At 38.0% G+C, this 116,326-nt stretch overlaps 2 long non-coding RNA genes across 3 annotated transcripts; both read left to right on the forward strand.

Moving 5' to 3' along the window:
* Window positions 1-4,111: 4,111 nt before the first annotated feature.
* Window positions 4,112-25,878, forward strand: LOC134167114 (uncharacterized). Of its 2 annotated transcripts, XR_009966083.1 has the most exons (5): window positions 4,112-4,239; window positions 4,502-4,587; window positions 24,004-24,236; window positions 25,298-25,467; window positions 25,674-25,878. It is a non-coding gene; the product is annotated as an uncharacterized LOC134167114 (long non-coding RNA). The 2 variants fall into 2 exon arrangements; XR_009966090.1 differs by lacking the exon at window positions 25,298-25,467.
* A 5,184-nt stretch (window positions 25,879-31,062) lies between these two features.
* On the forward strand, window positions 31,063-98,534 carry LOC134169435 (uncharacterized). Its single transcript, XR_009966888.1, has 8 exons — window positions 31,063-31,361; window positions 33,178-33,299; window positions 83,799-83,990; window positions 86,266-86,363; window positions 86,517-86,659; window positions 92,204-92,387; window positions 93,585-93,806; window positions 98,121-98,534. It is a non-coding gene; the product is annotated as an uncharacterized LOC134169435 (long non-coding RNA).
* The last annotated feature ends 17,792 nt before the right edge of the window (window positions 98,535-116,326 follow it).

Genomic DNA, 116,326 nt, shown 5'->3' on the forward strand with positions numbered 1-116,326 from the left:
GGAATTTTCCATCTAGTTTCAGTGGTCACAAAGCCACATTAGAATTAATATAGTAACTGAGGTCTAACACAGCCAAAGAAAATGGAATTAGCAGCTTTGAGCAGTAGATGACAGACCATGGAAGAAAGAAAAAATTGGAAGAGTAGTTTTAGGAGATAAGTATCCAATATAGTAACTGCAAGCTATGTATTACCTAGTATTTAGAGGCTCAACAAGTTATCTATAATAAGACCCTGAAACTGTACAGTTAAAAGCATCAGGTGTTTAGCATGCAGAACTGAATTTTCCATCTTAAAATCACCTTAGCATTTTTTAAGCTAGAAGAGACCACTACTGTCTTGTTCACTCCTTTTGTTTCATCAAAGGATACTCAGCCTAATATCTAATGTTTAACTTAATTTTCCACATCAGTTTTTCTTTATCAGTCAGGCCAGCCTGATAATTCCCAGTTTATTGTCATTAGAGGCGAGATAAAAAAATAATACAACTGATGTGTCCTATATATACTGACTTTTAGTGACGCACCCTGTTGCTCAAAAGCTTTTCTCTGTGCAGGCCTTTGTATGAAAATTACCTTCTATAATGCTAGATTGTTTTAAGCTTCATGTTTTAGTTTTAAAAGCAAAAGAATAAAGTAGTGGTGGAGCCCAGCTGGCAGACCTGCATAGCAATGTGCAAGCCTTTCCCCTTTAGACATACTAGAATTTAAATTTGCACTTAAAGCATAAGTCAGTATGAATTTAAACCTATCCAAGAATTCTTATGCACATCACAAAACCACCCCACAAATTGGTACAGTACTTTTCATTTGGCAGTCGCTCCCCTAGAGACATCCAAGACAGAAATAGCAAGTATACTGCAGGCCAGATATACGCTAGCAAAGCTGCCTATGGTAGAAAACTTGTTCAGCACCTGCCTGCTTGTGATTTGCCTGGCTGCCCTTGCTTGTATTAGAGTATCACGTCTACAATGACTGAAGTTGTCCACAATATTGAGAATAATGGTGATTCTTGTTTTATTGTTTAACCTGAGCTAAACTTTTAACTGTAATTTAAAGTGAGCAAGAAGATAGAAAAGCACAGCAGAATCACAGTTTTCAGAAACTTGTAATTTCTTGGGACACAAACTTGGAATTGGCTGTTCCTAGGAGAGCTCTTGTTCCTCTTCCCCACTATGCAAAGTTCTGTTGGGATGACAGTGCTTGGTGTAGGTGTGAAGATCGCAGAATTTAACAACTCATGTTTTCTTCAGTACTTAAAACCTGAAATAATTCTTAATCAGCCTTTTCTGCTTGCCCAAGTTAATGGCTGATGGTAATCCCATTGAATTTCAAGTGAGCTATAATGTTAGGAATAAATGTGGATTGTTAAGTAAAACTGAAAATTGGAAAGTAGGTCAGGATGACCTTAAATCCTCCCAGGACCACCTGGTCAGAGCTGGAAGGCAGATCTTTGTAGTCTCATGAAAGAAATCTTCAATCCCAATTTCTTTTTGAGACACCTAAAGAAATAGGCTCCTTGTGCAACATGAAAGCATGTTCCTTCATGTGAAATATCTAAAATTGTGCCTGCAATGATTGCTATGTCAGTGGTACTGCAGAGAATACGGACAAGAAAGAGGTTTTTACCTAGTGAGTTGTTGCTGAGCATTAACCTCTAATCAAATACTGCCTGGGTAATTGATGAGATGGCAGAAAGTCTTCTTTTATATGTATACTGTCTTCAACAGACTGGTATGGTTTACCTTGAGAGCTAGAAAAGCTGGCAGGAATTCCTCTTGTTGGCACCAGTGGTAACATGTTCACTAGCAAAAGTACTACGCTCCGCTCTGTAGAAGCGCTTTAAACAAGTGTAGGATATCTTAGAAGTGGAGAAGCCTGCAGACAGTGTTGATTACTGTACCATCTAAATTCCTTTACTAACCTGTGCATAGGATCCGTTGCATCAAAGTTCTAGTCCTTTAATTCTTTTAGATTTCCTATTTCTCAGCAAATCTACCCTTGAGAATATCAAAGTAATTTGATATTCTTGATCTTATTTTTCACTCTGTGTATAATTTTTAAACAGTTTATGTATGTAAGAGCGTGAAACATGATTCATTTCAGAGAAGAAAAAAATTCTTTTTAAATGGCCTCCTTTTAAACTTTCTTGAAACATAAAAATTATCATTTAAAGTAACAACCTGGGAAAGAAATGATGTGCACAGACAGAAGTAGTAAACATCCTGAGAATGCCTCTTTTTCTTCCTGTGTAAGTCAAAACTGGTTCATGCTCAGTCCACAACAATCTTGTAATAAAAAAAACAAGTAGCAGCTTTAGTGCACTATGTCTAACTCCATGCTGTTCCCTGGAAGTGAACTGCATTTTACCTATGAAAGGCCTTGCTTTCCACAGGATAAATTTGATCCAATTGTGTTAATCTGCATAGTCTGTCTGCTCCAATTAGACCAGGGGCTTAATGTCAGTGATAAGCAGAGTTAGTGCTTGTTATCTTACTTGAGAATTACTACAGTAGTAGCCTGTTCCAGCAAGACTAAAAGATTTTAGCTATAATTACTTCATGGAAGGCTGTCATTTCTAAAGAGATACTGTTACACAGCTGGGGGAATACTCCCTGCAGCTGGATGCTCACGAGGCTGCTCTGGTTACCTCCTGCCATACAGCCTCTGGGTGTTTTATGATTCCCGTTGTTGAAAAGGAGGGAAGACGAGCACTGATTCCTCTAGTGCGCTCACAGGTCACAGGCTGGCTGTTCATTTTCAACAAAATGGGACCTCTTTGCCCAGCTGCCATAATCTTCTTGAGCCAGCGCTGATCTCTGTGCCCAGCCTCTGCTCCTGAGGTGGAAAAAGTTGCCCCTTGTGAGCGAGCTCTTTGAGTTGAAAATTCAGATTCTCCAAGTTGTCAGGGTCACAAAAGCAATGGCTTTCTATTTTAGTCACACAAGAAGTGTATGTTTTAAAACAAAATAATAGATGTGTGTGCATATTTATTGTTTGTTGTATTTGGTTTTTTTTTTGTTTATTTTTGGGATGGTATTTGTTTGTTGATTGGATGTTTGATTTTAAGGGTTTTTTTTTGCTTGCTGTCAGTCACCTGCAGAACCCAGGGATCCCTCCTCTATATGTGTTTTCCTTTCTGAATCGTGATCTGTCTTCTAATATGCAGTGATTTTCTCAATTTTGCCTCTGGTCTGCTCTCTCGTTTTCTTCAGCAGGTGATTGGGAGCTCGCCTTCATAATTTTTAGCTTGTTTTATTAAGTGAACTTCTGTGCGAGCAAAAGTCAATGAAATGTGCTGGTGACTTTGCAGGAAATGGGATTGCAGTCTTGCAGATAGAGGTATATAGTATATATGTGTAGAGATGCACGGTATTTTGTAGTTAAATGTCTTTTGAGTTATGAACTACAAAACTTGTCATTTCAGTTCATATTGTCTTTTATGTCACTGCATTAGGTTAATGACTCGTTTGCTTTATCCTCAGATTCATGTACTTTTTATTTTCTGTTTCAGTAGAAGTATTGGTGGGAACTTTGTACTAGGTAACTGACTTCTTGCAATAGAAATACTTTTTCAAAAGTGGTAATAATATCCTACAGGACTTACACTTAGCTGTAGTGTGGTATGATGCGGATTTTTATAGTAAGCCTTCAAAGAATCTCCGTCTCTGATTCATGTAGATGGTTATTGTACTGCAACATTTTTCTGGCAGATGAATAATTCTTGTTTTGTTTTCTTGGTTACAAAGGGAAATGAATTCTTTTAACAGTAAATGGTTGCAAGAAGCTTATTCATGGCATGGTTTGAGACAGTACAGGGGAAAATATGTCAGTGAAGGATTTGCAGCTTTGTCTTATGTCCCACAGCATGTATGCTGTTAAGGCACTCACTGGTGAGAGAATGGTGAATACGGAGAGAGAGGGAAATAGATGAAGCATCAAGAACAAAACAGATGCAATTCCGTTTTTTTTGAGGGCCTTTTGAAGACACCTGCATTGACTGGCTCTCCCAGTTCTAGGGTAAGCTGTATTTTTTCCTCCTTTCTGATCTCTCCAATGAGACATTAAGATGTCATTTCAGGTCCTAAACTATAATGCAGGAATTTCTTCTCATTGATTAGTCTACTTTCCATTTCTGTTTCAAGATGGAACTGAGCAATTCTTTCCTTCCTGGTTCATGACTCGGAATATACCAGATGCACGTTGCTGCGCAGGTGTTTCTTCATGGTGATGCAAACAAGGTAAAAGCACCAAATGTGCCATGTGCCTGTTAGTGGCCTTTGATCATGTACATCACTAAAAGCTAACTTGAAGGGATTTTTCCTGAAGTTACTCAGATAGAATTGAGAAGTCAAGTTTAACCCATTAAGTTCAGATCCAGATGTTTGCTTACTGCAGCATTTAGAGTTTGAGAATTTGTATCTTTCTAAAGTAAAAGAAAGGCTCTGTGGTTGCATGAATTGTTACCATTCTGCTCAATAATTTTCTATTTTAGTGAGTCAGGTAGACATCCACTGCTGGCTGGCTGGTGTAGTGGACCCGAAATGGGAGGTTGCCCTCATGGTGATGCTTCCTGTTCCTTTGCTTGGGTAAGGAGATGTGGTCACTCTGAGTAGGTGGCAGCTATTCCTTTTCTGTAAAGAAAAAAACTCTTGCTGTGGGGTACTTTCTTTTTTTTCCATGCAGAACTTGCATGGTTTCTTAAAATTAAACCCAAAAGATCTATTGTGGATATGTTCTAAATAACACGTTTGACTCTGACATTGGGAAAGACAAAACAAAGGACATGAAGGGTGCAAGGTGCAAGGTTGTGCAGCCATGTATGTGATAGCCTCTCCAAAACTTTCATTTTAGACAGAAATTTAGGGAGAAGTAGGACAAAGATAAGGAAATGTCAAGCCTTGAGAGTCTAACCTCTTTGACTGCTCTGAAGTACTATGTAGGAAAATAAGGTGGTTGGAAATAGAAGTCAGGAACTCAAGAGTACTGAGAACACAGGAAAGCAGATAAGCAAAAACATTGGCAAGAAAAGCTTGGAAGTATCAGCTTATCAGCTGTTGAGAAAACAGGCAATATCTTGGGGAATTATTTAGGAATCATCCCAAAGTGGATGAGCTAGGAAAAATAATGTATGCTAGGAAGCATAGTAAATATAACTCATCAAAGTGTGAGAAGGTATCTGCCTATAAAAGCCACAGTTAAAAAAATTTATGCCTATACTGAACATAAATGTGCAGTTGCATACTAGGAAGCAGTAACTGCTGAGCTCCTTTGAGGACTTGGCCTCTGAATACAGATATTATGGTTATTTTTGCAGCTTGTAAGAGTGCATTAAGGCTATTTCCAGTGCCGGAACTGAGGAAGGCAGAATGTGTTAGAGATTTGATATATATATAAATAAAAGTGTGTGTGTATGTGTGTGTATAGAGAATAGATTTCACTACTTTCCAGTGTGGTCCATAAGCTACTTGTATCTGCAGTGAGAGCAGGAGTATTTACTGAGGCTCTAACTCAGTTGCACATCAATCCAACTGGTTCAGCTGGCTTCCAATCTTGAACTAGTTGTGTCAAAATGAAAACGCGGGGGGGGAGAACACCAGTAATAAGCATCAGCTGTAAAAACATATCTTACACAAGTATTGCATGTTAAATACAAGAGGAAACCTTCATGTTTAATGTGTCAGCTAGGCTGCATATCTAACCTGGGCGCTACACAGCAGGAAAGATGTGCATCAGATGGACAGAGACCAGAGGCAACCAATAAGGATGATAGAAGAAAACACAAGCTATGAAAGCAACCTGAAAGAATTTGGTTTGTTTAGTCTAGAGGTTAAGTAAAGAAGGCTGAGAAGATGTAGGCAAAAGGCTGCTGTTTGGAGGAAGAGAATAATCTGGTTTTTCATGTCCACTGGGGACAGGACAAGAACTGATGAGTTTAAATTAAAGCAAAGGAGATTAGAAATTAGATAGGATGGGAAACATTATAATTGAAAGGATAATTAGTCATTGGAATAGATTGCTTAGGGCTGCTATGGAATCACTTCACCTTTGCAAGGGCAGGCTTGACAAACATCTGCCAGGAGTGCCATAGGCATTGATGCCTGTGCCTGGGAGTAGTAAGGTGAACTCAAGGACTACTTGAGCACCCTCCTGTTCTATTTTCTGTGCTATGCAGTTATTATTTTCGTTTTCACATGGCTGCTTTCTGGGACTCTTTGCCAGAAACACTCAGTTAAAATGTTTATTTGATGCCCACTTCAATTGACCGGCAGGAAAACAAATATAATGTATGTTTTTGTGACAGAAGAAAATTTAGCCTGAAACAGGTTTTGCTCAAAGACCAGATTAAGGGCTACACAACTTTTACAACATCTGTTTCATTGTGGCATACAGGAAACAGCTTCTATTACACTTTATCAGCAAAAATTCACATCCCAAAGTGACAAGGAAAGCTTAAAAGAAAAAACAGCTGTTGAGGAGTCTCTAGTGAGTATGCCATGGGCCTCAGCAGAATAAAACTTAGTGGGAAGGGAAAGCAAACCATCTCTTCATCCAGCTTTGAGAAAAATTTACATGGTCACATATTAGCAAATGGGATTTACTCATCAGCTTACAAAACTGTTACTCACAGCATTGCATTGCATGTTGCTGTCAGCTGTCTCAGTGACCCTAACGCAGGTAGTGCGTTCCCCAAGGCTCCAATGCTCTTGGCTGCCTTTAATGTAACTATGTGTTATCTGGACTGATGAAGCTGGGTAGTATTTCCTGCTGCATAATTAATTTCTGTTGAATAAAATCAAATGGTGACTATGTTTGGTTCTGTAATTGTACGTGTTTCATCAGAGCACTAGAGCTACAAGAAGGGAAAAGAGAGAGGTTTGAGGTATGGTCCACGAGTACAAACTCTCTGAAATGCTGGTGCTCAAATACCGAGCGTTAGGCCTGTAGTACTAATTAAGTTTTGTGTGTGTTACATTTTTCTTTTGAAAAGGATTTTTGTTTGGGTGGTTTTGCCTGCATTCAGATCAAAAAGGATATATTTAACGGGACTACTGCTTTTAGTGAAAAGACAAAATAATCTTTCTCACAGGTTTGAGGTTTTTTTGTGTGTCAGATCTTGGGCTAGCCTTTGACTTTGCACTGGGAAGTAACAGATTTATTGCACTAAATAATGTGATGTTAAAGCATCCTAGTTTCTTAAGTGTCTTTTCAGGAAACACAATGAAAAAAATGTGATCATTATTTAAAAACAAAGCTGGAACTCTTGCTACAAGCAAGACATTTATCTAGCTATCTAGAGGGATATTAGAAAGAGGACTGTGTCACAATGTCCACTTCACTCCTCTGAGTTCCTTGTTTTATCTGTGGTTTAAACCTTTTACTGAATAAGAATCTGAACCGAGTAATATTCTTTTGAGACAATAACTTATTCTAAAAGCACAGATGTTTAAAAAAAAAAAAAGAAAAGCAGACACGCCAAAATCTAAACATTCCCCAAACTCAAACGCCTTCCCCCACCCCCAAGTTATATTAATAAATATGGCTACAAACCTGTATCGCAGAAAAGCCTGAAATACCCAAACTTGGTGAGGTGTCTGTGTGCATAGCTGTTAATGAGCTAAGTGAGCTGAAAAGTAAACAGGATGTGCCTCATTTCTCTTGAGGAGCTTTTTTGCACAGGATCCTGGAATTTGCCTTCAGGTGAAATGTCAGGGATTGTACTTTCCCTTGGGAGAGCCACTTCTAATTAAGCAGTATACAGTCAAACTTTTTGCTCTGCCTTTATTGAGAAACACTTGAATTTCCAATTTCATCATTGAACTGATGCTGTTAATATTGGCAGTTGCACATTACCTGCATGTATCTGAGCATTAGTGTGATGTAGAAATGACTGTAAATATGGTGTCCACAAAATCAGCTAGGTGGAGTGAGCAGTAGGTGATCCTCATGACATTGGCTTTATTTTCAATTTAGACATGGCACAAATAATGAAAACTTGTTAATTACTATTTACTATTGTATTACTAATTACTATTACTATATTACTTGTTAATTACTATTTAATTATGTTAATTACTATTACTAACTACATAATACTATGGTGGTGGATATTCTTTTTTAACCCCATGAGGTAAATGGCACACTTAAAACAATGAAAGCTATTCTAATGTGACACTATTGAGAAATATAACCAAACAACACATACCTTAGTTTTTTGCAAGTTGAAGAAATTCCTTTAATTAAATGAGTTGTAACATCTTAACCTGAATTTTATACTGAATATTTTCCTAAACATTTCTGGAGTTAATGTTGACACTGTGGTATAGAGCTATGAGGCGCATTTGTATAATTACGCATGTTGGGAAATGAACTTAGGACCGTGCAAAAATGCAACATTTGGATCTCCTATACATGTTTGTGCATCTGGATTCCAAGAACATTCAACAGCCAGGTTTTAAGTGCATTGGGGGTAAAAAAAAAAGTCAGACTCAAATTGAGGTGTATACATCTGGGTTTGAATTTTTAGTTCTCTTTAATGCATTTTGGTTAAGCTGAGCTTTTATGGTAAAGAACAGGTTTAGTACCCATAGTTATACATTTATTGTGTAATGAGTCTGATGTACTCGGAGCACGTATTTTGGAAGAAGCCTGTGAGATACTGTACAGCAGCTGTGATTGCATATAAGCCTTTTCAAACGCAACGTTGCAGTCGGGCAAAGTGCATGGAATTGATGTTAAAGTGAGATTTACTGATTCATGGGTTGCCTCTTAACCTTGTCCTCAGTGGTATGTTTGAGGCAATGATTCACTCTAACAGTGTTATTTTCCAGAGACCTGTTTGAAACTCATCCTGCAGTTGGTACCTGAGTGGGTTTGCATTCCTTCAGTTTATCAAGCAGCTCAAATAAATCCCCAGATTCTAACGTGTAAATTATTCAGACACATAAAATTTCAGCCTTTTTTTTTTTACTCAAAGTTGGCAATTTTTTCATAAACAGTACAAGTAGTCTGATGTATTTACTTGAATGAGAAAACTTCTGATCAGTTTTGATTTCAGAATTTTGTTTTACTAATGAACGTTTTGCTTATACATTGAGCTATCAATTAGATCTGATTATCATTGTGAATATGAAACTGAAATCATCTAGTAGTATTTGACTGGCCTGCTTCTGAGATACATTAAAAGGTTGTGATTTCAAAACCAGCTGAGATCTGTTTCTGAAAATGAGATTTATGTGGAACCTCAGATGTTAATTATTAGTATTAAATGTTTGCTACTAAGAAATAACATATTGCTGAATTCAAATGCGAAAGCAGGGAGACTGCTTTCTATTGTAATTAGTTAAAAAATCTTGATCTTGATCGTAAGAAATTCTCCTTGAGAAATTCTCCTGTAATTACAACTGATTAGGCATATTGGGTGACGGCATATTTCTGTCTTTAGCAATTAGGTAGTGGCCATGAGATAGCACATAAAACTGCAGATCATTACCTTGAAATGTAAAGTATGTCAACCCTCTGCCAGGCTTGCAGTCTTCCATAAGGATATTCAATATCCTTATTATTATTTTATTTAGCAATCTGGATGGCTTTGCTGCATGGGTTGTAGTAAGCTATGATGCAAAAAGTGCAGGAGCTGTGCTCTCCAACAGCTATTGTGCAAGTCACATACGTTGCATACAGTCTTTAAAATGCCCCCAGAAATGACATACCCCTTGCAGCTGAGGCAGAATGAGATATTAATTTGGTGAGCATTCCTTCTTTCGGCTTGAGTAAGACGACTTCTTGCCATATATGGGCTTCAGGCTTTGTTTTCTGTTATTTTTCTTTTCTCAGACATCCAGTAATGCCAACTAAGAACTGAAAAGCCACTTGGAGTAATATCAGCTAATGTGATGTTGGCAGAGTGAGAAATCACAACTGTTCTGCTGGCAAAGAACATTTTTCTTGCTTCCTTTTATTTCTTATTAAGTCTCACTTTGAGGAAAAAAACGAGTTATCACTGCAGGAATCAAACGAGCACACTTACAGGAGAGACTTTAATGGTCTGGTTCAGGCATATGTCACCTACACATTCTAGTGGTGAACTTCATAGCTGGTTTTATAACATTTATTTGTTTTCCAATGCATTTCCTTTTAAAGCATAGCAAACAATTCATACTCTATTTTTTCCTATATCCAGAATACTGCTTCTGTACTTCACCATTCCTGTATATTTTGGTGTGAACATCTGAAGCTGATTTGTTTAGTCTTGTTTTCTTGATGCATGGATGTTGTTGTAAGTGCAGTTATGAGAGAGAGTTAATTAAGCTTCATGGTGATTTGCTTTATTGATTCTACAGACTATTCACTCTGCAAAACTGAAAACGTTCATAAGCATGATGTAGTACCATAAGGATGATTGGTAAACATCTTGAACAGATTTCTTTTAATCTGGAAGATATTATAAGTAACTCATAGGTCTGAAAGCTACAATAGGGGTACCCCTTTCCCCCCAACACCAACCTACCTCACAAACAGGAACAATAAAACACCAGTGACTGCCAAGATTAAGGAACTTTGTGAGTAGAGTGGTGATTGTTTGTTTGGGGTTTTTGTTGTTGAGGGATGTGGTTTTGTTTGTTTTGGGTTTTTTTCCTCTTTTTTTTTTTTCTTCTCTTTTTTCCCCTGCCTTATAAGAATGACATCTATGGAATATTAAAATGAATGTAGACGAATGAATAATGATTACCAATTTGTTAAAATTGGGTCTTGCTCAAGGTAAGGTTGTAATGTTTGCAAGAGCACAACAAGCATGATTTAGCATTTTTATGTTTGAGATAAAGAGGACTTACTTCGAATTCAAATGAATTAAGGAGATTTGGGTTTGCTTATGTTAGGGAAGAAAGAACCTGATAGAGGTTTCTGTCTGTCCTGTGTCTGAAACAAAAAACTCAAGGTGAGAGTAAGTGTTAGTAAATATAAGGTTCTAGGCTGGGATCTAAGGACTAATGTGGATTTAGCACCAATCAGATAAAACTAAACTTCTAGGAAACTTGAATGTTGTCAAAATACATCGTTGTAGCTGGCCCTCAAGACTGATGTCAGTGAATCCAAAGAGATCTACTCAATGCCACTAGTGTCTGGGCTACAGCTTCAGTTTTCACTAGTGCAGTGAAAGTAACTCAGTTTATTTAGGTTGTACAGCAACAACTGCAAAACCCCTTAAATAATTGTTCAGATAATATCACTCATTTAAGATTGTATTCACTCCTACTAATTAAATTGTAGGTTTAACAAGCTAAGAGGTAAATTTTGGCACCATGGTAAACCACAATTATTAACGTAATTAAATGTAGTTATCTCTGTAGATTAGCAAAATGGTGCATTTAGTATAGCATAAGCATGTAGCTTAAGCTGTGTTGTTTAATGGTGTATAGCATAAGAAAAAGCCATCACTTTTTCCCTTGAGCAAAACAGCAGTAAGTGGAGAGGGTGCCTTAAAGGCACACTTTGCGGCAGTAGAACAGAAATTGCTGATTGATAACAGAGGAAACTTAATACTCTTATTCTGACTTACTGCCTTTGTAGTAAAGCCAAGCTCTTAGAAACAGTTAATTATAGTTTCAATAAAAATATTTAGATGACAGCTGTAAGCCTTCATCATTTCTACACATATGTTACAGGACTCTTTTGTTGTTGCAGTATGTGTAAAGGAAGAAATTAAGATGAACAAGTAAGAGCAGATCTGACATTCTTAAAGTTGCTATCAGCCAAAGCACTCGAAAGACAAGACAGGTTGTTTGGTCCCAATCCCCACCTCCCCCAAAGTTAACTGAACATGGTGTGAATTACTGGTGAATTGTGCCTCAGTCAGTATTTCTCTGCAGGCTGCACGTGCCTCATAGCATGTGTGGGTAGGTATTAGCTGAGACACTCTGAAGAGAAGGGAAAAAACACCTTTTTTGCCTACTTATTAATAAAATCTGGTTATTAATGAAGGTTTGAAATCCATTTAGGCTGTGCTACTCTAGTTAGCAGTTCTGTGTAAGAATACTTGGTCTTTTCCTTCACTCTCTAAAGGTGATGGATTGATGAGAATTTCTCATTCCCAGTAGTGAAGTCCTTAATAACCTGCTGCCATGTGTGGCCAGCACACTGCAACAATCTTTATTGAATCAGCTAGCTGAAGTGAACTAAGCATTGTCAGCATCCTGGAATTTTATTGATCCTAGAATCAGACTTCATCTTACCACTTCTCAGGTAGCTGCTTAGTCAATGCATGTTGGTGCTCGCTGTGCTACCAATGCGGTTGGCTTCAGCTGGAAACAGCTGGCGAGGATTACCTTCCTCTAGGCTGTCACACTGACTTTTACAACTGGTTTTTGGCAGGGTGAAGGACTGAGCTACCTTCTGCAGCCAGGGAAGATGCTGACATGGCTAATTCCCATCCTTTTGTGGCTTTGCAAACTCACTGCCAAATGGCTGCAGTTCTGAAGAGCTGCACTGTATACAGAGGAAATGGTTCTCTTCAAGCCTATGGGTTGCTGTGGGTTTTAAAGAGATTTACCAGGGATCTTAAACTTTTATCGAGCACTGTTTGAAGACAGGTTCTGTTTCAGACTTACAGTTTAATGTATGTATTTTCATGAGATGTGTTAGTAACAGATGTTCTTTAGGAAAATAAACCTGTCCCTTGACAGTATTTTTTTTTCTCCCCTATTTTTTCTTTAGCTCATGTGTTTGTAATTAAGACCTATTTTGCCCAACTGAAAATAGATGTTGGCAGTGCTCCTGTACTGTGGCCTTTATTAACAGTGAAGTAATAATATGCTGTAATCAATTTCCAGCAAGCTGAAAAGCAGGATAATGCCATCCATACATACTGTAGAATGAAAAATCCTGAAGCAGGAATTGGGGGACTTCCTGTGGAAGTGACAGTGCATTCTCAACATGCCTCTTCATGTCGAGTATAGTTATGTATTCTCCACACAGGCTGAGAGGTGATGTTTATACACACTCGGTTGTTGATTTATTCATAGTAGTCTGACTTATTTGTCTTTGTTTTCACACATGCTGTAGTTTTCTGGTGTTTTTAATACAAAGCTAAAAAAATAAATTAAGATTTAAAATATGTATTTTAAACTGTTATCTCAGCTTAACTCTGTTCCTTTGTTTCCTTCCTCAAAATTTATTTTGCATAGATAAATGCAAGGGAAGATATTGACAGGGCTGTTTACTTTGAGAGCACATTTAGCAGTGTTTTATATAACAGACTTGTGACAGTGAATTTGAAATATATAGCTGTGAATATTCACAGTGGAGATGAAGGTTCTGCTTATTCTCTGGGGAAGCCCATAACATGCCATGTACCTGAGAGTCCAGTCAGAATAGCTAGGAATCTAAATATTCAATACAGCAATGCACTGTGTGCAAGGATTATTTACGGAATGGTTCACAAAATCATTCATCTTGCCTGAAAAAGCATACAAATATCAATGCAGGTTTTGCTTAGATGGTAAGTTATTTTTTGACTGGCTATCTTCATAGGCAGAACAGTAGAGAAGATATTAATATATGAAAAGCAAATGCTTGTGAGGAAACCTCTACGCGTGCAAGTCTGTTTTGTTGGAAACTTGTAACTGTGAAAGACTGGTTTGTGTGATGGGGTAAAGAAAAACAAGCAATAGGTGACATCAGTCATGATCTGCTGTAGCTGGTCTTCATCCAAGCTTTCAACTGACCACTATCCAGTAACATGCCAGCAAGTAAGCTATAACTCACTTATTTTAAAGTGTTTGGTAAAACTTTCCCTGAATTAGCCTAATGGGAGGATATTCCACTCTGTGAAGTGGTTTTTGTATTTGAGGCCCCTGCAAAATTCAGTCTGTCCTCTTATTGCCCAGCTGCACCAGAATCCTCTGGTTTGGAAAACAAAACTGTTGCCCTGATCAAACAAGTAGCTTCAGCCTTGCCAAGGTAGTGTGGAAATGAGGTGGTAGCGGAGTCCAGGACAAAAGGAATCTGGAGACTTTCCCCTAAATTATCATTTACCTGCTAGGCTCATTCTTACCCATTTTATCAAGTACTCAAAGATACTTGATTTGACTCAGGATCAAAGTCAAACCTTTAAATTAGATGAACACGCAGGCACCAGTTACCAAGCTAGCAGTGAACTCATAGTGAACTCAGTGCACCAAAAGTGAGAGCCAGGGAGCTGTTGAAGTACAAGGTAATGTCCAGAGCAGGACCCAGTCTCCATGAGTTCATCCGAACACTGTCACAGCTGAGGGCTTGTGTGTGTGTGTGTGTGTGTGTGATTGTGTGTGTTCTGTGACTGATTCATGCCTGAGGCTGCTGGGTGATGTGCGGTAGTGAGGGCAGAGGAAGGAAGGAAGAGAGGAGTGAGAGGGAATGTGGATGGAACAGCAAACCACAGAAACATCTCTTTGATCTCTGGGGGTAAGAAAAGAGCACTTAACAGTGAAAGGATGGGAGTGGGGAAAACTGTCCAGCTGAACAATTTATAAGCTAAATTGTAAGACCCCAAAGAAGCAAGCATAGTAGTTATGACTACATAGTACCATAACCACATTTCAGAAGTATTGAACAAACATAGAATAAGTAATTACACATTTTTTCTCTATAAACTTCCAAACCACCCTCAAGCATAATGTTTCACCCCCTTCCTCCTATTTCATTAGTTGCCTAATTCAATGAATTTAGAGAAATTCCAAAAAGCACAGTTGCACAACTGGAGTTGATTGGATATTTTCATAGTCTCAGATAATTTCCACCATGATGTATCATAACCTGTTTATTTTCTGATTTTCTTTGATCATTTGGAGGCATTTTTCAGAAAAGGCCCCTCACTCATCTCCTTAGATTCTTTGTGGTTACAGAGTGTGGGAGCTGGGCCATGTTTAACAGCACATATGGTGTGTTGAGACATAATTCCAGGACTGTGCCACCATGTGATATGTAGAAAGGGAATTGGGGATGAGCATATTGTTTGTTGCCAAAGAAATAAAGTCAGAATTCCTTCCTGAAAGTTTGTAATGTGTTGGCACTCTTTGAGAGCTTAAAACCATGAGATAGAGCAGTGGATCTTGCAGTGAAATGGGCCTTCCTCAGGGCTGTGCACAGTGTGTCTTCTGGAGACATCAGAAAGTCCAGGAAAGCTCCATCTGTACTTGTGCTTATGCTTCTTTATGCTCTCCTCCCTTTCCTCTCTCTCTGATTTCTCTGCTTTTGAAAATGTTCACCTTTCTGGCAGCCATATGAAAGTGAATAACATTTCTTTTGATCGCTGTCTCAGACTGAAGTCCAGTGGGCTGGACATCTGCCCTAGTACTGCTACGGAACAGGCTGATATGGTACTTTTCCTTCTTGCCCACTCCCAAAGAGCTGAAAAAGTGGCACAATATGATAATATTTTTGGAGTGCAACCATTTGGTCTTGTCAACCTGATGTTTTTTGGTTTGTTTCTTTTTCAGCTGCAGGGAGGTGCTGTAGCTGTTAGTGGAGTGGCAATACAGGAGGTGATGGGAATTGTAAGCCTTTGTCTGAGATCCTGCCTAGTAGCTCCCTAGCTGTTATTTGACTGGCAGCATGAGATTCTATGGCTTTTGAAGATATTGGAATATACTTGTATGTGTAAAACCAGCAGTCACTCTAGATAAGCTTTTTGGGCATTTTTATTCACTCAAAAAAAAGTTAATTTGAATAATGTTATAAACAGAATACATATGAATGACTTCCATTGTTTTCCATATGTTGTATTGCTGCATAGAGGTAAAGGAGATTACCCTCTGCAGCAGTGCAGGACATTGAATCCTTCACAGTGCTATGCAAATTGTTGCCCTGTGGCATTTCATCACAACACAGTGGATCTTGTCGCCATTAAACTATGGGGTTTTGTTCAATGTTCTTATATAATGTGCCTCCTTCTTCCTGGAAAATTAAGTGGTTTAAGTCCAAATGGGAGTATGTGTAAACTGCAGACTGGAACATTTCTTCATGTTTTCTCAGATGAACTTTTCTGGCATTTCTTCTTAAGGCATGGGAAGTGGTGGATACTCACGGGCTTTTCACCTCTAAAGGAGTATAGATTTGGAGGAATAGTTTTATTTTCTTTAAAGATAGAAAGCAAATCAAATCACTATTGTAACAAGTTTTGTTACTGACTCCCCAAAGTTCCTAAGGGTATGTTGTTTTAATGTGGTGACTTAATGAAAAGGATGTTAGAGCTCTTAAAATATCTGTGTGGTGCCAAGCTTGTTGCATGTTACTTGGTTCTGGCCTGCCATTTTGCTCCGCAGCTGAAATTCTCCCCATCCCGACACTAGGGGATGCATGAGACTATGCTGTCCCCCTGACACAGCCATCCTTGCTGCAAAGGTTCAAACCTTTCCTTATCTCAAAGGGTAGTCCCAGCTTCCTTTGAACCCACACCTTCTTTACAGTAGCAAACCAGATTGCCTTAGGAAAACTATGCCACCTTTCAATTTCCTTTTTATTAACTTCTTTGTTAGGATTTTTGTTGGCATTGTACCAAGAAGCTCTTTTTTACAACTTAGACTTTTTTTTTTTTTACATAAAAAGTGGATTTGCATTAATCTGATTATTTTTTTTTTTCTGGTGCTAACAAATCTGATGACTTAAAATGGAAACCTTTTGTAGTTCTGTGGGTACCCATTTCTGACCATGCAAATGTATAAGTGAGAAGATAATGAAAAAATAATTTAATGAAAAATTAAAAGGAACGTATTAAAGATGTCATTCAGCTCTGTAGCTTCTAGTTTCTATTCTATGGCTTTCTCAAAAAATTGCTTATTAGAAAAACAACTACCATGCTGAGGAGAAGAATTAGGGCTATTTCAAGCATATTATTTCACTGTTTCTTGCCAGTGGGAGACTCGGGGAGGGGGTTGGGGGTTTACAGTGGCTAGACAGACCATTAAATTGGTATTAAACACTTTTCCATATGAAGGAAGTCTCCTTCTGCCAAAAATCCAGGAGCAGGGGGATCAGTTTCAATGCAAGTACTGCTGGGATGGGGCTAGATAAACGTTAAAAAATTAAGAGGTCACGGGGGTCAGGGTGCAGGCTTCAGAGCCCGTCTGGCTGGCTTCCTTGTAGACTCTTGGAGAGTTGGCACACTAAAGCAGCATGACGTCCTGCATAAACATTTGATCCTCCTGACCAGTTTTTTTCCATGGTATTAACTTTCTTCACAGAAAAAAAAAAGTATATAAAATTGACAAAAGCTGGTTTATATCAATTTTCACCATGCAGAGCCACAGAAAGATTCCTGTGTTGTGTCCAAAACAAAGGAGAGGGCAAAGGAAGAAAGAGCAGGTTGCCAAACTACTTGTATAGATTCACAAACTGCCTTAGTTCCTAAAATAGCAGCACAGTACAACAGAGAGCTCCTCTGAGAAGATGATGAAATGCACTGGCATCGATTTTTCAGCTAGTTAATCAAATGGAAAAGATAAATAATATAAACCCTACAAAACAGGAAAGATGGAAGGGATTGCTTTAAAATCCCAAATCAAAGAAATATTAGAGGGCTGGCTAAATCCCCAGAGCAGAGTAAACCTGAATGGAGCAACAGTGTCAGGATTGGAGGCCAAGAGACAGATTCTGAGTTGAACAGGGAGTTGGCACTGTGTGATGAAGGGCGCAGGTGTACTTTCATATTGCTCTTCTATGTTCTTGACTCTGGGGATACAAGTCATTCCCATGGCAGCTCGTACAGTTCCTGGGCTTCTTTAGCTGATGTCCTGTGGCTACTGGAAAGCACCAAATCTCTTGAGACCATTATGTGCAGTGCAGTCATGCTTCCTGTTTGGGAACAGAGACAACTAAGGGTGTCTTAAGGGTGACAACAGTGTGCTGGATAAACTGAGGCTGAAGCCCTGGCTGGATCTTTCACTTTCCTGGATGCTACAGACAAAGAGTTAAGGATTTGGCCCATAATTTCTATCGTTTAGAAAGTCTTCTGTCTGGCTTGGCTTTCACTCACTGAAAAACAGTGTTTCAACTTCAAAATACTGATCTCAGTTCTGTAAAAGCAAATAAACAAAATCTCTGCTGTGCTGTTGTAAATTTCCCTTTTTATATGCTGGAGTCTTGTTTGGTTATCCTTCAACATAGGTTCTAGATTCTGGAAATAAACTAATGCTGTTCCTCTTCCAAGTCTGGCCATGAGAAAATGCGTTCATGTTCCTGTATGCAGCTTGGTGCAAACTTCGACTGCACTCTGCTTGGGAACCCACCAGTGCAGGACTTTGTGCTTAGACATAGCTCTGCTAAGCTGCTGGGGAATTTGTGTGGTATATCTTCACTAACAGATGGTATTGTAGTAGCAGAGCTTAACTCTGAAAGAATTTGGCCATTAAACAGTGAAGCAGCTCCGGAGTCTGTATTGTCAATAAATGATCATGATGGTTTGTTAAACGTGCTGGTTTGTTGCATCAAAAAAAAAAGTTGCTTTCTATTTTAAATCTGGAAATTATTTTTTCATAAACATAACTGCATTTTCAGAGCTCTTTTGTTATTCCTGTAAAACAGAAACAGGCCCTCTCGCCTGCTATACAACCTTTTCTGGAAGTCTCAAGGGCTGGATGCTACAGCCCTGTGCCTATAACATGACCAAAAGCAATTCTGTTCCCATAGCTGAATTACAGTTTGGCCCTAAAATGCATATGCACATGTATGTAATGTTGCAGGCCTGACAGTTTGCTATAGATATCTTTGATATGATCAAAATGCACTTTGGAGGTGACAGGTACACGTTTGGAAGCATCTGTATTTCTGCCACAATGTTGGGAAAAAAAATCATTATATTTTGGGGCTGTTTGGGTTTTATTGCGTAAAACATTCAAATCTGGTCAACTGAATAGAGGGTTTTTCCAGGTGACATTCTTTTCTGCCATGTGACCCCTGGTAAGATAGTAATAAAGGAAGAGACTCTAATGACACAGATGACCAGTAAATGCAGCACGTGGGGAGGGAGGAGAGCAGGATCAAATGACATGACAAAGGCAAGCAGAGAAGATTTAATAAGCTGTACTAAAAGCTGAAAATAACTCAGGGAGATGATCAAATGTGCAGCATGGGGGTGGGGGAGTCAAGCTTAAAGAAAAGAGCAGTGGTGCCCACAGAAATGACCACAGTCCACTTTTATTTTAACTACTTACAGGAAGGTGATGAGTCACCTCTCCCAGAGCAATTTGATTTATTAGTGAGGTGAGTTTCCTGCTGTGGAAATTAGAGCCAGCAAAACTGCCAAAGAGGGGGGAAGAGTGTGCTCGGACATCTTTGTAAGCTCTGTGAGGAGGAGAAGGAGGAGGCAACCCACTTGGGCTGGGGAGAGGACCATGCCAGGGACACACAAGTCAGTGAGAAAGAGTTATGTTAGCCCCCGTAAGGTGCAAAATAAAATACTGAGAGAGTTTCAGATACAGAGTGGCCACAGACAAATGAAGCACTCTGAATTTAACTTCTGTTTTCTGAGTGCAGAAAATTTCACTCTTGAAACAACAGGTCACTGGGAGTTCAGATGTCCAATAAGTTACAGAGCTATGTTAATTTGTTCCACATTGAGCCTGAAGTCTACAATTAGGTGGAACAGGATTTTATGGTAACTTTTTATTAAAGTAAAAGCTCAGATTTTCAGGTACTGTGTGCACTTCCTGGACCTGACCAGCAGTCCTGCCAGAGAGCTTGGAAACCTTCGGGTACAAAGATGTTGAAATAGATAGGTAGATATTTTATGGTTTTATTTTTAACAGTTTGGTGGCTTTGGTTGGATTTCTGTTGCTGGTTGTTTGTTTTGGTGGTTGGTTGTTTGTTTTTCTATTTTTTTAATTAATATTTTTCCATTTGAAAATGTTCTCAGAAGTTGTAACTGACAGTGAAACACAGGAAAAGGGTAAATCAGTTCTAACAGAACTGCAGCCTAGCTCGGTCTGCATGCATATATCTGCCTATGTACTGTTTGCTGTTTTGGGGGAAAGGACAGGTCACTAAGAGGGGACAGACCTTCCTTAGTTGAAGTAGTTAAGGCTTTGAACTGAAGTATATGTAGATGTGTGAGTATCATTACAAATAGAGACCATACTGAGCATTAGCAGTACAACAGGATAAAGCTCTGTATAAAATAGCCTTGAATAATTACACAGCTTTAAATAAGATCGAATGTTCTCCGTGCTCACTCCATCCACATTGTCATGCATCCTTTCTAACTCTAGAAATTCAACTCTAGAAATTCTAGAATAAGGTGTTCAGTGTTCACAGAAAGCCAACAGAAGACCAGCTTGTAAATGTTTTTTCAGGCCTAACGGGTTCAAACTGGCACCATGTGTTCAAATACTTCAGTTACCATGAAGCTGGGTCCCATTCTAAGCTTTGCAGATCAGGCTAGCCAAGTTATTCACCAGGCATTATTCATTCTTACTGGCTTAGAGAAAACATTCGTCATCATGTTAATATTTGTTATGTAGGTTTATTTCATATTTGGTTTTGGAGTTTTTGGGGTTTATTTTCAATTTCCTCTGCTGCTTCAGTAACTCCTCAATTTCTTGCAGTCCTTCATTTGAAACTGTAAGTTTATTATTTCAGCTTCCAAAGACGATTATTTGGCATTGAGTAAACAACCTTAGCTATGCACTTGCTGACATTCCTCCATAATAACTCTCTGCCCCTATTTTATCGCTTATGGAATTGCTTTCTAATCCTTTTCATGGGTCTTTTTTTTTTTTTAAATAGCTTTTTTTTTTATAATAACATTTGTTAGAAAATGAAAGTAAAACCAATTAAGTCTGCCTTATTGTACTTACAAAAGATTGATGTGTGTAAAGTCTAACAGCTTATTTGGGGATTTTAATCTAAAAGTGCCCTGCAATAACATTAGCTTGTGTTCTGGGAACTAGCTGTAATAGAGAAGCCACTGCCTGCAGAGATACTGAACTAAATTAAAGTATTGTGTGCTGGTATTCTAGCATCTGCCTTATACGTTAATCTCTGGAAAATGCTTGAAAATACCCTAAAGTAGCAGCCATTTCTTTGTTTAAGTTTGAAAGCTTTTTGTATCTATTCTCATTAATGCTGTAGTGCAGAAGATTCACTGTTCAGTAAATGAATTGAACAGAAGCTTCTACAAACCAAGAACAGATTGCAGTTTTCCCATTTCAGTCTCCATTTTATTTTTGTTGTTTAAATTTGAGCTCTAGGGACCTAGGTTTTACTATGCTTGCTTCAACATATGTGTTCCTGGCTAGAAAGAAGCAAAATTGTTGGACTCAAATACTGAAAAAATTGAAATAATTTGCTGTCTGAATGACTGAGGATTTCTTACTCTACCTTAGTTTTCTCTTGAGTTATATTTGCATATATGAGACTTCAAGTGTACAGTTTCTCTGAAAGGTGGGTTCTGAAAATGCTTCATCTTCATTGTCAAATCTCTCATTTTTCTTCTCCGTTACAAAATTTTCATTCATCCAGCCCTGGATTGGAAACAATACCATGTGATTTGCAATCGTATATGACATAAATAGTTGAAGCTGTAAAAGCAGCATGTAGTAAACAAACAGACTGTAGGCAGTAATATATTTGAATACAGGATTTTTAGTCATGAATAATCCATGAGTTTATAAAAAACAGTCTGTTTATAGATAATTTAGGAATAGAAGAATGCTTTAATTCATGAAATAACTTATCTTCTCCAGCCTAAAAAAAACAATTCCATGAAATGCAAGGAAAAAAAACCAGCTGTGACGTACAGATTTTCCCAACTTAGCCGTTGCTCTTTCAGAAAATAAAGTATGCATTAATTAGGACAAGGCCTGGAAATAGATTATATATCTCCAAGTGCTCTCCCTTTAGCTGCTGATCGGTGGAGTGATGCCTATGCTGCAGGTGAACATCCTTGAACATCCTCCTGCAGATGCAACTCTGCTGGTTGAAAATTTTATTGCTTCCAGCTGCTTGTCCCTTTTCCCTGCCTGGACATTAGTCCCTTTTTAGAGCTGCTGGAGGAGCTCCTCATGCAGCCAATCCTCAATTCATCTTCAACGAAGGAATCAGATTGGTAAAAACATGTTATTTAAGTTGTTTAGGAAGTTATTATGTACATGAGCAGTTTCATTAGCAGGTCTGAAGGGACACAACTTAATAAGAAAATGATGGGTGCTCATCACCTTGCTCTGTCTCTGGCCCGGTGAATAGGTTAAGTATTGTCATGCCAAGTAAATCAGTAAGAGGAGAAATGCTAGGATGTGCATCCTGGCACATAGTTTAGCCCTACTTAGAGGTTTTAGAGGTGTCCTTGGGGTGTCTGGGAAGGCCTCCTATTATAGGAAAGAGACCAATATCTATTTGTCAATCTAGCCTGAAAGAGTGCAGGTGTTTCAGATATAATGATTATGGCATTTCTGAGCCTTTCTCTTCATTGCTTTTCTTCAGCCAAAGGTGTCTGTTGAATTTGAACGAAACTATATCCAAAGTATATAACTAATTTGAAAAATGTTTTTTATAGCTAAAAAACTACTTTCCTTCTCCAAACGAAAAAGTCCATCAACTCCCTTCCCATCTGAGCTCTTTCCTGCTTCTGATGCAAGTTCCTTTAACAGTTTACAACAAGCTCTGTATGCCTTTCACGTCAGGTCATGTACTTAAAAACAATGCTTACAAAGCAGGAACTCTATTAGGATAAATTAATATCTTAAAGTGCTTGCAATAAGAAAAATCCTTTAATTGTTTTAAGTAGGAATAGTAAAATCTAGTTTTAAAATTATTACAGAGGAAACAATTTGAAATGGGAAATCAGAAGAGGACTGTGAAGAGAAAATAATGAAGGGAGAGTGTGATAGTGTTCCAGACTGAAGTTCCTTATATGTATTTAATTAAGAGCCAATAAAATAGGATTTAAATGTACATAAACTAGACATAGTAGAAACTTGTTAATTTGCACTCTAATAATTTGCAAGTTTTTATAATTCATGAAAAAAAAAAAATAGAAGCTTCCTTCTGCCTCCCAGCAATGGTTTAAACCAGAGGCAGTAGTGAAGTAGCCTATTATTAACACTTAATTTCGTTGGCAAGTACACCGGAAAGCAGTATCTAATTCATGAGACTGTGTTATAAGGGATTAACTACAGGATCATAGATATTAATGCACCGTAAAGTGTACTTCATTTTATCTTTGCATTCCTACTCTTTCAGACAGCACTCAGTGTAATGCTCTATGATTTTTCACTGATTTGTAGTGGGATGTAAATAAGCATTTGTGCCAGGTAGCAAATGCAATGATTTGCTGTAACTCTTGGGTATTAAAATCGCAAATCACCACCGCCAACAGGCCAAAGGCCTGATCACTGAAGCTTTTGAAAGCGTGCCTGGAAATTCCTCAGGATTGTTTGAGCTTTCTCTTTCAGAGGTTTTAGTTGTCATAGGTGGCAGGAGGTCAGCTCACTGTTGTAGCTCACTGTGCCTGCGGGACAGACTATCGACACATAGTTATGGGTGAAGGAGCAGAGGATGGTCTAGTTTTGGTTGATGTGAATTTTTCTAAAGTGAATCCTGACAGGTCAGCTCCTGCCTATTATTATTATTTTATTCATATAGGTCTGATATTACTGCCTACTCTGACTTGTGCAATACCTCCAGATTATACTGTTCAGTGATGCAGTTTTAGTTTCTTTTCTTTTTGGTTTGTTTGTGTAAGAGGGTATATTGAATTTGATGTTTCCCTGTGGTACTATAATTTATACTAAATTAATATTTACCTCTTTCAGCCACTTTTAACCTGTTATGTGCAATATCTTCAGCTTGCCTGGGTGTGAGTGTTAATACAAAATCTAAGAAATACATTTGGAACTTCGCTAGATTTTAATAATAAACTTCATACATTTAATCAATTTCATAATTAGATTGAGATGTTAAATGTATTTTTATTTCTAAACTAATGTTTACTTAAATGAATTACGAATCAGTGTTCATTTTTTTATTGCCACCAGGGTATGTTAGGATCTGTTCCTTCGAAATCCAGTTGAGTGAACTGACCTTGATGAGCTGCCCTCACTCCACACTGAATCAGTAAAAAACCCAAGAAAGTTGTAACGTGGCCATATCAGATGAAGGTGTTCCAGTTTGCTTTAATCCTGACTCCAGTAACCTGGAAACTGTCTACCCAGCTACATGCAAAAACTTGGAGGGATCGTCCATTGAGCCAAATTTCATTATCTGCCAGGTAATTACAGCCCTTGCTATCTTCAGCAGGGAATTACCCATGTAGGACCTTTTGTATTTGTTCTTCTCTTGTGGTGTGTTTGTTTAATCAAACTTACTTACCTGCAGCTTTCATTCTGCAGCTAGAAGGCCCGTAGCAAGGTAGAGGAGCTGGCTTTTGCATTATGATTCAAATGAAGTTGAAATTAGGATGAAATTATGTTCAGTAATTGATGTTAAAATGTATGTTAGAATAAATGATCCTTTGATAAACTGACTCTGAGGATTGTTATGATGTTTCTTGTCTGCATCCTAAAACAGGATGAAACTGTAGTGCCTTGTGATTAATAGTTCTGTCTTGCGCTGTACCTTTCTGGCACAGTGAACCAACCAGATCAGCTTTTAAGGAAAAACTTGTTTGGAAACAAACCAAATCCTCAAAACCTAAAACCTCATACAGAGTAAAACACACACAAAAGTGTCTTCTCCCAGACAATTAGAACAGCTGCCTTAACTGTTGAGGTAAATAGCAAGGATCAGAATAACTTTCAAATGGCATAGGAAATTATTTTTCTACTTTATTTTAATCTGTTCTGTATTTTCATTGAAACAAAGGGTCTTTTGGAAATAGCGCACTAAGCTATGCTTAGAAAACACTTGTGTTGCATCATAGTGGCAAAAACCAACCAAGCAATCAGCATTTTCAGCCATGCCAGGTGTTTTGCAGGGTTTGATCAAGTCCAGATTGTCAGGAAAGGATCTACATTTTAGCATTGGCCTTTTGAGGAAATGTAGTTTCAGTTCCATTACATGTGCAGAACTGAGACTCTAGCAAGAAATCAATAGGTCCTGGTGACTTAAATACTTATTTTTCAGGTGGTCTGTGTTTCTAAATTGTATCTCATATTATGCATTTACCAAGGCTTATTTAAGGAGAAGTGGATTTGCTTGTTTTGTAGGAGCATTTTACCCCTCACATAAAAGGAGTTCACTTCATCTTGTCAAGTTTTCTTCTGCTACTTCTGTTGAAAATGTTTTATTTCTGTTTCTCTTCGTTATCCTGCTTTGCCTTTTCTTCCTAAGGCTTGCAAGGAAGTCTGCTTAGGCTGAAAGATGGCAGGAATCTGTTGGTAGTGGGGAGATGTCTCAAGAAAAGCTGTAATAGTGTTAGGAATTTATTGTGGTATTTCTTGGCCAAAAGAAGATGAGCAATAAGACAAAAACATTATCCTGCCAAGAATATGCTCAAGGAGGTAATTAGTAATAGTCATAGAAGAAAAGAACAGGTACGGAAACATGAAATTAAATGTAGCTAAGTATGCAAACCTGCTCTTGCTGTGGGTCACTATTGGTGATTTTTAAAGCAAATAGACTGGGCAGCACCAGCTTCATCTTATATTTAATTGCTGATCCTAATGGCAAATACTGTTGCCTTCATTTTCAAAATACTTTCTTGCAGGTGGGCACTGAAAAGGTGTGGGGCCTTTACTGTGGCATGATGTTCATCTCCTCTGGAAGTTCAGCCTTCAGCAGCTGCGTGGGGACTTGTGCCTCATCTGACAGTACTGTCTGCTAGGGCAAACCATGCTACATGGGCAGCAGCTTTGTGGCCTTCCCCCTTGGTTGAAAGCTAGGAGCCACCTTCGTGCTTTACAGCATGGCTGACAAGGGAAGTTATCCTATATATTTTACTAGTTTCCTTGTGCAGCCAGTTGTCTGTTGGGATTTTGTTTTTTGTTTATTGAAAGTTAGAGTTGAGCTTGTGTCTCTGAAAAAAAAATATGTTTTGAATGCCTCATAGTAGTTAGAATATTTTTCAGTCTCATTTTTAACCATTTTTAAACTGTATTCCCTCACTGGTAAGTGTAAGTAATTTAAGATTTAAATTTTTTGTTCTTTTCCATATAAATGTCTACCTTAAGATTAAGCTTGAATTAACTTCATGTTGTTGGCCATTACTTGCATTCATGGGTAAATTAAAGCGTCTGGTTCCCTGTCACTGATTTTTCAAATGTTAGTAATAAAAATTGCAGAAGCATTTTTAATGCCAGAGATTTAACAGATGTTGGTGGACACATTAGCTTTAGACACAGATTTGGCAGGGAAAATTTGAACTAAGAATGGCTGATTCTGTATTCTTTAGGTTTAATTTTAGCTTTACTGGCCTTTCAGGTGTGCTTGAAAGCAAGATGGATTATGAAGATGTGTGCCACAACTTATTGGCATGTATCCCTGAAACAGGAACATGTGAGATGAGAAACTCTTCATATGGCAAGATGCATGTAATGGCCAATATCAAAAGCTGTTCACCCATCCTTAATGACTATAACCTGAAACCTATTATGAAGTTCATTATAGGAGCTGAACTCTCTTCTTGCTATAAGCTGACTACTTTGTTTTTTTTTCTGTACTAACATTGAAGCTCACTCCTTATCCTGATGAATGTCTACATGTGGTCCTGAAACTCGCTGTTGTCCTGCATGTCTCCTGTTTCTCTTATGTCGCTACCTTGAGAGTGATTTCTCATAATTACAGCACATTTTTGTGAGGACACATTGCCTCTTCTGTGCTGCCAGACCCAGTCCTCAGAGTCGCAGTAGCTGGAGGGCAGGCAGAGAGTGTTTTGCAGCTGCTTTGTGAAAATCCCAGTGGCTGAGACCTTGGTGATGTTGGGACTCAGACAAATCCAGATGTTGAGAGTTCTTCCAGCACACATCCTGAGCTTCAAAATGTTCACAAATTGTTGTTAATAATAGGTGCAGCCTGTCTAAAGGTCATGCTTACACTGTACTACATTAATATCTACTCTAGCTGCAGTTCAGACTCCCTGGCACAAGCAAGTATAGAAGGAAAAAATTGCTGTAAGCCATTTTATACTCAACTAAATAAAGGCCAAGCCTCATCCTGGTATAAGAACAAAGCTGATTAAAAGCTGGTGTAATGTATTTCTAGCTGTTTGAGGTATTGTTCACATACTGAAGTGTTGCCTGTTGCTATAACCCTCCTGTACCCATAGCCAGACAAGGACTAGTGAATTGCTGATCTGACACTGACATGTCGTGTGATGGTTTCTCCACCCTTGGGGAATTCTCCCTGAAGAGTTGAATCCTGTCTCAGAACTGTTTTGCGCTGTTGGAACAGTTTAAAGAAGCTGCCTGCTGTCAGTCAGTCAAGCCTGTTGTGTCGAACAGATGTTTGCACTCCTGTCTCAGAACTGCATGAATTCACATCTGAGCCTTAACCAGACAAAGCACATTTGAGTGGGGTCCTTTTCTCTGTGTTGTTTGCTTTTCCACCCGTTTTAGTCTGCCAGGTATGTGCCAATGCTGAGTGCTGTGTGCAGGGATATCCTCTAGTCAGCACTCAAGTCTCTGAGGGATCTTTCAGACAAATAGTATGCATGTCTTTTACCAGAAGCTTTCTAATCTGACATTATGAATAATACAGAGCATGTCAAGAATGTCTCTTTGTTCTAATGGAAGTGGCAGGTTCCTGTGGTGGAAGTTAGGAGTTTTTGGTCTTTGGAAGGGGAGAGGTGCGACCTGCTTCATTACTGTGGGGAAGTAATTCTGCTTGGTGCATCTGTTTGTGCTCCTGATGTTTGCCTGTTTGTCTTCTTTCTTGGACTCCAGGGTGTTTGAAACAGTGACTTTTTCTTTTTTTCTCATTTATAGTAACCTGAGAGGTGAACCTGTTCTCCATCAGAGCCTGTGGAGTTTTCTGCACTACAATGAAAACAGTTGAAAAAGGCGTTGTAAGATATGCTATGCTGTAAAAACTATTTGCTTACATTTCTCTCAAATTTGTACATTGAATTGGTGATGAAAATGCAAGTCTGCGTTTTGATATCAGCTAAACCTAATGAAACCCATTTTTTTTCCCCATGAATTTCTATTTTTCCTTCTCGATATTCTTTTCCTTCTCGATATTCCTTACTGTGTCCAAAATATATTCCTATACTTCTGCTTTTCATATAAATGTGTGGATTGCCCTTCATTTTCAGAACGTCACCTGAGAGATCAGTGCCTTAGAGAAGCCCTGGGGGGACTTTTGTGTCTGCCTCCCAGGTTCAATTTTTTCAGTCAGAAAGTGAGGCAACTGTTCCAGCTGATCCCTGGGGAAGCGGAGAGGTTGGTGTGCCCAGGAGGGGTTAGCTGTATTTGACTGTGGGACCCAACCTCAAACTTCCTCAGCAACAGGAGAATTTTATTTTATGAGCTCTCTGATGTGGTCCTTTCATGCTTTCATACTGCATGCACATTTAATTTTCCTTTTGAACTGTCTAGTACATTTAGCAGTTGGAAACAGCTTTCTTTCATTCCACCAACTCCAGAGATGGAATCCTTCTTCTCTCCCAGTTCTTGTCTTTACAGTAAATCCATGTATCTTTTCAAGCCGAGCATTGTGCTTATGGCTTTACTTTTACGTGTTCAAGCAATTATCTAGTTTAAAAATAAAATATCTCATTACATTTGTGAGAAAATTTGCTTTCTTAAACCATTTGAAGATATTTTTATCAGGCCATTTCTCCAGCAGGGTTATGACCTCATCTTTTATTAAACTCCGTCTGACCTCACTTGTTAACAAAGGTCAGACATATTCGTTTCCTAGCTTCTCTTTTACCAAGTTGGGTGGTGGTGGTTTCCAGATGCTGATTACATCAAGTGGGAGCTGTTCAAAGTCCCCTTCTCTCATCCCTGCCATGTTAGCAAGTTGGGGGCTGTCTGTTTTGGTAGCCTAGATGTTGAGGTTGACTGGTGAGTCAAGAAAAAAAAGAAGATTTGAACTTGGCCTTTTATTAGAACCTTACTTTCTTCAATAAGGTAGGGGTTGATCTATTTTTCTTGCTTGGTAAAAGAAGGTCTCTGAAGTAAGTGTGATATGTCTGTCTTAATCAGGGATATGGCTCAAGGATAAAAGGAGCATCTTCATACTTCACTACTCCTCTCATTTTAGGTGTGTCCATGTCTAATCAGCAATCTAAATATCTATTTGCTTCTCCAGCTTAATTTATGACAAGCTTGGAATGTAATTTCTTTCTTGTTGAGAATTTAGGATTTTGTTTAACTTTTTAGAATAAAACAGTACCTGCAACTGTGTATGAGTTGAAGTTCCCACAGCATTTCAGTTTCTTCTCCTGGAAGAAGATAGTCCTATTTTAGGAATCAGTCATCTGTCCACCCCTGTTGATACTGGGACATAATATTCATTTGACATCTCTACAAAGCCTGTTTGTTTGGTCAGGAGCATACACATACAGCTGCTCCTTTGGTTTCATCTGATCCCTGAGTCCATCCATTCTGAAAATATGTGTTAGTGTGTCACTGCTGAGGATGGCACTTTCCTTTTTCACAGTCTGTGCCTCCCCCTGTTTATCACTCATATTGTCTTGGGTTAACTCTGTATCCTTACTATCACCTTTTCTGCCTTTTTCTATCTTTTTACTTGCTGGTTATGCCCTGTTTTGGCTAACCTTATTGCTTTTCCTGCTGCTGCTGTATTTATTGATGAATGGCTCATTTCACCCCAGGCCACATAATCAGTACTCCTTCTCTTTTTCCCCTTGCTGAGAACTTGAAAAATGTACTTGCAGAAATATTTGAGGATAGGACGTTTTGTGCACTTCAGGCCAAATTAGAGACACAAATCCCCTCATCTTTAATAAGGTGCACATCTAATGTTTCGCACAGCGCTTTGAAGATTTATGTCCCTGCCTCTGTTTCTCATTTAGGGCACAAACTACCTGTGATTGTGTTATGGTTACTGTTTCATCAGTGCTGTGTTTTTTATTTCATCCCACCTTTCTTTTTAACAACTCTCATCCTCTTTCTTGCAGGTAACCCAATTAGTGATTCTATTTCATGTCACTCAGTGGCAAAATCCTCGCTGCCTCCACTGGGCACAGGATCAGTCCTTACAGTTCTCTCTGATCTCCTTTTTCTCCCCACTTGGGATCGGAGGGCTGTGTGTGTTGTGTGACACAAAGGGTGGGGTATGATCGTGTTTGCAGTTTCTGGAAATGCTGCCAAGGCAATTGTCACATGCTGTTACTAAATATTGCATTTCTGTGGGTTCAGAAAATCAGAACAGCCAACTTCCCCAAGCCTTCCAATATGAGTTAGCTATAGAAATCACATCAATGCCTCCTTTTAAGGCATAGTGTAAAAATACAATGAGAGCCAAAAGTAGTTCAAGTCTGCAAAGAGTTCCACAATGCATTTATCTCCTTCTTTGTGTTTTTCTTGTAGACAAATTGTAAAATTGCAATTGTTTCTTGTAGATTTCTTTTATTATTATTATTATCTTTTATCAGATCTGTGTAGCTGTCTTCCTTGACTCTAGCTTTCAACCTCTTTAAATGGCTTCCCAGTTTCTGTGTATTTCACTTCTTAACTTCATAATCAGGCGAATAAAACTCTGTTGTATGTTAAGTTATGCTTTACATTTGTATATGGTGAGAATCACTGTTTGCTCTGTGAATACTACACTGAGGAAATGCTTTAATTATTTTTATTAAAAAGCTAAGTGAAAAATTCCGTTTCAAGTTATGGTAGGCAATAATTAATATGTTAATATGTTGAATGAGGTTACTGGTACTTTATGGTGTTATTGAGTGAGTGAAGGATGTCTGAAGTTTTAAAGCACAACAGTCTGCCTTTGGGTTTGTGCAGTTTTGGTAGCGTATTTGGGGTTACGTAATACAGCTAACACAAAATACACTGGAACAAGTTGCCCAGAGAAGTTGTGGATGCCCCATCCCTGGAAATGCTCAAGGATAGGTGCGACAGGACTTTGAACAACTTGGTGTAGCAGAAGGTGTTCCTGCTCATGGCAGGATGTTGGAACTAAATGGTATTTAAGGTCCCTTCCAATCCAAACCATTCTATGATTCTAGGAATATTATTTTAAAAAGCACTTGACATGCTGAAAAGGTTATTTTCCTTTGCTGCTCTTGAAGGCCCAGAAGGTAAAACAATTCTCATTCATTCTTTCCCCACCCCATTTTTTTTTTTTAATTGTATTGTTTTTTTCAGTAATATTATGGGCTCTATTCCTGAGAGCAAAGCAAAAAATGAAACTGTTCAGTAACAGGTGTAATGCAGATGGAACCTACTTTGGGAAAAGAAAAATGATCCTGTATTTCACAGTAAATATCTTGCTACTTTATGTGATTTCACTATGCAGTCAGGAGCTACCTGTTCCTTGAGTAGCACATTGTAGTGACCAGGTTGTCACAATCTCTTACTCTCAGATTTTCTTTCCTACTGCATTCATAAATGAGAACTCATGGAATTTGTATGGATGTAACATGCTTAGATCACAAGCTTTCATCATTGATATGTGTTTGAGTTGTAACAATAGTCCTTGTCATGTCCCTAGCATCTCAAAGACTAAATTATGGGATTGCTTGTGTGATTTGTCAATATATCAGACAACTTGATCTCAATTAAATTACCAGCTGTAGTACACACCATGTGTAATACACTGAGATGTCAAATCATAGCCAATATGCCTGTATTATTTTTAGATAGTCTATTTATTTGGGATTTTTCTGTTGTTGATTTCACTGCAGCTTTATAATTAAACCTGCCTCTGACATTGTGGGGAAAAGGAAAAGTGCTCTGTAGTTATGGCCAGTTAGATATACTGTCGTGTGTTAGGAAATGTTACTGCAGTGATAGCTGTGCTTCACATTGTTTCTGCCTGTCATTATTATGTGCAGTGTCTAGGGATCCTTAATTCATGTACTGTTTGACCCAATTGAGTGGATTGCCTTATTCAGTTAATAGCATATATATTGTCATGGCCTATTTGTGAATTTTAATTTAAGGATTGTCAGTCTGATTGCCTTCAACAGTTGTGTCAAGTCCTGAAAGCTTTTGAGATTTTGCTGCTTTATTTGTATGTCATGACCTAATTCTTTGTACACAGTAAAAAATGAACAGCTGCATGAGCATAGTACAGCAGTGATACAGTATGTGCAGACATCTGTACTGTAGACTCACAAATATAAATGCTTAAAAATGAGTAATGGTGCTCGAAGGCTAATGCATGTAAAGATAAGCAATCATGGGTGGGTAGGAAGCATTAGGATGAAAATTCCTACATGCAGAAAGGAATCTAGGATTTTCAGAAGGGTCTAACCAGATAAAGTGTCTAGCTTCTGTTGAAATGTATCAAAAGCAGGGCCTAAACCATTGTGTACTTTGAAAATCCAGCCAGGTACTGATGTGTGGTTTTGGATATCTATACACTTTTGAAAGTAACTATGGTAGATGGGAAGCCTGTATTTAACTGGAAGTCAATGGGATTTAGCCATTAGTGATTGTTCACCATGGAGAATAGATGGTTGCATGGAGACTTCATAGCAACCTTGCAGTATCTAAAGGGGGCCTAATAAGGGTGCTGGGCAGGGACTCTTCATTAGGGACTGTAGTGATAGGACACAGGGGGAATGGGTTCAAACCTGAACAAGGGAAGTTTAGGTTACATATAAGGAAGAAGTTCTTTACTGTGAGGGTGGTGAGGCCTCTTTGGCTGCCTAAAGAAGTGTTAAATGCTCCATCCCTGGCAGTGTTCAAGGACAGGATGGACATAGCCTTGGGTGATATGGTCTTGTGTGAGGTGCCCCTGCCCATGGTGGGGAGAGGGTTAGAACTAGATGATCTTAAGGTCCTTTCCAACCCAAACCGTTCTATGATTCTATATGTATTAAAATCATTCTGAAGTACTAGGGCACTTCTCAGTAAACTGTTTTATATTTCGATGCTTAGGGGATTTTCTCTAGAACAAAAACCTGATGAAAGTTAATTGGAGTGACTCAAATATATAAAGTTTTAAGTTCTTCACAGAAGTGAGGCATTAATGCAAAACTATCAGACGTGCAAAGTTCTTAGAACATAAAAAACAGGTGGTTTTGCCTTTAATGATTAATCTGAATCCAAATTCTTTTTTTTTTTCAGGCTAAGCATAAATTTTCTGCTTTTTCAGTACCATGCCAAGTCTTTACTCTTTGAAGATGTCATTAAAACCACCTCAAAGTACCTTTGCCTCACACAACGTTATTTTTGGGAATTGTTTAAAGGTAAGCAGTAATATAACTTAGTGTTATAAGGTGAATAATTAAGAAATGAGAAGAAAGATGAATCAATGTGCTGTCCATTAAATTATTGTTCAATCTGATAATTGGGTTTTAGTTATATCTAGTTATATAACAATAATTCTCATGAAGCTCTGGCTTTTTAAACTGTCCTTTGTTTGACTCTAATTTGTTTGACACTATTCACTTGCATCTATGCTTTTCCAGCAGTTTTTTGCTAAACTTTAAATAAGCCTCTTACTTAGGCAACCAGACACATTAACAGAGAAGACAAGGTACTCCATTTTAAATGGAGGACCAAGTTGAAGAAGGGCTGTTCCAAAGTTAGTGGTTGAATAGTGTGTCTAACTGCACCATTATTGTAGGTTCAGCAACACTTGAGGTGCGCAGAATTCTTTGGAATGTAGATCAGTTATGAGGTATGAAAGGGGATAACTACTCTTCTTGTTTTACTGTTTGGGGACCTGTCACATTAAATGTATGTGCTGACACCCCTATGCTCTGAATATTAAAGACCTCAAATATAGAAAAACAGAGACTCTATTTTGAGTCTCTTGTGCAAAAATTCCCTTTTTCTGTCACTCGTGTGTTTCATAGCATATATTAACTTGTGGAAAATCCTATAATGAAAGATAATATTCCTTAAGTCCTGTGCCAGGTAATTCCCAGCCAATATGTTATTGCGGTCACGCATTTGTTCCAAGAAACAAACTACTTCTAATGAGTGGGAAGGAGGAAAACTTCAGTCCTAATGCTATATGTTCCATCTATCGGAAGTATTTCTGATTCTCAGTTGTTGCTGGAATTCAAATTCTGACCAACTTTCACTTTAATTCATGTTACTTACGGAAAAATACTTTAGCAAGTATAAATTTTCTCCTAGACTTTTGTGCAGTCATAGGAATGACAGGAGTTTGTTGAATTTAAATGCAGTCACATATTAAACTCTTCTCTCTTAATTTCAGGAGACAGCTTTATAAAGTTTTGCTCTTATTATTTTATTTTTATACAAGTGATGACAATAGTGGATGCTGAGGTACTACAGCAGCAGGGAACACACAGGAATAGTCTTATTTATATTTCAAATGACTTTCAATTTTTTAACTTTTGTCATGTTTTTCCTTCAATTACAGGTTGATATACTGTCCTCTATCTCTTTGTAATTGTGCTGTGGAGGTGATTCTAAAATAGTATGACAAATCACATATTACTGAGCTCAGTGTATGCCAAAATTTGTGTGTATCTAGTACCTGGGAAAGCACTGACAGATGAACTGTGTTCATGTTCTGCAGGTTTCTAAATATCAGAAATTAATTTGTTCTATACATCAGTAGGATAAAAGTCTTGGAAAAGTGTTTAAGTTGAAAGATGGGAGGATGCTTTTGGGTAACTTAGTGTCCTGTTGAGCAGGGCTCTTGCATGGCTTTGGAATCTCTTCCATGGTCAGATTAGGGACTTGGACTTCTGCTCTACAAGCAGGTGGCTTTAGCATCCTGCATGTTTGCTGATGGGCTCTGAGCCTCTTTCTGTATTTCTGCAAGGATGTTCCACTCTGTAAATATCAATTTAGTCAGGAGTTTAGCCTTGGCTTCCACATCCAAGGTGACTGTGTTAGCTCCCTGGCTTATGGAGTTACACCTATTTTTCCATTACTGAATATTGGTTATTTGTGCAAAGGGGAACATTCCAGTAGAAAACATTGCGCAAATCTCAACCAAAAGAATATAAATCCAGAAAAGCAGGGACTTGAAGGGTGTCTTTTTTTTCTGTTTAAACATAACCTCTACTGGACTTTGTGCTGAAACTAATATTGTCATGAAAATGTCTGAAGAATTTCCTTTCAGAATTGATAGACTACACAAAAAATTCTGTTCAACTTCACTTACTAGTCAGAAAAAAAGCAGTGTCAAATGATATGTAGAAAAAGAGCAGTGGTTTGTTGCTTGCATTTCATAATTTCTTTAGGAGATATTGCCCACAAAACAGATCAACAACTTTGAAAACCAATAGCCTCAAAAGGTTCATTGATTTGCCTGTAAAGGGGGGCTGTAATCTTCAGAAGTCACTAGCCCTGGAAACAAAGACTTTAATTCTTATATTACTGGATATATTTCCCCATCTGTAAACTGCAGAAAATTATAATTTTCAGAATAAATTCACAATTTAAACCTGCAAATTACAGTGTTTCTACTGAAACAGTTAACTTGCCATCGAGAATTCTATTGTGTTTAAATTAATATAGTGATATCCATGAGCATTAAGCTAATACTGCTCTGTTATAGAAAGCAGATGAATACAATCAGTCTACTCAGTGGGAAAGGCAAAGGATAAATGGTTTACTAGTTTAGGTGACTTTCAAGTGTTTTCACTATTTTTTTTAAGTGTGTTCTCTCTCTCTGTATGTATGTATAAAATGTGATCTTTTTCCTGTATGAGAGCTGTTTTTGATAAAGGCTGTTTTGCCACTAATCTCTTTTTTAATCATATTTGTTTTCTAGAATTTCCTAAAAATCAGCTGATTTTTAGATAGTTGCTGTTTCCAACCATATGGCAAAACCATGAAAAAGTGATCGACAGAAAGTGGAACACATCCCACTGGATTTTGTTGCATTGCTCAAAAAGCCTCATTGCAGTTTTGGCAACAGTACACTCTTGTGTAGTGGATGTGCAGCATAGCAAGAGAAAAAAACACACACTAATACCTTTGTTTTCACAGAACCTTTTATGCATGATGCAGGAATGAGTGTGATGAATACTGTGGATAACAGAGCCATCATCGTTTGCACAATGAAGCTTTTTATGTTGTACAATTTATAGTTCTGTTGATCCAGTTCATTGTGGCTTTTTTGTCTCACCAAACTAATGTTTGGGTTCAAATGTTCACTCTGATGTCAAGGTCTGATATTTTTACCTCTCCCTTTCTCTTAATTTTATTGTTTTTTTTTTTTTTTTTTTTTTTTTTCTAAGCCAAGCATTCCCTAAATTAGTTATAGTAAGAAGGCTTATTGTGGAATGTGATATAATTGGCAACTGATTGTTGATGTAGGAGATTTACGTTGGCCTTATAGTAATAGTTTCTCATAATTGGAAACATATGATTTTTAGTGTCTAGACTTGGGAACTTTCCCAGGAAGGAGTTCCAGGTGGTTATCTAAGCATAATAGGCCAAATAGCTACCACTTAAAGTCTGCAGACATGGGAAATATGTAAATGTTGCTAGCAAATGTAATTATTTCGTAAATCTAAGTTTATATATTGCAACATATCCATTTGCATCTAATGGTTTGACCAGTTGATTTGCTTTATAGATTCATGTTAAAACTTGAAATTTTTTTACTTGTTTGCTCTCTAAATTGAAATAATGTAAAATACACAGATGAGAAGTTCTTGAAATGCCTGGATATCAAAAACTTTTAATTTCATCATGTACCTAATTTAGTTTCATTGATGTGTGAGTCCTTGGCTTGAAATAGCAAATAGTTGCAGTTTATTTATTGAATTAATTCTGTGAAACTTAGTATAGTTAAGTTACATGGCACCTTGATTTTTGTCTTCATGTGTTAGTGTGCTGATTTCTGAAAAGACCTCAGAAAGGAAACAAGTTTGGAAGTTGTACAGCCTACTAAAGCATGTCGTGATTTGATATTCTCCTGATCCCAGTTTGTCTTGAACATGCTCTGCGCGTTAAAACATCCCTGGAGAAGGAAAGCACAGTTGGCTATCCCAGCATGAATACTCTACAAATATTGTTCTGGGACCTGCACAGCCTGTGACTCACAGTGAGTATTTTCAGCTCTGGTTCTGACTATACAATAGGAAATACAAAAGAAAATAAGTAATTTGCTGGTGCCTAACACAGTATGACTTGATCACTGTGGCTCGCACAGAGAACACAGGAGAGCTGCAGCAGGAGACGTGAGAAGTCCTCTCAGTTCACTTTTCATGTGCTAGATGGTTTTTTCTTGTTCTTGTTGCATTTTTTTTTAATCCTACCTGTTAAGATAGCAAAGAATGACATAAGTTATCTGGCTCAGCAGCCAAGTGTGTGGTCCAAATTATTTTCACAGAATGCCTGACAAAGTCTGCTTGCCTGCCTGCCTCAATCATTTTTCTGAACTAATTAGAAAAGTCTGCCAAGCATTGTTGGGCTAAGGCAATAATTATTCTCAAACAAATGCTTCAATTTTGCACAAGTTAGGAAGTGTCTCTGTTTTAAATGACTATATGCCAAGATGCCAGAGTAGTCAGACCAGTTTCGTTTATCAATATGTCTAGAAGCCCCAGAGGACTTAAAGAGAGAAAACCATGTGAAAGCAAATGACATGCTTTTACATGGTGCTCTTTTAGGAAATAATGCTGTAGTACATCTTTTAGTATATGCTAGTTTTTAATGAGAAGTAGCAGGTCTATTTTCCTTTTGGAAATTTTTTTTTTTTTTCCTTATGATATTCCTGAGTGTGTTGATCCTCAGATTCTCTTGGTTTTGGCACCGAATTAAAGGAAGGTTTGTTATTAGTCATGCAAGACTGGCCTATGTAATCCTTTCTCATGTTTTATAGTCTGCTCATCATCACCCTGTTTCAGCATTGAAGAAGGCAATCTCTGATTGCAACTATGTTGGAAACTCTTTCCTTGTAAAACTTACTTAAACTTGGCAATTGGAAGAAACTTGAACAGTTTAAAGGAAGTTTACAGCTTGTTTTCCAAGCAATGGTGCTGTACCTGGACCTGAACACCATGTTTCCCTACTCGGAGTCAGGTTCCAGAATAGTCTCATCTCACCTCTGATCCTGAAATGTCTAAGTCACACTGATTTACTTGAGACAGAGTTCACAGTCTGATTGCTTTGGTGTGTCACTAATGAGATTTGTGCCTCTGATCAGTTATGTCTTTGCTGGTGTGTTACACTTTTGTCCTGTGTCTCTGCCACTGTTTGCCTTCATTCCAAAAGTTCCTCTGTAAGAAGCAGACAGATTGCCATGTTCAGGACTCTCTTTGGCTTCTGTTGGGTCTGCCCATGCATAACCAACAAAAAACAGTTTCCTAGAACAGCTTTCCTCTCTTTCTTTGAAGTAGGGAGCTGTGTGTTCTTAGAGAAAAATGTTCTTATTATATTTCAAAGGTGAAAAGAGAAATTCAACAACTTATTTTACAGGGATAATTGGAGTGATTTTTTTATGAACCAGCAGAGATTGTTCTGTAGATGTGTTTTAGCTCAAAATTGTTGAATTATTATTTTTTTTTGGTATCAAAAATGAAGGAAAAATTAAAGAATTAAACCACCAGAATGACAGCAGAGCTTGGAACATTTCAATACTTGATTAGTTTTCAGCAGCCACCTGTGCCATGGAAGAAAACGTGCTTAAATATTACTGTATTTGTATCTCCTTGAGCAGTTACTCATACTAGGATAAATGTGCAGGCATAATGTGTGTTTGAGTAATGGTTTGTGTGTGTTTACTTTTAAACCTCTCCCCTTCCTTCTTTCAGGGGAAAATATGGAACCTGGTGCCTGGATACTTTATATCATTAATTGTATATTGCCCTTATCTGCACCCCCTGGCGTAATTGCAATCTGTCTGCATACAGTGCACTGTGCGCTTTTTCCCCCATAAATGTTGATAGATTATTTGAAAGGAGGAGATAGACTACATGGAAAAAATCAGCTTAATCTGAAAAGAGTTGACTGTGGACAGTGCTGGCAGCTTCTGGATAGAGCTGCGTTGCAGGGGTATGCACAGACAGATGATCTCAAGCAACGACATTGCAAATGGAAAAATTCCTGGTTCTCAAGTATGATGTAAGGCAAAAAAGATGAATGAGCTGTGAATCCCAGGGTGTTCCTCAAAGTTAAATCCACAGACATCTCCCATGCAGCAAAAAAGATTTTCAGATAATGATGCTACATGTTTTGAAAGACTTTTCCTATTTTGTCCTTCTCCTTTAGTCCCTGTAGTTATCATAAGTCTTTTTCTTTTCATTGAAAATGCCCTAAACGACTGAATTCTTTTTTGGTGTGTAAATTTGAAATGTGTGCATGGTCTTCAGAGAATTTTAAGTTCAGCTTCATGTTTTTGTGCTGCATAAACCTTTTACATTGAGGCTCTTTAGTTTTAGGAACAATAAGTTTCTTTAACAGAAAAACTATACTTTCTATCCAAGAATATTTCCTAGTTTGTATATCTATACATGTGAGTTTGCAGAAGTGCGATGGAAATCCAGTGGGAGTAGCATTCCATTGTAAGTACATGAGTGTTACATTGGTTTAAATCAAGCAAATTTTAGGATATAAACCCTCTTGCTCTTCTTTCCCTTGATTTATTGCTGCAGTTATACTTGGAATCAGTAAATACTTAATTGTACTTTATTTTTTTAATTTTCTCTTATTGGAAGAATTCCTTTGGAATGATTTGTCTGATTTATTTTTTTTTTTCCATGTAGAATGTTAAAATGTGTACAGTTGGAATAATTTGGAGGAGGTTTCCAAGTCTCTAATTTTTTCTTCAAATGAAGGTTGTTGAATTGCTCTCTCAGCAGCTTGCTAGTTTCCCCCATTTGCACTGTTTATGTAACCATAAACAAATTTCAACTGTGAACTGATTTAATATGGTTCATAATTTATACATGACCTTTCTTTTTTTTTTTCTTCCTTAATGCAAACTAAAAGATGTCCTGATTGGAAGTAAGAGGCTGGGCCCTTGGTTTGTGTTATTCTGAGCAGGAAAGGTATCAGCAGTGTCTAAGAAACCAGTAAATTGTTCTTTCCATGGTGCTTGGGAGGGTGATGAAGTGTCCTCTCAAGAGTCCCGCTCTTCAGTCGCTTTTCAGCGCATCAGTAAGGTCTGTGTATTGCATAAAGTAATTTCTGCACGAGAGAAGAGCATTCTCTTACATAGATTAGCCATAAACTCAGCCTGAGGGGCATGGAGTACCATGAATGTGAGATTTAAGTTGTCAGGTACAAGATTACACATAATGCTAATCACACTGCTCGTGATTGGAAAAAAGGGGAGACACAGAGGAGACTGATTGTTCCAGAGGGAGACGCTAGCATGGCACAAGTAGCAGGGATAATTCTGCCTGTTCTCTGATATATTGGTGTTCAACCAATATAAGCATTCAGCCTAAAAGGTGGTAAAATTTATAGCTCTTCACACTGTGTCATAATGCTGTGTAACCCAGTAGGGCACAGCTCTGAAAAGTGTTTTCCTGAAAATATTGTCAGTATATTTTGTCATTTCGTGATTGATTGAAATGCAAACATAAGCTGTGTGTTTTAAGACAACAGTTTTGTCTTACAAAATTATAGTGTGGAATCTAAATTTGCTGCTTGCTTTAGGTGCTTCATTCCACTCCATCAACAGGCCTTGCTTTTTCTTTAGTGGAAATGTCTCGGTGCCCAACCTACAAATATGAGTCAGTATCATGCACAGGGTTTTAACTGAAAATGGATTTAGTTGCAATATATAATTGAGCGGCGGAGTAAGAGAGTTTTTAAATTATGGAGTTGATTTTTAAAAGTTGACACAGGCATTAAATGTTCTATATTTGGAGCTCCTGCTTTAGTGGCTAAAATGGGCATTTATAGATAGAAATAGTGATCTGAATTCCCCTTGTGGGTTTGGCAGATAGGTTTGAAAGTTGTTTCATTTTTGTGTGCAATTTTCTTTTGGCAAGGATGTGTGCAGGGGGTGGTGGAGAGGTCAATTTGTCTATGTTTATAGGTGCTGACAAGTTTTCTGAGATTTATTTTTAATTCAGCTTGTTTAAAAATTACATGGCAGTGTTTTTTAAAATACTCTGCTGCCAGAGGTTTTTCGTGTTAACTTGTATGTGTATGCCATCACTTTTGAAACTGGCTTTATCGATGAGTAGTGTGCTAAAGTTAGACAACAGGTAGTTAAATCTGAGCTTTCAAAAGTTCAGTCACCACTGTGTTTTATAAAGTTATGCATTCTGTGGTTTTATGTGTTGTAAGAGTGAGCTTACACTTTCAAAAATTTACGGGCTTCAGGTATTACAAAAAGAGCTGTTTCAGGTTAGGCAAAATCATTGTAAAAGCTCTGGTCGTTTCCAAATAAGATTAAATTTACATGTTTTTTAAAAATTACAAAATAAATTCATTTAAATCTGAGCTGCAGAAGTAACCTATTGAGGCTGTGATTGGTTCCCATGCCTTCAAGCCATGTGAACTATACCAAGTGTGGCATTATGTGCTGTGCAGGTCCTCGGGGAGCAGAAGGAGTGAAGCGACAGAATTGAAGCCTCCCTGCACTCTGGCTGCTCATTTCTCAGCCGCTGTTTGGGGGTCTCAGTGTCTTCTGTCTCATGGAGTGGTAAGTTTTTTTCAAGCATAATGTTGATAAAGCAAATAGCTGCAGTAATGTTTTACCAGCCAGATCTTCTCTTAGCTATAGTCCATTGATACCTAACTGATACAGAAATCAGTAAGTATCAGGGAGAGACAGTGCCTGTGCAGAGTAGCCTTGCTGCTTCCACAAAGGCACTCCCTTATTCAGCATAGCAGTTTCCAATAGTCTGTGGGCCAAGCATGGTAACTTCAGTGTCTCTGCTGTGCAAATACCCTTTTATAATGAAATTAAGTTAGATAATTTTGATGTAAAATAACTTGGGATGTGAAGCAATTAATATTTCTGTAGATATAATTATTTTTAACAGTCTGTACTTCAGTAGCTTTAGCCTCAAATCTTTGCTTGTACCTTTTCTTTCTGAAGCAGCACCTCTTCATCCAGAATTAAAATTATCACTTGACCATGAACTGATCTAAACCAAAACCTTAGTTAAGAATAGTGCCAACAGTAGTAAATGGTTACGCTGCAGGAATCATAGCCAGTTAAAAATTGGAATTTCTGAAAGTGGGGTTAGAGACTTAATCTTAAACAGCTCTGGAAAAATTGCAGCCCTGATCTCCACAGGGAAGGAGGGGAAACAATGATTCAGAAAACATGTGCTGCACTCCACTGTATAAATCTGGATTTCAAAAATAAACTTTTTTAGCATGCTTGAAAGTTGTTGCTGACTACTGCCAACTAGAAAATTTAATAAAGAGTTTAACTTTGTGCAGCCCAAGCCAGCTCTGCAAACACATGCTTTCCCGCTGAGATCAGAATGAATATCTAGTGCAGTGTGCAAGAGCCAGACTGTATGAGCAGGCCTGTCTACATGCATCCCTCATCTGACTTCAGTTATTGTTATGATGGGCACGGTTCCATGGCTGTAATCATTGCAAAGAGTGTGTGTCCAGAGCTCTGCTCCAAACTCTATCACACTGCTTACATTTTCAGTTGTTTTAGCTATGCTCTTTCATCTGAAAGCTTAGTCTGTTTGGTAGATGGACACTTTTACCTTCCAATTATAAATCTTCTTATAGAAGATGTCTCGTGCTCTCCTTACATATATTCTAGTGTAGGATTTTATACTTCTTGTTATTTAGCCCTAGGCACTTTTGAAACGGCCTCATCATTAAAAGAGAGCAAATTAATATATTGTGTAAAAAGTCACATGATTTTCATTAGTTCTTTATGAGAAGCTTTTTCAAATCTAAATTTCGGTAGTTGAGTCAGTATAGATGAGGTGGATGTGGAAGGGAGTTGAAAATATATTTCTGTTTTCAGTCAAAAATCTAGTTTTTGTCTAGTGATGTGTGGTAATGAGAGATGACTGAATTTGTGAGAGCAGCACATCAGGCTGCATGTCAAAGTCTCTGTTTTCAGCCTACACTTTAGTTTTTCTCCCAGGAGGGGCTTGGTATATGGAGAAATTAGTTTGCTTGGCTTGTTTTGGGAGGAGTGAGACTTATGTAATGCTGAGCAGCACTAATGCAAAGACCTATCAAGCCATGTCCAAATGTGTTTAGCCAGTTATGCTGTGATTGCGGGAAGTCCATAAATAAAGGAAGGAACCATTTATACCACAGCCACATGAGCAGCCATTTTATAAAATACCATCTCTGGCACTATTCCTTCACATAAACACCCTTTTCCAAAGTGGCAAACAGGAAGAATATGTTTTGTTTGTCAAAAGCTAAACAGACTAAAGTATTGCCAACCTGTCAAGAAAAGTTGAGGGAAAAGAAAGCATCTTCCCAAGATTTGGATATAATGGGACATGGGGACTCAGGAAATAGCAAGGAGGAAGAGAGTTCTTTTGGCTTTGAAAAACTGAGTGAGAAAGAATATCTTAAAATAGAGAGGTTATCAGTGATGGTATAGGACAGGAAGAAAGACCCATGAAATAGCATACTTCGCAACTTAGGGTAGCTCTGGCAAGTCTTCAAATCATCCAGACAGGAATGAAAGGGATTATGATTTTGCTTCTATTATTACTTATTTACTTATCAGGGGAAGGGGTGAAGGGGAAAAAAAAAACCTCTTTACAACAGGGCAACAAACCATTCCCTTTAGCTTCATGGTCCCATTGCCCTCTTGTTCAGTGTGATGGCAAGAGTCCAAGAGGTGAGATCATATACAGATATTACTTAGGAAGAAGATGTGCTGAGAATTATAGTGTGAAGTATTCTTCTTCAGCCGTTAAAAGAAGAGTCACTTGAGGAAATACTTCTGTCTAGAGACAGTCTTGGCTTCTCTGCTGTTGCTAATGGGGACCATACATCTCCTCAATGCCCAGTGCAAGTTCTTCTCATTGCCTGCGTCTCTGAGTACAGGCACAGGGATACCTGTCCCAACGTATTGAGGCATTTCTGGCTTTATTGTAACAAAAAAATCACAGATTTGATTACCTCACACAAGCTTTACAACAAAGCACTGACCGATTTAGAGATGTCCTATATTGGCCTTTATTGTGAGCCTGTAGTGTTTTGTTTCTCTGCCATTTGGTCTCTATGTTCACCATTCTGACTAATGTAGAGAAAATCTGGAGTCACACTTTCATGTCTCTCTTCTGATCATATTTGTTATTCTAATATAAATGCCACTGTGGCAGTGGTTTAGTTAGCAAAGCAAATAATGGCTTTTCAAATGAGTGAAAAACTCTTTATGTCTGATGACACAGCAATGTTAATAAATGCATAATAGTTTTGGGTAGTGCTTTCCAGCAGTGTTGCCTTTCTTGCTCTTTAATATGCAACATGATGTTATGTGCTTGAACTAATTCTAGTAAACGCATCTGTCACAGGAACCACCATTTTTGTTGCAGCAATCAGAGCAGTTCAAGAAGTGCTGAAAGAAATATCTTCATCGGATTGGTGTAGTGGGTAAGCTTGCATTGCAACTGCTTACTCCATGCATAAACTGAATAATTCAGCCTCTTTTCTATACACCTTTCAAGTAGAAATTTCCTTTGGCAAAAAGCAATAGTAGAATAAAAAATGAACTAAATGCATTTGGGAAAGGAACATGGATAAACATTAAGAGATTTTTCTGAATTAAGGTTTAGGATGTATGGTAGTTATCTCTGAGTAAATCAAGTGTAGCACATGGTAACGGCAAGATGATCTACAAATTAAATAAGTAGCAGATGGATAAGGGTAATCCTAGAGTAGCTAGGGAAAAAATTAATTGTCCATCCTAATCCAAAATACAAGAAAAGTAAACATTCTCATATAGCATTTGCCTGGAAGCATTTTGGATGATCAATACAATTGATTTTAAGTTGTGTTGAATACTGTTTTTCTCCAAAATAGAGTACTGCAGAGCTTAGCTTGATGACTCCTGCTTTGGCCAGTTTAGGATTTTTTTTTTTTTTTTTTTTATTTTTAATCCTTTTCCTGTCATTCCCAGTTTACAGGGCAGGATATTTGTCTTATTTTCCTTTTTTCATTTTGTCTTAATTTTCCTATGGAGCCTCACCCTTATACAAGAACTAATACTGTAGATCCAAAAATAAAATTCTGCAGATAAACATACTCTCTGCCCTCCTGGATTATAGAGGTATGGGTGAAAGATCAGGCTCCCCAGAGAAAGTGAGTACTTTTGCTTCTTGGAGACATCAGCTGAAGTCTTATGTGTACATTAAAAGTTCATGGTTTAACCCCCTTTGGTTTATTTTGGTTTACAGTCATGATGAATAAATGAAATTGAAATGAAAATAAAAATGAAACAAGCACTAACCAGAGCGAATTGGTCTGTGCACGGTTGTATGTGAGAAAGTCTTGAGTTTTGGTTTTATTGTGTCAATTTGAAGCATGAGGCTGTTTCAAGGAGATGTTTGGCAATGTGTTCTGCTAACAACTAGGTAATTGTATTAAAGTAAAGCTAGAAGACTTAAGAAACCAAGAAAAGAAACTCAATTCAAATGTAAAGACTAAAAAACATTCAGAAAAAGAGAGCTTGTAGATGCTGTGCCTTTGCTGCTGCTTATTCCTGGAGCTCCAACTGTATGTCGCTAAAAACAAATACCTGCCATGAAGAAGCATTTTTTTATATGAACTAGACCATTTTTGTAGAAGTTTATAGGGAAATAAGGAAACCTAATAGCTGAAGTTTCAATGATTTGGCAATTATTCACAAAAGAAACCTGGGAATTTTGCTTGATAGAGACCACTGCAATTTTTGTCTGGTCTGTTTTCAGGTGTGCAAAACCTACCTAGCAAAAAGTGGGTTTAAAACTTTAGCTGTTGCTTGTAGGGTTTAGAGTATTGGCATGAAGGGAGTCTGGTTTGGATTCTTAACTGCTGTTCTGTTTTCATATAACCCCAGGTTATTTTGTCCTAGAAATGCAAAATCCCAGAGTCATCTCACTTAACTGAGATGTTTAATTTAGGATCATATGTGCCCTAGATTCTCAATATAGTCAATGAGATCTAAGCATCTCCAAAGGGTAGTTTGACCTCTGCATGAGCTGAAACTTTCCTGAGGGTAACTTTTCTTTGTCCATGTGGCTGTGAGAAGTGCTTATGGCTAGACTCACAATTTTCATGCCTAAATTATGTAGTTATGTTTAGGATTGTACCTGCACAAGCATGTTTTGCTTAGCTTTTCGTCTTTAAGCAAAATGCCCTGTGGTATTGTGGTACACAAAACCTCACATTAGGCCAACTGAAAAGTGTGCAGAGAGTCTTTCTGAAGCTAAAATTCTAGCTTCAGCTGCTAAGCTAAGGCAGAGAGGAGGAGGATAAAGAAAAGCAGCAATGGATACTATGCAGCATGTAAGTCTGGGAAGTGCATGAAGGTTGGATGGAGGAGAGACACCATAAATCTTCCAGTTTTGCAGAGATATGAGTCTGGTAACTTGCTGTCTAGTGTTTGAGGTCAGAAGAAATTGGAGAAAATGAGAAAGATGTGGTGTTGGCAGAGCATAAGTGAAGGGATGATAGCATAGAGCTGTGCTGGACAAATGCATGAAGAACAGAGACACACTGTGACAGCTGAATTCCGGGGGGGTTGAGGCATGTTATAAAGTGCATTAAAGATTTATGAATGACGTTCTCAATGTTTACCACATTTAGAATAAAATCAATGGTGCAACCTCATTTTGAATTCTTTGTGCAATTCCATCTTTCCCATCTCAAGAATATGATGGAAGTTGCAGAGGTACAAAAGAAATCAATGTGATGATGTGGTCAGAGGGATGCGGTAGCTTGTGTGCAAGGGAGGATTCAGTAACCTTAGGTCTCTCCAGGAGTGACATGAAGAAAGTGGAAAGACAGTATTTATTCATTATTTCTCACTTGACCAAAAAAAAAAACAACCTCCAAGTGAAATGATCAGGTAACACATAATAAAACTTATTGCTACAGGATGTTGGAGATGCCAAAATAAAATGGTTTATTAAAGTGATTAGATAGACTCGTGGAAAAATAGTTCCTGAAGAGCCATTAAAGATACTGATTTAGGGCCAGTCTCCAGCTCAGGAAGTTTCTAAACTGCAGGTTTGCTGAGAATTGGCAGAGCATACCCTATACTTGTCCTGTGTTCATACCCTTTCCTTAAGCATCTGTTTTGGCTGTTATCAAAGACAGGACACCAGGCTGAATGAATCTTTGGTATAACCTGCCATGTAGCTTTCTTCTTGCCAAACCACACAATAAAGGTCTGCACTAAGTATCTACACTGTAGACCAGATGCAATTTAATGCTGAGCATTCTAACTTCTTTCATTTACAGTATTATTGTATCATACGCATAAATACCAATCTATTGGGCTAAATATAATTATCCTTATTTATAGGTTTCACTGAAGGCTGTTCCACAAGCAACGAATAAGTGAAATACAATGGAACTGCTACTATTTTTTTTAAAGTTATTTGTCACATCACTCAAAATAGTTTCTGTTCCAGTCTCCATTTGTCTGCTTTCCTTAGATTAGCAATATTTGCAGTCTCCTGCTGAAGTACTGCTGAGAGAGCCAGAAGTAAGTTGTAAGCACATTAGGGTGCTCTATGCATCTGTAGCTTTATCTGAGTTTACCCCAAGATTTTCATACCTGTGCGACAGTCACTAGCAGTCTAAGAAGTTTTTGTTTAAAGTCAACTTTTAGCATTCAGCATGCAAACTGATGTTTAGCTTAAAGTTTGCGTGGTATTTCCTTTGCATGTTATTTGTTGGGGAGTATCGGCCCTTCTCATGTATGTTTAGTATACATGGGTTAGCAGTCCCACTGGTGTGAAGTAGTAAACTAGTCCTGTCAATAGCCTCTTCAATTTTTATTTCTAACGTGAATCCTTTTGGAGAATTGCTTATACAAATCTGGAGTAATACAAGTGTATTAAATGCATTAGTGACATTTAATGGGTTGTTTACAAGCAAATCAAATAAAATATGCAGAACTTTACATTCCTGTTAAGGGGGATGGGGATTCCAATGTCTTGAAAACGCAAGAAATGAAATAAAAATATTTTATTTTCTTTAAAAGTGACAATTTTCTCTCCTGACTTCTTGGGCACTGTGTCACTCAGGAGTCTGTAAAGCATGAAAATCCTTGAGGAATCAAGGTAACATTCTATCATTGTTTTGCATAAGTGAATTCCATATTGAGCTGAAACACCCACAACGCCCAGCTTCCTGGTGTTAGGCCCAAAAGCTATAAGATCTATAAATATAGTACCATTTGCAGAATAGGGCAATCCTAGACTTTAACACCATGGAAACCCAAGGCTTTGCAGCATCCAGAGAGGTAGGCTGGCAGGAAATCAGGCATTCTTCCACTGTGTGTGCTTGTTGTTCAGTAGAGCTGTCTTGAAATAGAAGTTTCCATGGCATACTCTTATTTAAAAAAATTGGCACTTCCCAACAAAAACATGTTCTGTTAGAATTCCCCAGCCAGCTCTAATTCAGACATCAAAGATGGATAATATGTTTCCTCATTCTGGGATTATTACCATTTCACTCTCTTCTCCTTTTCCTTCCATTTCCTTTTCTTTTTAACTTATTTCCTCTGAAAGTAGATGCTCTGAACTGATGCTACAGGAAGGTACTGGTTCTGATGTCTTTTGTGTGCTGCTTTGATCTGTTTTGTTACAGTTGAAATTGCAGTGATTGAAGAAATTCAGCTTTTTAAAGGTATCTCAGATGATGACCAAGAATAATTACTCTTGTTACATGTAGTTTCATAACTGACTGCGGAAGCTGCCTGTATTTGTGTTTCTCTCTTAGTCCTTTAATTCTGCTAACTTGGGGACAGCCACTTATACAAGCCCGCTTTGCAGGATCAAGAGTGTGCTTTAAGTGTGGACATTAGGATTTTTCTGCATTTTTTTGTTTTGCTTTAGGGTGTGCGTTGCCCTTCCCCCATCACCTCTGGAAGTTTAGACGGGTCTTGCCTAGGTATTATTTAATACCCACATTTGGATTTGCTTTTGAAAACCCTTGGAAGGCTGCCAAGCCACAGCACACACTTATTTTCTGAGCATGAAGGGAAACCTTACAGAGTTTTTAAAGCTGCCAAGTGTCAGAAAAATGGGGGGCATTTGGAATGTCTGTGTAATATTACGTATATGGTGATATGTGAAAGGCCGAGATATGAAAAAAAACAACCCAAACTCTCTTCATTTTCTGTATTCTAGAGATAGGTGCTGTGAAAAACATGGAGAGAGCAACTTCAGCCCAGAGAATGGAAGTGGGTTACAGCCCTGAGAAGGTAATTTTCAGGGGACAGGGAACATGAAGTTTGATCAAATGCCAAATTAATTTATTGCAAATTAGCTTGTGTAAATAGACATCATCAGAGACCTCCTAGTGTGTCACTAAAAAGGGAATATCAGTCATGTCTTACAGATGGAAGAACAGAAAGATTAAGTGACTTTCCTGTGGTGTAAGAAGAGAGTGCTGACAGAGCTAAGAGAAGAACTGAAGCTTCTGGAATCCCACTTTTTACTCTGTTAGGACCATGTTGTCTCAATTACAGGAGTAAGAACACTAAGAAAACCAAGCCTGGGGTGCTCTTTGACTCCAACCTCATTGCATGCTATTCCTTCAAGAGAACTACTTCAAGGATTAGAGCAAAAGAATGTGCTTCTAAAAGCCATTCTGATGAAATCCCAAAAGTAGCAGCAGCAAGCAACCCTTTCTCACTTTCTAGTTTGATAACAAGCCTCACCAGTTGACAGTTTATTTTCTTCCCAACAATCAAGTCTTGACTGAAAGAGCACTTGATTCTTGAGTAGGCAATAACAAGCGTAGGCATGGAGTTGTTGCCACTTGTACTTTCATTTCAACAGAAAAGTAGAATACCAGATTTGCTGAAAATAAATTTAAATGTTTTCCTTAGCCTTCTTCTCCACATACATCTAATTTCTGCTTAGTTTTCTTAACTGGCATTCACAGGAGTTGACTAAGATTCCCTGTTAGTTTTTATGTCTCTATCTTTTGGCTTTTCACTTTAGGCTTATATAACAAAATAAAAGACTTCTCTTTCTTTCCAGCTTTTATAATGAAGTGAAAGTCTTGACTTTCTCTCCAGCTATGGAGGTGGTGAACAGAGGAGGTGAATCTGAAACAAAAGTGTTAAATCTAACAGGGAAGCTCATAGAACCTCACTATATGCAGCAGACTCAAATGAAAAGGGAGGTCAGTGAGCACCACATAAAACCATGCCCTCAGAAAATCTGGTTAAATGAGGGAATTCATGGCCTTGCTTGTGTCTGTAATATCTAGAGGGTAGAAAATATATCAGTTACAGACTTGGCTTAAGTATCTGCTTGAAAGATAAAATAGGACTTCTGTGGGATATTTGTCTATTCCTATTTCATGTGGTCTTTACCCATTCCGAGAGCTAAACTGGAAACAAGACAAATACGTAGGTACGCTTGCAAGTTTGGAGTTCTGGGGACAGGAATTGTTGCTTGGTTTGTACAGAGCCTGGGGCAGTGGAGTATTTGCTTTGGATCCTGAGTGGTTACTGTACAAAAGTATTTTGTGTATAAAAGAATAGGATTATGGAATTACTACTAAATGTTTCCAGGTAGTGTCATGCCCAGAACGATGCCTGGTATATTCCCATTCATTGCAGTAAGATGCAGTTGTTGGCAGCTACCCCACAAAGCTCCCTTATTTAGAACTACCTTCATAGGCTGATTATTTTCCAAGTATTTTGAGGAACCTTCATTCTGGATTAGTTTAAATCACTTTAGCTCCATTAATTTCTTAATAAATTAATTTGCATCAGAGGTTGCTACTATCCCAGACGCCATAATTACCATACTGCTCAAATACAGAACCGTTAAACACCATCCTGCATCAGAATAAAGCTTTTTTTTTTCCCTTTCTGTTATCCTATATAACAAGTGGTAATACAACAAAATGATCTGCCATTCCCACAACTTCCTTGAATTCTACTTCTAAAAGTGTTCTTTGTATCATATTTTCTAGCATCTTTTGGGGTTTTGCCCTAAAAATCATTCTCTTCAGGCTTACACAGACATTGACTGGGAAATCTCTTTATCAGTGCTTTGAATTAAAAGTAGGGTGGTTTTTTTCCTAGAATCCATTTTAGTCTCCTGTACTGCTAGTTCTCAGTGTGAAAGAATCTATTTAACTGCCTGCTTTTTGGATGGCTTTTAATGTTGGTTTTAGATTTATACAAGGAGTATTTTGCCAATGAGCCTCTTCATCTTCACCACTAGAATGATTTTTAATGGACATCCAGTAGTTTCATACTAAGTAGTTTCTTTCAGCTTTATTCTCCCTAGGGAGGAATGCACTGAATGGCTGGAAATGTCAGCAGCTGCATTAGCCGAAGGGTTTAGCTGCTGCCACCTCCTAGATAAATCTTGCCCTTTTTCATTTCTGTGTTTCTTACTGTTTCCCTCAAAGTAAGAGCCAAAGAAACTTCCTGTCTGGCATAATACAGATTAGGAACTAAATTAGCAGCTATTGTAGATAGGCATTTTGCTGTTGATTTCAGGGTGAAATCCATTAAAACTGGCAGAAAAATTGGCTCCATTTCCATAGAGTCAACAAAATCAAATAGAAATATTAAGCTAAGTAAAAGGAAGGAATGTGTGCAGCTGCGTGAAGCGCAGTCCAACTCGTCCATTGGAAAGCATAATGAGGATACAGGCTGCCCAACAGTGAAGGTACATATGGCATGGGCACTGACACTCATCTTGTCTATTACTTGACATGCAGATGAGGTTTAACGTGAAAGTAAGTTAGCCAGGATACTCATCCTTTCCTCCAGAGTGACTGATCATGGGCCTTGTAGGAGACTGGAAATAAATTAGGTAAACCTTTAGTATTATTCAGCCAGGCAGTTCCTATCTTGCCCTCATAAACTGATAAAGTTTGGCATTGCTGCTGCTGCTTAGCCATGTGTGTTGTCCAAAATTGCATGGAGCCAAGTCTTCTCCCAGGCATAAGCATTGCTGGTATTAATTCTTATACTTGTCTTCATTCATATGCATGTTGTGGTGATTATGTATGTGGTGATTAACCACTGTGTAGTTGGAGAAATTCTCTGTGAAGTAGAACAGACCTTCTAGCATATCTTGCTTGTTAGCTGACTTCTTAGGAAAAATCCATGACCTTAAATATGCTTTCTTTCATCATGTTGTGTGTTCAATAAATTCATAATTCTAGTTGAATCCTTTGTCATGTTACTCAAAAATATCACAGGTTGTTCCTTAGGATATAGGTCTCGATCTGTTCTTCATCCAAGTTTCTCAAAGAAAGGAGAGATTGTACTTTAGAGTGCTTGAATGACGTTAAACATACATGGGTGCTTGATTAGAACTGAGATCTTGTGTTCAAAGTTGTTGATATTTAATACTGGAGTCAGCATATCCCACAGCTGTGCAGTTATTTCCAGTGCCAGAAATCAGTTTTTTAGGAAAGAGATTGTATGTCTTGAGTCATCAGCACAGATTAGCCCCCAGAAACGTAACTTCGTGTAATAGATTATCAAACTTTATGGGTACTTTCAGAATGGGTATTTTTAAAGCTTCCTGGTAAAACTGTAATTTGAAATTTTATTTTTTGAACTGCTAAAACACAGTGGTCACCTAATTGCCAGGGTACATATGTTGTTAAAGAGAATGCATTATATGCAGTTTTGAGTAAGGTATTCAGTCTCACAAGTTTCTTCTGGTTAGAAGGAGAATTTGATGTTGGAGACAAATGTCTTACATGTAATCCTGTTTATTTAAAGAGATGTGCCAAGTACCTTTTCCTTGAGCATAGGAGGATCAAACAACAGGAGATTGTTTTCAGCTGGTACTCAGACTCGAAATCTCTGTCTAGGATTTTCTCAGTGCTGCATCCCTCATTTGCCCAGCCTGCATCTGTATTTTCTTTCTAAAATTCTGCCTGTCTGGGGTGTTTCTGTTGTCCTTTTTCTCATACCCACACACCAGTCAAGTAATTTTTGCATAATTTAAGTTCCTGACCATTCTTTTATGTTTGTGGTTTGGCCTGTGACAAGCTGCGTATTAGGATCAAGGCTCTTTTGTTGTTTGTTTGGTTGGTTTTTAATTTTAAAAATATATCTGATGGAGTTTGAGTTTTGTGTTTTAAAAGAAGGACAATGGTTACAATAGTATCTCCAGTAGTCTATTCTGTACTGTTATTCCTTTTCTTTAATGGAGATAAAAGTTGTTTGATATATGTGGACAAGCCATAAGGAAACAGCTCTCTTGTACAACAAAGTTCTAGAAGTGGAACAATCCCCATGCCCCATAGCTTTTGTGAGTGCAAGGAAGATTGCAATGGGAATTGTTTGTTTGGTGTTTGTTTTTGAGTTTAGCATCTGTCTTCATCATTGTCTAAGAGTGAGTGGGTGTTTCTTAGCTTTGAGAAAACACTGCACTATTCGTCCCATCAGGCTGTGAAATCATAAGCACAAAGGGGAAGGCAATGACTTTATGTCAAGGTCCAGAAGTAATCAGAGCCACAGAAATGTCCCTTGCACTCCTTCAGCCTTGCGTATGGGAATAGTAATTGATTGCTGATCGGTACCAGTAGGTGTGTCTAGGCTTCAAGGAGAGATGGGGAGCTGGGGCTTCCCCTCTTTCTCCTGAATCAGGGAGTAACTGGGTTACGTGTTACTCCGAGGAAGGGATGCCTTGGTCTCAGATTTGGTGTAAATCCAAGTAATTTGCTGTATTCATCCAGGTACAGCTTCTACAAATCATCTAGGTTAATTTTCCTTTTGTTAGTAACATTGTTGTTAAATAGTATTCCTCTGGTTTATACTGCCTGTGAATATGTATGGTCAATCTACTTCTGCTGCAGATTGAAATCCACAAACTGCACATAAAGCAGTTCTGCGGATGAGAGAAAGATGTATGCAGCACAAAGAAAAGCTATGGCTAGGGTTTTCTGCCAAAGCATTATAGAAAAACAGAAATTAAGTCTCGAATGCTCATTTCAGAGATTAATTTCTTAAACTTCCTCCTTTCAGCACTCAGGTTACAAAATAAACGAGACTGAATTTTAAAAAGGGAGATTATAATGATAGTAATAATAGTAACACTTTGTGTCTAGGTACTAATTCTGGTTGTACTTCATTATTTACAAATCCCAAGCGTATTTTAACATACTTTGTCCAAGCAGCACAGTGCTCTTCTGTCACGTTCCTTCCACAGACTATCTTTCCTTATCTAAATGTCCTCAGATTCTTTTATTTCTCTATGGGAAACTGTCAAATCGTTATGTAAATCCAGCAGGCAGGACAATTCTTTTCAGTGGCACTCATGACTCTGAAGACAGGATCCCATCTTGCTTAGAGCAACCCTTGGGCAAACTAAAAGGCCACCCATTTGCAGCACCAGAATTGAAGTTTCAAATTGCCTTTCCTTGGCACTCTTCAGCAGAAATAGACAAAAGTGACACAGGGCTGAGTTTGGTGCTTCCATACATACTTATCCATAACTTACTTTTGGGATATCAGATTTGCAATAACCTGAAGCCATTAGGAATGGTTCATGAACTTTCAGGCATGCATACATAATTCATGTTAACTGAATGCATTTGTGTCACGCTTGTAAAATGGAAGCAGGTTGCAACTTATTAGTGGAATGAATGGAATTGCAGCTTTATAACGTGTTTTATATTTCTAAGTTAAAGCTAGATCATTAAAATATGAAATGGCTGATAATTACAATAAATATTCCTACAATGTTTCTACTATCCTGCTTGTACATAACCTTCCTTTCTTTCTCTTTAAAAACATATATTCTATTTCAGATTGTTCAGTATATGCTGTGAAGATTTCAAATCTATGTGCTTGTGGGTAACTAATGTTTAAATGAAGGCTTGAGGTAAAATGTCAAGTTTTACCCAAGTTAAAATATTTTAATGGAGATTAAACGAAAGGATTGAATCCACTTCCAAAAGGCTGTTGCTCTTAGCTAAATTTCTCCTACCTTATTAGACAGTTTTACCAGTGTTGTGTTACGGGAGTCCAGAGGCAGAAAAAAAACCAAAATAAAACATCACTTTCTGATACTGTGTTGAGTAAGAAAAGAAAGGGAAACGGGGGGGGGGGGGGTTGCCTGAGAAATACCAATATTTCACAATCTAAATCCTAATAATTCCCAACCATGTTTTTTGATCTACACGAAATGATGGACCAGATCATGTGCAACATCATTAGACTCATAAAGCTGTTTGGTTTTGGGAAATACAGTAAGTGCCTTGGCACTACAAAGGATCACACAAAGGCTTTCTTAACATTGCTTTTTCCACAGTGTTTAAAAAATTCTTGCAGTTACATTTCTGACCTTCACTGCATCAAAATTAATTTTCCTGTACTCAAGAATTAATGTAGATCTCAGGGTTTTAATTTTTAGCAGACTAATAAGCAGGTGTGTAAGTTTAAATCTTATTACAGCCAGTGCAGGAAAAGGTGCACTGTAAAACTGACCATTCATAAAGGCCTTAGAGTCTGAGTGTCCTGTATGCCCACAATTTGAAATCTAGTAAGTTTTAACTTTGTTTAATTAAAAAAAAATAAATCTACAGTAACCATTTCAGTTTTAATTTGGATTAGGTGGATTCAAAACATAATAATTCCCTAATCTGTAATTTTAAAAGTTCATTATCATCAGCAGCAGTTTGGCACTACTTTATTTTTGTGATTAAAGACCACATGGAGGAATGCAGTTTCAAAGCCAAAGTTTTTGCACAGAAAGAGTTAACTGAAGTTAGAGTGATTGAAATAACTTCTATTGATTCTATGGTGTATTCTTTTATTGCTTTGCCTCAAAGTGAAACAATTCTAAATCTTAAGTCTGTAAACATTGATATGGGATGCAATAATTTCTGCTCTTCTAATGTTCAAGTAATCATATTTACAGGACTTGATTCATGAAGTTTCTTATATCTGTCCTCGCTATTTTAAGTGAGTTGAAATACCAATCGGCAACAAGCAGAAAAACCTGTGGATTTTTTAAGACCCACAAAGTCAGAAGGAGTCTTCCCTTTTCCTTATGTCAAATTACATCTTCCCTGTTTCTCTTTAGAATGAAAATTTTAGCTAACAGTTTCTCCCTTACTCAGTCCAACTTCATCAAAGTTGACACCCAAAACTCCATAGTATATAGCTTGCCAACTGAGAATTGTTCTAAAACATCCTGTTGTAGTGGGTTTTCTTTGTGTTTTGTTTTGTTTCTTTTTTATTTTTTTGTTTGTTTGGTGTGTTTTGGGTTTGTTTTTTGGTTGGGGTTTTTTGTTTGTTTGTTTTTTTTTCTGACAGAAATCTATAAACTTACAAGTGGTTTTTAGTGTTTGCCTATCCCACATTCCCTTAGTCATCGCGCTTGTAGTAAGCGTGGGTAAAGCCCTTCCCAAAACTTCATTTGCGAAGCCAAGCCATCAGTTAATCAATGAAAGCAGCTGCCTGGATGCTACCTGGACATGGTGGACAGAAGACAGGAACATTTACAGAAGCGTTGAACTTTGAAAGTTGGCTCTGGCATACAGTGTAACTACTAATCATTGTAATAATCAACCCCAGTTTTTCTCAGATTGGTTAGTTACAATCCAGGATTGCAGGGCCATGAGTGTAATGTCTAGGTCACACTACCCAGAATGGTTAGAACTTTAATTTTCTTGCCTTAATCCTTTTGATGTATGTCATAAAAGTGTAGCCTGTAGTTGTCTAATTACATATGCACTGCGAGTGTAGTCTGTTTAAGTTCAGGTCTTAGCACCATGGATTCCAATTTAATTTATTCTTATATCTCATCTTTCACATAGAGGGTCTAAAAATGCTCAACAGTGAGAGACAGAATAATGAGATAATGCTTTACAGAACTGTGTAAAGTGACTTGCATATAGATAGCAAGCAAGGCAGAGGCTGGACTTGAGTGAGAGAAGACAGCTGTAAATTAAAAGCAGTAGTAGTATAAATACACAGCAATTCTGGTGGAAGTAATTTGAAGAGTGTATAGAAAAGTTTTCTGTTAATGTTAACTTCCAGTAAGAAGTAACAGTAGAAGAATAAAACTTTATGCTAAATAATATTTTGCTTTGCAGGAATTTGTATTATTGGATTGAACAGCACGTTTCTAAATTTGTTACATATGGGAGAAATAATTTAAGGATAGAAAGGTAAGAACCTTATGCTAGCATCTGCCTGATGATAGTTCCTACTGAGGGGCTTTGAAGGGATAGAACAATCAAAATGTATAAAGGAAATGAAACAAGAAAGAGAACTTTAAGGATCATTTTAGATAAAATTAATCCTGGTCTGAGTAAGAGTCAGAATGACAAAGTGACTGTGTGGAAACAGTGGTAAACTTTCTGGCAGGGAATCGGGGGGGGAAAGTGGAATAAAAATATGGGAGTCTGGTGAGATGACAAGGTATCTTGAATTGGGTGTTAACTCCCAGATTGATTTACATGTCTTTCATCCAGGACATGGGACTTTTCCCATTTATCCCAACCTGCAGAATCCAACACTGCAAAAGTAGAGTTCCCCATCATGGGGTTTTATCCTCGTTTTGTTCTGTTAAAATGCAGTCTTTCCTGGTAAGGTCTGAGTCTTGTAATCTTTAGTGAAGTACTAAAACTGAGTTCTTATTTGAAGAGAGTAGTAGCAGAATCAGGGATAAGATGCTATCTTTGAAATGCTCTATAGTAAAAGACAATATAGTATAGCTTCTCTTCCCCCACGTTCCTGAACTACCTTAGTTGCATGCACACAGCCTATAATGTAGACCCAATCTGAGTTAAGGACTAAAAATCAGTTTGCAATTATTGCATAAAATTGATGGACCATCTGAAACAAGCATAAAAGTTCAGGAAAAAAAATGTAGTTGATGGTACAGAGTCTTAAGCAGTGAAGAATGGACAAGGTACAAAGCCTGAAAGAAGCTTTAAATACAGTTTGTCCTTAGAACAGCATCAAAGGGTTATTGTTGGACAGGTTTAAGAAGGACAGACTAAATAATCAGTGCTGATGCAAAGATGACTTAGGAGAAGTCCAGTATCATACAGTAGTGATGATGATAATAGTAGTAATAATAATGCAAGTGGCTCAAAGCTGGGTTGGGGGAAAGATTTGGGCAGAGAATATCATCTCCACTGAATGTTCAGAGAAATGAAATGGTGATTATCTAGCCCAGAAGGGCATGTTGTGAGGAGAAAAAACAAGTAAAGTAAATGGGGAAAGAAATTAGGGATGGAGAAAATGGGATGAGGAGAATGGTGTAATGGAGAGATCTGCAATAGCAGATGGATGGAAAAGGAGTATGATCAAAATTGATGTAATTTTATCTCCACTTCATGTTTTTCAGTCAAAGCTACGTTCATTCTAGAAGGAAAAACTTAAGTCTTCCCTATCCAAGTGCTTTTAGAAGTAGACCAAGACTTTTGACAAGATATAGTCCATCTATTATGAGCAATTTTAACAGTTCAGTACTTAAAAACCAGAGAGAATAATGTGCTATTTCTTCAAAAATTGATGATAGATTTGAGAATTCTGCCTATGTATAGCTATGTTAAGGGAGTGGACATTTTTGCTTTTATGGAAAAGCAAGTTGTCTCATTTCTGTTTTCTCTGTCTCTATCAGTGGAAAAGATGAGGAACCATCATAGGATTGTTTATGGATCTGCACAAAGCTGCATGCCAAAATTTGACAAGTCTTACAGTAACGCTGTCAAACTGTTGTGTGACATCAGGCATGCTCTGTTGGTGGCTCTCGTGATTGCTGACTTCTATTCACTATGGGTAGGTTGCAGCCTGAGGTGCTTCTGTTGCTTGTGCTTCATGAGATAGGGTCAATAGCTGATTTTAGATAAAAAGAAGATGTTGACTAATATATTATCATGTGGTTCATGGTCAGAAGTACTTGGGGAAAAAAGGCATGGCAAAAAAAGATGAATTTATCATAGTGGGAGAATACATAATATCTAAGGTATCAGGAAAAAGCAAATGGATCTCTGTTAACGAGGAGTCGAGTCCTGCTGCAGAAATTGTCAACTGGTTGGTTGGTCTTTGCTGGTCCTCACTCAGGTTGTGAAAGCATTTAGAAGGTAACCTCACTGATTTGCAGAGACATGAGCATCTGTGTAGAGCCTTCTGCAAATTTTTGCTATACATGTTAGTATGCAATAGTATAGAAATGAATTGCCACAGAAGTCGTTTTATTCACAAATTACCTTTTATATAAATGAGCTGGCTGGAAATCTTAGACAATTGTGTTTTTTTTTTCCCAGTGATGAATTTTTCAGAGGACTATAAAATAACTATTTATTAAATATTGTAATATATTATTTACTAATAAAAATGTCAAACTGTTTAACATCATTACGCTAAAAAACCACAATGACCCTTAACATAAGTCCTGACATAAATGATTGTTGTTTACACAGACCTCCCAGCAGTCTACTAAATGCAGCTGCCAATCAGAGTATTATAGCTGTGTTGCTCGAGACATTCTTTTACTGGGCTGTAACACAGATTATCAGTGTAACAGTGCATAAATAAGTCCTGCTTCCTGCTTCTTCTCAGGATGCCAGTTATGTAAAAAAGCAGAAAATATTTGAAATAGTATCCTCTTGGATTGCCTGGGCAATCTTGCATCTTCCCTCTTCCTTCAATAACTTTGCCATAGTTGGTGTAAAATTGTAGGGTGCTGAGAATGGTTTGGGATTTAAAAGATTTCATCACCTTTAAATGACATTAAATGATTGAGCTTAGCTGAACACGTGCTTTCTGCTCTGTGGGGTAGTTAATAAAATATGAACTTAGCACACAGTCTAATATTGATTTCTCTGGGAAGACTGGATTGATATTAGATAATGAAGTTGCATATGGACAGCAAATGACTTAAAAGACCTCCTTAGCTTTTTGATATTCACGCTGCACTTTCAGCATGTTTTGAAAATATATATGAACATTTCCTGTCTAACCAAAAGGTCTGCACCTGATACTTTTTGGAAAGTTTGTCATGGTTCTCTTGGTGTCTCAGTGAAATGCTTTAGGTCAGTTTTTGCAGTTTAGGTGTTTAGTTAGAGAAAGTAGTCATATACTCCCTGATATTCAAGCAAGGAACCCCTCTATATATGCCTCAAAATAATGAAGTCCTTATCATCTTCCAGAGAGTTAAAGAATGCTCAGGCCGTCTTCTGAGGAAAGCAAAACCTTGATTTTTTGTTCATTGCATTGCCAGAATCTGAGCTGTACCTCTACCAAACCATGAACATAAACAGGGAATGCCAGAACTTTGGTTGATGTTAGGATTGGGAAAGGGAGGTCAAAAGAGCTATGCTAAATACCATAGTTAGCATAGTGGTGGGTCAGTCCTTCAGTATCCTGTGATACTGAAGTTATCTTAAGCTCTTCTGTATATTAAACCACAGATCTAGTGAAGTGACCAACTATAAAAAGTTTACCTTTATTAATAATACTATCTCCTTATCAAGATTTGTAAGTATGCTGTATGGATTAAAGGTCTGTACAGCTGAGAAGGGTGGATTTTCTTCTATTTCTGGAGACTTGTAGTTTTGCAGTAAGCCTCAGGCAGTATTAGCATAAAGTGGTTATAATAAAATAAATGGTTTACCAGCGGATAATGAAAGCCTAGAATAGTTACCAGTGGATAATGAAAGCCTAGCAGTAGTAACAGGGTGGAAATGTAAGCAAGAGGTTGGAGATCTGTTCTGTGGCATGTGGAAAGTCTTAACAGTTAAGACTGAAATGAATGTTGGCATCAGAGGTAGCAATAGAATTTTGTAAATAGTGGGCTGAATATATTCCCTCGTTAAGAGCCTGAGCATCCTTAGGAAGAAGCTACCATTGCTCAGTTTGAAACTATGGGCCTAATCCAGAAATAATTGAAAAAGGATACTTGGCTTGTGCTATATAGTAGTTAGACTAGATGACAGGAATAATCCCTCCTGGCTTCAAAAATATGATTATTAATTTCTCAAAGGATCTGCTTTGTCTTGTCGATAGCCATGATCGGAGTCTTCTGACATCAAATTCTACAAAAAAAAACAAAAAAAAAAAATTAAAAACATTTGCAAATATGCAAATCACAACGCCTAAAAATGAAACAAACCTAAAATCCAGGCTGGTCTTCGTGGTTGGGAAGCCATTGTGAAAAAATAATTTCTCATCCAGAAAATCATTCCAGTGGAACCGCAGTTTTTCTTGTTAATATTCTGGTAGTAACCTCATCTGACTTTTTTTTTAACTGTAATCGCATTGACTGTATATTCATCACAGATCCTCAATGCACAAAATAACCTGGGTTTTCCTTGCCCAAACTCAGATGTAGTACACCCTCCAAGTTATAATTATATGTGTTGGAGCTTTGCTAAACTCACCTAGAAGAAGCAGGAGGCATTTGCTTATCTACAAGTTAGCTAGCACAAAGAAAACTTGATCATCTTTCCTCCAAATTGAATAAAATGCACATATGTATGTAAATTTTTGATAACTTCATTAAAGACTCAAGGCTTAAATGACAGTTTATCAAATTTGTTTCTTTATACATAAAGACTGAGGTTTTCAGAATATAACTCTACTGATTGAAAGCTGCCCTATTGAAATTGGTTTAAAGATCAGCAAAAGCCTATACATAGTGACTTGGACCATGGTGTATAACTTTCTGAATGCATAAAACCACCTTGTACATCAAGATTAGAAAAGCATGCATTTCTAACTGCATGCTTCTATCTTATATGTGGTGCCAGAAGTTTGAACATTTTCCTATTTTTTCCTGAAAAATTAGTTATTTACTTACTACATCTTTAAAATAACCTAGTCTGTCTTTTCAGAGAGTGGGGTGCGGCTTATTTTTTTTGGAAAAAATATATTGATTTTCTTTTCTTTTGATAATTAAAAAATAATGTAAGTCATGCCATAAGTGATAAGTTAAAGAATCCACTCAGGATGTATTCATTTATAAGGAATAGTTGTGACAAAGCTTTCTTTTTGTTGAGGGTTTAATATAGGAAACTTTGAAGCTTTGGAAGTGGTTGCGTATGCTATGAGGCATGCGCTAGTATTATCCTGGTTTGAACAACCTGAACTGCAGGTGTCTCCTGCTTAGGAAACTCAACCTTTTTATTATTTGCACTGCACAAACCACACAATTCCTTCCCTTACTGAAGTGTCAAGAGGAAATCTGGGCTGCGACTACCAGAAAGGAAGCTTGAACAGGAAGGTATGATTACCATTAATATTCTGGAAAAGATACTTTGGGATCTTTGACCTTGTGTGATTAAAGGTCTCTCTTTAGTAGATACTTCACCATATAACATCTCTGGCTCTTAATAAAGATGCTGGTGCTTTGGTTAGTACCAACTCCAAGGGAAGAGTGCCACCTACTGAACTACTGATTTTGTTTCCTGAGACATCTGTGTTTGGTAGTTTCTCTCCCAAAATAGTGGACAAATCCTGTCTTGCTTACTGTAAGAAATGTGTGAGAATTGAGGCCTTTACATGTCACGGCCATAAATAACGTGGAAAATCTGGATGAGATTCCTGCAGCAATGCACTTGCTAAGAGATTTTTGGTTTTGTTTTTTGTTGTTTTAGCTCTTTGTGGGCATTGAAACTTGAATTTTAAGATGCTAATTATAAGAGACTGCAATGAAAGTGAAGTGCCCATGTAGCATTACTTTTGTCTGACCCTGAGATGAACTATTCACTGCTATAAGTGCTAAAATATACTGCTAACAATTTCTTTGGAAATAAGCTAATAATTGATGTGATATTTCAGTCTTAGTCTCACAAAAATTAGAAATGTCTTTTAAAAGGAATTAAACCAATAAGACTCTTCATGCTTCCCACTAGATGCTCAAATGCATTTCATCAAAGTTTCTCATGCAAGAAAATTTCAATTATCCTTCCATAAATATGGATGAAATAGTTTATGGGATAAATGCATACTTTATTCTGATCATTTCAGCATGACTAAAATTGCAGATCTCTCTATGGTTTTTCTTTCTAAAATCTTTCTTTTGGCAAAGCAGAGGGAAAAATTCCGTCTTTCAACATGTGCATGTTCATTTCCAAAGGAAAACAGGACAATTTCAGTTTTGTACAAAACCTGATTTTGACAGAATGAGTATTTTGGATGCCTTTCAGATAGAACTCCAAACTTGTGTTCAGAGTTGGTAATTTGGCTTCTCGTGGATCACTTCCATTAGAGGATGATTATAGTAACTTCATGGAACCAACCCAAGTAACTCCAGAATATAAGGCTTTGTTTTATATGGCTCTGCTAGAAAAAGAGATACTGAGATTAAGAGTAAAATAGGAGCAATAAGGGTTCTTTCTGGTTGGAAAGAATACCTAAGAATTCTTTAAAAGTATTTGCTTAGATTTGAATCACAGTCCTTTTTGTGACCTTGTATAAACAAACTTGTGCATCTAACAACTTGAGGTCTTACCTTATGCAGCTGCTGGCCCACTTAGGTTAATACATAGCTCCTGACACACTTCAGCAAAATCTTCTGCAGATAGTCCCTCAAAATATGGCAGCAGACAAGGTAATAGGCATGAAAGGAGGTGGGGGAAGAACATACAGTAAAAAAAAAACAATTGCAGAAGAAGCAAATCTATTTTACATTGGCAGAATTTAACTGTCACTGTGCAAAGTAGGCAGTGCTGGTCTCTGTATGACAGAAAATTATCTCCAAGCAAAATCAGCAAGATCTTGAGTCACCATTTAGTTATCTCTATAGCGTAACAATACTGGGAACTCTTGACAGAAAATTCTCGCTACTTCAGTAGTTATATGTCCCTTTTTATTGTGCAGCGTATTTAAGAGCCATCACAGTTTGCAATTGGTGTGCTTGAAGTAGAAATAAATGTTATTCTAGGTGGCAGTGGGTCTAGATACTCCACACATTGGGCAAAGCAGGCTATGACTCAGCCATAGCAGAACCTACCCATTTCTCTTCACTTTATTATTGCACTCATTCGAAGGAATTGTCTCATGGATCCACTCTTTTTTCCCAGGCAATCAGAGCCACTGCTGTAGCTTGTAGTATGAGCAGGGTGCAGAGGAGACCATGATGCAAATTAGCCCAAATGCTCACCCTGATCTTGGGAGTCCTGTGTAAACAGGGGTTTAGGTTCTAATCTAGCCCTGGTTTTAGCTTAACTACATCAGCACTGCTTCAGGCATCCTGAACTGGTTATTTTACTTTGGGAAAAGAGCCGCTGACATAACCATTTTAATTTTGTGATGAAGCAGAAAATTCAGTAGAATCAAGCTGTTATAATTTGCTTTTTATGCCTTTTTCTTTGCCCTCCCCCATAATTTCCATTCTTGGGTTCTCTTCAGGTGAGTTCTCCCACTCATGAAAGCTGACAGGTTTCAAAGGATGCTCAAATAGCTGGTTCTGATAACGAGAACGCGGTTACCTTGTCTGGCAGTGTTTGGCTCAAATTACACCAAATCTTATCCCTATCTTCCATAGGGATCAAGGGCTCAATTCTAGGAAACATCAAGGCATCCGAACACTTGTTATTGAAGTGAGATTACTCATGGGCATAATGTGTTTAGTACCTGTCTGATTCATGCTTCAATAGGAGGCTTTTTGTGATATATAGGAAATTAACAAGAGGCTTGACTCTGCCACTTGTTAGGTGGAGTTTGCTAGTAATGCTCCTATCCATAGACAGTCTGTAGTTAGGGTGTGATTCTATTTATAGAAGAAATTCTATAAATTCTGGAAAATTATAAATTTCTGAGGGAAAAACCTTATGCACGTTTTCTTTGCTTTATTTCCTGGTATTGTTTATTTGGCGATTTCTCTTTTCTGATTATCATAAATATGTAGGTTGCTAGAAGTGCTTTTAGATGTCATGCTTCTTGCTCTGTGCAAGAACAAACTGCTGCATTATTCTTTTTGCAGCAAATTGTTGCTGAGTATAGATAGTGCAGAGCATAGAATTTCATGTGTTTTCTTTGTTTCTTTGCAGAAAAATGAAGTGACAGGTGCTTAGCCTCATTTTTCATGCTAGCTTTGCCATGCCATTTTCACCAATAATGAAGGCAGCTGCCAGAGCTTGAGGAAATCAGGCGAAAAATTCAGCTGGCAGGTAGACCCAGTCACTTTAAGAAACGTAATCTTATGTTAGCAGATGGTAATTAAAAGGCAGAAGAAATAAAATTTTGTCTCAGTTTTCTGCACTGTTACATCAATTAAATCTGCAACAGAAATGCAGGCAGAAAAGATAATTTATTTTCATGTGGCTACACAGTGTGATTGTATGCAAATCTAATGATTTACTCTGCAAAGCCAATTGCAATTTTTTAAACCTAAGTAGAATAACTGATCATTTCCAGAGAGTGTGTGTATGCAGTAAATCTTCAGTCTTCAATATGCCTAATGCAATGAAAAGCATCTCCTCATTTTCTATTCACCGCTAAACCTCAAATGGGGTTCTGCTGTCTATGCGCTTCTAGCTTTAAGTAATACCAATTTTAATCCTAACAGTTCAGTAAATCTTAGTGTGGAGAACTAATCTAGCTCAGGCTTCAGCAGGGGTGCATGCTGTTAAAAAGGAATATCCAGAACACGCAAGATAGATTTGACCTGATAAGAGTTGTTGTAATCTTGCAGGAAAATGATGTTTCAAATCTGACAAGATTCCTAAGGATCGTCTGTTGTTCTTCCTACTTGTAGATGTCTAGCTCTGAGAAGAGAGCCTTATCATTCCTCATATGTTACATCTTACAGATGCTAGGATCATGATCAACATGTGTAAATCAACTGAAGTGTGAAATAATTACATAACTAAGTCTCACATGGCAGTGGTGAAGCTGAAATGCTCATGTAGCTACGTCACTTTCTCTAGCTAGCTTGGATTTGCAGGGGGTTTATGAGTTATGCATAAATATTCACCTAATTTAAAAAAAAAATTCACCCAATTTTGAATGCTACCATATACTCAAGCTTCAACTACATTTTAATAAATGCAGTTAATAATCTTTAAAATAGGTGGGGGTGGTTTATTTTAAAATTGATTGAATGACTAGTTGCTTATTTTTGTATTTCTGTAACTCCAAGCTAGATTGGTCTGTAATGCTGAAACCACGTCTGTCTTCTCTTGCATGAAGTCTATGTTAAATGCAATGAGAAATTCCTAAGATATGTTGCTTTAAAATGCAGTCCCCAGTTCTTCTGTCCCGTTGACTGATTGCTGATGATTCTGAGCATAATGGAAATTTTATCGCTGTAGCTCCCATTCTAGTGAGACTGGTACAGCAAGCAATGTTTTTTAAAATAGGCTTTCTTAAGTGTTCAGTTGAGCAGAAATGCAAACACAGTCCTTAAAGCTACAGTGATGAAAAGCACCACTTGAGATCAACTAGTTAACTCCAGTTGAGTCTGGTGACATTCCTGCTTATGTAAATATATAAAAATAGATTATCTTACAAAGATGTGGGATTTTTTAAGTTCTTATGAGTAACAATGAATATTAATTTTGAATCTGAGTTCACATTTATTTCATATTTGCCCATGGAATATCTCCAAACTTGTGCACTTAAGAAAATCTGTAATATTTCAGTGAGGGATTTCACTTAAGCAGCTTTACTTGAGAGAGAAAAATGGGGTGGGGGTTTGGGGTGGCATCTAATTTGAGAGACAACCATACCTCTCTTTTGCCAGGCAGATTTTCATGAGTGGGATCACCAGACGTAAGACGTGGATGGGTGCCAGACTCTTCATTAATGCAGCGTAGTGCTGAGAAACCTGCAGGAGCAGGATAGCACAGAAAGCAAGTGTGAGGTCAGCTTCTGATCAAGATGAGACTGGTGGAGACTCGAAGTGCTTTTATCTCCATGCATGGTCTCTGGGGTTGGATTTGGCTCTAGTTTTTATTTCAGGTGACAAAATTTGCTGCCTGGTCACTGGTGATGAGCACTGACCTCCACACGCACAGCCTGTAAGGCAGTGGTGGAAGGGGAGCAGAGAGTGCCGTTCCTGTTACCCCCTTGGGGAACTAAACCGGCAGGGTGAGCAAGGAGTGCACTTCAGCTTCTCTGGGGCCCAGTGCTGGCATTTGTAGCCACATCAGGTAACAAATCACTTAGTACGTCACTGAGGGAGTTGCACTTGTAGGCAAGCAGAAAGCGGAGCAATGGAGTTTGACTAGTAGAAAAGCTCATGGTGTCTGGGCAGCAGCACCTTGCTGAGCCTGTGGCTGGGGATGTCCTCTACAATTCTCAACATGTTTCCTTTGCTCTTGCCACCATTCTGACACAGTGGTCTTGGTACCCAACTCCCTGAGCTCTTGTCCCTCAAGATTACCGCTATAGCCATGCGGTACTCTGAAACATGTGTGTGTATCCATACAGCTGCAAGTATGTTCCTCCCTAGGACCTTGCCCAGGACTGATTCTGGGACTTAGCTGAAAGCTTAGGGCATTTACCCAATCCTCCCAAATATCAGCTTTCAATTCCTAGTTTTTCTCATGTTTGCCTCACCACATTATTGAGTCTTAAACATTTTTGTGTAACAAAGATTACAAAGGAGCAAACAAATGGAGGCATTAGTAAGGTACAAGTATGAAAAAAATTCTCTGCCTGTTCTTTGTTAAATTGGGGTGCACTCAATAATGTTGTTTAGTATTTCTCCTTTTTTTCAGCAGCCTTACCATTGTACTCTGGCATCGAGCAAGGCAGTCCACCACTGTTAAGACTTTTCCTTTCTCTAGAGACTGACATTTAATCTCCAAGTTGTTCATCCACAGGTTTTAGATCTGGAAGTTGTGTTTGTACTTGGCTTTGCCACTCACAGCAAGTCTGTAGCAGGCTATGAATTCCTGGGGTAGCTGGAGATGTTCATTATTTTCTGAGAAGCCAATGCTGCTGCTTTTGAAATTTATCTGTGTTCCCTGAGAAAGGATCTTTTTATATACCCAAAAGGATAAAAACCTTTCAGCTAAGGCCTTCCAGAAAATGAATGCTGTATTCCTCCTGCTGGGACTTTGTGTTGGAGGAGGAAACAGATGCTTCATTTGGTTTCTCCCCTCACATAGAAATCAATGAAGGTAATACAAGTCAAAATATAGAAAATGTGTGAAGCAAACTCAATGTGCTTTCTACTGGGCAGTCTTTAAAATACTTAAATGCCATTAGGAATTTTGTGGCCTCTAGTCTTGAAGTGGCCCGTTTGGGAGACTTTGAGAGGCCCAATAGTCCTAAAATGCTTTCTTAACAAACTGGGCTTTCAGGGTGTGTCACGTCCTTCACAGAAATCACTGATAATAATAAATAAATATTGGCTTCAGTATTTAAGCCCTGTCCCTTTTGAATCTCCTGCACTGTTTCCTTCTCTGTTTTCAGAGTTAACAGAGATGTTGGGAGTGGTTTGAAAAATGATGGGGTGCTGGGACTAGGAAATACTCTGGTCTGAAAATACAATCAGAGGGGTTAAGTATGCTCTTAAAGAGGGAGGTGAAGGGGGAGAGTAAGAAAACAGCTTGGATTCAGTTTGACATGTTCTTTTATAATACTTGCCCTCGGTCAGCTCATGCAGCGATAGTAATTTCTCATCGCAATGTCAAGTACGTAAAGAAATGTGACAGCCTTCCCTGCTAACCCAGGCTGCCTGCTAGAAATTATCATTCATTATCATTCTTATTCTAACTAACCAACTCCAAGTCTGATCCCACTCCAGAGGCACTGAAATGGCAAAAATCCCATTCACATCAATAGTATAGGCTCAGGCCTGAAGCTCGCTTAGTTAAGGAAATCCAGTGGTGACTAGTGACTGTAGTTCTGTTGTTGTACCTGGGTTTTATGTTCTAGTTTTTAATGCAGTGTGTTAAATGAAGAACTGTAAAATAGAAGCTACTATGAGGAAAATAGTTTAATCTGATTTTAGAGTTTTGATATAATACGTTACCAGACGTAGCCACTCAATCAGTAAAACAGATTTTCTTGGACAGAATTCTGCTCCAGTGGATCGACTTCCATAATTACCCTACTATCACAATTAAAAATTACCTAAATTCCATCCTTCTTGTTTGTTCAAACTGATGAGAAACTGATAAGATGGAGTTTCAGTGCCTGTGACATGTTGTTACCACTTGGTAACCTCCAAATGCAGAATATTTCAAAATCAAATCTGTAAGTCTGCACATTACTTTGAGGAAATGTGTCAACAAAATGCTGTCAGCTCCTTGCCTCTTGACAAGCTGTACAGATTTCAGACTCCTATGAACTGTAGCTTGTCCATCAAATCAGCAGATGTCCTTTTTGGCGCTACTGGTAATGCAGTTAGGTTGGTTGGTGGCTTTTTTAAAAGGGAGGAAAGAGGTTCTGATTGTAACTAAGGCCTAAGATCTCATCTTAATGCAGTAGAGACGAACAAGTGAAGCTTCTTTCTGAGGTATCTGGCAAGGAGAAGGAAGCCCTGAAACTCTGATGCTTTGCTCATTTGCTTTCAGATAGGGATATGGAGTGCCCTGAATGACAAGAATGGCTAATTGGAAGCTGCTTCCCTCAGCCCTAGAAAAGGAAACAAATGCTTAGAGTACTTGCTCAGACTGAAAGATGTCACATGTCTTGGTGATTCTTACTGCTGTCACTGTACTATGTAATTTTCTACCATTTCAAGAGGGACAGCACTGAAATAGCACTTATTTTCCAGCCTGAGAAAATCCTCTGCTGGTGAGGTGCTTCTGGTTGCTATTATCTCCACTTGTGAATTGGCTTGGCTGCAGAGGTTCAGCTGTTTCTAGTTTTCATGGAAAGAGACACCAATTCAGCAGGTTTAATGTTTTACATGGCAGCTTAATAGATTGTTAGAGTGAAGCATCTTCTTGTGACTTGAGAGAAGGTAGAGTGCTTCTCTCAGTTAAGTCTGCAGATTTACATGCCTTGCATGTGTCCTGGTGCTGTACCTACCCTAGTGCCTTCCTGCATCTATAAGCTGCTTTTATTCCATAAGGTTACTGTGCATATGCTTCTCGAAACCTGCAGAACTAAAGGCTATCTGTAGCCTATCAACTAAAGATTTGTAGAAAAGATAGCTTATTTTTTCCATCATATGGAATCTTAACTTTTGTAGTTTGAACTGGTCGAAACGCCTTTGAGCAGTCCCACTTTCAAGTGTGCTTGTTTAAAATGTATGCACTTTGACTCTATCTTTTATTTGTAAATTAAATCCGATTTCTTTACATTCTGTCATAGCTGACGGTTTTATTTTTCCTGGCATAAAAGCTTTTTCCGTCTGCCCTTCAGTTAGTCAAAGGTAGAATTCTGTCCCTGAGAGAGAGATTAGTTTTTCTCACTGGAATTTCATACTGCAGGATGACAATCTTGTCTGGCACACAGTAAGCTCACCACTACCCACAGTATACATGAAATCATAATCAAAGACAGATGCCTTTGCCTGTTATAAATAATCAGTGCTGCTTGCATAGACCAGGAAAAATCCTTGTTTAGACTGGTCTTACTTTCTTTCTTGGACCTCTGTATTTCCCTTGGCCTTCCCTTTTTTCATCTTTTCTCTGTCTCTAATTCTAGATATTTGCCTAAGGAAATAAAAGGAATGGGGAAAGTAGATCTTGGCACACTCTGAATTCTCAGTGGATTACCCTATGGAGTGAAATTAAATACACATGACATGTAAAAGGGAACAGCCTTTTAATTTATAGCAAAAATCCCAGTTCACAATAAATCCGTTCTTTCCTGTTTGTTCATGTGCATGATGAGAACATGTCATATGCTTCTGTGAAGCTGATATAAAAGCTCTTTGTTCTGTGTAGGGTTAATTATTTTGCATTGGTGAAAGGTTCTGTGTAAATATCAAATAGCAATTGTGGATACACATTTAAATTGGTGATTAAATTTACTTGCTTTTCAGTGAAACCCAGTACGGTACTGTCTGTTTTAATAGTTTCTTGTAAAGGCACAGTCCTTCCAATTGCAAGTTGTCCTCAAGTAGTGGTGAGACTTCTGAGATTTCAAGAGCCTCTGAGAGCAAAGATGCTTTCAGATCTTTGCAGAAAAATTCTGTGCTGAAGGTTAGATGCCATTATTTTTAGGCCTGGGCAGTACACAAAACACATCTTTGCTGAGTTTTAGAAAAGGTTGTCAGCTGTAGTAACCACCCAGCAAAATGCTTCTTACTTAAATTCTCTTCACTGTTCTTGACTAAACAGTGTGTGTTTAGTTTAGAATGTTTTACTGTAGTGTTTTGTATTCCTAGGCTTCCAAATTCTTGTGCTGCTTTCTGTTTTTCAGGAATGTGTAGAGCGACAAGGCAGAGATTATGAAAAGATCATGACCAAGAGGTTGCTGCTCCACAACCAACATAAAGAGTTCTAACACTTTAAAAATCGAAGCACGGATAGGTTCAAGTTTTTGCCATGTCCTTTGTTCTTAAAAGAGTATGGCAAAGGCCTGCCATTAAGAAATGAGAACATCATTTTGCTTTGCAAGGTAGGTCAAACAGTGTGCTTGGGTTTTATTCCATTAGATTATTTTTCCGCAAAAATATGCTTACGAAGTGCACTGTGGTCTGATCCCAATTGGACTGAGTTTTGTAGCACAGCAAATCGTGGTCATTCATTGCCATTCTTCACTATTTATCAGTAAGGTCTTCTAATGTGGAAAGTAAGTTTAAAAATGTCTGGCTAAGAGCGGCCATTGTGTTGGAACAGGAGGATTTTGTTTCTAAAGTCCTGATGTTTTACCATAAAATCCACCACTGCCAATGGTTTGATAACATTCCAGGCTGGTCCTCTTCTAGGGAACCAGATTTTGTCCCCAAAGGTCAGCTTTGCTCATGGTAAAGTGGGGCCCTCCTTTTTTTTTTTTATTTCTTTTAAAGCATGTGGGCCAATTCCAGTATTACCGTGGTAAAAAAAAGAGATTGCTATGGTTGCTTACCCATTAGTATTTATAGATTTCTCTTTTACCAAATGTTTTCCTCCTCCGCACAAGACCATAAATACATTATGGGATAAAGGAAGGTATAATCAGTTTGCCTTTGACACACAGACTTTCAAACTTGTTGACATTAGTCACATTGATCATTTTACACACTAGAGGTTTTCTTAAGAGAAGCATCATCCAATTCAAGGAATTAATCCTCTCATCTGAACAAACACCCACCCCTGGCATTAAGGTGAATTATGGATACCTGTTGCCACAAAAAAACAACATAGCTCAGATGTGGTTAAACGGGTTCATAGTTTTTTGTGCCTGGCAGTGAGGCTTTGCCTGCCATTTTTGCCTGGTTTTCCACTTCCCTTGGAATCATTTAAGACTATAATAATATAAATATAATGAACTGAAATCCCTCAGCTTTAGCTGCCTTGGTAATTTTTGTTTTTTTTCTTCTGCAGTGAGAAGGATGTGACTTCATTCAGCTGCTTATATTTTCCTCTCATTGAGTACGCAGATGGTTAACTGTGCAGGGCATGTGCAAGGAAAAGCACAAATCAGCCTATGTTTGCAGACTAGCTCTGTGTTTCACAGCATGTTCAACACTGACACCATTCTCTGATGATATGGTTCTAGGGAATGAAAAGCCTATGGAGCAAGCTACATGCTCAAACTATCACTGAAATTCCTGCTCTATCTGGAATGCCACAGAGTATTTTTGAAGCCTTTGTGTTATAAAGCAGCATGTTTCTTGATAGCTGATACTCTGTGTTTTAGATAAAGTCATGGTAGAACTGTCACACTGAAAAAATGCCCAATGGATATGTACACCCATTTAATTATACATTGAAGAAGTGAAGCACGTATCGCTGGTGGTGTGAACGCTGCATATTGACTTTCCAGTTCTAATGGACAAAGCTTAATCATATGTCTAAGTTAGTAAGACCAAAACATAAACTGTTCTTCATTTTCCGGAAGAAGTTTCCTTGTTTTCCCTCTTTCCCTTTTGCTTTTTTTTTTGCACCCTGTTTTTGATTTCTCTGCCTCTGATAAAATTACAAATTAGAAAGGAAGCCAGTTAAATCACTTTATTAGGGATTGCTGAATCATACTGTCTTTGGGTCACAGCTGCAAACAGAAGCATCCTGTCCAGAAGCGTGAATGTCACTAAAATTTTGCATAAAATCCATTCAGTTAAACTAATACAACTTGTTTTAATGTGTATTCTTGTAGAAGCAGTAAATCCATCTGATAAACACTTTAGGCCAAATCATGACATTACTAGATTGACCTAAATTGCTAAAGGAAGTTTTACTACAGTCTGCGCTTTTGTGATCAACCAGCACAAGCTACATTGCTGTGAGCTAGCTGTAAACACAGTCTGAACCTCCAGCCTTTTTTGAGGCTCTCTTCCATTAAAACCAGGCAGTCTAATGGCATTCTTTGTGGTTTGCTCTGTGCATAAATAAGACTGTTGCCACTGAAGCAATCCATTAGACTGATTTTGTGAGCACACAAAAGCTATAAGCACTTATTTTCTAGTTAGTAATTGTATATTTGACCTAATGCACTGTTTGCAATCCTTTCAATTAATGTCACTTGAAACTAAGTATAATTCCTCCTTCCCCTCACCCAATGCAGTATAACTGTAAACCAAAACCCATGGAACTTTGATTTCATCTTAAGACATTACACCATTGAGAAGCCTGGGTTAATGCTGCTAATCAGTAGCCAGCTTGTCTGCATAGAAACCGTAAGTGAAGAATAATAATTGACTGTTTGTGCACAGGAGTGCAACACTGAGGACTTCAGTAGGGATACTGTAAATTAAAAGACATTACAAAAATATTGAGGTACCTATGGACGTTTCATTCTCAAGCATGAGTTAAGTTAGCCTCTAGGCTCATCAAAACTAGGATGTCTAGGACTACCTAAGCCCGGTTTAGTTTCTATGATGTGCACAAGTCCACATCACAAGGTCAATTTGAAGAAAGTGGTTTTGGGGGCAATAACAAGATCAATAGACTGGAGCAAGGTCTTGGGTTGGCAATGCAGAGGAGACCTTCAGCTCTATTTTCTGAGTGGTGTTTGTGTGTATACTTGTATGTGTACATCTATGCTATGAAGCAGGTGTGGCTAAGTGGGAATGGCCAGAATCAGGGACAGAGACAGCATTACTTTGGTGAGGAACAAAGAGGGAAGGCAACGGGGGATGGATCAGAAGCAAAGAGACTCAGAGCTGGATCTGGACCAGCCTTCTTTTGTAGTTTACTGGGGGAATTAAGTCTGTCCAGCACATTTAATTTTACATCATCTGTATCTTATTTTTTTGAAGTCTGCCTCTGTCATCCACTTTAGGTATTAAAATGGCCTTTCTTAGTTGTTCCTCGTCTTGGCAGTTTTCAGTGATGCTGCCAGGAAAGCTAAACCCTTCTTATTTAGTCTTCGAAAGCATAATCAGGGAGCTAAGAGGCCAGGATTAGTCTTGCTAATAAATGTGTACAAGAGAACTCCTTTAGGGATTTCTGGTTTTCTAACTATTTGCTTTAAAGGATTACGACTTTCTACTGGACCCCAGTGAGACAGTTGGAGTTTGCCTCATCTTCCAGTATGTTGTGAAGGGGGAAAAGAATTACCCAAACAGTTTGCTTTCTGAATGACTTTTGTTTTTTTCACTATTCTGGCAGTTGCCATTTTTTACTCTCCAAGGCCAATACTGAGACACCCACCATCCCTTGAGGAACTGTGGTCAGTACTATCTGTTTCCTCCAGGGAACAGCTGTGGGGATGGTAACTCTGTAAAATTAATGCAGGTTAAGGTCACCATCCCTTGGGCTGGCTGGCTGGCTGGCTTGCCTTGGAGAAAGAGGCAAGGTTCTCTAGGTAAACAAAAATCCCCATGTGTTAGTGAGCTTACATTTGCACATATTCCAAATCCTGATTTCAAGCTGCTTGAGGCTGTGTGAGAACAACATATCTCTATCTCAACGTATCTTTATCCAGTTTCAGCTAGTACACTGGAGAATGAGCAGACACGTGAGCAAGTCTGGAATTTCCACCCCCAGGAGGGAGAAACAAGCCCATCATTCAGCACATTACCCTTTAGACAAAACCAGGTGAATGGGTTCACGCTGATCAGTCAATGACTTTGTGCTGGCTGCAGCCACTTATTACTCTAAGACTATTCATAAACTATGGTTTAAGCAGTAATGTTTTTCAAGTCATTGAAATAGTTAGGTGCTTAGATTAAAGTAACGGATTGCTATGGTAGTTCTGCATTGCATGTCTTGTGTACATGGTATTTAGTCTTTGCTGGTGGAAGCCTCCATCTGTGCAAACATTATAACTGATACCCTTCTGAAAGACATTTGATGAAAGGCAGAAGAGAAATTAATGATTTGGTTGCACATATGGACATGTAATCCCTGGCCAGATGCATTCAGATAGTTTTTTTTTTTCATATAAGCAGCATGGTAGGTCTTTACATATCGAGTTACAGACCTCCACAATAAACATTGACAAGACCCCATTTTGAAGGTTGGTTGGTTTGGTTTTGTTTTTTTTTTGTTTGGTTTGTTGGTTTTTTTCTGTATGTGCAGCATCCCTCTCCTCCTCTTGTGTCTCCTTTTTTGCCTTTTCAGTTCAGTAACAATCACTCCAGCAGAGGCCTTTTGGATTGCTTTAATAAAAGCAATCAAAAAGATCAAAGAACAAGACTCAGGGTGGTCTTTCCCTTTAAAGCAGTAGCTTTTAGGCCACGTCTATGATACAGATGTTTGCTGGCAGGGCTGTGTCAAGCCAGGTTTGATAAGGATTTTGATCCCTGTCAGGCAGATTTGTGTGAGGAGAAGCCCTCAGAGCAGATGCAATTTTTCCAGCTATGCTTTGTGTATTTGCCTGGCAGGAGCAAGGAATAAACAGACCTGAATATGCTCAATGGTGCAAGTACAGTTTTATCAGTTTAAAAGGCATTTACATGTGGAGGACCTTGACCCTCCCACTGCAGTGGCACTGACCTGCCTGCAGCACATTGCTAGCGTGACCTCAGCCCACGTTTAGAAATTCTCACCCATGTAATTGTGATGCACAGGAAGCAAACAACTGTTCTAAAACTGATGCAGCTCTACTGGCAAAGACCCTGAAAGAAATGTGGTAAAATAACTCCCTAGTGTTGAACCATCTTCTCTTTTAGCAACTGGTGTAGTCTAAATGCACAAACTCCGGCTGAGGCAGGAATTTGTTTTATTTTTTTTTTCCAGTTGGAATGGGTTTATCCTCTATAGTTTAATTCAATCTCATTTGCTGTAAAACCTTTATATAAAAGCAAGACATTAGTTTCTCCTGCATAGCTGGGGTTTTAGTCATTAGAAATCCTACTGTGAAGATCAAGAGAGGAGATGAACCTCTAAAATATGACTGGCCTTGGAGGCCTTTCCATTTTTGGTGGAAATGCAGTGCTCCAGTATTTGCTAGAATGGATCATAATTCCACTGTTCTAAGGAGTGTTTTGTCTTGGTAAAGACGAGAATGTCAGCAATTTAGGCAATTACAAAAAGGAGAATTCCTTTCAGTTTTAGAATGTTGTGTTTGCAGTGCTGAGGAGATGCATTTTGGGGAAAGCAGCCTTCAGCTTAAGCCCTAAAACACTGAAGTGGAATGACAGACTGCAGAGACTCTATTTGACAGTGAAACTGGTCAGGATGTGCACCTATGGCTAGAACCAATATGTGAAACTGCACCTTCTGGAACAGATAAAGAAACAGCTCTGATTTTTGCAATGAAACCTGCTCTAGGATTGCTTATTTTAAATGAAATTTAGGGCATGACATTGTTATCTCCTGCCAAAATCTAGGCTAAATTAGTTTTCCTTTGAATTCATTTCTAGCTGTGTTTGTTTTTTCTTGTATAGGCACAAAAGATGGTTCATAATGTTGATTACATGCTAACTTTAATGCTTATTACTGAGCTCCGCTATTGTGAAATCAGGTAAGTGCTCTTCAAATACAGGGCTTGTTTGTTTGGATTTTCAATAAGAGAACTTACCTTCACAGAAAAATGAGCACTTTTAAATGCTATTGCCTAATGCATGCATCTTTTGAATTAATCTAGAATTTAGCTTTTTCTTGGTCTTTTTTTGCTTTTATTCTAAGTCAGGTTTTAAGGTTTACAATGTTGCTGTGTTTACCGGGCTTCCATTTTATTAGGGTTTTTCTTTAAAGAATGATTTGAAGGTGGGGGGTTTTTTCCTTATTTTATAGTTTAGGGTTTTTTTTTAAAGAGTATGATCTTCAAGCCTGCTTTTGCAACAACCTACTCGCATGGGAGACTGATCAAAAGCTCTCTGAAATCAATGGAAAATCTCCAGCAGGTTTCATGAGCTTTGGTTAAGGCCTTTTTTGAGAGCATGAGAATGAAGGCTTCTTTTGGTTTTTACTGTTGCATTCTTAAATCTGAATAAGTAGGAATTGGATTTATTATTCATAGAAGTGGATCTACAATAACAAAGGACCTGTAGTTCTCTACTGTAAAGGATATAGTTTGGCAAGATCTACAGCAGGTAACTCTTAAAACGTGAAAAATCTAGACAACCGGAATTAACTGCAACCAAATGTACCCTTGGAACCAAAGCTGTAATTTATAATACAGTCAGGAATGAATTGCAGACTCCACAATTGATAAGCTAATGAGAAAAAGGTCTGCAATTAGTTATGAATCAAGTGGGTCAATACCCTCTAAATGAAATGTATGAAATTGCTAACATTTGGATGAAACTTCTTTGCCAAGTGTATTTATAAACCTCATACAAAATATGATATTTATAAAAAGAATAAAAGCTCCTTTCACTGTTCAAAGGCAGCACTGTGAGTGCTTGATTTCCTTTTGCTCTAGAAATCCAACTGAACTATATCAACAAGTGTTATCCTGTGTATAAAAGAACTGAAGTAATCTTTTACCTTTAATTTGAGACCTTACAATGAAGCATAAGAGCTATAAATAGGTCTCCAAGGGTGATGGTACACCCATGACTTAATGGTCAAAACATCTAAACCGATGAGAGCTTGTGGCCAGGTGATTTGTCCTACTAGATGACAGGACCTTGAAGCGTTTTAATAGGCAATCTTGGCAATCTAACATCTTGTCGCGTTTACAGAAATAGTCTCAAAAAGGGTAGCCAGGGACTGAGGAGACGGGCTAATGCTGGCTCTTGAAAGCAGCTTATCATCTGCGTGGGTCTCCAACTTCAAACAACTCTGTGCCTTTATAACTTGCAAAATCAGGAGTGCTACTTACCTGGAATCCTTTTCATCTGGCAGTGATGATTTTTTTTCATATATATTTTATAACATTTCTGTTTTTTTTATTAAAAAGGCAGAAGACAGTCATTTCCAAAGAGGAAATAATAGTATTAAACATGTGAATCTCTATTTTTTGTAAGATAAGTCTGTCTTATTACCTTCCTGCATACTTTTTACTGTCCTTTTTTTTTTGGGGGGGGGGGGGGAATGGAAATCAGAGGATTGTATTGTAATTATACGCAACATTAATGAGATTTTAACTGAACAATAACTGTTCTTGAGATGTAATACATTTGTTAATATTGGAGAATTTTGTTCAAGCAGGTGGACAAAATGCTCTAAAAGACATTGACAATAAAGTGAAATGTTAGGGCTTTATTACTTGGTTCCCCCTTTGTAACTTCACTGTAGAGACTGCTGTATTTAATTTTTATCATCACAGGATTTCAGAGCTGTTTCTTGGCTTTCCGGGTTGTCTGAGGTTCCTAGGGCTGCTTGTTCACATTAAAAATATGCCAGTCCTGCTTGTTTGTTGCAGAGAGAAGCAGGGTTTTTTTAGTACACAAACAAGGAAATCCAACTCTGCTCACCATGTTTCACTGTGGAAGGCCAAACCACAGTAGCCATGGGAGAGGTTGAGACATGATGTGTGAACAAGGTCCCTTTGTTTTCTTCATCTTTCAGGGTAGATTGAGGCTGCACTTTTCAAATTAGCTGAAAGAAAGTATAAAAATATATAGAGAAAGAATCTGGAAGAGTGTGTGGAAGTCGGTGAGCACTGACCCACTGAAAAAGGGTCTTTACTCTGAAAGGGGCAAATGTCTGGAGCAACCATTAGAGCAAGTACAGGAATAATGGCATTTATTAACGTTTTCTAGACTTTACAAATTTAGAAGTATGTTAATGCTTAATTTTTAATTTGCCACTACTTTATTTTTATTTTTTAAGAAAGCCCCTGAGGTCCTTTTTCTTTAATGATAAAATCCTAATAAATCAAGGTCTTTCTATTTGTGTTAAAATGCTAGTATTCATTTAAACTACTGACCGCAAGTTTAAAACACCAGAATATTTGATACAAAAATACACTAAGGCTTCAGTTTTCTATCTTGGGAAAGATACATAGTAAAAAATATAGCCAAGGCATATAGTATTGTATGACTCTAGAGCAAAGTGTCTGACAACTTATTTGATAGGAAATGATGGGGTGATATTTTACTACCTTCACAGCTTTGATAGCAGCTTCAGCTTACTGCTTTTTCTGCCTGACTTCAATGCAACTAGCATCACATCTGAAATCAAGAGTTTTGTGCTAATATTTGAGTTGGTGCTTTTCCACCTCGTGAATCTTGATGGCTAGGATATCTTTCTTTTGTCCCCTCCTTTCCATATTGTAATGGTTAAGATGCAGTGTCCCCATCTACCCAAGGCTTCAAACTCATATGAGTAGTCCCATGAGGACAGCAGTTGAAGGAAGCCTTTGAGTCTTGTCTGCTGTGTGGGTTTCATGAGGCTTACATGAAACATCTTCAATATGTGCTGTGGTTTTCTTTTCAGATAGCACATTGCTGAGCTCAGCTAGCTCTGTTGAGGCTAGAAGTATTAAATCACCACCAACATTGCAAGTTTTTAGGTGAGAGAAGCATGATCTGTCTCCACATGAATTATATCCTTGGCTTACAAAACACTTGTTACTTGGAACAAGAGTGGGATCTGTTTCCATTTCTTTGTTCTTTCTTGTGCCACATCTTTTCTCAGACTCTTCCAATAAAATCTTTGGGGTTTATAATGTATAATAAAATGTAGATATATTAATGTTTTATGCTATGTCCATTAATCTAAAGGTAGGAAAAAAGAAAAGGGTAGGTATGGTAAAGAAAACTGTAACTGTTAATGATTCTATCAGAGAAAACCCTTTTTGGAGTGGAAAATGTGTGTCATGGTGGTTGTGTGTTATTGCAGTAACTAGAATTTCCTGTGTCATTTAACTCTTTCAGTTCATTTTATATACATCCAAGAAGTTGTCCTGCCATGTATTTTTTACCTCCAGACTTTCAGTGCTTCTGTCTTGGTCATTTTATATTTCTAGAGACTTCATTTTAATTTGAGTTGCTATTTCTTACTTGCAGTGACAGTGAGAAGCATTAGTCAGCCTTACCTGGAAGAGGAATTTATTATATAAATGTCCAAGTATACGCTGTTAAAAAAAAAAAAAAGAAAACAACACAGAAAAATAAGACATTCCCACATTTCACATTTATAGAATTAGCACTGCAGAGTTAAGACCGCTTCTATTTCAAACACATTCCACCTGCTCAGGAAGTTGCAGATAGATTAGAAATGTCTATGAAATCTGTCCACCAAGAAATTCTGTTACAGTAACATTAGCTGATTTCCATTCGACCTGAAGAGGCACAATCATTTTCTGTCTGCATTTTCCTCATTAGGTATTCAAATGAAATCTAAACACATGAAATCTGCATTGCTATGAATATATTTTTTCATTAAGCTACAGAAACTAATTGGCACTGAAATTAGATTTCACATACAATTCGTGTAGTTAAGTCTTTTGAAGAATCAAAAACATAAACCCCAACAAACAACCCCAATTAAACAAAACCTGATAGCAGTTTTACACAGAGATATCTGCTGTTTTAGTAAAGAATGCTGCCTCTACGACTCCCTTCTAGGCCACGCTTCATTTCTGTTGTCTTTCTATACAGTTAATAATTTGATTTCCAAAGTACAAATGCATTATGACAATAATCAGGTTTTAATTTAAATGCATTCCTTAGTGTATCAAGTCAAGCAGTTTTCCGTCCATCCTTCAGTCCTTCCTTCCTGTGGCTTTTTTGGGGAAAGTGAGGGCAACATGACTGATTTTTTTTTTCTGTCTTTGTCATTGTTTATTCAACTAGGGACAGATTGCATATCTTTTACAGTCATTAGCATGATAAGTCTATTGGCATTGATTGGTCTTATGGTGTAAATGGGAGGAGAAAAGGGTCTCAGTATGACTTTTACAATGAATTTGTAAGTGATACAGCACAGATGAGTTCAGTGGGCTGGGAAACGGAGACATCTTGAAAAATAATAAGCTAGAGGTAATTTCTATGTTACATACTGCTATTTCAAGAGTTAGCAGTGGTCAGGTGTTTAAAGTGAAAAAAAAAGGAACGAAAATACCTATCTTGGTATCACAAGTTTCTTGTTCTTTTTGATGACTAAAATTCTGAGGCATACTAAAGATTGGCCATTTAATAGCTGAACAGATGAGAAACTAGAGAAACAATCCAAGTAGCTTCTTGCTGGGTTATCTCTTTCCTTACAGGCATGTTCTTCTATATAAATTTCAAAGGTAATATTTTTCTTCTTCAAAAAGTTTGGGGAAGGGGCAGGGGAGAAGTCTATAATATATACAGCACCTCTTCTGTCCCATCTCCTTCATTTCCAGCAAGGGAGGTGACTTCTGTGTTGTCAGTTGACATTAAGCAACAAGTAGTTCTCTGGACAGCAATGAGATTTTCTTTCTAAGAAACATCTGCTGCATGAGCAAGGCACACAGTGGAGAGCATGTCATATGTGCTGCTTATATCCGGTGGGCTTAGTTAAAATAAATAGTGAGATAAGATTTCTTGCTTTGATTTCCAAGTCTGCTGTTACTTTGTTCCATCACCTTGTTCAATTCAGTTCAGTTTACCCGGTTGTAAAATGTGTTCCATAATATTTACTTGATTTACTGTGATTAAATCTTCTGTTATTAGTTTGGGTCCCCTTTGTTCTAGTTATTGTGTACATTTATAAGAAATCAAAGTCTCTGCTTCAAGGAAGGTATTACCTTCATAAATAATGTAGGTGGTGGTAGTAAGAAATTCTAGAATGAATTAGGGGAAGTTGGGCAGCTGAGAACACAGCTAAATACTGTCATTTTTGCAGAGAACATTGGGAGGTGTTAGGTATTGAACCGACATCTAATAACTCATGAATAAATATTATCTGCCATTTCTTCAGGAGGGGCTAACTTAAATTTTTTGACAATTTGTTAAAGGATTTTCTGAAATCCTTGAGGGTTTAGAAAAATAATTATATAAACCATATATGTGTTTTATGTGAACTGTAAAAAGTAAGCCATATAAAAACAATATCTGGTAGGAGCTTTTTTAAATGTGTATTTTATCAAACTGACAAATGGAGAACTTTCTATTATTTTAAATGAAAACAACAGCCAATTTTTCACGAATTAACTTTAGTGCTTTCCTCCATGCATGTCCTCACATAATTTCTGGACTTGGTTTTAGAAGCTGTGTAGATTTATTTACATACTGTATCTGGAGTCAAATACTTCTGATTTAGCTTTTAAGTTAAAAATACATATGTTCATGACTCGTACTTGAGTCAGCCTAACAAAGCTGAGCTTTATTGGTCAGTTCTTATGAGACAGCAGTATACCAGTGTTGTACATTGGTAGATTGAAGTTAACTACTAGAAGGCATGCTGCATAGAGCACTCTCCTGGATTTTTAAAAACTATTCCAGTGTCCTGACACAACGTCTCTTTGGTATAAACTGCTGCCAACAGTAAATACCAATCATGTGTGCCCCCTCTTTTGTGAAATTACAGCCATTTTGAAATTATGCCAATTTATGGTACAAGCAAAAGTACTGCTGGCTCTGGCTTGCTACTGTAACTGTAAAACATTAAAATGATTAATGAGAAATATGGAATTTAATCCTGCCTGGGATTCAAAGACCTAAGAGGGAAAGGAGGCAGGAATATGTATCATAGGCTGTAGGCCTGTTTGTTTTCTTGAAACTTGATTCTCTTCTGCCTGAAAACAGCTAGAAGTTGGGGAAGATCAACAGCATTTGACTGTTGTGCGCTAGGAAGGAAAGGATTGCTCTGGGTGGTGCTAACGAGGGATAATTTGGATTTGGCACTGGTTTTCCTCCCCTCTCTTTTATCATCTGGTAAATTCACTTTACTTTGGCACTGTTTGGTGTGTGACCTTTTTATCTAACTTGTTTCTGGGGTTTGTTATTTATTTTCTTTCATTACCATCATCATCTAACCACTACTTACACAAACTTCTCCAAAGGTAGGGACCATTATCCAAATCTAGGAGAAAAAGCTTGGCCAGCATTAAGAGCTAAATATCAGCGAGAGCATTAAATGTAGACTGCAGAGTTGGTCCAACACCAGCTTTTTTCCAGTTTTTGAATATAGTTAAGTGGTGGCTTGGAGAGCCCTCATGTCACAGGGAGACATGAGAGAACAGAAGGACGGGAAGCCTGTTGAGAGTTGCACTTTACTGTTCATGTTTTCAAATTCCATTCAACACGTGAAGTAAGAGGTATTATTACTTATCTTTATTAGTTCTCTATTATTATCTTAGCAAGATTCCACTCTAGGCATTAATTATAATTGCTCAATATATTTATTCTTTAACAATCCTCTCTCCCCTGTAGTTTGGAAATGCAGGTGAATCTGAATGACACACAAGCAAAATCTGACTGCATTTATATGACAGGTGAAGTCAAAAGAAGAAAACAGTTTTGTTACTTGTGCAGAAGACCATTCAAAAGAAGCCTTCAACACTGCTAGAAATACTCATGGCTTCATTCTGATCACATCTACGTAACTTAATACTTCTGTAGCTGGTACTTTTTGTTTTCTGATTGTGTTACAGTTGCACAACAAAACTGAAAAGAGGAAAGTAACATTTGGGACGAATTTCACATCATTAAGTTGAAGTGTATCATTTCCTTAAAAAAGTTAACATGGCAAGAGATTTAAAATGTGTGTTAATTAATAGATACAAATTACTGTAATCACATCGAGATATAAATTACTGTAATCATGTCCACTTAAATCTTTCAGCGATTATAATGCCATCATTTCAGTGTCGTGTTTCTACAGATATTCTTTGTTGAGAGTAGTTTTTGAATTGGTGTAACTGTATATCTGAAAGCCCATTGCTCCTGAGAGACACAGATTTCACTTTCAGTGGTGGAAAACATTCATAAAGGCAAATTGCTGTAGGTAGACATGAAAATCAGATAACTCTGAGTTCGTATTGACTTAACTACTGTAGTGCCATGCCATTGCTACCCCTTTCTTGAAAACAGTTGTGGTGAGTGCACATGGAAATGAGAATCCAAGGAGGCATCCGGTGCTAACATTGACATCTCCCAGCTTAAAAGAAAAAGGGGTGGGGGTGAAGTGAAAAATTTCCAGCAAAGATCTGATGTGTATAATACATAGAGAGCCCTGAGGCAGTGGGATTACAAGGGGTTTAAAATCACTGTTAATTCCACTGCTGTAGGAGAGTCCTGGAATTTACCAGGGTACTCAGGCAACATGAGGACCTCTGTAGAGAAACATATGCTACCGTGGTAATTTAGAGTGACTTGAGAAAATTGGTCTGACAGTGAAAAGGGCTGCTATTTTCTACAAATTTGAGGGTGAACTGCTATAGTATTTAGCTCCTGCTTTTATCAAAATTAACGTGGACTTCTAAAAGCCAAAACAAAGGAGCGGAGTCTGTTTTGTAACATTTTTGTGTGTCACTTTTCCTGGTGTGGGTAAGGGAGAAGAAGAAGCTGTGTTTTGTACTGGAAGTTTCTGCTCTGTAGTCAAAGAAGGGTGTTCACAAGATACAGATGTTTGCTGTGTCTGGGATTTTTTTGCCCATCTCTTCTGGGCAAATTTAAAAAAAAAAAAGTGTTAAAAAATTATTACTTTGTAAGTCTAAATGATTTACACACTTCTGATTTGCTGTTCGTCAACTCCTCGATTGGCAGAATCTCTGACCATCTCTAATTTTAATACTTGTACTTTTTACTGGACAATACATTCCTCAAATCTTTTCCTTGCTTCCTCTTAATGACTGACCCTGTTCATTGAGAAAAGAGTTAATAGCCTTTAATGGTGTAAATTTTGTGAACAACCATGTCCATGAGGAACCCTGTAGACAAATAGTCCTGGTAAATTCAGCAGGATTCTTCATGTGGTAAAATTGCTCATACAAGTGTTTGAGAGCAAACAATCAGTATTCTTCTGCCACATTCCTTATATTCCTCCGTGAAAGAAAGCCAGCATATGAACATCAGAAGGCGTTTTTAATCTACTGTGTCCCAAATAAGGATTTAATCTAGACTAAACAACTGGTTTGAATATTTGCTGTTACTATTAATTACTGAGAACGTTTTGAATTTTATTATGTGTTTCCTAGCTTTTAGTTCTTCATTTGAATCATCCGTAGTGTTCCTACTTAGTGTGTTCATTTGGTATTTAATGTTTATAGTATCTATTTATTGCAATTTTAAAACCTCTAGTTAGCTGCATTTTACTTAAAGTGAATTTATGACTCTAAAAAGGTTCTGGAATGAGTGTTTTATCAAGGCAGCAATAGTTCAAACTTTTGTCCTTCTAACAAAGCACTGCATATTTGTGTAATTATAAATGCATATTCAGAACACATACAATAGGCTGTAGCATGTTTATCAAAGACAAACTGCCTGTACGAAGCTGTCATTTTTGTCTGAAATGAGGTTACTTCAAAAGTCACAATTAGCACTGCAGGCACTGATGTTATCCAATTACACTTCTTATTTATTTTATTATAATTGGTGCGTTCTTGATACAGCTGTTTCATGGATGCATGTTTTAATAAATTGATTCAACCACCTATTTTTCCGAACCAGTTAGTAAAACTGACCACAACAGACCTGTGAGTTTCTGGAAACAAGTCTGCAAATTTTCCCATAGTGTTTCTTGGGGGGTTGGGATTTGCTTTTTTCTCTACCTGCTGCATTGTCCTTGATCCTAATGGTAAAATGAAAACTAACTGCATTTAATTTAGGCTGCTTGTGAGTCAACTGTGCATCTGATCTACAGGTGCTGAGAAAGTTAACTGGTTCATCCTGTAATTAGGTCTTTGCAGCACCTTCTCCGTACATTAATGGGCAGATGGTTCCCTGGTTCTTTTCCTGTGGTCACCAATGCAACTGAGGGACCCATCTGAGTGACAGGTACTTACATTCATTTGGAATTTTTAATCATGGCTTAACAGTTGTCAGCTTCAAAGCCTACAGTGTTGGGAAATTAGTGTCACATCATGTGATATAGCGGTCGTGAGTCTGCAAAGAAAATGGATTGTTTGATTATTGTTTTTTTTTCCATAGCTAAGGTTAACTGTCTGGACAGCTGTGAGTCAAGCCTTCAAGACACGCTGCTTTATCTGATTGGTCTCAGTCTTGATCTGGCACATGAAAGGAAATGTGAGGAAGTTTCAAGCAGAGATCATTTTGCAAGTCCAAAGATGAGGGTAAGGTCAAGTTTGCTTGCATTTTCACAGTATCTTGTTACACCCATAAAACAAAGTGCCATGCAGACAAGATGAGGTTTAGTGTAGCAGTGGTTTTCAGCTTCAGAAGATTTACATTGCTGAAGTATTTTTCATGTTCTGTTTCCCAGCATCAAAGACAAACAGCACAGCAAAGAAAGAGCAGTTATAATTTTTTAAAGGTGACTTTTCCTTCCAGGGGACAAGCATATGGTGACTTCATCTGAGTTTTGATGTTTAACTTGCACATGTGCTGCCACTATCTCATGGACCTGCAGGGTAACGTTAGCATTTAGTTAAGGAGTAAGTTGTCATGGTTCACGTTACATTAATTTAGCCCGTAATGTTACTGCAACTGCTTTCCTGCAGTAGGAAACTACCACTTCCTCCATGCATTCAGAACTCTGGAGATTACTGCAGGAATTTATCGGGTGGGAAAGTACAGCTTGCTTTCTTTCTGTCCTTTATGGCTATTGTGAGCTGTGTGTGAAACAAGAATTTTAGCCTGCAGGGTGGAAGGAGCATTCTTTTCCCCCATAAGGCTCACCAAAATCATTTCCTGAGCTATGGATGAGCATTCCCTTACAAAGCTGGCCCTACCAACTGCCTTCCCTCTGGAGAAACTGTTCTAGTCTTGAGGCTGGCTCCTCAGATTGTAAAAATTGTCCTAATTCCACCAAGGTCTTTGTGAGATTTCCTAACTACTCATTTTCCTGGAAGGTTTTAGATCTGAAATGTGTGCATTGTCATGCTGCAATGCTTTATGGCTTTACGTAATCACTTTTTCTTTCAGGAAGATTGTTGGTTAGCTGTACATTTCAGTAAAACCGCAATTTAAGATTTTGTTAGCTGTTGTAACATGCAGTAAATTCTGTGGTTAAAGGAAGAGGCATGTTGAGCAAGACTTCTCACTCTCCAGTTCAATTGTATAAAATGCTATTTTGTGCGTGCTGTGCACGAGGAACAGGCCTGTGCGCTAGTCACTGTTGCAGTGGACACATATTTCTCAACATTTACCACAGAGAAGCAGAAGCTGAGAGGGTTTTTTTCCTCCAAAAATACAAATGCAGAAGAGATAAGGAGCAGAGGTTGTCATTGGTACCTCTGAGCAACTCCCATAGGGTCACTGGGTATCAGCATTTTTGTTCTTTACATGTTCAGCTATGTGGAGACCTTGCGCATGCAGTCATGGCCAATGCTTAATATGACACAAACCATGGGAAAGCACTTTGTTTCCTTAAGTTTTTTTCACACTTCAGCCTTATATTTACAGGTCCATCAAGTGCCACAAAATATATGATGCAGCTCTATGGTGAAGAATCTTTTCTTCAGGTCTTCAGATCTCTTAACCTGATATTTTAAAAAGTAAAGCCATCGTCCCCCAAACTAAAAATCTGTGCATTTAAATAAATCAGCCTTCTTGCATGAAGGTGTTCATTATAAATGCCATGAAAATATAAGATTATAAATTGACTGTAGAAAATAGTTGGCATGCAAATTGTTCTATCACAATAATCACATAAATAAGCACAACGAACACACTATGTAAAAGGCCACAGTAATGAACACCTTTCTGAATCCTTTTGGGATCTCTGTTCAGAGTGGTGCAAACTATAATGTAATAGTGAAATTAAAGTGAATGATGCTTTGGTACACAAAACTTGAAAAGAGAGAGCACTGCTCTGTTAGAAATTAGCTATGGTTTTATTTTATTGTAAATTTGCAAATTCTCCAGGGTTTTAGTCTGTTTTGGATTTGGGATGGGTGGTGGTGGTTCTTTTGTCTTCAGAAAAACTCCTTTTAGAATCAAAAGGGCACAGTCATAGGATGCTCTGGTCACTTGGATGGTTGTTAGGGAGAGCTGTGCGCAAGCTGGCACTAAGCACTCCGCAAATCCCCACGGTGCTCTGAGGAGAGAATAATATAAAAGACCATGACATGTCCTTATGTCTCCTTTGCTTGCTTTAATAAGAACTGGGAGGATTTCATAGGGAATTTTAATATGTGCATGTTCAGCTGCCCTACAGCAATCCATATAGAAATGCTCTCCCATTAGGTGACAGAGTACATTAAAAAGGCTCAGTGTTAGGTGTTAGGGTAATCCTGGCCTAATTTTTATCACTTCCTTTGAAAGTCCCTTCATTTACAAATGCTGAGTATCTCAAAGTATTTCTCTGCTTTTTTGCGTTGTTTTCATAATTTTTTCATAATACCATGAAACTATGTTTAACTTCATGTAGCACTTTTTTCCAGGGAGAGCTGATCTCCAAATGAATTTATCCTGATCAATCTGTGTCCAATCTGTTACTGGCTTGATCAGATAGAAAGGAATGATATCAGCAAAGCTGGCATATTGCTCCTAACCCTTCCTGATGGTATATGCATATTGCTCCTAACCCTTCCTGATGGTATATTCAATACTTGAAAATACCAAAGGTCTAAATTTAAAGGAAGATCTGGAAAATCATTGTCCCCTTTCCAAGAAAAAGGGGAATTTCTGTAACATGTAACTTCTCTCTCTAAAAATCTCAACAGCAAAAAGTGATTTCAAACTATGTGGTTTTTATTCCCATTTAACTTCTAGGGCATGCTATATTCCCCAAAAATACACCATTACTGTTCCCCCCAAAATACACCATCATTATTGTTCGGGTTTTTATACATACAAGTAAGAAGTGTTTGCCTTTAAGCAGACCTGTTTTTTCTTTTCAAAACAGTCTTTCATTATTAACTTTCAAAGAGCAAATCAATCCCTCTAAGCTGCCACACTTTTATCCTAATTATTTTTCCATTTGCTGTGAGAGTTTCTTATTCCACATCTGCATTAATATAACTTTGGTCTTCTCCCTTTTAAAAATAATATTAATACTCATTTATGTTTCTTGACTTTCTAGCTTTATTAAGGCATTATTGAATATTGACTCTCACCTTTCTGAATGTTTGCCCTTGAAGTTTTTAACGTTTCTGATAAACACGCACATTTGCTGATATCACTAGCAGGCATTAGTCGTAAATTAACTGTTTCAGCTCATATTCAGCTCCCAGTTCTCCTAAGGTACCACCAAGAATCCTTCTCTCTGAGCCACCCTTGCACCAGAGGAGCAGGGAGACCCATTTCAACATTCTAAGAGCTGCACCTCAGTATAATAATGTTTATAGCCAAGAATATCTCCTCCTTAAGTATTTTCTTACTTCTTTTTGGGTAATGGAAATCCTTTGGATATTTCTGATGGTGTATGCCCCCTGCACTGTCTGTGCAAAAATATCCAGACATTCCAAGACAATGGTGGCATGTCCTGAAGTGTAACTGTAGTAAATTTTTGTGGGTGTTACTGCCTTTTTAGTTCTTTGTGGCAGATCATATCTTTAATCATGTGGTCAGACCCTCCTCTGTGGTTATGTCTGTAACTTGCATGAAAAAAAATAGCTGTCCAGTAACATAATACATTTCTGTGATGCACTCTTGTGACTTTGCTAATTTTGAGGTGTGATTACTAACTACAAGAAGAATCTGGTAAGACACAGGTTCTTATATTAGTCCTCAGATAAAAATGACATGCCTTCTGTAAGCATGTGATGGACTATATGAAAGATAATACTTGTGTTTGATAACCTGCATTTTTAGCTTATTCAGTCAACTGTTAAAGTTTGAGAAGCAAAGACAAAACCAAAAGCAGATAGTTTTGGAGAGAAGTGATAGCCAATCTGTGATAGGAGTAAGGAAAACTTCAGTAGTGTCATTAGTCATTTGTGACATGTTAAAAAACTTCTGATAAAGTGTTCCCTGATAACAAAGTTTAATTTTTAGGAATTCTACATATTCTGTTGGTTTTTAACTTATATTGCACATATGCACACGTTTTCACTGGCCAAACAACATAAAGTTGCTTAGGTCTCCTGGCAAAGCCCATTGTACAGCCCGTACAGCAGCTTTACCTCATTACCTTTTCATTCCTTTTCTCACAAGTTCACATGGGTTCCTCATGTGCTGATATTGGTGCAATGATGTGTACATTGTTCTGAGATTTTAGGTTAGTATTGGCACCTTCTCACTGAAACAGAGGGAGATACCTGTCTGGGAGACAACAGGTTGCAAAGGTGATCTAAAAGCTGCAGAATAAGATTTCAAGGTCTCGGTCCAAGGGAGAGGCTAGAGCAGTCTTGAGTCATCTGACAGGATTTGACAAAGTCTACAGAAACACATGTTAGACTCAAATACATTTGAAAACTGCACATCGATGGGCTTTCATAGGGTTACTCTGTGGGGAGGTGCTGTACTGTATAGGCTAGTACAACCTCTGAACACAGGCTGCTTCAGAAACACAAATGTTTTGTTCTCTGATTGTTAAATTTTTTTTTTTTAATTCTACCCAATGTAGTAATTCCTTTGCTAAAGCTACTCCCTAATTTACACATAAATGTGCCAGTCCCCTTCTGTCTTTGTCTATATTAGAACAGCATGAGAAAATTCAGTTTTGTTCACTTACTTTTCAGTAGAACACAATAACAATTATTTCTTAAAGTAGATAATAAATTCTTAAAGTAGAAATAAATGGTAGGAATATTACATTTTGACATGCAACATTAAAAAACCTGCAAAGACTGATGGCCTCTTGTACCAAAAACTCCTTGTTATAAAATTCAATTTGAATTACTTTGTTTGAAACATTTCTAGGCATAAAGCCCAATTTTTGCCCCCTCTAGCTTGCAGAGAAATATACACAAGATAATATAATACTTGATGGATAATTTTTCCTTACTGTGAGATGCCTTCTAAATATAAACGCTGTACACATGTACACATATTACAAGCTAACAGTAAGAAATCCTAATGCAATCTATACCAGAGAGTCCTGTAGATTATTCAGTTATTTTAGTGCATAGAACCAAATAGTTATTTTACAATTAAAAATTGATGGAAAGTTGCATCCTAAGAAATTTATCTTAGTTAATGCATTCTCCAGTATTTTGATATATGCTACAGTTAATGCAATTAGGAGAAGGGTACTGTGATTCTACACTGGCTGTGGGATAGCTGATGTCTGTGGAATGAAGGCTGCTACATGTACATATGTATCCTGCTGGTTTTCCAGCTAGTGTTCCCCATTATTTGTGCTGTACCTGACTTTTCCATTTCAGTAAAATATAAATGTATCTTTAAACAGTGGTTGCACTTGAGGTGCTTCTTTAAAGAGTTTTCTCTTAAAGGGCTTTCTGGCATCTGATTTTGCCAAGTCATGAAAAAGCTAAATGCTTCCATTAGGCTGGTTTAGGTGAATGTGGACTTTCAGGAGGGACATTCACATGTTTCATATTCAGTTGAAAGGAAGAAACATGATGAGTAGAGCAGCATTATAGACAAAATGCTCAGCTTATTCCTCAAAGCCAGCTGTAGCCAGTAGGTGCTTCTTCAGCAGCCTTGTGCAGGACTGACTTATATGCAGGGCAAGGATGAATCTTGGGGTCAGTCTTCAGTGACAACATAAGTGAATGTCTGGAAAATTAATTCACTGTATTGCTCTCTAGGTCTTTGCTTCATTTCTAGAGGAAATCCATGCAGGAAAAATCCACCAAGGGATATTTAACAAAAAGATAACATCTGACTTGAAGTCCCTGAACCAGAAATTGCTGGAAGCTGGGAAAGGACACCTGGGAAAGTATCACTTAGTCTCCTGTTACAATCCTCTACATTTATCTTCTATCACACAGGGTAATTTGGATTAACCTAGCAGAGCTGTTCTTTCTTGCACTCAGATTTATATAGATTTATTGATGTATAGTAGATATTTACATGTCCATTTTAGCTAGTATTTGTTGTAGTTCTTCCTAAATCTCCTGTAGAACCAATGGGAAGAAAATTATTCCTGCAGAAGGCATTTTGGAGAAACAGCTTGAGTTCTCTTTCTCCAGGTAATCCTCTATCTAGTGATAGCAGAGGGAGATACAACAGCTGAGCTGGATGATACAGCTGCATATCATTGAATGGTTCCTCCTGTCCCCAGCCTGTCCATCACCATGGAATGTACTCCATTTTTAACTCAGACATGCACAATCTGTAGCAAGTCTTGTGTAATGAAAATTTGTGTTGTGCTGTATCAGAATACCACAATCAGATTTAACAGAGAATAACAATCATAACACAATTACTCTATTTCATAGCTGCAACAAGAACGAGACGTGATGTGACTTTTATGTGTGTTTGGGGGGGAGTTTATCACTATTTAGCTGCAGTGTGAAATTCACTGTATCTCTCAAGCCCCCAAGGGACACCTCTTGACCCTTCTGACTGGTTCTCAGCATGGTGGACTGGGCAGCTCAGTGTCCCTGTGAATAGCTGTCATTCTGGTGACATACCCATTTGCTGCCAGCAAAGTCACAAGCAGAGATTCCAACAGAGAAATAACATGCAAAGCTTTGCCCACGCAGGGTGGGACAGAGGGGAAGACTGTGGTAGCTGGGTGAGGCTACTGCAGTTTTGAAGAACTGGTGTAAATGCTGGTGGCTGAACATGCCCCTGGGGCTGCCATGGCCCCTGGTCCCATGGGCTTCCAGCCCTGCCTGTGTTTCCTCATTCATTTGAGACAGCCCGGAGAACAAAAGACTGTTTCTAACACATTTAACCGGGAGTTTTCCCCCTCTTTGTCTGGGATTATGCTGAACATAGCTTAAACCCTAGTGCCCTCTTCTGATCTTGAAATAGGTGTCAGTTCTCAGCACACCTGCCCCTACAGCTCCAGCTCAGCAGACAGCGGCAGGCAATTGTTTAAAGTTAGGCAAGCGTTTGGGGACACAGATATTTTAATTTGAAATCAGCTTTAAAGCCTCCAGCGTTCATTCTGATCAGAAACAGCGGCTTAGGCAGAAATCAGTCTTTCCTATTTATAAAAAACATTTTTTTCTTCCTCAGGAGCTGAAGGCTTGATCTGAAGTCCACAGAAGTAAAGGGATAAACCCTTATCAGCTCTGGCGCAGCCTTTAATGCAGCAAGTTCTTTGGCCAGTGGAGTCACTTAGGCTGAAAGAGGCATACTATTGTAAGATCTACAAGGGGCAAACACTAATTAAGGATAATCTTGTATAAAATGTTACAAATGTTACCTTTTTGGACATACTCGATATGGGAAACACTGGTAGTGATAATTCTACAATGCCTTACTTTTGGGAGGCTTTTCAATGCTTACCAAATCAAATTTAGCTTCTGTGTACGTATCTCTAGACAGATGTATGTAATGCATATTAGGTATATCTCTTACACTCGGATAGCTGCTGACTGTATGAATAAGTTCATTCATCATTTCCAGGCTGCCGCCTCTGGGCTGGAAGGCAGCAGCTGTCAAGGAGCACACAGCAGTCATTTGGTGTGTTCAGAAACTCTGCATCCAGTTTGCGTTTTAGGGTGATTCCACACAAGGGAAAGTAGAAACTGCATTATAAAATGTGTGTTTGTTTTCTAAAATCATCTTGAAATGTTTTGCACTCATCACCATTTAAAAAAATCTAATAAAATGTTTGCCCTTAAGGCACTTGATATGTCCAAGATTTAGCAACATTTAGCCACACGTTGCTAAATCTTATAACCCTAAATTTACTGCAAAATAAGGTTATGCATTAATTTTCACAGTACTGGCTTTTCTAGACTGTGGCTGTTTGCTTATGTTTTAAGCAGCTAATATTCTGCAAACTGAGGGTTGTGCAACTGCAAATAAACATTCTCTACTGACAAAAGTATTTGTTGATAATTTTAGAAGGGAATTGTTGAGAGACTGATGGGCAGATTAACACTAGAGGCCTCTCTAGCAAGAGGTTTATCAACACATTAAGCAACAAAAGGGATATTTATAGTTCTTTCCTGCAATATGCTTTTTCCAGCTCTCTATTGCCATCTTGAGTCTCTTACTGCCTTTTACAGCAAATCCAAATTAGGGCGTAACGCATTTAGAGACAAAGGGAAAATAGATTTCCAGTCCCAATGACTAGAGCCCTCTCCAGTCCTGAAGTATAAGAATAACACCATTACTTAGTTTAGTTGAGATTAGGCACATTGTGACAAACTATAGCAGGAGCTGAAGTGGAGTGCCGGGGCAGTGTCAGTGGAAATTTGTTATAAGGGATGGCAGAATAAGGTTCTTGGAAAGCAGCTGAGTTCAGGCCCAGTGGGGAATTCTTGGATATGTGCATCATGCAGACACCACTGGCAGTGGCTGTCAGAGAAGCTAATAAGAGTTTAGAGCGTATTTGCAGGGGAATAGAGAAATCCTGACAGCACTGTCCTATCTGTTATGCAGATGTCTTGATACCCTTCTCTTTGTCCTGTAATTGCCTTTCACAACATTGTCACCCCCTTCTAAAAATAAAAAAGGCAGGATAAATCATATACTGTGGTTTGTATGATCCTAACTGCATACTAAATAAAATCTATGGATTTCAAAGTCCCTTGGGATAGATAGATGACATAAAAAGTAGAAGCCTGAGGTCTTCCTATGTGGGCATTTCTACAGCACTTTGTGCTTCCTGCTTCAGACTTCTTTTTATAAACTTATAACGTGTAGAAGTATTTATTATTGTTATTTCTTATTCTCTCCCATTATTTCACACTTTGTGACAGTGTTTTCGTTCAGTATTCAGAACTCAGTATTTTTGAGTAACCAGTGTCCTAGGCAGCAGGAATATGATTGTGAGATCATTGCTACTAATGGAATACTTGGTGGGGGATCTCTTCCCCTCCATTGAGTGCTTGACACAGACTAAAATAAGTTGCTAAAATTCGATTCTAAAAAAAAAAATCTACTGTCTATAGACCATTTTACAGTTGTGGGTGTATTTGGGCTTAATATTAGCAAGTACTTTCCTCTTCCAGAGGATACAGTTTTGAGGCATCACTTACACTCCTTCCTAATAAATCTCTTAGTAGTAGCTGACACTAATGCAGTTTTAACTGTGCTATCACAGGATTAAATTAAACCCTGATGGAAACAGCCTGAGCTGGATTTTCCACCTTGCTTTCTGCTGCTGCTCTACTGCAGCAAATATTGGTCCTCTCTCTTAGCTTGGGAAACCTGAGAGTTTCTGCAGTGTGTGCCAAGCCAGTACAACCAGCTTCTAGACCCTCCTGACTGGTGCAGGGGATATGCTGTGGTGAGATACAGAAGTGCCACTCATTAATTTCCAAATGCAAGTAAAACTTTGAAGATGTGAGGCCACAGGATTATTATTATGCAGAATAACTGGCACAAAGTGAAAATATGTGTGCTTTGTACCTGCTAAGCTGAACACATGGGTGTCTCCCAGTCCTCTGGAAACCTAACATCTCTACTATGTCATGGTTGTATACTCATTTCAGTACTTGTGTTGCCTCTCTAGGATTTGTGTTGTTCCTCAGATACAGGTTATATATCAAACTTAGTGTTTCTTCAAAAGGTTGGCCTAATTTATCGGATCCTGCCTTCTGCAATCGGACTGCTGGCAATGGTCTTGCAGAGAGGTACTTTGGCACATTCATTTTAGGCTCTCAGAATCTATATTGCTGATTAAGTTTAGCAACGTTCTTGGGAATAATCTTTGGATGCTGTGTATTTGTATTGGTGTTACCACACTGCTGTAGTGCTGCCTTCAACACTCTTTTTCATGTATTTCCTGCAAGTGACATATTAAATGATGATGGGATTCTTGGAAAAACAACAGGAAATGTTCTACTGGTGCCCACAAGTTCTGTGCATTGATTTTTCCACAGACTTGCTAGTCTCTGAGCCTAAAAATTGTTAGTGAAACATACATGCTTGATCATATTCTCTGTTGTTGATTCTTGTTTGTGTGTTAGAAGCCCTGACCTTTTTTTGTTTTATTATAAGGAGAAAAAGGATAAAAAGAACTAATTATAGTGATTATTGTGTATTTGATTATAGGGATAGTTGTTTAATTTAGTTATGTTATATTCCTAAAAACTATTAGCAGTAATTCATATGGACACACTCTTTTACCTGCAAGTATTGAAATGCAGGAGAAATGTCTGTATAATAGAATCATAGCTCTGGTATAACATTTGTAGGACATGGAATAAGTAATTGCCTTTTGAGTCCACCTCAGTACATTCAAAGCATAAAGGATGACATATAAAAATGAAGGAAAGCTACAGGGAAAACTGTCTGTGGTATTGTTCCTTGGTGGCCTTAGAGGGGTCATGAGTTGTGGAGGATATGACAAAGATTATGGTGGAAAATTATAAAAGGTGACCTGCTACCAGCGTCACAAAACCAGGAGCAGCAGGAAGGTCTGTGCTTCTGACCATGTCTAAGGAGATCTCCAAGTGCTTCTTAGATGATTTTGAATACTTATAGCTGAGAATTCAAAATCCTGAAAATAACTTTGCTTTTGAAAATAGGATGATTCTTTCTGATTTATTGGGGTGCATTTACCAAATAACTTTACCCTCTTATGGCTTTAGTTTCTATTTGAGGGGATAATTTATCCCCTAGATGCTAGCAATAAACAAGACCTATTACATTGTTTAGAGCCTTCCGGGCTCATATGGATAATTCCTTCAGGAAATTCCCTCTTCATCTGGATGATTCCTCAATAAATTCCCATGACCAAGCTGGGTTTTCACTACATTTCTTTAAAGTCTGATCACTGGATGAGTCCCAGTAGATGTCTTAGAACAGCAAAGCACTGGGATGGTGAAACTGTATTCTTGCCCGCCAGGCAAAGTGCTGACTCTTCGTTTGTGCCATGCTGTTGACAATGGCTTGTCAGGAGCCTTCTGTGATGCTCCAGCCTTGTGCACTCGTATATATGTGTTACTGTAGAATACATGAATACAGTTTTAAACTGATACTCACTAACCCAAGGAAATGAAAAGAGCAGTCTTCCTTCTCTGAATCCTGCAATAAAGTCTTTCACTGTGTTAAAATAACTCTGGTACCAGGAAAAGTCTAATCTTACTAGGATGAGGTCAAAAAGTGCTATTTTACCCTAAAGCAGGATATTTTACTGAAGCAATAGATGAAATTAATCTCTCCCAATCTCTCAATTGTGACTTCTGGATGGCTTCCAAGGCTCAAGCAGGCTTGTGTAGCATTAGCTTGAGTTCTTCAGGATTCCTGTGATCTGAAAAAGACATAACCTATAAATGCTGCTTTAGTTCTTCATTCATGGCACTGGCAGCACTGTAATGAGGCAAAGGACAGAACACAGTGGTGTTGCATTTGCTGAGCCTTTCAAGAGGACTCAAACCAATTGCAATTTCCCTGGTTATAGTTTATCAGTCCCAGACTTCACCCTCTCTAGAACAGAGACACTGACAGTTGTCCTAAGTCATTAAGTATTCTCATGATAATTTTTAAAAACCCCAAATGAAAAAAAAAAAAAAACATCAAAAAGTGACCAACCTCCACCCCCCCTAAAAACCTACCCAGGCTGTGACTGCTTTGTACATTTTAATTCCACAGGCACAAGATTCTCAGACCCACTGTGATTTCTGAGTTTCCTACTTCACAATTAATTGAAATGGAGCATGGATTTGTATTCTCTGAATGGGAACAGCACTTCTTCAGCACTTACTTTAAGATAGACAACATGCAGCATGAATTCCTAATAAAACTGACATCAGCTCAATGTAGTAATATACTGAACAGAAAGTTCAAGGAAAAGTCCTTTATTTTTCCTCCTCCAGCACAAACCCACTGTATTACTGTACTATGCAAGCTGTTTGCTTTCTACTGCTTGGGAGTTTAGGCTGTTTGGAGGGTTTGCGAGTGAATCTTATTCCACAGAAGTTTTTTGTAGCCATGTTATACTACTATCAAAAAGATTTGAATCAACTAAGGAGGTAAATGAGAATGAATGATTGAGAATGAATTAAAATGAAGCCTCTTTCCATTGTAAATACTTACATGCTGGGTAGTGCAAAAATTTGCTTTGGAATAAGTGTTTACAGTGGAAATACTGACCATTCTTTAAGTAGTCATAATGTTCTGAATGTTGCTGATAAACCTTAGTTATTTTTTCCTCTGTTTTCTGTCACACTGTATGAAATGTCAGGTAATACACTCACAGAGCACGAACCACCAACCCACTTTGTTTAACTCACTGTGAAATGAATGATTCATTCACTGTGTAATCACATTTCTGACTATGCTCATTTTAATAGGCTAAGTATTTTCTTAATTTCTCTGCTAATCATGAGAAACACTTTCAGCCTCAGTTCAGAGACTGTTGTTAAATTTCAAGCTGGGATTAACACAGTGCTAAGAAGTCAAAACAAGTCTAAGTAATGGATTTAGAGTATTTTGCACACACTCAGGTGAGAACAAGTAGGGTTGATTGTTTATATGCTTAGATTAATGTGTACCCATCTCCACTTGCACCTGTAAAGGCCAGGATTTTCACTGGTTAATGCAACTTTCTCAGCAGAAATAAGCACAATGACAGAAAAGTCAGTTTATTGTGCAATTAAATTGGTCTTGCACTGGTTTAGAGAGATGTTTTTGAGCTGGGTGAATAATAGTATGTACTTCAATTGTAGTGCCTGTACTGTAAATGGACTCGTATCTTCACTGGAATGAAACTTGGTTTTCTGAAAGTTTCACACCTGGCAGGAGTCAGGAAAGGTAAGATTAACTTCTAGCACTATTGTAAATTTGTTCAGCACAAATGTGCAAATTTTATCTATAAATCAAGTATTAGGTTTTGTTAGGATAATTTCCCCACACCAAGCTAAATGCTGGGAAACACTGCTCTTGTTCTTGTCTAACGGAAAGTAATCCTTACTATTTATTTATGGAATTATGGATATTATTGGTTTTGACAGCATTATCTATATACCTAAATGCTTATTATAAACAAGCCTGACTAATGAAATTATGGGGAATTTTTTAGAAGTGGTTCTAAAATCTGGTCATGTTTTAATTTGGACCTCCCATGAAGATAGTACCAAGAAGAAGGTTTCTAATAAATCTCAGAGCATCTTGCTAAATAAGAATTTATCTCAATGTGTTTTTGAATATGAATAAGTAATTTCATAAAACCTTGAGTCTTTATTTCACTACAAATGGCAGTGATATGATATGATGTTCAGTTTCCTGTTGGGCTATTATTAGATGCAGAAAACCAAGCTTCCCAGACCTCCCCAGAAAGGGGCTTATTCTGAAAAAGAAAGAAAGAAAGAATTATTAATGTCCCTAAAAGCTAACTCCTACTCTGCAGGGTAAATAGAAATAGTTCAACCATCTGCAGTAGTGTCAGTAGAGTTAAATAACTTATATCTGGAGTCAAGAAGAAAAGGTAATGAAATAAGTCATCCTATAGGCAATATAATACTTTGTGACAGCTACAATATTTAGGAAAGTACATATAGACTAAACATAGTTTTGATATCACTCAAGGACACCTATGAGAGAAATTATATAATTTTAACAGAGCTCCTTTAACTGTGATGAAATGCCTGGTTTGATCCCTTCTTGGAGAACCACATCTTCATATTCCAGGATGATGCACTTGTTGCTTTTAGCATTTTATGTTCCTAGTTATGCAGTGAGAGTTGACTGACAAACAGCAAATGTCATATTCCTCCTCCTCACCCCGTAACCATAAGGTTGGGGTTAAAAGTGGGAGGGAAAAACAGGATAGGAATAAAATAGAGCACAAGAAATTTGGCAGCATCAGAAATCTGTATGTACGATGAAGTGCTGAATGACGCATTAAGGCAAACCACCTTAATTATACATTACATGTGGTAAATTACAAGATAGAAGTATTCTAGAAACTAAATCCACCCTATATCCCTATGTTGCATTATCCTGAAGTGACCCTGGGCAGCCAAATGTTCTTGCAGTCTGTCCTTGGCTCATTTTGCATTATACAGGTTCCCAAGCCAAATTTGCTAAGTTAAACATCTGAGCTGCAAATAAAGATCCCCAAAGCCTACTGTGCTTTCCTTGCTCTAAGACTCCCTTCACAGTATGGCCTCAATTCAAATAAGTACTTAATATGTACTTAAATCCCACTTAAATCAATGGGATTTAAACATTTGCTTAAATGCTTTGCTAAATCATGGTCTATTAAACTGTCTACATTGGAGATCAAATTATAATTTATATTGCTGTGATTTTTTTTTTTTTTCTGGTGTTATATATGAGACCCCAAACTACATTTCACTGTAGTCTTGCTTGAACCAAAGCTGGAACTGTTCAGAGGGAATGTGTCTAAGACCTCAATTCATCATATTCAAGAAACAGGTTTTAATTATTTTGGGCATCAGATACTGTTAAATTTGTGTTCCTGATACAGTGAAACCAAATAAGCTCAGTTAAGAGACTCTGCTTTTCAATCACCATCATTCTGAAGATGAATAACATGAGCTTTTCAGTAACGATTGCAACCCCTGGTAAATGTGGGAACATAGTGTTTACAGAAGGCAGATACATGAAAATATTTGAGGAGGAAGGGAGATTCTTTTTTCTTCTTTCACTGATTTGTTGGCAGTCTTGGCTACCTTTTTTTTTCTCCACAAATGCAACCAGGATTGACAAGGAAAAGAGTCTTTGTAGCAGAGGAGGCAGCAAGAAAAGAAGTTGCCAAAAGGGCCATCAAGAATCCCCAAGAAATATGATGTGTAGGGAAAATATGTTAAAAATATTGCAACTGTATATACTTTAATTTTTTTAGGAGAGAGTCACATGTCCTGCTATGCCTGGGATGCCCAAAGTGATTCCTCTGGCCTTATCACTGTGTTTTTGGGAGAGTGAAGAGGGATGGTGGGAAAGTGAGGACTCTTCTGACTTCTCCTGTAGTGCAAGTTCTCTGCTTGTAGTGGAAATCAGCCAAAAGACAGCTCATATGTCAAGAAAGCCCAAGTTAAAGGATGAGTGGAAAATACCAGATGCTTACATTTGTCTTTGATTTTCTCAAAGCTGCTAATACTGGTTTTCTGCTTAATTAGCTAAATAAGGGATGGGCTGTCCTTCTCTTTCATGTACAGATATTTCTCAGATCATGTTAAGATCTGAGGTAGCCACCACTAGGGCACTGCTGTCCATGAAAGAGGAAGACCTTAATGCTGCTTTCTTTAACATTAACAGGAGATAATTGCTGTAGAGCACATCCAATACTTCTCTCCCACAGTTCAGCTACCCTACGAGAATTGCCTCAAGACAAGGATTCCTGAGACAACTGTTTGTCTGACAGTTAGTTTACATTTCTGTCCTTGGAAGAAATTACACTCATTGGGTACATTTTCCCAGTTAGGCAAGATTTATTTCTAGTCAAAGTGTTGTCTTTTGTTCACTGCTTAGTTTTCTGTTAAGCAGCTAGGCTTTTCCTAAGAGATTTCAGTATGTTGTCCATAACCTCAGGGGTATGGATGGACAAATAAATCTAACTCTCTTGGACATGAAGTGACTTTTCTGTAAGGGAACATTTTATGGGCATCTGTAAGTGTTCTTCAGCATTTTTATGCTTCCTGAGAATAAGTCAAACATGCGTTAAGGTACTTCAAATGTGCAGAACCATAAGACCACACAGAAGAGCATTTAAAGTAAAGAAAAGGTGAGCCTCTTAACTGAGGAAAAACTGTATGGTGTTGATCAGCTGTAGGATCAGCAAAGCAAAAATCAAACAGGTTTTGGAGAGGAGTAAGTGGGATCAACAAAGCCATCATTATTAGATATCATAAACCAATTTAAAGTATGCTTGTTCTTTGTGTCACTTGTCTAATTACAAAGCCTACAACACAGTCTACTGAGTATATCTGATATGGCCTTTTCAGGCAGCAATTGTAAGTGGTCTGAACATATATAATTTCATAGTCATTTTAATATTCCATTTGTTTCCATATTTTTATAAGATATACATGTATAGTCAGCTGTACTTATCACTTACAGAAAAATGAAACATGCAGAATAGGTTGTAATTTAAAACAACTGGCAAAGTTATATTTAGAATATAGTTTAATAATAAATGAATACTGACATTTAAAATCCATGCATCACTATTTGGGAAAATGCTACTTCAGAATGTAAAACATGAAAAAAATAATAGAGTGCGTCTCTGATTGACAATTCTTTTTATGCATTAATTGATACATATTTTTAAAGTATTTCTTACTAGGGGTTTTGATAATCTCCAGTAAGCCATTACAGGACTTCTGTGAAGGGGAAAATAGTAATTGCTGAGCAGGGAAAGTAACTCTCTTCTTATACTTCATCTGGTGATACAACTTCTTTATCTTTTGTGTTCACTGAGGAATCTTTCTTTTGCAACTTCCTTTGTTCCCAAGCTTGGATAAAAATTATCACTTCTTTCAAAACTCTTAGCATATTGCAGTGTACTTTGTTTCTCCTCAAAAACTGATGTGTGACTTGTACATGAAAGTGTTCCATGCTTTTGTGTTATTTTTTGAAGATTTAAAGTTTCCACAAATATTTACTCCTTCCCACTCTTTTATCACAATTGTGAAGTGCATATATATGATAACAATTAGATTTAATTTAAAATAAATATTGATAAAGTATTAATTTTTCTTGTGGGAAATGCCATTAATGGAACAGTTTCCCAGGGAAACAGAAACAAAGTGATTAACTGTCCTTTCTACTTGAGTAATGAGATATTTCTAAAATGAATAGTTCTGCCTGGTTTAGCCTTTGTCTCTTAGGTATTTATGCACAGGTCTAGGACCTCAATCTATACATGGTATGTTCTGGACCTTGTTTTGGAGTGTCTTAACTCTCTTAATTCTCACACATTTTAGAAGGGGTAAATTGCAGCAGGCTAGAAGAGAATTTATTTCAGATTCCATAATTAGAAATAAGGGAAAAGTTATACATGTGTCTAATTTCAGCGACACAATGACTGAAACTATTTTTAAATGGGAAATATGTCCAAATGCAAATTCTCATGAAAAGGTTCAGAGTTTGAAAATTAGATAATTTTAATGTAGCCTTATGGTTGTTTTTCAGTTAGAAAATTAAACTCCAGAAATGTCCCCTCAGCTAAATGAGGTTTCTGCAATGTTGAAATTAATCAATCAGTTCTTCAATAAAAGCCAAGCCTCAAATCCACAAGCATGAAACAACAGCTAGTAATGGCTATATAAATTGATTTCAGAAGGCTAAATATGCACATTCAGAACAAAGTCTTTACGGCCTTATCCAAACTGGTATCTGTGTGACTCACATTACTTTGCATACACTGTAATCATGAAAATTAGGGACTGGATTTAGATGAGGCCATGAAGTTTGATTCATGTTGGAATGCTGGATCAGGGCAAGTTTTTTTCTGATGAACAAGATCTGTGGAAGTCTTGACACTGAATCATTTTGTTCACTGCTGGGGCAAGAAGAGGGATATAAAAAACCCAAAGGTACTAAGTATGTATGTGAAGGTAGAATATTTTTGGCTGATGGCTGGGCACATTTAAAGGATAACAACAGGGTTTCTCATTAGACCTAGATGAAAGTCAAAATCAGCAACTGTAGCTGGCTTCCATGCTAAAGTTGTGTCTGAAGTTGGCATCAATACTTTTGACTGAACTTTGAAGCTGGTTTCACAAATGGGTACATGTAAATGTAAATTGATAATGGGTGCATGTAAATCTGTAAACAATCATGCCTAAAGCCTGACTGGGTAGAAATAGGTAGGCTTTGGATTTAGCCAAAAGGCTGCTCCATTATAGGCATTTCAAATGGGTCTGAATAAATCTAAAAATTCCGAATGGCAGAGAAACCTGGTAAAAGCAGGATTTCAACCAAGAGAGGTCTTCTGTATTTTTTTTTTCCTGTGGGACTTTCTAAACTAATGCTGTAACTAGATACAGGGTAAAAAAGGGATCCTGGGCTGTGTTGACATTTAATATCTGTTACAGAAGAGGTTCTCAGGCTAAAATCAATGTTATGTCCTTCAGATCTCAGAACATTACAGTTAGGGTAAAGGCACATAGATCTTGACCAAAGTTTTTGTGTTACCTATGCTAAAACTGTTTCAGGTGGAATGAGGTAAAATTTGGATTGCAGTGTTTGCATTAAGACAGAGTGAGTAGGAGTCCTTGGCTTTCATTTGTTTTGGTGGTGGTGACCTTCCTTGTCAGGACAAGGCTTCCAGGCCTAGGTGACTGGCCAAGCTTTTCACACTCAAGCTAGTGTTTGGATTTATGCATATGTTCCTTGGCTGAATTAGAACTGAAGACCCACAGTCAGTGTCGAGCTAGGATGTGAAATGACCAGTGGTCAAAAAACACAAAATTAAGACTGGTAGGTGTATAGTGATCAGGCACCATGAATGATAATAAAAATGGCTGAAAAGCAGCCAAGGACAGGAAAGATGAAAGGTGTAATCAAGTGTAATCAGCACAAAAAGCCTAACTGCAGAAGAGAGAAATGTACTGAATTCAAATGATCTTCCAAAAAAATCTTTTATTTCAAAAAAGCAGAAAGAAAAAACAATCTGATGGTGATGATTTGAATCATGTGCAGCATATGATCACAAACTGAATGAGAAGATAAAAATTAAAAACAGGAAAGAAAAAAGTCAACTCAAAAAGGGGAAATATTTAAGTATTTTTTCCATCATTTTTACTGAGGTTTTGATCAATCTCACAAGGATTTGTGGTTTTGAAAGAAGCAGCATCTTGGTGCATCCATGTGCATTGGAAATACCTTGAGCCCTTAGGTTAAGACTCTGCACCTCCAGCTGTAATGCTCTGCACTTGCAGTCTCTGCAGCCCTCTCGTGAGGAGCCTGTTCGTGTTCACTGATGCAGAGCTAGTGAGGGATACTCATGTAGTAAGTAGCACATAGTCTTGTTGGTAAGGTCCAAACTCTAACCTTAACTTCCCTGGCACAATTAGTTTTACTGGGCCAGGGTAAGCAGAGTGCCATGGCATATGTCAATGAGTAGTACTTGTAGATAGTGGTAAACAATTTCTCCTTCACATTTAAATCTTGCTTCCCCTCCTCCTAATCACCATAAACTTACTATAAGAGTAAGTATGCAGAGTTTGGGGTACTGGCTGCAGAGCAGCTGAAGGTCCTTTTCATGCTGAAGCAGAATGTATCGTGTTATGGCACAGCAACCATCAGAGCTGCTGTTGACTTTCCCAAGGAGCCTTAACAGCAGTACGGATAGGCTGAAAGGCTGAACAGTCCATTTCTGTTTCCTCTTTACATCAACTCAGATGCTTCTGTTTTCATGTTCTCTCTGATTATAGCCTTACTGTTCCCATCCTGCCAACTCAAGCAGCCAAATTTGACTTGGGGATGGTATTTCCTTTCTTTTCATAACTGCTTTACTGTCCTCCACTCGATGTTTTCTTGGCAGTTCATTGCTCTGTGAATCAGTGAAACAAAGGATGCTCACTTCACTAGAAATAGCAATCATTTTCCTGAGGGTTTTGTGGATTCAGCTTATAGGAAAGCAGAGACTACCCAGGCTTCCTTCAGAAACCGATTTGTCCTGACAGGATCAAGTGATGGAGGTATAAGCCATTCAGTTCATGATTTCTTCTCTAAAGAGTCTTAATGCCATTTGAGGATGCTTATCCCTGTGTCCTGCTGCTGTACTGCTGCCAGCAGTCAGTCTTTTGCCACAGCATGTGCTGTTGTGTTCCTGTCAAAGCTTCCCTTTCTGCTTCTAGTGCTTCAGCAGCAGCAGTTCAGATCAGAAGGGCAGTCACACGCTGTTAACCCACCCAGGTAGAAATATGTTCATAACACTGAACACCATTTTTCTTTTAATTACTTAGAACATCCTGAAGATCTCTAACAAGCTGGCCTACCACTACCATCCCCTCCGCATGTGAGCTGGCCTTGTTTAACCATCCACTTGGCCAACAGGAGGATTCCTGTCATCAGATTTATCTTCAAGTGACCTTGCTTCCTTGTTATCACAGGCAGTGAAGAAATGGTTTCTAGGTGACGGCTCATGCCTTTGTTCTAAATAGATACCTGCTTTATCATGGGTAAACATCTGAACTGGAAACCAAGAGTATCTGTGCACCATTTTGGGAGGGCATGGCGGAGAGCTGCCATAAGAAGCTTATGTCCAAAGCTTTGCAAAGAGCTGAGTAGTTTGAGAAGCTGTGACCTCTGCTTCCTCCTCTGGCTTTGGTCCACCACTGAAAGGAGTTCTGTCAACTGTGCTTCAGAAATACATACACAGAAAAGGTTTTTTTTTATAAAAATACATTTTCTTGCTGGTTGATCAGAGAATTGCATTTTTTGTAGCACTCATTTAAATGCTCAGAGACTGTTATGCCCAACAGATGATCTTGCAAGTTTTAACAGCCGAACCACCTACATTCAGCTAAAAAAGCAACATAAATTGATTAGGCAGTTGTCAACCGGATCTGAGACGTGGGATGAGATGTGAGAGCTAAATCAAAGCATAATTACCAAGAGTACAATAATTATTGACATGGATTTCTGGGTTTTGAAAGATGTTCGTTGCTAAAAGAAAATCTTCAGACATCTCAATATTTCTTCTGTAACTTCTGTTCCCAGGAATCTCTCAAGAATTTGCCCTAAACTGATAATTCATCTGCATATGTCACACATTATTTGTTGAAACATGGATGGTTCATGAAGTATCAGTGAAACTCATTGATAATCGATCTTTTAGATATTCTGAGATATGGACTTTGTGGCACATCTGGAGATGACAACATGCTATTTATCAAACCAGTCTTGCAGAATAATTCCTTTCAGATTGGTTTGGTATGAGTCATAGTGTCCTTAATAACTGAGCTCCAGCAACAGGTCTGATGCAACCTATTCCCCTCCAGTTCTTCCTGTTGTTGTCTGGTAGCTGATGCATTACTATATTGCCCATTTCTATAAAACTGTATCTTGTAGACACTTTCCCTGCTCAGGAGACATGCTCTAGGCATTGCTTTTCTGCCTTTTCTTTCCATTACAGAATTTCTTGCTGGGTGCTGCACTGGCCAGACTAAGATTACCATCACAAATGGGTACCTGAGGATTTTCACCTTCTAAATGGAGATTTGTGATCCAGTGACTCAAACCTTTCCCTTTCAGGTATTCTTGGTTCCTAATCGATCTATAGTAAATCACATTATTGTTAAGTGTTCCAGGAAGTTAGTGCATGTCGTTGCAAATGACAGAATCTTGTTTAGTTACATACATCTCGGATTCCAGTTGTTTTGTCTCTGTCTATGTCTGTGGATGTACTCTGTTGGCGTTTCTTCCTCAGAGAACTGCAGGCTCCTAATCACATTGTTCTGGTTTGTTCGTATTAGGTCATGTTACAAATTCCAAATCCGGTTAAAGCAAAATCCGATTACTTTCTAGTTTTTAAACAGGAAAGCATGAATGTCTGGACCTGGTACTTCAAAATTTCTATTTTACAGAATTTGTCTACTTTGGGTGTTCAAGAGGAACAGAGCGCTCAGCATTGGGTGTACCACCCCCTTAATGTTCTTTCAAAGAGGCTTTCCATAGTAAGTAAAGAGTGGATTAAACTAATAGCCTGATAAAATAGTATTCAGAAGAATGCTTTGGCAGTTGAAATGCTGCTGTTCCCACTGTGTCATTTACCTTCTTCAAAAACTCCTATGAACAAGACTGCACTCCAAGCTTGTTTCATCATCTGGCACTTACAATGTATTGATTTTATTATTCATCATTATGAGAAGAAATTTGTTCTATGACAGAAAAAGGAGTCACATTTCTAGGAAATGTATTACTCATCTGAATCAGACTTCTCTTTTGTATCAAACCCATATAATTACTTATGAGAGCTTCACTTCTGCTTTCAGCGGATGTTGTTTCTGTAAATGTATGAATCTGCTCCAGGTCAGAAGATGTGGGACTAGGCTTCAAAAAAAGCTGTAATGCATTCCCACATTTTCAGCTGCTCTATGATGGGCAATTAATTGCAGGTGGAGTTCTCATCCTATCGATATTATATTTTCAAGTTTTTATGGTTGGAATCATAGAATAGTTAGGGTTGGAAAGTTCCAACCCCCCTCCCATGGGCAGGAACACCTCACACTAAACCAGGTCACCCAAGGCTCTCTCCAGCCTGGCCTTGAACACTGACAGGGATGGAGCATTCACAACCTCCCTGGGCAACCCATTCCAGTGCCTCACCGCCCTAACAGGAAAGAATTTCCTTCTTATATCCAACCTAAACTTCCCCTGTTTAAGTTTTAACCCATTACCCCTTGTCCTGTCACTACAGTCCCTAATGAAGAGTCCCTCCCCAGCATCCCTATAGCCCCCCTTCAGATACTGGAAGGCTGCTATGAGGTCTCCACGCAGCTTTCTCTTCTCCAGGCTGAACAGCCCCAACTTCCTCAGCCTGTCTTCATACGGGAGGTGCTCCAGTCCCCTGATCATCCTCGTGGCCCTTCTCTGGACTTGTTCCAACAGTTCCATGTCCTTTTTATGTTGAGGACACCAGAACTGCACACAATACTCCAGGTGAGGTCTCACAAGAGCAGAGTAGAGGGGCAGGATCACCTCCTTTGACCTGCTGGTCACGCTCCTTTTGATGCAGCCCAGGATGCAGTTGGCTTTCTGGGCTGCAAGCGCACACTGAAGCCGGCTCATGTTCATTTTTTCATCAACCAACACCCCCAAGTCCTTCTCCATAGGGCTGCTCTGAATCTCTTCTCTGCCCAACCTGTAGCTGTGCCTGGGATTGCTCCAACCCAGGTGTAGGACCTTGCACTTGGCATGGTTAAACTTCATGAGGTTGGCATCAGCCCACCTCACAAGTGTGTCAAGGTCCCTCTGGATGGCATTCCTTCCCTCCAGGGTATCAACCGAACCACACAGCTCGGTGTCATCAGCAAACTTGCTGAGGGTGCACTCAATCCCACTGTCCATGTCAGCGACAAACATGTTGAACAAGACCGGTCCCAACACCGATCCCTGAGGGACACCACTCGTTACTGGTCTCCAGCCGGACATTGAGCCATTGACCACAACTCGTTGTGTGCGGCCATCCAGCCACTTCTTTATCCACCGAGTGGTCCATCCATCAAATTGATGTCTCTCCAATTTAGAGACAAGGATGTCGTGTGGGACAGTGTCGAATGCTTTGCACAAGTGCAGGTAGATGACATCAACTGCTCTGCCCCTGTCCATCAGTTCTGTAGCCCCATCATAGAAGGCCACCAAATTGGTCAGGCAGCATACTTGGTCCCACTATAACATTTTCAAAGTCCTTAGAAAGCACAGGAAAAACTGCACAAAATCTTTAGTAGGCTTTGAGTCAGAGCCTAAATATCCCTTCAAGTTTTCTGATGATAAGTGTTAATAACAATAATACTCATTTCTCTAGTAATCTGCAGATACTCAGCATTTAATGTGGCATGGAATATTTATGTTATACTGAAAAAGTAGTGCTTGAAAAGTTCACTGAAGACTTAATCAAAAAGGATAAATTTAAAAACATTCTATCCCTTAATTTCTGATTTTAAAATTTCTGATGTTAAAGTAAAGAAAAAGAAGAACCCTTGGTGAAAAAGTGATGCAGTCCATATATCTCAGAGAGGAAGGAAGATAATAAAAGTATTTTGCATATTAGATAGGTTCTCTTTTTTGTCCCTAATGAATTGCTCATTATTTCCTATTAACAAATCCAAAACACTGTCTTTGAGTTTTAAATGCTGATCTGGACTTCAAATGGGGATTTAGTTGTTTCTGTACTTTCAAATCAATTTCCTATGACTTGGACTTGTTCTTGGGCTTATCTCAGGTTCCCTGTGCCATCTCTTATGCTGCAGAATTAAACTAGATATACACAACTGTATCTGGAGTTGTTTTTCAGCCGAAAGTGTCTTGTCACGATTGTATGGCAAGTAAGTTAGTGGAAAGAAAAAGGGGGGATAACAAAAGATTAACAGTACGAATCCATGCTATTTGAATGGGCCATGTATCTGAAGTCCCAAGTTGCACCAATTACTAGTTCAAGAACTGTAATAGTGGCAGAGCTGCTAGTCCAGTGGCCAAGGAAAACATTTCAAACTTTCCAAATGAAGTTGTGATGGCTGTAAAAAGATACTCAGGTCAGGCTATGTCCTAGTAAACGATCTGCCTTTCCTCTTGTTCAGCTGACAACAACGTTTGTTTTTCCAATGTTTTGTTTTCTTTCCCAAGGGCTAATCGACATTTAATTAGAGATAAAACACATTTACCAAAGCTAACTCTTGACAGCAGCAATGTACGAGGAAGCAACTTGGCCACATGGTGGAGCTTTCTGCTCTCTCTGCAGGAAAATTGGTCAAATTAGCTGCCTGACTGCCAGAATCCTCCAGCAAAGAGGGAGATACCAAGTCCTGTGAGTTGTCCTAGAAATATTGTTCTTTATGGTGATTTATGCTTTAATATGTAATGACGGGTGCGGATGGGGTTTCTTTTATTATTTTCTCCAGATCTGGAAATCATTTCTAATGGTGAAACTAATTAGATTTAATTCAGACTATCAAATTCCTGTTCGCTTCCAGCGCTCTTAGCCTACTGTCACATGCAGATGAAGGGGTCCTCAGCCTATTCATCCCTGAATGCATCAAATTCATAATACATATACATTTATTTTACAAATAAAAGCAGTATACTCTCCTCACCATGTTTCCTCACTGGACTCATTGTATGCTTTGCCTTCCTCAGCCTCATCTTGTATAGTACATGACTTGGATCACATTGAACAAAAAGGCTAAGGATCAGCAGCAGATGCAGGAACATTACTTAATAAATTGCTAATCCATCTTCGTTAACAAAGAAGTCCAACCAGAATGGATATTAAGACAAAGAGCTGTTGGCATTTGTGCAGACTTCAGGGAACATCTGTGTTTGTGATGGAAGAAGATTCACTGTGTGATAACAGAAACAAAACCTCAAAGGAAAATCCTTTCACTTCTAGAAAACTTTTTATAAGAACTCACTTTCACTGATTTTTTTTCCCCAAATTTCTTTGGTTTCATCATCTTTTCTTACCTATGGTTTGACACGTTATCCCTTTAGAAATGCGTACTCATTATGTAAGAAGTAATTAGATGATGAACCATCATCTATCAGAGATTCTCTCACTCACTTCTGTGTGCTTTGAATTAGAATCCCAATTTAAAGGTCTGTCTATATGTACACATTGCACAGTCTAGAACTCAGAGTTGGTTCAGTTTAATTCTTTAGGCATTTAAACCAGTTACCCAATCAAACAAATCAGTATTAGTTACAGATAAGATGATTTATGAGTATTCAGAGAGTACACTCATTTAATTAAACCTACAAAGATTTGATTTAATTTCATTTATAAAATTTCTGCATTTAGGTTTCACCTTGGAAACATTTTTAAATTGTGAAAATAACTGCATGTCTTAAAACACTGAGACAAACACATAGCTTCATAAAAATGTGTGAAGACTAAATTTTGTGACTGGAAGAGAATTTTGTGATGATGTCATAAACAGGAAAAGACTAGAAAGGAGAGCAAAAAGGAGATGATCGGACTAATTCTGTTGTGCAATGTTAATGAAAAGCTAAATATTAATGATGGGTTGTGAGTCACAATCCTGTTATCAGACTTAAACTGCTTTGCATGAACTGAGCCTTAGAAGCTGTCTATATGCATCTTCATAGCCCATCTCAGATATCTGAGTTAATTTAGCTAAGCCTGTGCTGCCTATTACAGTGCTTTCTCAAAACATTTCACCCACGAGGCATATAAAAAATACCATGAGACCAGTGAACACAATATACGAACTTACAAAAACCAGCATGTGTTCAGTGTGTTCTGGCAGGAAGGAGAAGATCATTACCACAGTATCTGAGAGAGTCTCTACACTGCTTATGGATTTTGAGGTTTTTCTTTTAACTTTTGGTCTCAAACACCCGACCTCCACAACCTTGATAATAACATTTAATTCAGCAGCAAAATAACACTTACGTATTTTTTATCATGAAGGCCTTGGAAGAAAGGACTATTTTAAATATATATTATGATTTTGTTAGTATTTACTTCATGATGATAAACTTTATTTTATATTGCTGCATTGTTTTTACAATACTCTTGCACTGAGAAGCATGCAGAGAAGCCCCGAAACCAAACAAGCAAAAATCCAAGATTCTTACTCTGTAAAAATAGATTAAGACAGGATTTTCCCTTGAAGATGTGAATATTCTGTGCTCTTTTCTAAAAAACAGGCTATGAATGGTTAATGTAAGGGCTGTGGGTCTGATCATCCACTGAAGTCAGGGGCAGAAATGTGATTTTATTCATCATTTTAGTGTTCCTTCTGTTCAGCTGAATCACATCAATTCAGAATACTCAAAAGCTTGATAGCTGTGTCTTTTCCTTTTTGAGACTAAAAAGCTATTATGAGAAAATTTGTTCTGTTGAAAAATTGAGGGTGCTAATGGATTATTAAATGTCTGGGTTAACCTTACTAGAGATGTTTTCATTGGGATAACTCAATTTAATACAGTATAATGGAATTTTCTGGTATATGTTAAAGCCCAACCGGTTATGTGTAAAAGCAAAGATGAAAGTCCCTTTGAGAAATCTGCTTGAAAGCTGATTATTTGAAATTGCTGTAACCTTATAACTGCTTATTCCAGTGATGAGATAATGACATAATTTAGAAGTGGGTGACTTAGTGATATATGTTTCATTTAGGTTCTTCCTAATAGGTGACATTTATTGAAAGCTGACTCTTGAACTGTGTTCCATGCCTTGTGCTATCTATCTGCCTTGGAGCTGTTGGGCACCGTAATTACATTTTGCTTCATTTCCTGTATAATTTATGAGAAAATCCTTCCATGGTAGGAAAGTACAAAGTCCAGATAATGAGAACATGACAACGTATAAGATTTAAGATGGTTGTTCAGATTGCAACTCAAACTGCCCATGACTCAGGCACTTTCAAGGTCATCCAGTATGTAGAGAGCTCAGGCAGCACAGTGTTTTTGAGAGTGTATAAAATAAAAACATTTTTCACCTTTTAATAAACTTCAGTCTTGACATCATTGCTCCTAGAAATAGAGGTGTGTCTCGTGTAGACTTAGAAGAAATGCCAAATTTTACCATGGCATTTAGCCACCAGCACACCGTCTTTCTGTGAAGAATAGGAATAGTTTAGTGCTGGGACATAATGTTTTGAATTCTCCAAAGGTTTGCTGTTTTGTATTCTCCAAAGGTTTGCTGTTTTGTGTTGCTACACTTTCAAAGTTTTCCCCTTGGCAGTTTCTTGACTGTAATAGATGTATTTTTTAACTCATGTTTCTTAATGCCAGTTGTTTGGGGTTTTTTACCCTTTAGAAAACTGTTATAGATAAATCATTACGCTGCCAGCTCCTCTCATCACCAACCTGGTCTACATTATGTCTGGAGATAAGCAGCTGTATTTATTTTCCAGGCTAAGGATATTGTACATCCTCTTTAGGTACTGTTGACTCTGAGGCTTTATGGACTTTGTCTAAGTAGAATTTCTGAAACCTGTTCTAATACTGCAAACTCTGTATATGCTTGGGTGTCTTTCATTGCACTGTTACCATGTATTTCATGTGCCTAGAAACAGAAAAGGGACACAAGACAACTGCCAATGAGCATGTTGGCCACTGAAAGCAACATTTGATTTTGTTTGCTTTGCCTCCTTGGTCTAAACAGAGAGAAAACTCATCCCAAATTCCTTGTGAGAAAACTGCAGGGAGCAATTTTCCCCAGAGAAATGGATTCTGGTGAAGCCTTTTAAGTCCAAGCTTGGGAACACTAAAGGATTTTGGGGACTGAATAAGGAAATGAGACAAGTTTAACAGAGGAAGCAGGTACATTTTCAAGGAATGAAGGGGAGACCATCCAGAGCTGGAAGGATACCTCATGTAAAAGGTACAGGCTGTGAATGAACTACTGCAGGGGCCCTGTGGTCCTTTGCTCTCAGGCAGTTGCTACATGGTACCTTTGACCTAAGGCTATGCTGCTGTTGAAAGGGATCAGCCCACTCAAGTCTCTGCATCCTCCTGGTTCATTCCCGCCACCTCTCCTGTGCTCACAGCAAGAATTATGCTGCCGAATGGTAGCAGAATCAAAGAACTGATCTGAAAACAAATCTGGAAAGTGGAGAGAGGCAAGGGAGTGTCAAAAATATTATGCAGAGGTGTTTAACTCGAGTGATCATGTAACCATAGCCAGGCACACCTCCCTTTTCAAAGTACTGTGTTGAGTGCAAGGGGAATGAGCATCTCTTTGCAGACAATAATTGAATCATTGTGTTTGGGGTTTTTCCATGGGCAAATGACGACTGTTGTTTGCTAATGGATTAACTGTTGTGCATCTAAACAACCTCTTAGGTGATGCAGTAATAAATTATTAACATTCTTTATGTAATGAATTAAGCTGATCTGGATTTCCTCTCCCATTTTTTGTGAACTTCTGGTTTATGAAGAAGTTAGAGAATAAATGCAGGTGAACTAATATTACTATTTCAATGGTAAAGGTCCTCTAAAACTGGAATACAGCCTAAGCATTCTTCTAGAAGGGGAAATGTACAATACTCTGTAACCCTTTAATGTGAGACATAGACAGAACTCATGTCTTGTAATTCTTCAATGCATGCTTTCTCAGTATTAAGATACAGGACAAAATTAGCATAATCATTTTCATATTCCTTTATATCATAGAATGGTTATGGATAGAAGGGACCTTAAAGATCATCTAGCTCCAGCTGCCATGGGTGGTTACTCTGTGTGCGGAGGTCAGTCATGTTGTTCTATGCCAGGCATATGGAATAAAACTCTGGGGATTTGGGTATAACATAAACGTGTAGCACCTCAACTGTCACTGATGGTAGAAAATCTGGTGAAGCACAAGGGCAGCCTGAAGAACTTGACCAGTGCAAAATCAAGCTTTCTGAGATAAGAAGGAAGCTTAGAGACTTGACATCTTGCTGCCCAGATGTCCTTGCCTTGGCTGAAAAAAAAATGCTGACTGTTGTGTTTAAATTCTTCTCAGCTGAAGAACTTCATCAGATGCATTTCAACATGACCCTAAATTCTGACTGAAGGTACGTTTCTCATGAATATTAGAAATGGTGCAAAACAACATTCTAAGGTTTGGAGGACAATGAAAACCAGCTTGAATTGAACCAGGCCCAAACTTTCTGTACTTCAAATGTTGACAGTTCTTTACTTCCTCACCCTGGGACAAAATAAGACAATATAATAAATCATGTGTTCCCAAAAAAACCTTAAAAGCCATTGTGCAAACTCAAGGATTTTATCTCAGTCAAAAATGTAAAACCAGCCCCGAGCCCTGACTATCCAGTTACTTTCTGCCACTGTCAATTCCTTTAACTCTTCCTCTTTTCTTTGAAAATGTGAAATTTATTTTATTTTTTTTTTAAAAAACGTTCTTAATTTTCACTGACTCCTGCGTCTGGCTGCAACGACTCATGCAAGCCTGGAAAATAATTTGGTTACGGTGCTTTCAGAAAGGTCTCTGGTGAAATGCATATGTCTGTAGGATCCACATGATACTTGCTGCTGGATAGACAAAGCTGCACAAAATACAGATTCCCTTGTAGTAAAAGACACTACAGCCTATGACACTTGAAAAATAAGTTTTCTTATGGTGCCTAATTACTTTCTTGCCACCTGAAAGTAGAAAGCTGCAAGTCACAGGGGCAGTGTGTCATGCAAAGCAGGGC

The sequence above is a fragment of the Pezoporus occidentalis genome, unplaced genomic scaffold, assembly GCF_034315485.1.
Source record: "Pezoporus occidentalis ecotype Australia unplaced genomic scaffold, CSIRO_AGI_Poc_V1 ctg11, whole genome shotgun sequence".
Classification (NCBI taxonomy): Eukaryota; Metazoa; Chordata; class Aves; order Psittaciformes; family Psittacidae; genus Pezoporus; species Pezoporus occidentalis.